This window comes from Lepus europaeus, chromosome 20 (assembly GCF_033115175.1).
Source record: "Lepus europaeus isolate LE1 chromosome 20, mLepTim1.pri, whole genome shotgun sequence".
Classification (NCBI taxonomy): domain Eukaryota; kingdom Metazoa; phylum Chordata; class Mammalia; order Lagomorpha; family Leporidae; genus Lepus; species Lepus europaeus.
In genome coordinates this window covers 17,503,507-17,647,685 of record NC_084846.1, presented here as the reverse complement: position 1 = coordinate 17,647,685, position 144,179 = coordinate 17,503,507, and the positions used below count along the sequence as shown (strand labels likewise).

At 43.6% G+C, this 144,179-nt stretch overlaps 1 protein-coding gene across 1 annotated transcript; it reads left to right on the top strand.

The window, feature by feature from the left end:
* The first annotated feature begins 32,423 nt into the window (after positions 1-32,423).
* Positions 32,424-132,229, top strand: ETV1 (ETS variant transcription factor 1). The gene is made up of 13 exons (XM_062178137.1): positions 32,424-32,474; positions 32,974-33,118; positions 33,897-33,984; positions 35,347-35,394; positions 44,487-44,540; positions 85,528-85,657; positions 88,130-88,318; positions 93,310-93,557; positions 114,186-114,254; positions 116,731-116,799; positions 120,269-120,438; positions 126,101-126,202; positions 131,508-132,229. Exons 2-13 carry the CDS (start codon positions 33,074-33,076, stop codon positions 131,727-131,729), a joined length of 1,434 nt encoding a protein of 477 aa, XP_062034121.1. The 5' UTR covers positions 32,424-32,474; positions 32,974-33,073; the 3' UTR covers positions 131,730-132,229.
* Positions 132,230-144,179: the final 11,950 nt, after the last annotated feature.

Sequence of the window (144,179 nt, the reverse complement as noted above, 5' to 3'; positions counted from 1 at the left end):
ATAAGAGAAAAAAATTGCACTAATTTCAAAGAAGAAACTAGTCTGTCATAATTATTTTGTAAGTAAAAAGAACAGATTTTTTGTCTAATTCTACCCTGAATACTGAGTGGAAATAGAAAAACAGGAGCACCACTGATGAGAAAATAATAAATTTCCTTATTACAAGGTCTCTCTCTATCATCTACTGTCTTTCTGTATTTTTAAAACTAGTAATGAAATACTTGGGATTCTTCTATAAAAATCACACTTCGTGAAAGATGGTTTGTGTCAGCTGACACCACTTTTCATTTCCCGCAATCTTTTCCATTACACAGCACCAGATAGCTTTTTTTTCTCCGTAGCAAGAGGTCTCAGATCCTAAGAACAGTCAGGAGAACTGTTGAAAACATGAAGATTCTCTACACATACTATGAGGAAAATGACTTGGACGGTTTGGGAAAATGCCCAGGAATTAAAAAATTTTAGTATTGGATTTATTTATTTGAAAGGCAGAGCGACAGAGAGAGTCAGAGATAGAGAAAGAGAATGCTCTTCCACCCACGGTTCACTCCCTAAAGGGCCGTGACAGGCAGGGCTTGGCTAGGCAGAAACCAGGAGCCAGGAATTCAATCCAGGTCGCCCACGTGGGTGCATGGGTCTAAGCAGTTGGGCCGTCTTCTGCTACTTTCCAAAGCACATTAGCAGGGAGTTGGATAGGAAATGGAGCAGCTGAGACTGAAACCAGTGCACATATGTGATGTTGGTGTCGGCTTAACCTGCTGTGCCACAACAAGAGCCAGAATTGGAATTTCTAATGCCCATGTCCCAACAGTTCTGACGAGTTGGTCCTGGCTGGATGTGACAGACGCCATGAATGGAATTAGACCTACTAATGCAGGTCCTTGTGATTATGAAGAAATAACCAGGCAGGCTGGCCATCATGCTGCACCTGCCTGAGCTGTGGACTGCAGGGAACTGAACACAGCTCACATGATCTCCAGACTCACGCTATGTTACTGCACCAAGACGGAGTGTCATTTGATTCATTCCATGTCACCTGAGAATATCATAAAGATATTTATTAACTTAGCCTTAACCGTTCCAGAATTACATTTGCTTATGGGACTTTAATTTGAAGATTAGATTTAAATGAATAGGCAATGTATGTAATAAATGTTCAAAGCAATTAGGAATGCAGAAAATACTTGTTCTTAATGAGAAGAGTGTTAGTAATGTTACGTAGCCATCACTGACCTCTTCAGAAAACTTGCACACTTTATGCATTACTTATATTCCTTACGACTGAGTCCCCTTCTACATTTTTTGCTTTGGGGTCTGTGCATTTTAATAAATTTGTGAAAGACAAATGCCAGGAAGAAGGCCAACAGGAAACCGGAATGCCCAAGATCAAAGTGAATTACTCACATGTGTGTGTATGTGTGTGTGTGTTCTGAGTAGTGTTAGTATGTAGAGCAACAAATTGTTGACCTTGAAGAAATAATGGTGTGAAATAATGAGAATTCAGCCATTAGTGTTAGGATTCTAATGAAAGGTATGAGACCTGCAATAAATGCAGACACCAGAAAATAAGTCACATTGAAGGCTTGTGGGAAATTAGCCCTTAAGGGTACATTTGTTCATCATTTACAGGTGCAAAGGAACAAAAATGAAAAGTTTATGGATGCCTACTTGAGAAAGAAATTGTGCTAGCAACTTAAACACAGTGCCTGTCTTCTGGGCGCTTGTAGGTTATTGTGGAGACACATGTGCAACCACCACACAATTCCCCAAGTGCTAAGACAGAGCAGTGGAGAGAGGGGCTGAGAAAGCCTGTAGGGGAGTCCTGCTTAGGCTAAGCTGGGAGCTGGGGAAGCTTTCGGAGAAGGCTTTGCTGGGGAAGAGGCTGCTCGGGGAGGCACAGAGTTGGAATGGAATTTAGACACAGGTGATAGCGTGCGCCAACACTGAGGTGGGTGTACTGTGTCTGCAGGACTGAGGACAGCCAAGGGGATGAAGAGATAGATGAGGAAGACAGCGATCAGTTCCAATGTGCTTTTAGGCCACGCCAAGGAGTTTGACATTTATTCTGAAAGTTCTGAAAGGCCAATAAAGTAATGGGCATTGGACCAGACTCAGTAGTATACGTATATTTGGTTTAAACCACTGTGTCGGTAGAGAAAAACCTGAGTTAACAGCCAAAAGTGAAAAATTCATGTAAAATCCAGTTCCCCACACTGAAAACAAGGAAAGCAAAGCATAGAGTGCTCAGGAGGGCGCAGGTGCCCAGGAGACAAAGCCTGCATTTCTATTGATTCCTATCGACTTCAGAATTCGTGGCGTGTTCAGCAGCCTCTGATCAAGATAATCCGGGATGCGAAATGCATTATGTGGGACGGCCAACTGATGGTCCACAGCATATCACAGAGATGTTAATGTCTGTGACGTGATAATCATCGGGAAAACTTCCACTTGTCCAAAAATTTGTGGAAGAGGACACTAATATATTGAGATTTTTACAGTTCTTTTGGATACTTCTCCTGTGTTTGTCTCCTACATCGTATTTCCTAATTCTCATGCAAAACAGATGTAATATAAGGAATAGCATCTCTGAAGACTCTATTTTTAAAGACTTCTGTGTCTCTCATGTAGGTGTAGAGACCCAAAGACTTGGGCCATCTTCTACTGCTTTGTCAGGATATTAGCAGGGAGCTGGATCAGAAGTGGAGGAGCTGGACTCGAACCAGGTCCATAGGGGATGGTGGCATCACAGGTGGCAGTTTCACCTGCTATGCCACACCTCCAGCCCCCGCCTAAACTCTTTAAGCCAAGTGGCCCCACTTCCTCAGTGTGGTTCTGAGACATGGTACAGTCTTCACAACTCAGTGAATGAGTCCTGGTCCCAAAAAACTGGGAATTCAGACTCACAGACTGACGTAGGTGCTAAGTCCATCAATATGACGATGAAATTTTGGCTTTCATGGGAGGACATGGACTTTTTCAACTTTTCATCTGTTTATTGACCAAGATAGAAGAAATAATGAATATTTCGTGTGACTTTTTTTAAAAACAATTTAAGTTCTTTTATTTTTTTACTTATTTGAAAGGTAGAATGAGAGAGAAAGACAGAGAAAGAGAGAGAGAGAGAGAGAGAGGTCTTCCATCTGCTATTTTCTCTTCAAATTTCTGCCACAGTCAGAACTAGACCAGGCAGAAGCCAGGAGGCCATAATTGCATCCAGTTCTCCCATGTGGGTGACATGTTCCAAGCCATCACCTACTACCTCCCAGGGTACACATTAGTAGGAAGCTGGGTTGGAAGCGAAGCCAGGACTCAAAACCCAGGCATATCGATATCAGATGAGAATATCCCAAGAGGCAACTTAACCACTATGCCATAATGTCCTCCTTTTCTTTTTTAACTTTAAAGTTAGCCCATATTCATGTTTGAAAGCAAACTCAAAAAATCACAAAAACAGAATTTTTTAAAGATTTATTTTATTTATTTGAAAGACAGACTTACAGAGAGAGGTAGAGACAGAGATAGAGGTCTTCCATCTGCTGGTTCACTCCACCTATGGCTGCAACGGCCAGAACTGGGCTGATCTGAAGCCAGGAGCTTCTTCCAGGTCTCCCACGTGGGTGCAGGGGCCCAAAGACTTAGGCCATCTTCTATGGCTATTCCAGGCCATAGCAGAGAGCTGGATCAGAAGAGAAGCAGCTGGGACTAGAACTGGCACTCATATGGGATGCTGGCACTGCAGGACAGGGCTTTAACCCACTGCACCACAGCACCGGCCCCAAAGACTGAATTTTAACAAGGAAAATTGCAGGCGTTCTTACAACCAAGAAATAACAGTTATTGAAATTTCTATGCATTTTCTGTAAGATATATGGAACTATAAGCATTTTAAAATGATATTTACACTGCATGGAAATGTTGGTATATGGAATAAACATACCAGGAAACATTCTAAATGGTTGCATAATTGTGCTACAACTTATCAAATAGTCCTCAACTGTGGATTTATACTAAACATTTATACTAAAACCAGGCACTGTGGTCTCTCACGAGGTTTCCACAGCACCCACGAAAGTGGCTTGGTGAGTGAAGAGCTGTTCTTGCTGACGTCTGCGTGGGGAGAAGTCTCACTCAGCAGCTACCTTGCTTTGCTCTCCTGTTGGCCATTGATTTTTCTCTATTAAAACAGATGCCAAGTTCTTGTAGATATAAATATTTTCACATTTGCCTGATGCTTTTCTTAATACAAATTCCTACCAGTTGGATTTTTGGTCAATGTAGGTTTTGAAATTGTCGATGCGTGATATCAAATTCTTTTCCCAAATTTGTCAACTGGTTGCTATTCCCTATCATTGTTTTTAGTCTTTTTCATACATCTAAGAGAAAAAAAAGTAGTAGTTACTGTTATTGTATATTTTCTAAACAGAATATTTTCTAAACAGAATATTTTCTAAACAGAATATTACTATGTTCCCTACCAATCAAGTGTTACCTGAGTGTTTATCCAAATTAAGCTCTATTTCTAGAGCTTCTCTTCCATTCCACTGATCTCCTTTCTAACTCACAGGCTTATACCACATTCGATTCATTAATAATTATATAAAATACATTTTAGGTGGCTGGTGTTGTGGTATAGCTGATAAAGCCACTGCCTGCAGCACTGGCATCCCATATAGGCACAGGTTCATGTCCCAGCTGCTCAACTTTCAATCCAGCTCCCCACTAATACACCCGGGAAAGCAGCAGAGGATGGTCCAAGTACTTGGGCCCCTATATCCACGTGACAGACCAAGATGAATCTGCTGGCTTTGGCAAGTGGACTAGTGGATGGAAGATCTCATTCTCGCTGTCTCTTCCTGTTTTTCTGTAACCCTGCCTTTCAGCCAAATAAATATATCTTTTTTTAAAATAAAAAAATAAAACCAATTTGCACTTCAAATATTCATCCTAAGCCACAATTTCTGAATATTCTCTTATTTGTTCATTTTTATAAAAAAATTTAATTATGATACTGAGTTACTTTGTGCTACATTTATTAATTCACTTAGAATAAATTTACAAATTCATAATATTGAGTGTTCCTATTGTTATTGGTCCATTTATATGAGCTTACTACATCAAAAAGATACTGTCTTCCATATTACTTTCATATAAATCCTGACTATTATTTTTAGATGTTGCATATTTTGCTGTTGTTTTTCTTGGATATAGAATCTTTTTTGTTTTCAAACTTCAGCATTGAATGAAAACATAAAAATATGGATTTAGATGGATTTTTTATCTGTGTTTTATATAAATGCCTTAGTTTTAATCTGTTTCAGTTGAGTCTCTGGTTTTCCAGTACTTAATCATACTGTAAGTAAATCATGATTGAGGCATTATGTTCTCAATCTTCCATAAGCAGCTGCTAGGTGGTCTCTGCGTTATCAGACAACCAAGGAGCTTGTACTGAAGCGTGGATCACAGGACATACATGAGATGGCCCTTGAGGGGTTATCCACGTGCCTTCTGTCAGAGCCTTATACCAGCACCTGTGATGAGGATTATTTTAAAGAAATTCTGCAACTCTTGCATCTCATGTATTTTGTATCATACATATAGCATACATATTGTGTATCATATAGCAAAATTCCTGCTCATGGTATCAAATAGGCTTTTATTTCCCCTTATATTCTGGAGTTAATCAATTCCCTGAAGTTATAAAAGGAGGCACAATAGACAGACAGAAATAGGAAGGAGAGCAGAGAGAGCAGTGCTCACGTGTGCCCTGAGTATAATTCAGCACAACATCTGGAAGTAGCTGATTCCGAATAAACTTCACACCAGAGCACTCCTCAAAAGGCCTAGGAAAGGGGTCGGCAGTGTGGCATGGTGGGTTAGGCCTCTGCCTACCACGCCAGTGCCCCATAAGTGTGCAAACTCAAGATGTGGCTGCTCCACTTCCAATCCAGATCCCTGCTAATGCATCTGAGAAAGCAGCAGAAGATGGCCCAAGTCCTTATGCCCCTGCACCCACTTGGGAGACCTGGAAGAAGCTCCAGGTTCCTGGCTTTGGGCTGTCCCAGCCCCAGCCATTTGGAGAGTGAACCAGCAAATGGAAGATCTCTTCTTCTCTCTCTGTGATTCTGTTACAAAAAAGAAAAAAGGGCCTAGAAGAATAAGGACCTGATAAACTGACTTTGATTGCTAAGTCTGAAATTAAAGGGAACTCTTTATAATGCTGTCACCTCACCTCTAGGGTCAAAGGGAAAACATCACCACAGAAAAGAACACTGGTGATAAGAAGGCAAATGAAACAGCTCTGCCAGTGGACAGTGATAAAACTACAGCTGCCTTTTCCTCACTTTCTTTAAGAACAAATAAAATCACAATGAGCGATTATTGAAAAGAAAAATGGACTATCACAACTCAATGCAGATTTCAGTTACTATTGCAACTCACACACAAAAAATGTTTTTACTGTTTCTCCTTAAAAATTTGGGGGGGAGGGGATATCTGTTAATGAGACCCTGGTGCAGCCTGTTTGTCGAAGTGGGGAGAATTAACATCTGTAATGTGCACTGGACTTTGCCTATGACTCTCAAGATGCTCTATTTTATTTCTTCTTCTTGAAATGACAGAAGCTGCTGGCTGCTTCTCATAGGAGATGCAGGTTTCTGAGTGGCCCTTCAGGTTAGAAAGATTTAGTACTTGGGGTCAAGAGATGATTCAGAAGAATAAGGTTTATCCTGACTGCCATCATGATTTATCATGGCCCCATACCAAATTGTCTAATTGTCTAAGGATTGTCTAATGGTTTAGACAATCAATGCTTAGACTTCAAGATTGGGAATTTATTTTGAGATGTCAATTTTCAGACAGGGAGGAAAAAAAATGTGCAAGGCAATGATAATGTCCCACTTTAAAGTCCTTGTGTTTTTGCTTAAATGGTTATAATAACACATGCTGCAGAACTTTTCTATATTTATGTTGGAATTACTGCTATGTGCATATGCATTATTCTTGGTAGGACGGGCATCTTCAGATCTAGGGCATCCCACTATGATGACTGATTATGTTCCAGCTGGTCTTTCTCCACTTAAGGCTGAAATTTTTACTGGAGTAAATTTAATCAGACAATCTTGTTAAATGTGGCACTGATCCCAATCAGCTGAAACTTTTGAAAAGAGAAAGAAGAGGAAAGACAAAAGCCACAGCATTTAATATCATAAACTTCTCCAGTGTCACTTCGGAAGTTGGAATAGTCTTGGGTGCGTATCCTGAATTGCTCCGTGATTTTCCAACTGCTGCTCAATCCCTCCAGTTCTCGGTTTTCAGTAAGTCGAACAGTAACATCTATAGCTATATCTCAGGCTTACTATGAGGCTGAAATGAAAGGTTGTCTCTATGCTCTTAGCCAAGTGCTGATTCAAGGGGGAGGGGCCTCCAGGATCCCCTGAATTACTATGTCCCCCGACGAGTGTCAAGAAGTGACTTGTAGACCATTTGCCTCCTTGTGGCATGAGCTTCTTCCTGAAGTAAAGATGCCTTCATCCGCTGGCGCCATGGCTCACTAGGCTAATCCTTCACCTGCGGCACCGGTACCCCGGGTTCTAGTCCCGGTTGGGGTGCTGGATTCTGTCTCAGTTGCTCCTCTTCCAGTCCAGCTCTCTGATGTGGCCCAGGAGTGCAGTGGAGGATGGCCCAAGTGCTTGGGCCCTGCACCTGCATGGGAGACCAGGAGAAGCACCTGGTTCCTGGCTTCGGATCTGCACAGCGCACGCCGGCCATAGCGGCCACTTGGGGGGTGAACCAACGGAAAAAGGAAGACCTTTCTCTCTCACTCTCTTTCTGTCTAACTCTGCCTGTCAAAAAAATAAAAATAAAAAATAAAGTTGCCTGCATCCTTCACAGCACCCACTATTTCAAGATTTCTAGAGTTGAAGCCCAGAAATCGGTGGTTTTCAACCCAGATGATTCTTCTGCACAGCAGAACTTCAGGACCACTATCCAAATACTTGGATTTCATTTTTAAAATACTCTTTTCTTATAATCCAGCAGTCCAATGCCTCTTTGGAGTAACTGACTCATGTTATCTGATGAGCGTGCAGCCTTGCTAGCAAGAAATAAATGCAGACTTGCGTTGAAGTCCAGGCTCTGGAGCCCCCCTCTCTTGAGTATCTCTCATCTCTTTTCTCCCTGCACAATCCCAGCTGGATTTTTCTGAGATATTCACCACACACTCTTCTTCCCAAAGTCTTTTAGGACTTAATTATTGTCTGCGTGACAATGTCTGAGCTTCTGAACACAGAAATCAAAACCATAGACCGTGACAAATATACTAACATAACATGCCAGCAATAGGGGAAGCTGGGTGTTGGGTATATGGGAACACTTTGTGCTTCTTCACATTTTTATTTTTTCAAATGTAAAACTATTCTGAAATAGAAACTTAAAAACAAGTGAAGAGAGATGTTAAAACCCTCAAAGAATTCTTCCCTTACCTGTCTGCCCAGCCATATCTTCAGATTGTCCCTGACACTGTATGAGCCACTGAAACGGAAAATCACCAATTCCAATAACTCACTGTGCTCTGCTCCTCTGCTCTCCCTCCTGTAACCTAATGATCTTGAGCTTCTTCCTGTTGAAATCCTGCCCACTAGGATGGAACTCAAGTACCTTCTCCTCCCAAGACCCATTCCTAATCTCTCCAAGCTGGAGGAGACGGAACCCTGGTTTGTAACACTCTTCCAAAACCTACCATTTCCTTTTGGTTTTGCTGTGTGCTCTGTTAGGCTTTTAATTGCATACAAAGAATTTATCACCTCCTCATATCATGATCCCTCATAGTCATGGTATAATTATGGAATCAAGAGGGTTGTTCTGTGGTGACCACTGAAGGAATAATATCATGTAATGATTCCCCAGAGAAACACAAGGTGTGAAATGTGTATCTCTTGGCACTTTTTTTTTTTTTTGACAGGCAGAGTGGATAGTGAGAGAGACAGAGAGAAAGGTCTTCTTTTTGCTGTTGGTTCACCCTCCAATGGCCGCGCATCTCGCTGACCCGAAGCCAGGAGCCAGGTGCTTCTCCTGGTCTCCCATGGGGTGCAGGGCCCAAGCACCTGGGCCATCCTCCACTGACCTCCTGGGCCATAGCAGAGAGCTGGCCTGGAAGAGGGGCAACTGGGATAGAATCCGGCACCCCAACCGGGACTAGAACCCGGTGTGCCGGCGCCGCAAGGTGGAGGATTAGCCTGTTAAGCCATGGAGCCGGCCTTGGCACTTTTTACTACTCTTGGGATGAAAAGGCATTCTTGCTTTATGAAAGGTATGGGAACCTTAGGATGCAGCATATCCAATGCAACTTCTACAGCTGACGAACCTGAGCACCACAGCAGACCTGCCCAAATCATACTGCCAAGAATGAGACCGGAACTAGAAGTTTGTTGGCCTGAATCTCTGTCCAAAGTATTTATGCATTCACTGAGGGTGCCTCAAAAAGTTCATGGAAAAAACGAAATGAAAAGATGACTTTCTGTGTTTCAAAATTATTTTTAAATCTAAGCATAGCTCTTTCATAATTCATATTTGCATAAACTCTTTGAATATCCCTTCCATTTTATCATGAATTGGATTTTTTTTTAAATTTCTGTATAAGCTTTTCTCTGTTGCAACAATGTGATATATATTCAACAATCACAATCTTACATGGGCATATAGGAGGCACCTAACCACGTGCTTGGGAGACTGTGGTCAACCATAGTTCAGCTGAACGACACTGGGCTCTGCTTCAGGCTGTGTTCACAGGCCATCACTCTAGCTTGACAATGAGGCTATGGCTCCATTCACTTAGGGCACCAAGAAAGAAGTACAGCAATCACCAAGGCCTGCTTTGGGGTTGGGAGGGTTGGCATCTGGGGGCACACCATTGACTTCAAGAAATAGAGTAAACTGTCTCATAATCATTTCAGCCCACAATTCATTGAGTCTAGAAAACAACACGTAGAGGCCCAGCTTTATTGCTTCGGTGGTGGGAACTCCAAGTCACGTGGCAAAGTGCATGGACATGTGGGGAGGATAAGAATTGGGAACAATGATTTATCTACCACGGGTGTCTCAATAATTACTTTTTATTATGCATCTTTATATTTAAATAACTAAAAAATGAATATAATATGCCAACATGCATCATTTCTAAAAATAAAATTATGTCTTCCTTGTAACATCAACAGCAACATGTATGAAATGAAAATTAACTGGATATAAATTTACTTTCTATGTAACCATTGTAAAATAGAAAAAATATATAATCAATTTTTACTACATACTTTACAAAATGTTTATATGACTAATTAAATTATTCTCCATTACTCATAGTCTTTCTAACTGTGAAAAATTATAATTATTTCATTCATTATAGCAAAAGTATGTTTAAAAATACTAATGGCCGGTGCTGTGGCTCAGTGAGTTAACACCCTGGCCTGAAGCACCAGCATCCCATATGGGTGCCAGTTCTACTCCTGGCTGCTCCTCTTCTGATCCAGCTCTCTGCTATGGCCTGGGAAAGCATTAGAAGATGGCCCAAGTCCTTGGGCCCCTGCACCCATGTGGGAGACCCGGAAGAAGCTCCTGGCTCCTGGCTTCGGATAGGCACAGCTCCGACCATTGGGACCATCTGGTGAGTGAATCAGCAGATGGAAGACCTCTCTCTCTGTCTCTACGTCTCTCTGTAACTCTGACTTTCAAATAAATAAAATAAATCATTAAAAAATACTAAGGGATTTAGGGAGAATCCTTTAGCCTCGGATTTACACTGCTAGTTGGTATGCCCACATCTCATATTTGAGCACCTGGGTTCAAGTGCTGACTCTGCTCTCAATTCCAGCTTCCTACCAATGCACACTCTGGGAGGCAGCAGGTAATGGCTCAAGTAGTTGGGTCCCTGCCACCCACATGGGAGATTTGTATTGAATTTCTGACTCCCAGCTTCAGTTCAGCCTAGACCCAAGCCAATGCCGGTGTTTGGGAAATGAGCCAGCACTTGGGAGTTCTGTCTGTGTGTCTGTCTGTTTCTCATTCTACCTCTTTACCTCTCAAATAAAAAATTAAATTAAAAAAATAATGCTTTGTCTTTTCTTTCAATTTTAAAATTTTTTTAATTTTAATTTTTAATTAGTTCTTAACAGATTCAATGTGATTTGTAGACACAACTCAATGAACATAATGATACATGAAATGAAAAGATGAAATTTTTAATCTCCAGTGATAAAATTCATGAGAAAATTGCTTAAAGTGCACGTTTTTAACAATGACCTTCATTGATTCTAATGCATGTTGTCCCAAATCACAGATTCAATAAACCCTCCTGGAAGGAAACTTCACAGGGCATGTTTATATGAATATACTGCAGAATATATTACATATTTAAACAGACATTTCCTGTGAAAATGATGCCATTAAACAAAATAGCTAACATTTAATAATTTTACCAAATCTTTGCCTCCCTGCATGATTGCCTGTAGTCTAAGCAAAATCTAAGAACCATTTTCTAGATTACATTATACAATCTTATTTCAGAAAGCTTACTACTTTGCATGGTATTTAATAAAATCCGTAACTATGCATTTAGCTACATTTTGAAAATAATACTGGGGTAGGAAAACCCATAAATTCCTTTCACTCCTCTTTATGCAAAATGGGACAATGTTGGAAAATTCAAAGTAATGAGAATTTTGAGCTTAATTAATTTATTTCTAATTGTTTTTCCTCAGAATTAACTTGCAACCAGTAACTGTTGAACAAAGGCTTGAGGCTGAAGCCTGAAGTTAAAGAGTTGCTTAAAAATACATCATTGCAGTGAAATTTAAAGATTAAATACTATATTCTCTCTGCAGCCAGCATGGTAGCACAACAAGTTAAGCTGCACCTATGACACCAGCGTCTCATATCAGAGTGCTGGTTCAAGTCCCTGTTCAAGTCCTGGCTGTTCTGCTTCCCATCCAGCTCCTGGGAAGGCTGCAAATGGCCCAAGTACTTGGGCCCCTGCCACCCACATGGGAGATGTGGATGGTGTTTCAGTCTCTTGGCTTCAGCCTTCCCTAGACCTGGTGGTTGGGGCCATTTGGGAAGTGAACAAGCGGATGGTAGATCTCTCTCTCTCTCTCTCTCTCTCTCTCTCTCTCTCTTCCAAATAAACAAATAGATAATATTTTAGAAAGATTTTCATTTTTTATTTATTTGAAAGAGTTACAGAAAGAGGAGGAGAGACACAGACAGACAGCTCTCCAAATTGTCACAATGGCCTGAGCTTGGCCTATCTGAAGCCAGGAGCCCAGAGCTTTTTCCAGGTCTCTCACATAAATACAGGGACCCAAACACATGGGCCATCCTCTGCTGCTTTCCCAGGTGCATTAGCAAGGAGCTATATTGAGCAGCCAGGTCCAAATCTGGTGCCCACATGGGATGCTGGCATCGCAGGTGAAGTCTTAACCTGCTATGCCACAATGTCAGCCCCATAGATAAATCTTTTAAAATATAAATTCTAACTCTCAGTTATTTTTATCTGTTTGGATAGGCTGTCATAGGGATTAGTCATGAGGATGGCCTTGTGGAGCACTGGGTTAAAGTACTGCTTGCAAGGTCTGTATCCAATATCGGAGCACTGATTTAAGCCCTGGCTGCTCTGCTTCTGACCCAGTTCCCTGCCAACATGTGCGGGAGGGCAGCAGAAGATGGTGCAAGTACTTGGGCCCCCTCCTACCTAAGCCTGGCTCAGATCTGGGCATTGTTCATTTGGGGAATGAACAGGGGATGGAGGGTCTCTATATATTTATTATCTATCTATCTATCTATCTATCTATCTATCTATCTATCTATCTCATTCTTTCTCTTTCATTCTTTTAAACAAATAAAATAAATCTTAAAAATAAATCGTTGGCCTTGGAACACACGTTTAGTACAATGGTTCAAATGCCTGGGACCTACACCAAAGGACCTAGAGTCAACACTGGGCTTGGTTCTTGAGTCTAGCTTCCTGCAAATGAGGATTCTTGGAGGAAACAGTTGATGGTTCAAGAAACTGGGTCCCTGTTCCCCACATGGAAGACCTGGAGTGAGCTCCTGGCTCCCACTTTTGGCCTGGCCCAGCCGTGGCCATTGTAGACAGGCCAGTAGATGGAAGTGTGCTCTCTCTCTCTCTCTTGCTCGCTCTTCCTCTTTCTCTTTGACATCTTGCTGCCTGTCAAATAAAAAATATTCAATAATTCTTAACCCAGTTTTACAATAAATTTCATTAAATTAAATTAATTTAATTTCATTAAATTAACATGATACAGGCTAGGCAGGGAACTAGCAGAAGGGCCCAGAGACTACCCACAGTGTCTGTGCTAGAGCTACCCACCATGAAAAACCCCACCCCCTTCCACATCCATCCAACATGGCTACTGGCCAGCCTGGTCAACCCCGCTCCCCCAACACGCACAAGATACCATTGATGACCATGTGTACACAGCTCCCTATGGAGACGCCATGACACCTTCCAGCGTTCACCCTGCATGCCCCGAAGCTCCGCCCAAACTCCACCCCATTTGTATTTTCAGTTAGGACCACATCCCCCACCCAGCAAAAGGGTGACCTGCACTTGGGTGGGGGCAGTTGCCTGCGCTAATGTTTCCTTGTGTACTACTTCTTTAATCTCTTTAAATAAATTCTGCTCTCACTTCTGCACTCTTTGTCTCTGCTTTGAAGTTCTCTCATACTGAGAGGAGAACCTGGAATGAATCAGTTTTCCACAACAAAAATGGAACTGAAAATTCAGACTTTTTCTCTTGTCAAAAACAGTTCAATAACTGCTGGGTCTTTCTTTTTATTTTAGAGTTCTTAAAAACAAACAAACAATCCTTAAATTTTTCCAGGGAACAATGTTTATAATAGTAAGAATGTAAGTGTCCTATGTGGCTCCTTGATTTCATTTGCTGTAAAATGAGCAGTTGTCTTGCCTTGCCTCCAACACCCCTGTGATGCTGTGTTGCTAGGTACTGTGGTAAAGATTTGTGGTTCGTGGTGATTTTTATAATTTGCATATCTCACACCAGTCAAAATACAGCATATATTCATAGTGGGTCTAAATCTCATTTAATGAGATACTAATTTGTGTTTTGTTTTCACTGTTATGGAAAGAACAGAGAGAACAAGAGCTAACTATACACTTACATCTGGATTTCCTTTCTCACGCCAGATAGTAGTGTGGATTTGTGTGATTTTTGTTATCTGAATGTACATTCCTGTCTCAATTTTTGTTTGTAAATCCCTCAATCTATTTCAGGGTGAGGCTGGAGGTATGAAAGAGAGGAAAGGAATGGGGAGGAGGCAGGGGCCAAAAGGGTCAAGGAGAGGAGGAAGGTTGCCGTGACTAGACATAGGAGGGAGACTATTGGGCGGCTGATGGGCCCAGATCCATTCTCCAGTCTTTGCTGAAATTCCAGGGTCTAGAGGACCCTGGGGAGACTGGGGTTCCCAGGGAGGTTGAACTTGAAGGACCTAGCACAGATGCCTCTGGCAATAGTCACCCTCTGGAAGTGGGTTGGGGATTAAGTGTGTCATCACAGCCCTGCCTGACTGAGATCCCAAAGCTGGCCCCAACGTTCCAGGCATTCTGTGAAACTCCTGGGCTCCTGGCTGGCCCCAGAGTGGTGGATAAAATGTGGCCAAGTAACTGGGTTACTAGGAAGATAAGGCTTGGGTCAGATTTAATTTTATTTAGTGACACACAGATAATATGTCATTTCTTCCTTGTGAATTTAGAAACTAAAAATTATGACTGTGAGAACTGAACAATGAAAATATGCTTTGAAAATGAACTATAACTCTGGATAATTAAAAATTGTTTTCCTCTGCTATAAATTTCAAAAGGCAAACTTCAGATCATATGCCTGTGTGTGTGTATATAGATATATATATAAATACCTATATATACCACACAAACAGATATGCTCTAATAGAAAGAAGATAATGTTACACTTTGTTAGAAATGAATTACTCTAGGTAAAAATCTTCCATAATGTTTGGTTTAATGCATAGGAAAATGTAAAACTCTCAAATTTACTTTTATGAACTCAAGGGATAAAAATCTAAAATAAAAGAACATTCTTTATCACATCTCTGTGCATATCAGTATGTACTTAGGAGATTACCTCGCCAGAGCTGAGTAATTTTGAGAAAGATCCCAGGGAACTTGTGGTCATTCGCGTTGTAGAGGTGAGAAGACAAGTCTACTGTGGAGGCAGGCTTTTGGGGTAGCAGTTACGGCAGCATTCAGGACGCCCCCATTCCACGTGGGAGTGCCTGGCTCTGCTCCTGATTGGAGCTTTGCTAATGTGCACCCTGGGAGGCCGTGGGTAACAGTTCAAGTGAACCTGTGGATGCAAGAGCTCTGTCTGTCTCTCTACCTTTCATGTAATATGAAAATAAATAAGTAAATAATTTTTACAAAGAAAAAGTCTTCTGTGCATCCAGTTTGCATAGCCTGACTCTAGTCCTACTTCCTGCTTGAACTTCGTGGTCTTGCTTAACTTCCTTAAGTCCCAGTGGCACTATCTAGACATTAAAAAGATTGTAGAGGGAGATCCTGAGTCTTCAACTTGAATTATCTTTTTTAATGATATTTTCCCCAAATACGTTATTTCCCTGGTTTTTGGCTAAGTATGAAATAACCTGAGACCTCCACTGTCATTCATATTAAAGAATTTTGCCAGTTAAAATAATCACTCTAATGATTCTCTCTAAAAGAACTAGTTTCAGAATTGCCTTTTCCTTTTGTCTGCAGAGCCTGTTGATTTATCCAACAAAATAAATCACAATGTTACTCTGTGAAACTCACGCCAACAGCCAACGAAAGTAACACCTCCCACCCTTTTATTCATGGGATGCCCTCCAAGTGGTTTGTTTCCAAGAAACTCCATACTCAAAGACTCTTTTCTATTAAAAGTGTTCAACATAATATTCTGACAGCCTGGATTTAAGAGGAGAGCCATAAAAAAAATGGAATCTGAAAATGTTTTAGGCAATGGCTGCATATTTTAAATAATTATTGTTTTTTAAGTCTGTTTACTATATTCTATTCACTAAAAATAAGAAATGCATGTTTTGTTATGACTTTTGTTTTTTAAAAAAAACCCTTTCTAGAGGCATCTATTAGATATGTGCCAACTGCTAAGCAGACTCGTTTCAATGCACTAGCATTGTTCTGAATTTAAGATGTGAAATGTTTGCTGGGAATCACCTATCACTGTAAAACCACAACAAGTGGGTATATATATATATATATATATATATATATATATATCTGCATGTTAATTGCCCAATATCAGTGGGAATTTTTTTAAATACTTTAACAGAACTAAAATAAAAGCATTCACTTGAACTGCATATATCTGAATTTGTCCACATGTTTTGGGGGTGGGAAATAAAGCAGAGAAAGGTGGTGATTTCATTCCATAGTGAAGAAAACTGAAGCAAAGACATTAGCAATTGATTTCCACGAAGTTCTGGTCCAGGCAACGTTAAGTCTCGAACAAAGGATCTTACGCCATTTACCTTTCATTGTAAGAAAACATGTTGTAGCCGACGCCGTGGCTCACTAGCCTAATCCTGCACCTGCGGCGCCGGCACTCCAGGTTCTAGTTCCATTTGGGGTGCCGGTTCTGTCCCAGCTGCTCCTCTTCCAGTCCAGCTCTCTGCTGAGGCCCAGGAGTGCAGTGGAGGATGGCCCAAGTCCTTGGGCCCTGTGCCCGCATGGGAGACCAGGAGAAGCACCTGGCTCCTGGCTTCGGATCGGCGCGGTGCACTGGCGTAGCTGCCATTTGGGGGGTGAACCAACAGAAAAGGAAGATCTTTCTCTCTGTCTCTCTCTCACTAATTCTGTCAAAAAAAAAAAAAAAGAAAGAAAAAAACACAAAAGAAAGACCATGTTGTGATTGCAGAGGAAGGGCTTATTTTCTCAGTAGACCTTCCTAGTGATACTTTGTATTTAACTGAAGGAAGTGCAAGACTACTTAGCCAATGAAGTTAAGTGTCCTCTCACTCCCTAAAGAATCAATAATACTGAGCCAGCATTGTGGCCAGTTGCTCCACTTTCAATTCAGCTCCCTGCTAATGGCCTGGGAAAAGCAGAGGAAGATGGCTCAAGTGTTTGGGTCCCTGCCACTCATGGGAGAGACCCTCCCTCCCTCCCTTCCTTCCTTCCTTCCAGTGAGGCAGAGGGAGGGCTGGGGAGAGAGAGGAGGGAGAGAGGAGAGACACAGATAACGATCTTGCATGTATTGTTTCACTCTGCGAATCCCTGTGATGGCTGAGGCTGGGCCAGGCCAGAGCCAGGAGCCTGGAACTCACATGAGCCTCCCACATGAGTGGCAAGCACTCAGTACCTGAGCCATCGCTCGCTGTGTCCCAGGGTGCACATTAGCAGGAACATGAAGTCAGCAGCTCGACCTGTGACTCAAACCCAGGCACTCCGATATGGGATGTGCGTGTCCCAAGGGGCCTCTCAGCTGCCAGGACAGATGCCTGCCCCAGCTGAATTGATGTTTAACATCAAGTCAAGTCTTCAGATTATCAGATCTTGAAACGAAACAGCTCTCAGACCATATTTCCATGTAACAAAATGTTGTAAATTAAATGAAACCCACACCCATCAACAGTTTTCACCCCAAGCCAGAGTGAGTACAAGAGACTGGAAGAGACTGTGGCCATGAGCCTGAGCCACGGGTAGGCAGGGCCAGCAGGGATCAGTTCACTGCAGAACCAGATCTGCCTCCTTCTAAGAATCCAGCCTAAAAGTTCATGTGTTGGGAACTGAAGCTCAAGTCCATGTGTGAAGCGCAGGGAATGGGGGCCTTACAGATGTACTTAGTATTAGATGAAGGCATGTGGGTGGCACGCCACATCCCATGATGGCACCAATGTCCGTAAGGAGGGGAAGAGAACCCACACTGTCCTGCTTGCTCTGTTTCATCCCCCAGCACGTTAGGAGGTGGCAGGAAGTCCCTCAGCGGGTGCCAGGCAGGTGCAGGCTCATACTCTTGGAAATCCCAGTCTCTGTACCATGAGTCAAATACACTTACACATTTAAGTTACCTGTTCCCAGACATTTTTAAAAGAGGTTTATTCATTTATTTGAAAGTTGGAGTTACACTGAGAGAGAAGGAGAGGCAGAGAGAGATATAGAGGTCTTCCAAATAAGTCTTTCACTCCATCTGCATCACCCTGCCTTTCAAATAAATAAATGCTTCTGAAGAAATTGTGCCTAACACTTCCCTCCCACAACCTCCTCCTTCTCCCCTTTTTGTAATGGATAAATTACTATCACACATTGCATAGTAAGAAAAGATTTATGTTTGTGGAAATGAGTGAGAGGATAGACAGATTTTCTGGTGATAAATTTGCATTTCTGTGGCAGAAGTGACGTTGTTTTTGTTTTCCGATTGCTTTGCACACCCTGGTCCAAGGGAGGAACAGCAGGTGACTGGAGTCTTCCTCACACAAGGAAAAAGTACCCAGGGCCCACAAAAGTCAAACTGCGGCCATGGCCCTAACCACTGTCCTAGGCTGCCTCACAATGAACCCTAAAGCTCAAGGTCAAACATTATTTTTTAACTTTATTTTCATTTTTAAATTAAAAAAAATTTTAATTTCACAGGCAGAGTGACAGAGAAGAAAAGACAGAATAAGACACACACACGCACACACGGAGAGAGAGAGAGAGAGAGAGAGAGAGAGAGAGAGAGAGAGAGAGAGAGAGAGAAACAGAATTTTCCAACACTGGTTCACTCCCAAGATGGCCTCAATAGCTGTGACCAGAACAGGGTGAAGCCAGGAGACTGGAACCCCATGCTGGTCTCCCTACATGGGTGGCAGGGACCCAAGCACTTGGGCCATCTTCTGTTGCCTTCCAGGTACATTAGCAGGAAGCTGGATTAGAAGCAGAGCAGCTGGGATTCAAACCGGGACTCTGACCACCACCCCATAACAGGATGCCAGAGTTGCCAATGGCAACCAATGGGCCATGCCACAATGCCAGCCTGCAGTCATTCATAAATGTAGCTGTGGAAATTGCTTTCCCCAGGCTGTTACCTGACAGTCATGCAGCATCTTTCCACTTCTCTGGGTAAGGGCACCCCATCCTCTCTTCCCTAAATTGACTTAATTAACATACACATCAGCTCGCACAGAAGGTACGTTTGTGAGAGAATGTTTGAAGTCTACTCTTAGTATTTTCTACGAAGGCAAAGCTTAATAGCTACAGTCACTATGCTGTATACTAATTCTGTTCTCTGGTGAAACAAGATGCTGTTGTATGATGGTGAGCCTCAGAGCTATTTTTTTTGTTTTGCTTCGTTTTATCATTCCAAAATCTGAGTGAGTTGGTGAGCTACTCAAGACCACTGATTCTCTACAAGAGACTTCCTTTGGTATTCTAAGTGAGAACCATTTCTCCATTTGGCTGAGTGGACTCAGCAAGGCTGTAGGTGCCTACCAAACTGCTACACTTAGGGCACCAATGAAGAAAGAAGGAAGAATGAAACTGAGAAGAAAAAAGGTAGAGGAAAAGAGTGGGGCCCCAGGTATCACTGCAGATATTAATCAATATCAATGTACTATTCCTACTACAACCCTTCCTTGGAAGACAGTCGTTTACGTCCACATGTTAATATTGAATCAGTGAGCAGCAGCCCTATGGACAAACTCTCTGCTTCAGTTTTGCTCTGATAATTTACACAAGGGTTTCACAAACTGTAATGCAAAAGAACATTAGTTCTCTGAGATGTTGCGTCACAAGAAAAGAAGTTGGATGACCAAAGACACTTTGTGAAGTCCCTGGTTTCTGTCTGCACCCTCCCTCCTCACCCCTGTCTCTAGTAGGCACCCTTGTCCACAAACCACCTGCACTGAGGGTCCATGCTCAGGGATTCTGTACTTAGTTATGTACAACCCCACACTCTCTCCCCCTCTCTTTCTCAAACTTTTGAACCTGGCAACTTTTTCTTGTGCCTTTCTTCTCCAGAAACCACCTATGAACATTCCAAGAGAATGTCTTTCCCCCTGCACGTACTTGGAGAAATAGTGTTCTTCTGTGTGTTGGCTAAGACACCAGCCCACTGCCCACTCATGATGGGTATTTCTCTATGTGGGGCAACCCAGGCTCATGTGTGTGTGTGTGTGTGTGTGTTCATTTCCACAGCTTTTGAGTAAGATTTATCTCTTTTTGCACCTTATACACAACTACACTTAGAATGCTTCTCCTGGTTAAGACAGCCTCCAATGAAATGAATACACTCAGTGCAGACGACACTTTTTCTTTAGAAAGAGTTTGAAAGCTGGTCTGAGAGGCCACCCAGCCTCTCAGGGGTCATTCATGTTCTTAGGGTGCTCAGTGCTATCACTGCTTTGAGCGCCTGCAGGAAAGGGTGCTAGAGCCACATGCCAGTGTTCTTCCCAAGATCCCCAAGGGAGTGCAGACCATATACAAGCCGGTGCACTACCTAGCACAGAGAACAACGCCAACAAATGCCTTTTCCCAGCCCTCCCTCATCCCTCAACATTTCACACATAAACATTTAAAAATTAACAACAAATATAAATTTAAATTCAATTGAAATGTTTGTACCTTGCACGGAAATAATCTACTTTGTCAACCTGGATTAGTGAACTACCTGCTATTTCCATGACTACTGGAAAAATAATTTTACATGAGGCTAATTGCAAAGCAGATCGATTCTTAGAGCAAATGTCCTTGAAAATGTCTCTTTAATTTCCATTTAATTTGAATAGATTCATTTGCTGCCCTTATTCATGCAAAACGCTCATTGACATCACTTAGTTCTAAACTGGAGTAGGTAAGGTAAGTGATAAAAGTAGCTTCACCCAACAGACAGAATAATCTCATGCTCGTATTGTGGCTCCACAACTGAAATAAAAGGTAGAGTCAGAGAGGACTCAGTGTAAAATCAAAACAATAATTAAAATGCAAGAGTTAAGACTGTAAGTGCAAGCATATACAAAACAAAGCAGAATTTTATGTCTCATCATGGACAACCTGAGACAGGATTTATAGCAAAGGAATAACAGATTCCATCTTGTCTTCAACAAGCTAGATCCTGTGATGAAAATAAAACAGATTACTATGTTAGAAAGTGATTGAGTTAGGGGAGCCAAAGAACAAGATTTCAACAAATCGAGTTTCAAAGATCTACTTGAGTTTTTATTAGCAATTCATGAAACGGGCAGCCTCCAATCTACAAAGAAAGAAGGAGCATGATGATGAGCCAAGCTGTGTGGGTGAATTTTACAGGCAGGAGAAAGCAAAAGAAAAAAAGGAAGAAGGAACAAATAGCAAACAGTAGATAGATTGTTTCCCTATATAGGTTGTACGCACAGTCTTGTTGATGTGGGCATGAGTGTATCAATCTCATTTGGGGCTCTTGTCTTAACCAAGATAAACATTTTAAGTGCAATCTTGTATAACGTGCAAAAAGTGACAACAAATTTTATTCAAAAGTTGTGGAAATGAACACACATGTTAGCCTGGATTGCCGCCCATAGAGAAACGCCCATGAGTGGACAGTGGGCCAGGAGATGTCTTGTTCATTCTAACTGTGGGAGCAGTTTTCATAGCAAAGGACACCAGATAAGTTGTACAGCCTGGAGTGGACCGGACTTTGCAGAACAGAAAAAGGTCTTGTAGTGAGCTTCTACGTTGGTCATTGGTGGTTGCAGCCTCCGTGTCTCCACACCTTCGTGTCATCCCTGTGTAGGCAGACTGATCTGTGTGATCAACAGCTTTAGGTGGAAGTAACGGTGGTTCACTCACAGAGAAGGTGGGAAGGAGCTCCAAATTGCACACTGGGAAGCCCAGTCTGTCTGTAGCCTTATGGAGAAACCCACATGGGGAACCGCTGCGGAACACAGCCTCAGTCAACACGCACCACAAGTGAGCTTGGAAGTAGGTGTTCCATTGCAGGCGATGTCAGCCACACATGATCTAGGAGATACCCTGAGCCACAAACCCCAAAGTTGCTCCTAGATTCTTGAGTCACAGAAACTGTGAGATATGCGTTAATTTAAACTGCTTGATTTTGACGTTGGTGTTAGATAACTAACTCAATGATAGATAACTAACACAAATCTTTCTTTACAAATAGTCTGAGAAACAATAACTTGGATTGTTCTGGATCATTGAACAGATATGGAAGGCTTAAGAAAGAATGGACAAGTTAGAGTTGGCTCTATGTGTTGGAAAATACAGAGAGTAGGTGTGAGGTGTGGACAACAAACTAGATGAACTACTGAGTCCTCTTTGTGTTTTCAGACTGAATTATCTAGAACTCAAGTAGTCATATTTCCCATTACATCAGGAATAACTCAAATGATAACAGCTATTAGTAGTAAAGGTCAAGGACTTTCCCTCTCTCTTAACTGATAGCTCTAACTCTTCTGAGAATTCTCAGAAGACTCCAGTGGAGTGGACATGACAACATGTGTAGGTATAGAAACGAATGCTTCTGTTTCAACTCCAAGTGCAAAAATGTTTTTAGGTCTCCTCCATACACACACCTGAAGCAATAGGATCCTGGATGCCTTTCTGATAATGTGGCCTTCCTCTAATGACCCCAATGGTGTCATGAGGGTCAAATACAAACATTTCCTCACAAAACTAAGATTCTCATTCTTCAAGAACTTATCTTCTGGGGTGGACAACGTTGCTTCCAAATATACTTCTTCAACCAAGGAGTGTTGATATTATCTAGAAATGGGGAGTAATTTCCATTTCCAATCTGAGTGAACGAAGAACAAAAACCTGAGTTTTATTTAGAGCATGTCATACAGATACAAAGAAGATTTGTAGGTTTCTTTGATGTGCTCACATGAAATGCCTGTAGTCAAAAGGCTATTTTTAAACTTGAGAAGAAATTCAGGACAAAAGGAACATTTTAAATATAAAAGGGAATTCAGGAAGATCACAAAGAAGTGAAATCACTATTACAAAGTTCAAAGACACATTGTTCTTCAAATACCAAGAAGCTGACTTGAATATCATCGGTGACCCTTATTCAGGGGAGACATTCTAGGAGCTAAGGAAGCAATGGACACGAGGCTGTTCTTTTGGCCTCTTTTCAGAAACTTCTCACTTTTGGACCACTATTATGTTTCGCTTTCGTGGAACTAATTCTCCTGTTGTGCTAGACTTTTTGAACTCAGTAAGGAGATCTTACCAGCAAGATAATTGGCATGCTGCGACAGGCATCAAGTCAGCTGGTCAAAAAACCAGGGAGGAACTCTGATATGTCCATCTCCCGTCTAAACAAGAGACAACCACCCTTCTACGCTTGGGACCATTGGCAAGGAGTCAGGCTGTAGCCAGGAGTCAGGAGCAATCCAACAACGACCCAGAGTCTTATGGCTCAGTCTCAAGGGTAACAGGTTGATGAGGGCTGACTCAGATGAGAGAGGTCTACTGTTACACCTTACAGGAAAGCCATAATGAACAAGAACGGTGATTTCTATGGAGTATCAATTCTACACCGTTTAAATATATTAGTTCACTTCTTCCTCACAGCAATTTTGGAAAACAGGTTTTATATCCATTACACAGATGGGAAAACTGAGACTGAGATACAGTCTTTTGGCCTGTGTTTAGCGCCAGCATTCAAATCCCTGACTGTCTGATGCCAACTCCTTTTTCTTTAACTGCTCTCAACACAGTCAGCTATTAAACGTAAGAAAAACGGGGACTGCTTTTATAAGGAATCTTGAGGCGAGGCCATCTCATACAAACTCTTCATTTAATAGATTTTTAAAAAGTGAGTGAAAGAGAAAGGTTACATTAGTACAAGCTGTGATTCTGATTTACATACAAATACTTCGCTGTTGGTCACATAAATGTTCACTTTCTTAGACATCACAACGTGTTTCTCTGCCAGGAAAGTAAATAAATCTACTCGTTAGAGAAATCTATTTAGCTCAGTACAGCTTTTAATTTTCTTTCGTAGTTTTCAGGGCAAACTTTTTCTTTTCCAGCTTTATGGAGATATGATTGACAAAAATCATGTAAGGTATACAATATGATGTTTGCTCTACAACCACATGGTGGGAAGATTAGCACAAACTCATTAACATATGCATCATCTCACATAATTATCTCTCTCTCTCTTTTTTTTTTTTTTTCAGAGTTGTTTTGAGAACTACTTTAAGTACAAACACAAACTTTGCCCTAAAACTACGCAGGGCCTTCTCGTCATCCAGTGACTTTGGGCTGGTTTGTTTTCAGAGCTGCCAATGTCTGCAACATTGCTTACTTCATTTCTGATATTTGTTGTTTTTTTTTTTTTTTAATTTATTTGACAGGCAGAGTTAGACAGTGAGAGAGAGAGACAGAAAAGTCTTCCTTCTGTTGATACACCCCCAAATGGCTGCTACTGCCGGCACACTGCGCCGATCCGAAGCCAGGAGCCAGGTGCTTCTTCCTGGTCTCCCATGCGGGTGCAGGGCCCAAGGACTTGGGCCATCCTCCACTGCCTTCCCGGGCCACAGCAGAGAGTTGGACTGGAAGAGGAGCAGCTGGGACTAGAACCTGGCACCCATATGGGATGGCGGTGCCATAGGTGGAGGATTAACCAAGTGAGCTATGGTGCCAGCCCCCTTTCAGTCTGACGAGATGTTCAACGTTCCCCTTTCAGTCACGCAGCACACAGGGTCCTAAGAGACCAGGAAAAGCTTTTACACAGAGCACTGAGGTATGGAGAAAGGCCAGCACTGAGTGGCCAAGGTAAAACTCATTCCAGGAAGACCTCACAGAGGAGGTGCATTGGGAAGCAGCCTCCTGCTGATGTCTGTTAGTGATTCAAATGGCCCTAAATCCAACTGTAATTTGGGAGAAAACATGCTCCTTCTCTCTCTTTTTACAGATTTTTAAAGATAACTTTATTTGAAAGGCAGAGTGACAGAGATGGGCAGGGCAAGGGTAGACAGAGAGATCTTCCAGCTGCTGGTTCACTCCCCCAAAAAGGCCACAACAGCTGGGGCTGGGACAGGCTGAAATCAGGAGCCTGGAACTCCATCCAGGTCTCCCACGTGGGTGGCAGGGGCCCAAGCTCTTGGGCCATCCTCTGCTGCTTTCACAGGCGCATTAGCAGGTGGCTGGATCAGAAGGGGAGAAGCCGGGACTCACACAGGCGTGTGAGGCATATGGGACACTGCCGCTGCTGCCACCGCCACCCTGAAATGCTGTTTCAAAAACAGACTTTGGGATCCTTTCTGTCTTCATCATTCACCTGCCTTTTACACAGAAAGGAAACATAGTGACCCCACCTGCATCTCTCACTGCAAACCAGAAAACAATTACAAGAAGCCAAGATTGGTGAGCTCTGTGGACGTTTACTGTTTATTTTAGCGTTGCCAACCACACCCTTCAATTCTGAAAGAAAATAGTCCTCTTTGGAAAGTAGGCAGAGGATTCACCTGCTAATACTTCTTAGTTACTCCAAACTGAAAAGCACACCACCCACACACATGGCTGTTTGATACCTAAAAATCTCTGATGTCTTCGCAAAGCTCACTCTTATTTAAACTACTGACTTCTCCTTATCTTTAGTGGTTAAAAATTACAAGGATGGAATACGGATTTTGTAGCAAACAATTTCAGTACTAGAGGAAAAACACGATTGTCTCTGATTTCCCACCTCCAATCAGATCTACCAGAGGCAAAGGTACCTTTTGATCAAAGACAGATGTAGGGGGCTGGCGCCGTGGCTCACTTGGCTAAACCTCCACCTGCGGCGTCGGCATCCCATATGGACGCCGGGCTCTAGTCCCGGCTGCTCCTCTTCCAGTCCAGCTGCGGCCCAGGAAGGCAGTGGAGGATGGCCCAGTTGACTGGGTGCCTGCACCCGCGTGGGAGACCAGGAGGAAGCACCTGGCTCCTGGCTTCGGATCAGCGCAGCTCCGGCCCTAGCGGCCATTTGGGGGGTGAACCAATGGAAGGAAGACCTTTCTCTCTGTCTCTCTCTCTCACTGTCTAACTCTACCTGTCAAATAAGTAAAAAAAAAAAAAAAAAAAGACAGATGTAAATTACAGAAAGAACACCAGTGTATGTCCACTTCACACATTTTCTGGTTTCATCCAGCCACCATTCACCTATGCGTCCTGAGCGCTGTGAATGGAACTATCTAATGCTGTACCTCCATACGGAACGTCCTTGTCTGTTGGGATCACAGCTTAAATTAGGATCCTGGAAGCAAAAGTGCCAACCGTGCTAGATCCGAGTGGAGATACACATTTTGTTTCCTCCTTGCAGGATAATGAAGAAAGCAGCTAGGGATGAGTATTGCAGATGTCACCTGTGTAGCTAAGACTGTAGTCTGAGGTTAACAGCAAGTGTCTGGTCTTTGATAATCAGTACTAGCATGTAACGTGCTGTCTTTTCTAGTAAACACAAGAGACTGCTGGGAATGGAATGAAAGCTACACTTTGGTTGGGGCTGGCACTGTGGTGTGCCGGGTGAAGGCACTGCCTGCAACGCCAACATCCCATATGAGAACTGGTTCTGGTCCTAGCTGCTCCACTTCTGATCCAGCTCCCCATTAATGTGCCTGGGAAATCAGCAGAAGATGGCCCCTACCATCTACGTGGGAGTATCTGGATGGAGCTCCAGGCTCCTGACTTCAGCCTGGCCTAGCCCTGCTGTTGTGGCTGTTTGAGGAGTAAACCAGACGACGGAAAATCAATCTCTCTCTCTCTCTCTCTATCTTCTTTGTTTCTGTAACTCTGCCTTCCAAATAAAGAAGTAAATCTTGAGGGGAAAAAAGCTATTCCTTCCATGCCATTCTTTTGATCATAAAAACTTTTATATTTATAGGTAAGTACAGTATTGATAAAAGGAAAAACAATATATATAAACTATATATATATAAGCTATATATATAAATATAAAGTATATATATAAACTATATAAGCTATATATATAAACCATATATATGATATACATGTATATATCATACCTTGGCCCCACGTGTTGAAAACTGGTTCTTGGAAGATTGGATCTTAGGTTATCCCAATGCTTTGTGGCCCTCCAAAGGATGACAGGACACGAACCGATGCACTGTGTAACTGTAATATTGAAATGTAAGGGGATGAAGGTGATCAGAGATTTTTCAGTCTAAAAAAACCCCTTGGGACAAACAGTTAAGAAATGTTGAGAATGTTCCTACTGTATACACATAGACCTAAGTGCGCATACTACGCTTTCCTCTCTGCCAACAGGCTGTGTCACACCATGTACGCCATCTCAGATCTCTCCACCTCACAAGGGAGCTCCCACACACACAGAGGGTGGTGCCGCAGATCATCACAGGGTGCAGGGCCCAGCATCAGCAGGATGATGGGGAGTGGGGAATTAGGAGCACCAGCGGACAGCTGCTCTGTGAGATTTCAGCCCAGCACTCCCACAGCCTCTGATTTTTCAAGCCACGATGGAAGCCTAGATTTCACAAGTTGATTGATGGTGATCTGTGCACCCCAGGGTCAACATCACCGGGGTGCAGCCAAACACGTCTGCGCCAGCACACGCTGCAGGTGTCCCTTTGGACTTCTGGTGGAATCCAAACCAGCGTTTCTAAAAGAAAAAGAAAAAGAAATGTTGAGAGACCAAGTGCAGCAAAATCTCCCACCAGAGAATGTCCACGCGACATGCCTCCTGCAGACTCCTCCAGCCGCCTTAGTCAGAAACTTAGAGCCACTCAGGAATATATATATATATATATATATATATATATATATATATATATATATTAGACAGGCAGAGTTAGTGAGAGAGAGAGAGAGAGAGAGAGAGAGAGAGAGAAAGATCTTCCTTCCGTTGGTTCACCCCACAAATGGCCGCTACAGCAGGCGCACTGTGCCTATCCGAAGCCAGAAGCCAGGTGCTTCCTCCTGGTCTCCCATGCGGGCACAGGGCCCAAGGACTTGGGCCACCCTCCACTGCACTCCCGGGCCACAGCAGAGAGCTGGCCTGGAAGAGGGGCAGCCGGGACAGAATCCAGCACCCTGACCAGGACTAGAATCCGGGGTGCCGGCGCCGCAGGCGGAGGATTAACCTAGTGAGCCGCGGCGCCGGCCAGGAATATAATTCTGACAAGGGGCTCGCGGCATCTAACTTTGAGAACCAGGGAAAGAATATTTTGAACAGCTGCATAATCATAATTGAATTCCAAAGTATGAAACGATCATGCTTGCGCGGTCTTCACACCATCCTCCTATTGGTGGGCATAGAAGTCGCTTCTGAGTTTTTCCCCTTGTGGTGGGCAGTAGACACCACCCAGGAAAGCCCGACTTAAATCCTGTTCTGCTGCTGACGCATACGTGGCAGGCAGCTCACGTGCCTGGGTCCCAGCCAAGCTTGTAGGAGACCCAGATTGAGTTCCAAGCACCTGGCTTTGACCTTGCCCGGCCCTGGATGTTGTGGGCATTTGGGAAATAAACCGGTGAATGGAGGATCTCTGCTGTCTTCTTGTAAAAAAAAAAAAAAAAAGTGAAAAATAAACTAAAAAAAATAAGTTTTTCCCTCTACAACTTCTTCAGTAAATATCCTTATACATCATTGCTTCCGTTTTCTCAGGATCGATTTCCTGAATCAGAATGGCCTAATTTCAAATCAGGAATATTAGCTCCAATTTCAGGGTCTAATAGAGATTGTATATTTTGGAATCTAGTCGGCACAGTAAACTCACTTCAGAGCCACATTGCAACCAGCAACACACAAGCCCCAAATTCTAACCTCCAAGTCTCTGGATATTAGGAACTTTTTCTCCATGGGGTGGGTTAAAACTTCTAGGGCAGTTAAGAATTATTTTTTAATTCCGCATTTATAAGCTATTTGCATTTGCTCTACCACTGGGAGTTCACAGGTGCTCAGCAGCGACTATGTTTTCCTTTGGAATTATTCTCACTTATTCACTTGCTGGGCCCATTTTGCTAGTGAAGTGGCTTTTTCTCTATTTGTTGCCACTGTGCCCCAACCAAGCCTTTACAATTTGACAGAGTATTTTAATAAATTATTAAGTGACTGCTTTCCTTAATCATCAACCAAATTTGGAAGAAACTTCACTTGACATGAATCACATGAACCATGGGAAACAAGCAGTACCACATTAGTTATAAAATCCCTTTTTATTCTGCTTTGAGAAACTAACTTCATTGAACATGTATTTTCTATACAACATGGTGATAAGGGCAGAACACCCACCAGAACTATTTTACTAAACAGCCAGGAACTATAAAGATTCAAGTGATTTTAGATGCACACCTCACAAATTTCCAAACTCAAAACACAGATTTGTGGCTGGCGCTGTGGTGTAATGGGTTAGGTCATGGCTTGCAGAGCTGGCATCTCATACGGGCACCGGTTCGGGTTCCAGCTGCTCCACTTCCCATCCAGTTCTCTGCTAATGGCCTGGAAGAGCAGCAGAAGATGGCCCAAGTACCTGGGCCCGTGCACCCACGTGGGAGACCCCGGTGCAACTCCTGGCTTTGGTGTGGCCCAGCCCTGGCCTCCGCAGCCTTTTGGGGAATGAACCAGTGGATGGAAGCTCTGTCTCTCTGTAACTCTCCCCCTCAAATATATATATACATATATATATATATGTATATATATATGTGTGTGTGTGTATAGCCTCTCAACAAAATGAAAAATAATTAATGAATTATTTTATTTATTGTAAATAAAAATAAATCTTAAAGAAAATGAACTTTTTGGAAGAGGGTGGGAGGTTCTCGTTAATACCCTCCTTTATCAAAAGCCCAAGCAGGAGTCAGGGACGGTCACAGCCTCCGTCCCGCCCAAAAAAGCTGCCATGGCCACATTTTACACTCAGGAGGGGCCTGGAAGCCACGAGGCCGGGCTTTACAGGCGCTCTGCGGGGCAGGGGACGCCCAGGGACACCTCCACTAAAGCTCAAGTCCAGCCCTGGCTGCCTGCCTGCCGGGATCCCGCCTCTGCCCGGGACGGTCCCGGACCGCGGGGAAGACAGGGCGGGGGGGGGGGGAGACGGCGCGCGCACCCCGTGTGTGTGTAGGGGTCGCTTCCATTTCAAGATGGTGCATTTTCTGCTTAAAAAAACAAAACAAAACAAAACAAAAAAAAAAACTGAGCATGAGGAAGCCCCTGCCAACGGCCGTGCGGACTCGAGTGAGAACGGATGTGAGTTCCTCCGCAGAGCGCGGAAGGCGCCGGGCTGGGACCCCCCGAGGAGCCCCCTGCGAGGCCCCCGGGGTCGGAAGGCGGACCTGAGGGTCTCAGGCCGCGACCCCACGCTCGCCCCGCCTGGGCGCGCGGCTCCCCGGGCCGCGCGGAGTCGCCCCCTCGGAGGTGGATTTCCGACTCGATGTTTCTCCGCTCTTTGTAACTCCCACATCCGGAGCGCCTTTTTTCCCTTCCTCATCGAGGGTTTGTGGCGGGGCCGGGACAAAGAAGAGGCTGCTGGGCGAACACACACACACACACACACACAAAAGTTCTGTGGTTTGGGAAACTTGGGCCTCGGTGGTGTCACTTCCCGCGGCCTTGCCACGCCCCCGGCCACGTGACGCCGAAGGGCCGGGATTTTTGTGAATGGAGCTGAGCGGCGGCTGCGGCGGGGCGGGGCGGAAAGAGGGTTCCGCCTCCTTCCCCGAAGTGGCCAATCCCGTGCTGGAGCGCTGCGGGGTCAGCAGTCAACAACAATGGGCTGGGAAGCCACGGTTCGGGATTGGCCGCGGGGAGACGCTCGCGGGCGCCGCGCAAGAAGCCCCGCCCCCTCGGGGGGCGGGGGGAGGAGGAGTTGGGTCCTCGCTGGGCTCCAGCCGCCGGGGTCTGGGCAAGTGGGTGCAGCGTGTGCGCGCGCCCCCACTCCGCAGACCGCACCTCGAGGCTCCCCACGGCAGCCCCAAGCCCAGCGTCTCGGGCAGTTCCCGCTCAAACTGCGGGCGGGTGCACTCCTGCGTGACTGACGTCTCGACCCCCTCCCGTCCACCCCGCCCGTGCGCCCACTCCCCATTTCAGAGTGCGCACCCGGCGCCGGGTGACGGCTTGGGCACCGCACGTGGACTTCCACCCCCGGGACCGCGGCTTTCTAAGCGGCCCTTTGCCGCCCCCAGGCTGGGGCTTTGGGACCAGGGACTAGGAGAGAGGCGGCCTCGCTCCCTACCCTGACGTCACGTGGGCCCTCGCCCGCCTTCCACCCCGTGGCTGGATCGCGTGGGCCTCTGGACGCGCGGGACCCGGCCCTCGTGGCCACGTGGCCGCCTCGATGCACGGGAAGTGCCTCTCCCCCGTGTCCACGCGGGGACGGGGTGGTCGCATCCCGACTGCCCACGCGGGAACGGGTAGACGCGCCCCTGACTGTTAACGCGGTGACGGGTGGGCGCGCCCCTGTATTCCCACGCGGGGATAGGTGGACGGGCTCCTGACTGCCCATGGGGGGACATGTGGGTGCATCCCGACTGCCCACGTGGGGAAGAGTGGACGAGGCCTTGACTTCCCACGCGGGGACGGGTGGACGCGCCCTGTTCGTGCCCACGAGGGGACTGGTGGGCGCGCCCCTGCCAGTGCCCACAGGGCGACGTGTGGACGCGCCCCTGATTGCTCACGCAGGGACGGTGGACGCGGCCTTGACTTCCCACGCGGGGACGGGTGGACCGCCCCTGACCTCCCACGCAGGGACGGGGTGGATGCGCTCCTGGGGGGCATGTGGGTGCACCCCGACTGCCCACGCGGGGAAGGGTAGTCGCAGCCTTGACTTCCCACGTGGGGACGGGTGGACGCCCCCTGAATGCCTATGCCGGTGGACGGGTGGGCGCGCCCCTGCCTGTGCCTACGGGGGGACCGGGAGGACGCTCCTCGCCCTCTGCCCACGCGCGGACGGCCTTGACGTTCACGCTCCGGGCTGTCGCTGCCCGCGCAGCCGGTCCTCTGCCTGATCCGCGCTCACGCGTTCCCTCTCCAGTCCCACGGACGGCTCTCGCTGCAGTCAGCCACGGTGCGGGGCGGCGGCGCTGCCGGGGACCTTGGGTTGGCGGCCGCCGAGCGAGGCGAGCGCGCGTGGCGGAGCGGACAGCGCCTGGGCGTCCACGCCTGAGCCGCGCCGCGTGCCCGCAGCCCCGAGCCGCCGCGTCCGGGCTGCAGCGAGCCGAGCTCCCTAGCGCCTGTGGGGACCGGGGGGCCGGCGAGCCGCCTGATTGACAGCCCGACATCCGACCGCGGGGAAGGCGCCCGCGGAGCCAATGGGCGGCGGCGCTCGCTCCGCCTGGATGGGAGGCCCCAGGAGGAGAAGTGGCGGAGAAGCCCCCGAGGCGCGCTCCGTCACTGGCGCCTCCGGCGTGCGCGGGGCAGCGCTTGGGCGCGCCTGGCCCGCCATCCCCGTGCCCGGAGAGGGCTCGTGCGCGGCTGCTCGCCGGGCGCGGCCTCCAGGTGGGTCCGCTCCCGCAACTTTCCTTGCGCCCGGTACCTGCGCGGCTATGCGGTGCGCGCCGAGCCGTCACGGCGCAGAGCCGCCTGCGCCGCCCCAGTCCCGTTAGGTGCCCGGTGACTCGCGGGGGTCGCCATTGCCACTTTTCTTTTTTTTTTTTTTTTGCAAATCGGAGCTGACCCCCACCCCCCACCCCCCGGTCCCCTGGGAGGGGTACCCCGACCGCGCAGGAAACACGCCACGAGTGTGGACCGAAACGCTTGGGTCCCTCCGCTTGGGTTGTTTTGTTTTGTTTTGGGCTAGGATCGAAAGCACGCAAATTGCCAGGTCCTGCGCGGGGATCCAGGTGGAAGGGGGCGGTGCAGGGAGGGAGGGATCTGTTTTGTGAATGGGGAACCGGCGGAGGATCATTAGCCATGCAAATTCAGGAGCTTCATTCATGCTTTTTTTTTTTTTTTTTTTTGAAAGCCTAAAAGCCATCTTGTTCCCCTCCCCTTCCAGGCTGATACAAGTCCAGATCCCCAGGAAAGCTGCCCCGGCTCCATGCTGGAAATATAAGAACACCGCGCGCGCTGGGGAGTGGCGAGCGAGCGGCCGCAGCATGGACGCGTTCCACGACCAGCAAGTGCCTTACGTGGTCCCCGGCGTGAGTGGAGCGGGTCCCTGGGCCGCCGCTTTATACACGCGACTCGCGGGGGCGGGGAGCGCGGGCGCGGGCGCGGAGCGCGGGGCCGGGGCGCAGCCACTTGGGCCGCTCCTTGGCCGCTGCACGGCGCCGGCTGGGACATGAGCTCGCCTCTCCGGGACGCGGCCCAGGCACAGCTCTGTTTCTGGGGCCCCCTCCCCCCCAGCCCCACACCCCACTTCTCCCCCCCCCCCCACCGCCTTCTCCTCCTTTTCTTTTCTAATGAAAGCGCTCCCAGATGAGTGGACGACTGGAGAGGCGGGGGCCTCAGCAGCTGCTGCAGCTCGCAAAGTTTCTGGCTGGGTTTGCCACTTGAAAAGAATGAAGTTGAGCCCAAGGCTGCCACTTGGGGTTCACATCTCCTCTCCTACTTGTTTTCCCTCTCTCTCTCAAGCCTCTCTCTTGGCTCTTGGGGGGCGCAGGGTGGGGGCTGCACAATGCATTGCATTGCAAGCTAGCGTTGACCCAGCCAAGAGCAAGGAGTTTAAAGTGTTGCCGCTTAACGGTTGTTTTGATGTTGACATGTGAATATGCCACTGATGAGCTGAGCCTGAGGATCCGGTTCTCAGCACGAGCTCCCCCACCCACCGGCTCTCCGACACCAAGGGCTCCGCTGTTTCTGTTCAGGGAGAGGCCCCCCGCAAGACCCGGGTGGTGCACGCGTGCGTGCATGCGTCCTGGGAGTGTGTGACAGCTGAGGTTTACCTACTCTTAAAGGATTTCGTCTTTCCCTTTGTAGAGTCAGCGTGGGAGAACTTGTCACGAGAAACCAACGAATGTCAGGAAGAGAAAATTCATTCACAGAGATCTGGCTCATGACTCAGAAGGTGAGGTTTGCGCTGTATCCCTTTTTTTTCCTTTTTTTTTTTTTTTACCTGTCCCATGCACCTGCATGAAGAACCAGTCTTCGCCTAGGAGGATAAAACTTTGAAATGACTGAACTTCACCGAGACTTTTTTCCTTGGAGCGATTGACATAATGGACAAGTTTGCTTTGGGGAAGATTTTATGGTCCTGTCAAACTAATCAAAGAAGGAAATAAAAACTTAAACAGTGGCATCCTTCTTCTCATCCTGCCTCTCTGTTTAAATGCCCTGTTCCTAAGACACAGGACTCGTCCCACCTACTAACATACACAGCATGGTAGCACCCAGCCAGGCAGCTTTGAGTTTAGGACAAGTTAGGTGATACAAATGATGCTGTGACCTCCTCTCCTCTGCTCGCTCAATCCACGGACTGTTAGCAGACTTGTCAAGGCTGAGTTCGAGGGCGGCATTGTGAAGTCTTTAGGTCTTGCTTCTAGGCCTTCAATTGTTCCCTGAATCACATGTGAGCCCTAATTAATGATTGTAATGCTATTTGACAAATTAGCTCGCACACTCTCTTTTAGGAACTGTTGGTAGATTAGTATAGGTATACATTCTTTCAGCCATGTGAGAGTATTCATAGGAAATTCAAAAATACTTGGATTTCATTATCAAAGTTTAGTTTGCAATTTAAATCAGGTGCACGGAATTCTGAAACTTCCTCACATCTTCCCATTTATTGCCACCTCCTTCCTCCCCTTCCCACCGTGGCTGAACACACCGTTTTGGACTGGGTCCTAGAATAGGGCCAGGGAACGGTCGGTCTGTCTTTGACCTGTGAATGCAGAAATTCTTGTTTAAAACTTGGATTTCTAGGGGCCCCTCTGAGTTCTGAGGCATTCAGTGGGAAAACATGTAGCTACTGCTACATCTTGTAGTTGACATTCAGAAAATACAAATCAAATGCACCGCAGCCTAGCCCATGTTTCCCCTACTACTACTAATTTCACCAGGAGTTGACTGTATTTTAGAAAGAGTACTGTGGATAGACACACCTTCAACTCACCTTTTTGGATCCTCATATGTGTGTGGTGTTTGCCGTCTTTGCGCTTTTAAGTAAGCCACTTGTTAGAAAAGAAAAAAGATTGTACTGTTTGGTTGACTAAAACACTTTCTGAAAGTGTTAGCAGCCATCAAAAGTAGGCAAGATTATTATTAAGACGCTTAGGCTGTGAATTCTATTTTCTTTTTCTGTCAATTCCTTCTCCCCAAATTAAATTGATATTTCCTCTCAGCTTCAGGACAGACAGTTCCATAAAATGAAGCCCAAAGATTAGCAAGTCTGATGTTTGTATCTTTGGTTTTTTTTTTTTTTTTTTTTTAGAACTCTTTCAAGATCTCAGTCAATTACAGGAAACATGGCTTGCAGAAGGTAAGGCAAAAAAAAATTGCTTTAAAACGAGGGGGCGGGGGAGCTGGTTGGGGGGGGGAGAAGCAACTCTAGAAGAGGGAAAAAAAAAAAAAGTCCTGAACTTGCTGTCTTAATGTTGAGCCCAATTAATTGAGCTCTACAAGAGCCACCTCGTGTGTCATGCATATATTACAGCTTCTGACGAGTTTGTCTTTGGGGACTCTGGGGCTGCACTACCCAGTGTCATCACAAATTACCAGGAGAAATTGCTTCCAGCTCACAATCACATCTGCTTTTGGCAAGAACTAATGCACCAAGACTTCAAGTTCTGAGCCTCTGTTCGGATTTTAATTGCAATTGATCAGGTTTATATTATTGTACCTCGAGAGACCTCCCAGAGCCAGAACCGGCTGCCTAGCTGGCTGTTGCCTTTGGAGCAGCGCATGTCATTATTTGGCGATCTGGTGGAGGTCTTTTCTGATGGCAGAAATTAGTTTCTCTGGGTTCATCAGGACGGGATGCTTCAAGATTTAAGTGCCAGTGTCTTTTTTCCACCGTGTTCCCAGCACAGAACGCTAGGTGTGTATCCAATTCTTAGGAAATCTGTGGGTTTAAAGGTAAATCTTCCGGGAGGGATTTGAGGATTTAAGCAATGTTTTCTGTGTATTACTATGCATGTGATGTTTGTTGAAATTGACCTTTGTTATATTGTCACTTTAGTACTTTTTTTTTTTTTTAATATAGCAAAGAGACTTTTAACAGGGGTTGCTTTCATGTTGGATTATTTGTTGATAAAATGTTGCAGTGCAATCCATTGTATGTTTGATTGTGTGCAACTTTATTTATAGGAACAATGAGGCATGGCTTTAGTAAAGCTTTATACAACTTCAGAAATAGCTAATGCTGAGGGAATTCTGTCGGCATTCAGAATTTGAAATTTTTCTTTGGGATTTGGCATAATGTGAAAAATTAATTTTATGTGTCTTGTAGGAAAGGCAAGAAGGAAATTATAAATACCTAAGCATTGAGTATAAGTGTGTTACTTGTGTGTTCACATTATATGGGAAACATGCACATTTTTGGAAGAGTTCATTAGGATGGTGAAAAGGAGAGAGAGGGGGAAATGAAACTAAGGGTTGCTGGAGCTACTTTGGGGTGGGCTGATGTGTTTTATCAGGTGGTCTTGTGTGCAGTTGTGCAAGTTGCTGTTAGCATGAAAATAAGTTTCTTTGTTTTGCTGATATTCTAGTTCTTCAAAGAGCTTTTGCAATCTTTGTGAATCTTGCAAGTTAAGTAGCTTTCTTAACAGTCCTTTGAAAGGGTGTTTGTGTTTGTATATTAATGGAAGGTAAGTATTAGTGACAGTTTTAGTTCTACTTAAAGGTCATTTGGCATGTCTCTGTACATGAAACTTACTGAAGTAGATCACTCATTACTGCAATATAAGCCATATACTCAAACCCAACTTTTTCAGGAAAATTTGCCCAGAGGTTGTTGTATTAACTTCTGTCTTTTAGTTTTGTGAAGCTGAAGGTCGTGAGGAAGGTTCATTCATGGAGGAATTTATTTACTTATCCAAAATAATTTCAAATACATATTTCAATTGTTCTGGAGGGTTTGTGGCTTCTTAGGATGTTTAAATCTCATTGATTCCAAGGCAGTAACTCGCTGGCAGATTTTGAATGTGCATAGCAACTCTGTTCTTGGAATTTTAAAATGTGGAATCTGTGACAGACTCTTAGCATTTTATAATCAGTTTCAGTATTTTTTTTTTTTTTACTTTTGACTTGTTTTGTGTGTTACAGAGCAGATAAGTGATTTGAATAATTTATCTGAGTTTATTTTATAAAACTCTGCATGGAATTTTCTTACCCATGATTATTAACCTACCTATAAGCCATATCTGAAGATTGAGTTTTCCATTAAACAAACTTAGAAAATGACCAACATATTCAGAGAAGCATGGAATTTTACTTTTAAAAGCATTAATAAGTTTAATTAAACCCAGGGATTAATTGTGACTGTTCTATGGAATACCCAGGTGGGCAGCTATTTACAAAACATGGATAGGATTGCATTTTAGAGTAATTTAAACATTTTTAGAATAGTTTTCATAAATTTAACCAATCTTCATGTAAGCACAAAGTTTTTAATGTGAATTTGAAAAATTTCTCCTAGGGAGAAAAGAAATTTTATTTATTTATTTTTTTACTGTTTGTTAATGGGCTCAGCATTTATTTTTGTTTTCTGCAATTAAATATAATTATATCATTTTGCATTAATGTTTCAATTTGACTTACTCCATGTCTTGAATAATACTAGATAAAAAGAAATCCCCACATTAACCTAGTTTATTTGGAGTTAGATTTGTCTATTTATGTCCTTTTGGACATCCAGAAATTAAAACATTGCCCGACTGACTGGCAGACTTTGCCCTGTTTGCATATTTCTTTCCATGATGTTCTCTAGCCAAGAAAGGACTGGAATTTTAAGGAATCTTGTCCCTTTTGAGAAAGATATTTGCACTTAACCCAGTGTCTTTCATGAGTCAGAATGCCACTGGGACGCTAACCAGCTCTAAACATCTTATTTAAGTTAGTCATAAGATAATCATGTTTTTAAGAAATGATCAACATCTTAAATACTTGGAGATGATATATCTTAGCATGTGTAGTTTGTTTTTTCCTTGGAAGAATTTTTGCAAATTGGGCTCAGTGTGCAACATGTGGATTAGCCATGAGTAAATTATTATGGATTGTGAAATGTGTTTTATCTCTAAGGGGTTGTTGGGATAGATAAGGCAGGACTGAGCGTGGGGAAGGAACCAATATTTTCAACTCAATCAAGTCTCTATAAATGCACTTTGCATTCTTCCCAATGTTTGTCTCCATGCAGGAATCTGTAATATGGTTGCAAAGAGTACAACTTTACATTAATATCACTTTCCAAGCACAAACAGCACAGTTGAAAGGCTTTTAACAAATACACCATGACTTAAAATAACCAATCTGTTCTGAAGAAAATCGAAAAGCTGATGTTTTTCGGTGGCCATAGCAGTGGTTAAAAAAAAAAAAAAAGAAATCAGAGAATATGCCTACTTAAAATTTTGCCATGGCTCCTTTATATTGTAATTTTACTGCACAATTCCTTATTGATTCTTTGTCTTATTGAATTAGATTGCCCCGACAGACAGGCAATGCAATTATTTGATTCCATGAAATAATGAGTTCCGATAGCAACCCCATCAATATCATCTTGGTCTTCACAACCTGTTTTATGTGGGGCATCAGTGGCTGGGGTCTGAGAAGGGACCATCTGGGTGTGGGGGCCAAAAATAGAACACGTGGAGGACATAGCTTCTTGCTGAGTAGTGTATCGGCGCCTACTAACACAACTTAAAGAGAAGTCAGAGGTCTCAGTAGGTACTGAGTGGGAATACCTAGCTTCTCCTGACCATTGTGCTGTTGGCAGTCTGGATGTTCTTGAGTTCCCTTTATGGGTTTTCTCAAGGACCACGGCCCGTGGTGATTCGCTCGGTGGTTTTTGGTAGTGGCGCAGTCTAGTCCGGTTTAAGTCTGCCTCCCTTGGCCCCAGGAACAAAGTTCCTACACCAAAGTTACTATCCCACATGCAAATCAGATGCTTATTTTAGTTTCTTCTCTTGCTTTTGTGTCACCTTCAAGTGCGTAGGTCACCCTACAAGCAGAGGTGTCATGACTTTCTCCTCACTTCCCTGCACTGGCTGCTGCTCAGTATGTGTTCAGAATCATTTTTTATGATTTTCTTAAATAATGTGTGCTGTTGTCACCCACGGTACACACTGGCCATAATGCACTCGTTTTTATTGTTCGCAAAGTCTACTCTTTCTTTTTAGAATGGGATGTAAAACTGGATATGTGCTCCTGATTTTTGTCCCCTGTGGGGTGGCGATAAGAAATGAAGGCTTTAAAACTACATTATTTTGTTTCGTTTTCATAGAACGGGAACTGAAAGTTAAGCATTGGATTATAGAAGTTCACCCAATTTGTTGGAATTGAACAACAGTCATTTGCTGTGTATATGGCCGGGGTAAGGTGGGGTGGGGGGAGTTAATATCCCTCCTTTTTGTTGTACCAGGAAATAACCATAACATATGAAAAAAAGAATTTTTATGTAATTTAAAGATAGCTGGTAGACTACAGGGATTTTATTTCTGAGTACTCATTAGAAACACATAATTTTTTTTCATTTTTTTTTTTTTTTTACCCCTCTAGGGTCTATTTACAAAGTAGAGAGGTATTTCTAAAAATAGGAAAATTGGATGTGATGTGGTTTTTCCAGGGGATCCGATAAGCCTTAATGAAACGGAGCAGAGTTTTTCTGGTTCTTTCACGGGAAATGTGTAATCCACACATTTCTTAGGATCACTGTATTCCCTTGGACTTGTGCGCAGTCTTGTCATTAGAAAAATAATAGCAGAGGGAGGCTTGGGTAGTGTTAGGGAAAACACTTGGTAGAAACAGCAGCTCTCCAGCTCTGAGCTTCCTTGCCTGAAGTTTTCCGTTCCCTGCAGGTCCATTCACGAGGAGTGGAAGCTGATTTGAAACTCAAAACAGAACTTAAACTTAACTGTTTTCTTTTTTGTTAGAGCATTGGCGAAGAATGTATTTATTAAGTATTAGAGGTGTTTCTCTCCTGGGGAGATGTCCTCTTTTCATGTCTGTGTAAATGTGTTTATGCTTCGGCATTAATTAATGCTTTGGCGCTGGCATGATCATTTTAATGTTAAAAGCGGATGTGGTATAAAACCAGGCTTAGTGGACCATGGGTATTTTGTTCCATGGCTCCAAGCTTCATTTTAGGATTAAACAGAATACCAAAGGTGGATTTTTTTTTCCTTGTTGTTTTACTTTTATTTAAGACAAAACTTAAATTTCTTCAGAGAAATTTGTTTTTGACCCTTTGCTTCAAAGTGAATTACTATGAAGTGAAGATCAGTCGGAATCTCTTACAGTCTCCTGCTGTAAAAGATTTGAATAATAGGTGAGAAAAATAAGGCATTTCTTTAATTTCTTTTCTTTTTCCATCTTTCCTTTTTTTGCCGCTTTGCTTTCTTCTGTAGTTTTGTCTATTCAAGTTTCCATAACAAGTTAGGATGATAGGTTAAATGTATGTGTGTATATTTCTGTATGTCAGGTATTTAAATGTGTTCCTCAGCGGATCTAGCTCTATTTGAGACGGTGCAATAAAATTGGTGTGTTTATATTGCAAGTTCAAGTTTACTTGCTTTAGCTCCCTGCAAGGGTGTGACATGAAAAGTTTGCGGTTGGGCCACATGGCTCATGCATGCTGGACTGTGTTTTTGTGAATGGAGGCAGAACTCCAGCCCTGCCTGCTTGTCTTGAGGAATCGCGGAGGAGATCAGCTGTCTCATTCACAGCAGAAAGAGTGACTCACACGTCTTCCGCCTTGTTTGGCTCCGGGTCATTGTTACAGTGGATAGAACTGGTTTTAATTAAATATTAACCCTTTTATACTCGACTTTGGTTTTATTTGTAGTTTCCCCGCTTTCCCCCCTAGCTGTAAAAGGAAAAGCATTTAGGCCCCTGGTTTGTAAGGGGGAGTTTGTCTTGCCTGCAGTCAATCCTGAAACCTTTTAAGACTTTTAACCTCTTCTCAAGTAACGCTTATTACGTTATTTGAAAAGGAGAAGCAGGGATCCAGTAAAGAGAGGCAAGCTATATTTAAGATTGCCCACCCCGAAGGCACCATGAGTTTAAGAAAGGATATTGAAATTAAAAATGAGACTTGGGGATTGTGTGACATTTGGGTCGCGGTTGCTATTTTTAGGAATGTCTTTGCCGTAAGATGTACTGCTGTGTGGTGAAGAGACACGATCAGAAAACAACTTTGGATAATCATCTAGGTAAAGCAAATGGCAGGCAGTGCACTGTGCCCCTTTTAATGGGGAGACGTGATGGCAACTCGCCTGTTAGGACGCCCTGGGCTGAGAGAGCCACCCAACCCTGTCCAGTAAAGCCCACGCCACGCGTGCCATCTTCAGCAAAGCCTTGTAGGACTCTCTGCTCTGTGTTTTGCTCTCTGTGTGTCCTCTCTTCCCTGTGCTCTTTCTTTTTAATTACATAGTGTGGGGGAACATTTTCCTTCTCCCAAGGTGATCATTACAAGTTTGGAGTAGATGGCAATGGAGAGAAAAGCTTCCACGGTTTAATTTTCCACTTTGGAGTTGGTATGACCAGCCACCAGTTTGCAAGCAGCTCCACGGAATTCTTGTGAGTCGAAGAGAAAAAGGAAATGCGCGAATAGGAGTGTGGCAATACTTTGTCATATTTTCCTTGCCCAGATCCAACGAGTGTTTTGAGTTAACTGTTTTCCTTTTACTCTAACTTGAAATTAGAGGTAGGCTTAAGCCTTTGTCTATTTAAGTAGCTTGCTGCCACATTTGGTCTGTTCAGTTTCTGAAGATTAGCTTCTGTGAAATGTGACTCATATGTTTTCTGTTAAAATTCTGTAATATGTTCAGGCACAAGTGTGAACTGTTTATTCGGTATGTTAAGGAGTTAGAACAGAAATAGCAGTTCTTATTCTTACTTTTGTATGAATTGTTAGTATGCACGATTTTCTCTGTGTGACAGACGACTTTGGCATCGCTCTGCTCCTAAGGTTTTGCCCTTTTTTTCCCCCCCACACAGAGCCCAGCAAGCACCACACAGTCACCAGGGCCCTCTGTGTTTGTTACTCTTGTAGTGAAATCGGTAATGGAGCTGCAACTTTGTCTTAACGAACCTAAGGAAAAAAAAAAATCCCAGCCTTTAGGACATTCATACCAGCATATTCAGTTACAAACATACTTTTGTTACTCACTGGCTATTTTTAACTATTCCTGTAAAGGGATATTACATTTTTATTAGATTCTTGTAAATGTTGGCTCTTAAAAAGCACAGTAATTGCCTTGGTTGATAATTTTGCATCTCAATCGTAGTATCTATTTAGCTGTTTAGAGGAAAGACTAAAACTTATGGATGTGATGGGAACAAATATACAGAATTGGATTCCGCTTACTTGCTGTTATTTATTAACTACATATTTAAAAACGTGTAGTTTTTTGGCACAAACACTTGCTTTAAAAATTGAAGCCCTCCACTCTCATTGTATAAATCTTTGAGGAAAATGTAACAGCGCAGTTATCAAAAGCATTGTGTGAGTACTAAGAGTTGCTGATGTCCAAGTCTTAGCTGTTCTTTTTTTTTCCCTCCATCTCTAATAGAATTCACTGGCAGTAAAGATACTGCACTGGGCATTGTAATGATTGAAACGTTTGTGTGTGTGTGTGTGTGTGTGTGAGAGAGAGAGAGAGAGAGAGAGAGAGAGAGACTCGGAAGAAAAGGGTGGGTGTGAGAAGACTGGCAAGAAGGAAAGAAGTTCCGTTTCTGGAATGCCTGATGCTGTGTTGAGATTGCCTCTCTGAAGCCTCAGAGAGAAGACGCACGTTAACCACCGTTAGGCTGATTAGTGAGCCGGCGTTCAGGTTACAGGACTTACCCGCAGCTACCCAGGTAGCTGTCAGTAGGAACTGTTGTCAGGTCTTCGTGGAACAGGAAGGCAGAAAGTTCGCCTTCCCCATGGAGACCGATGAAGTAAGCGTCAGTCACACCTGGGACAGGCTCTTCCTTTGTTTGGGGTTATTTGGTAATGGGCTGGAGTGCGTTTTGAATAAGGATTAAGGACTTCGGGGCAGGAGAAAGTTGTTAGAAAACAGCTGAGCGCCCAACTACATGTGTTTTAATAAATAGGCAAGATTATCAGTATTAGAAAGTGGGATTGGCTAAACTGATTCTCGTGGCAACTTTAAACTTATGGCTGTTGTATTTCCTTTCTAGATAGAATTTCTTGTTATAGAAATTTTATGGATGTTTTTCTTAATCCACTCATTGCCAGCCTGAAACATTTTCAACAGAGACTGATTGTTTATGTTAATAAATGCTCCCTTGACAGAATACGCTTGTTTTTTAAAAAACTAGTAGACATCTGTTTTCATACGACTTGCCTGCATAAAAAAGTTTCCGTATTCTGTAATACTCGCAAAATAATAATAGCTGATCAGATCAGAGCTGAAGTCATATTAGGATGATAATTCATTCTATTTTTACCAAATTAAACGAAACCTAACTTCTGTCTTGTGCAGTTTGTGTCTGTGTGTGCAGTTTGTGTTGGTGAAAAGTCGTTTTAGTAACATTATGTCAGCTTGGAACAGGTTATTTTGATGTCCACCCCAACAGTGATGAAAAGGTTTTAGAAGTTAAAGAAAACTGGGCTTGTGTTTTGATTGCTGCCGAATGCATTAAGTCCTCCCTCGTCGGTGTTTTTCCTTTACTAAAAATAGGGAAGTCGTTTGACATTAGGCCCGATGAAGTGGTGATATTCTTTCTGTTCACGCTGAATAATTGCCAGGAAAATACTGTGCATGAAAAGATGGCATTTGTCTTATGGTTATTATTTTTGTTATTGCAACTATCATCATTGCAAGGCATTGCTTTATTATAAGGGCTCCAAACCCACGGTGAATCTTCATTTTTAAAACTTTCTCACATACTTCGGTCAAACTCAGGGCGAACGTTTTTAATTATGGCAGCCGAATGCACAAAAGGTAGAAACACCCCCAAAGCAAACGCTCCTGAAAATGCAGAGGGAAGTGATAGCTGCCGTGTGCGTGTGCTTCATTTACATGGGCTGCATAGGCAACTGCCCGTGGGTTGAACTGAAATACCTTTTGCTCCATTCTTAAAAAAAAAAAGAAAGAAAAGAAAGAAATGTGCAGGAAATAGAAATCCTGTAGCTTCTTTTGTTGTGGGTCTCTTTTATTTCCACCCACCAGGTGAAATTCAGAGGGACCCCACCTGCCACCGTCATATTTCTGACATAGATGGATTTTCTCGTCTGTTTCCCCTCCTAAATGATGCTGTCAATACTGTTTAAGTAGAAGCCAATAATCCGACATTTGATCTCGGCCTGCCGAGGTCTTCCTTGACTGATACCTACGTGACATTCTTCAGTGCCTTGGCGGCTTCTCTCTGAATTTGTTTTTTAATATATATGTCTTTCTTCTTCTTCAGCTCAGGTCCCTGACAGCGATGAGCAGTTCGTGCCCGATTACCAGGCTGAAAGTTGTGAGTACAGTATGACTCATCGCTTGTATTGTTCTGTGTCTGTCCTGTTTCCCTCTTTCCTTCTCTCTCTTTGGTTTCCACTTCGAGTGTCTGTAGTTGCACTGTGCCAGCGCCGCTGTAGCTTATAGTCACTAGGTGAATTTTTTCTTTTTTTCCTTTTTTTTTTTTTTGTGGTCAGGTTGAGACAGCAGCAGCAGCTTCAAGGAAAATGGATGCTTCTAAAAGATGGCTCTGTTTTCCGTGTTGGGTACATAGCCTTGAAGGGGAAAGTGGTCCATGAGGGCGCACCTGCTGTCAGTGAGTTCTCAGTCTGGGCGCTATGGGGAAACACTGAGAATTCAGATCCCCATGAGATGGGTTACTGTGTAACCTGCAGTGTTTGCTGCCCAACTGGACCGCACATACATGGGCTTACTGGATTCTTTGGCGTTCATGAAGATCACTTGCACGGGTTTAGTCTTCAGCCTGGAATTGTCTGCTGACTGGTTCTAGCAGCGCAAATGGGAGCAGCCGCTGGCTTCTCTCGAGGCCTTCGTGTTCTCCCCCGAGCCTTGCTCCAGGCCTGGCTGTGGAGCGCACTCACCTCCCCTTAGCTGAGGACCACGCATTTTGCCTGTACAAACATGGCTGCCCCTGGGGTCCACTGCTCGCCTTTACACTTTTCCATGTTACCAGCTGATGCAGCTACTGACACAAGGGCAGATGGTCATAATACAGGTGTACCAGGAGTTCCCCTTCTCTGTGTGGGAGTCACGTTCCATGGATGATACTGCACCCTGTACTGTATCTACTGTGGTTTTTTTTTTTTTTTCACATGGATGCAGATCTATGGTAATTCTCAGTGTATAAATCAGGCACAGAAAGAGACAGACATCAATAAGTAATAAAAAAGTAGAACAACAGGGCCGGTGCTGTGGCTCAACAGGCTAATCCTCCGCCTTGCGGCACCAGCACACCAGGTTCTAGTCCCGGTTAGGGCGCTGGATTCTATCCTGGTTGCCCCTCTTCCAGGCCAGCTCTCTGCTGTGGCCCGGGAAGGCAGTGGAGGATGGCCCAAGTGCTTGGGCCCTGCACCCCATGGGAGACCAGGAGAAGCACCTGGCTCCTGGCTTCCGATCAGCGCGATGCGCCGGCCGCAGCGGCCATTGGAGGGTGAACCAACGGCAAAAAGGAAGAGCTTTCTCTCTGTCTCTCTCTCTCTCTCTCTCACTATCCACTCTGCCTGTCAAAAAAAAAAAAAAAAAAAAAACAAAACAACAAAACAGTAGAACAACAGTCTACTGCAATAAAAGTTACTGAAACCTTGTACGTTGCTTATTTCTGGAACTTTCCATTTGGACTGTGGGTAATGACATCACGGAAAGTCGGCCTGCAGATGAGGGGTAAGGGCAGTTGTAAATCTGTTTTAATTATGAAACTGACCTCATGCATTTTTGTTCTTTTCATGCCCTTCAAAGCTCTAAGTTGCTTTGATTTGTCAGAGGGTTGGTAACATCCAAGGGGGTAATTTCAGCAGAAGCCAAGAGGTACTTAAAACCTTACAACTTCTCAAACCTGTATTTTCACACCTGGGTCTTGCGGGTCAGGTAGCAGAATGTGAGGGCAGTGTGTTGAGCTCTGACCTTTGGTATCTGAGACCACCACTGTGGGGGATTGGAGAGGCTCTTTCAGACCCTCTCCCTTGCCCCATGTTTCACGTGAGGTACATTTGATAAAAATCGCAGTTTGGTAAAATATACGGAAGATCAAATTCACCATATTCACCATTTTTAGCAGCCAGTACTGTACAACCATCACCACTGTCAGTTTCTAGGACTTCTTCGTCAGCCCAGACTGACTCTCTGTACGCCTAGAACAGTAACTGGCTCCCGATGCCCCCAGCTCCTGGTGCACCACCGCTGGCTGAGTTTCACTGTGGATGCGAGAAGAGAATTTTGAATGCTGCTTGGTGTTTGAATGTGATATCTGCCTTCCAGAAGCCTGTTGAGTGACGGCACCGATCCGTATTAGAGACCCTTGGAATCGCTTCCGTAGGAGGGTCGCTGAGCGCCACAGCCAGGCCTCCTCTTATTGGTCAGAGGCTGAGAGGGAACACTCAGGCACGTGGCCGTTTGCTTCCCTGCAGGGCATTGGTTCTTTCTGAAAGCCCAGCTCGCCCTCTGAGGAGTAGCGTGAGTGTCATTGAGTCCTTTGGCACAGGCAGGAAATGGTATGGACTCCAGCACCATTCCACCGAATGTCAGGGTAAACGACCTAGGCAAACCTTTCCTTCTTCTAGTTCTTCTCTTATTGGACATCTTCCCAGCATTCCTTATTCTTGAGTATTTCAGCCCCTTCACTGCTCTTCTCTTTGGTCACAATGGTGTGATGTTTCTCCTTTCTCCTTTTCTTTTCTTTTTTTTTTTTTTTTTTTTTTTAGATTTTGTTTATTTATTTGAGAGGCAGAGTTACAGAGAAAGTTCTTCCATCCACTGGTTCACTCCCCAAATGGTCTCAATGGCCAGAGCTTGAGCTGATCTGGAGCCAGGCACTTCTTCCTGGTCTCCCACATGGGTGCAGGGGCCCAAGCACTTGGACCATCTTCTACTGCTATCCCAGGCCATTAGCAGAGAGCTGGATTTGAAGAGGCGCAGCTGGGACACGAACTGGTGCCCATATGGGATGCCGGCACTGCAGGGGGAGGCTTAGCCTACTACGCCACAGTGACAGCTCTTCCTTTCTCCTTTACTCCTCTGATCCCTCCTTTCTCCACTCATCTTCCTCCCCTCCTCTTTGTGTGTCTCTTCTTTCCTTGCAGAGGTCTGTCCCCAAATCTTTCCTCTTGCTTTTCCTTCCTCCATGCCTGTGCTGTCCTGTAGAACTGTGCTGATGACAATGAACTACATCCGTGCTGCCAGCACAGTGGCCACTGACCACACTGGCCACTGAGCCCTCAAAATGTGGCTAAGAAGACCAAGGAATGACTTCGTGATTTGGATCAATGTTTGGGAGTTTACATTCAGACGTGTGTGTCTATCGGTTACTGCACTGGTCAGCACAGTCCTGGATGTCTTCCATGCCATTGTCTCTGGTTAGGGTCATCCCCCTGCAGCCATCTGCAAGACATTCTCACCCAGTGACTCACCTCTAGGTCCCTGTGCAGTGTGGCAAAAGGCAACACCTCTGGACTCATCCTCTGAGCCATGAGAGCTGTGTTGGCATAAACACTGCAAAACACACCAACCCTGAGCTCCACAGAGGGTTTGAATTGATGCTTTTAGCAAGTCCAGAGTTGAAATCAGCATGTTTCCTGATCATCACTCCTCTTCTGCTTCTCCCGCCTTTCCAAGTTCATGGTCACATCACCATCCAAGCTGGAAACCTGCGATGCAGCCTCAGTCTCCTTGTTCTTTCCCATGAATCTCCAGTTGCTAACCAGGGTGTTGGTTCTGCTTTCCAACACCGTGTTCACGCCATGATCCCTGCTGCATCTCGATTTCACTGCTTGAGGTCACACGCACGTTCTGCCTTCCTGCGCTCTGACTTGGCTTTTTCGTTGCTCTTCTTTCCTTGAAATTTTTCCCCCTTCCAGTGTATCCTTTGCAGTGGCTCAACACACAGCAGTCGGACTTTGTTAATTTTCTCTTTAAACTTCCTGCAGGGCAAAGTCCTGACTCTTTAGCTGTGCAGAAAATTGTTCTATAACCCAGGCCTGGAAGATGTTTTCAGCTCTTGCTACTCCAGCGACTGGTCCCTTCCCACTTTCTGTGTATGATCACACCAGAATTCAATAAACGTCACTAGTCTGGAAGTACTTCCTGAGCAGGAAAACCTTGAACATTTTCAGAATGGTGACGTTGTATTTTCCCCGCAATTAGTGAATAGTTACAGTTTAACAATTATGGTTTTTTGGACTTGTAAGTGAAATAAAACACCTCATTATAAAAAAGAAACCTCTAAACAGAGATAAAAATAGATCTGAAATAATCTAAGGAAAAGGAAGTGGAGGTGCAGGTGACATAAGGGACTATTGTTCTGTGTTGGTGACCAGCTAATACCAGTCTCCACCGAAGAGAAAACAGGGGAGTGATCTGGATTTGGATTTTGAGAATTTCTTCATGGGGGAGGTCATCAGGTTCTGGAACTAGGAGGTTATGTGGTCCCTGCAATGCCTGTCACAGGTGTTTCATTCTCTCCAGGGACACTCCAAGTGCCCGAGGAATCTCAAGGAGTAGGAAGAAACTCTGTCCCGTGGTGGGGGGTTGTCTGTATTCCTGGGGGAAATGCTCTCAAACATCGATAATCAGATTTCCTGGCAAACCTCAATGAAATAAGATGTTTCTGTTTTTGCGTTTATTGCTTTAGTCCTTTGGAGAATGAAGGTTAAGAGAATGAATGGTGAAGTTCTGCTCACTGTTGGAGTGCAGAGCAAACCTTTGGCTGGACCAGGTTTGATAGATACAGAAGAGTCTACTGTGTATTGTACCAATGGGATTAAAATTAAAATGGGATTAAAATTAAATTAAAATTGTAACAATGGGGTTAAAGTAAGAAATTTTAACAGTGGGATTAAATCATACCACCAAGGCGCTTTCCAAGAATTTCTCTAAACATTCTTTGTTTTTGTTTATCAAACATGTTTGTTGGGAATCTGGAAAATATGACATTTTGCTGTAGCTTGCTAACTTTGAAGCTTACTCAATTTTGAAGGAGATACAGACATTAAAAATAAACAACTTCCCACAAGTCCATGCGAGGAAATGAATGAGGGCTAAGAGTCACATGGTTTGAACAAATTGTTTCATCTTAGCAATACATCTTTTCATGATTCAGAAACCCTGCTGCAAAAAAAAAAAAAAAAAAAAACAGAATTGTTTGAGGATAGGCGTTAGTCCAGAGAAAGTCATCTATATTTTCCAAAAAGAACTCAAAAAGTATTTAAAACACAGGTGAGCCTTATCTTTCTGAAATGGATGCATATTTGTATTGACACAAGATTTTTGAAGGGTTTTTACTCACAACTTAATCCTACCAGTAATCTTATATTTCAAGTCATGTACTTTAAATGTAACTATTTTATTAATCTTAGACTTAAAACTGTTCATTTTGTAATTCATCACAAAATTATGCCTTATTTTTATAACTAGTTTCTTTCCATTTGGTTACATTAGCACATTTCAGTCTTTTTTTTTAAAAAGAAAACATTTGTTTATTTATTTGTAAGGGTTACAGAGAGAAAGAGGTACAGAGAAAGAGAGAAAGAAATCCATTTCCCATTCACTGGTTCACTCCCCAAATGACCACAACAAACGTGGCTGGGCTAGGCCGAATACAGGAGCCAGGAGCTTCTTCCATGTTCCCCAAGTGGGTGCAGGGGCCCAAGCACTTGAGCCATCTTCTGCTGCTTTCCCAGGCCAGGCGATTACCAGGGAGCTGGATGCGAAGTGGAGCAGCTAGATTTCGAACTGTCCCCCTCTAAGGGATGCCAGCACTGTTGGCATCAAGGAGGCAGCTTTACCCGCTATACCACAATGCCAGCTCCTAGTCTTTTTTTTTTTTAATTATTTATTTGAAAGGTGGAGAGACATATAGAGAGAGCCAGAGATCACCCATCTGCTGATTCATTCCCCAAATGCCTGCAAGAGCTGGGGCTGGGCAAAGCTGAAGCCGGCAGCCCAGGTCTCCTGCGCAGATGGCAGGGGCCCAACTACTTGAGCCATCAGCTTTTGCCACCCAGGGTGTGCATCAGCCGGAAACTAGAATCGGGAACAGAGCCAGGACTTGAGCTGTTAGGGGATGTGGGCATCCCAGCAGCATCTTAACCTCTGTGCCAAGCCCTCAGTCTTGTCTCTAGTGACTCTAGAAACAGCTTGATGATGTTTGCATTCATAGCTCATGTTCTCCCCAAAGAGAGAACTTCCAATCTCCTTGGGATGCTACTCCTTTTCCTTGCACTTAGGACACACTGGATTGTGGCCAGTAGAATGATGTTGATGAATGCATAGTAATTTTATTCTTCTCCAATAGATTTTTTCTAGGATTTATTTATTTACTCAAAAGACGGAGTTACAGAGAGAGAGAGAGAGAGAGAGAGAGAGAGATCTTCCATCTGCTGGTTCACCCCCAAATGCCCACAGCTGCTGTGGCTGGACTGGTCTGAAGCCAGGAGACAGGATCTTCTGAGTCTCCCACATGGGTGCAGGGGCCCAAGCACTTGGGCCATCCTCTGCTGCTTTCCCAGGTGCACTAGCAGGGAGCTGGATTGGAAGTGGAGCAGCCGGGATTGCAACCAGGGCCCACCTGGGATGCTGTCTCCGCAGGTGGCGGCTCCACCTGCTAATGCCACAGTGCCAGCCCCTCCAATAGATTTGTGAAAGAGTCTTTTGCACACTTCTAAGCTTACCTGATGGTTGGAAAACAGCAGTAGGAGTAGGGGACTGTCTAAAAATAATAGAATAAGCCAGTGGATGGACTCAGGTATTTCATGCCACTCTTCTGTGGTGACACATTCTAATAAATCAAGATCATGGCTACACTTTGTTTCCTTAGGAATTAAAAAAAAAATCAATAGCACATTGACTCCTACTTATTTATTTATTTTTTAATTTTTTTCAGTACCTTAACAGATTGCTGTCTGCTTCTTTAAAAACTGAATTCAGGTCCATAGAGAGCGTGACTCAGGAACTTACTTTTTGTTAATGTGTGTGTTTGCCTGGGACCAGAGAGCTCTGCTCGAGATTTGTGTTGAAGTTTCTGCTTCTCTGCTGAGCTTCCTTCTGCCGTGTGGTGAGCACTTCTAACGTTCAGGTTTAACACTGATTTTGATGTAACTGACCAGGAAGACGTTGCCATCTTCTTCCATCGTTCTGCTGATGCTTTCACCTGGGAAGGGCACACCCTCGAAGAGATTGTATTTTTTTTTTTTAATTTATTTATTTGGAAATCAGAGCTAGAGAGAGAGAGAAAGAGAGACAGAGGAAGAGAGAAGGAGATAGAGCACACTTCCATTCACTGGTTCATTCCCCCAAATGGCTGCAGTGGCCAGGGACAGGGGGAGAACCAAGCCAGGAGCCAGGAGCTTCTTCCAGGTCTTCCATATGGGTGTAGGGGCCCAAGTTCTTGGGCCATTTTTCGCTGCTTTCTCGGTCACGTTAGCAGGGAGCTGCGTTGGAAGTGGAGCAGCCAGGACTTGAACTGGCACCCATATGGGATGCCGGCGTCACAGTCAGCAGCTTTACCTACTCACATTACAAAGCCAGTCCTAGGAATTGTATTTCTGAGATTTGAGAACGTGAGTTTGTTAATACAGTGCACTTTTTTTTAAGGTATGTGTGTATTTAATTTTTTCTTTATTTATGAGGAAGGGAGGAGGGAGGAAGGGAGAGAGAGAGAGAGAGAGAGAGAGAGGAAAAGAGAGAAAGAGGGAAAAGGAGGGAAGAGGAGAGAAGACATAGAGTTTTCATTCCCATTTGCTGGTTTACTCCTTAAGTACTCCTTACTCCATAATTGTCAAGGCTGAACCAGGCTGAAGGTGGGAGCCAGGAACTCAGTCCAGGTCTCCCATGTGGGTAGCAGGAATCCAATCACTGGAGCCATTATTGCTGCCTCCCAGCGCCTACATTAGCAGAAAGCTGGAGTCAGGAGCCAGAGCTGGGACTAGAATCCAGACCCTCCACTATGGGATGCAAATGTCCCAGCTGGCCTTGGAACCACCGAGCCAAATGCCTGCCTCTGCTTTCTTAACAAAATTTTTTTGAAGCATATTTAAATATATCAGTCAAACTTTAAACAGAAAAACTAACATCTCTATAGCAAATACAGGCTAGGATTAAAACATGAACTTTAAAAGCAACATAATTAATGGGAGAATATTGGGTAGTAGAAATTGTGCTGAAAGACTGTATTTATAGCTCGAAAATAGCATCCATCTTAATTTTAATAAAGTATGCTCTTGTAATTTTATTTTCTTTTTTTAATAGTTTTGGCTTTGCCAGTTAAGGTAGGTTGGTTAGATTTAATGACAAGATGAAAGCCAAAATAAAAGCCCTGGGAAGTTGGTGTTCACAACCAGAGGCTGAAAGTATCTATCTTACCTCATGTCTTTAGCTTATTCTTTCCTATTTTGTTTATTCTTTAATTTTGCCCTCCTTATAATAACACATCCTAGAAATGGACTTCTCAAAGGTGTTGGGAGGGAAGTTTGCCAGCAAATATTTTCCACTCACTCTGCCTATAATTAGTAACGGATTGTTTTGAGAAAAGTGATCCATGCCATCTTTGGTTGAAGTTTACTGAATAGTGAATAAGTGTATTGTTATTCAGTGACTGGACCTAGTAGAGGCAGGAACCCAATAATATTTGTTGGAAAAATCTAGTAGTTTGGGAATGATGGTGGAGAATTACTTGCTGAAGCAAATATTACATTTTTTTTTTTGTTCTAGGATTCCCCTGGTGTATATGTATATACTCTTACATACATACACTTAATATATCATGATGTATAAAAAGGCGAACACCACATTTACTAATATTTGAACATAAGGTCAAAGTAGTCAGGAAAATAAGTGTATTTTTGGGCCATCACTTCATAAGATATGCAAATATTATGAAATCAAATAGAAAGAAGAAATAATCTGACATAAACTAAGTAAATGCGGACCTTTATGTCCTAAGTGTATAGTTAGTGTTGGTCATGGGTTTTAAATTGCATCATTTTTCCTTTTACAGCAATAAATGTCTATTTAAGATGCACAATGCATATTTGCTTTGTCTGTTATTGAATTTTCTCCTAGTGAGAATTTGTGCTGTGTCTCACTAAGGAAAAACGTTAGCTTGATGTTGCTTTCTTAAATCTAATGAATTATACCCTGGCAACCACTGCTTGTATTTGACAGTAGCTGAGGGTGATGTTAACTCAGTAATTGACAATATATCAGGAATGACTAGATTAAAAATCCCATTTTTACAGGTCTGATTAAGCTTTAAGATATGACAAAGTACTTCTGTGCAGTGGTTTTATATACCACATTTTTAAAAACTGGGATTTATGGGCCTGCACCGTAGTGTAGTGGACTAAGCTTCTGCCTGTGTTGCCGGCAACCCCATATGGGTGTCAGTTCAAGTCCTGGCTGTTCCACTTCCAGTTCAACTCTGTTAATGGCCTGGGAAAGCAGTAGAGATCCTTAAAAAAAAAAAAAAGTCTGGGCTTTAGCTAAGAGGTTTTTTGTTTTTATTATTATTATTATTATTATTATTTTTGCTGAGGATGCAACATTACTAACTATTCAGGGATTATTTCATGGTTACTCCTTGTTTTCTTTGCAATCAATCCTATGATGAGTAACTTTCAGATTCTATAGAGAAGGTTTGAATGTGATGGTTCCTTTATCTCTGATTTGTATAGAAATCCTGCACCCACAATTCTATTTGTAAATTGGAATGATTGTATTTTTTTAAAAAAGGGTTTTATTTTCTTTATTCATTTGACAGGTAGAGTTATAGACAGAGAGAGGGAGAGACCGAGAGAAAGGTCTTTTATCTGCTGGTTCACTCCCCAAATGGCCCCAACAGCTGGAGCTGAGCTGATCCGAAGCCAGGAGCCAGGAGCTACTTTTGGGTCTCCCATGCAGGAGCGGGGCCCAAGGACTTGGGTTGTCTTTCATTGCTTTTCCAGAGAACTGATTTAGAAGAGAACCAGCCAGGATATGAACCGGTGCCCATATGGGATGCCGGCGCTGCAGGGGGCAACTTAGCCTACTACGCCACCATAGCACAGGTCCCAACATAAAGAAATGTTGAGGAGGACTAGCATTGTGGCCTAGTGGGTAAAGCCACCATCTGCTGCTGCTGGCATCTCTTTTGGGAGCCACTTTGAGTGTCAGCTGCTCTACTTCCAATCCAGCTCTTTGCTAATGGCCTAGGAAAGCCATGGAAAGTGGTCCAAGTGCTTGGGCTCCTGCACCCTCATGCGAGACCCAAATGAAGCTCCTGGCTCCTGGCTTATGCCTGGCCCAGCCCTGACCATTGAGGCCAACAGAGGAGTGAACCAGCAGATGGAAGATCTCTCCCTTGCTCTCTCTGTCTCTCCTTGCTCCCTGTGTAACTTTGGCTTCCAAATAAATAATCTTAAAAAAAAAGAGAAAGAAATGTAAGGAGATGGAAATGCTAACTACTTTGATTTGATCTGTTCACTCAGTGTCAATGTCTTTATCACCGGATACTCCACAAAGACATACAATTATTACTTGGTAATAAAAAATATATACACCTTTGTTTATAAAACATTATTTTTATTTTTGTGATTTCAAATATGAGTAATATTTTCTTTTTTAAAAAGGTTTGCTTATTTATTTGAAAGGCAGAGCAATAGAGAGAGGGGGGGAGAGACAGAAAGATCTTCCATCCGCTGGTCTAGTCCCCAAATGCCTGCCACAGCTACAGCTGTGCCAGACTGAAGCCAGAAGCCAGGAACTCTGTTGGCTCTCCCACGTGGGCGGCAGGAACTCAAGCACTTGGGTGCCATCTTCCTCTGCCTTCCTGGGCACATTAACAGGAATACTGGATCAGAAGCGGAGTAAGCAGGACTCCAATGGGCACACCCATGGGATGCTGGCGTTGTAAGCAGCTGCTTAACCCACTGCGCCGTATCAGCCCCAAGTAATATATCTCAACAGTGCAGCAAATCTTATTTTACTGATGGGATTTTAGTTTATTTATTGGTCATTATAGTCCGTACAAAGGCTAAGTCTACTCGTGTAAGAAACGTGCTTTAAGCCCCTCTGCTGGGCCGCAGTGTCCCAGCTACTGCTGATGCATGGTGGACAAGCAAACGGTATGTCGTTCTCCCTGCATGGCATGGACGAGGGAGGTTGCATTCGTGCTGAGTTGCGGGAGACTGCATGGGGGTCAGTGTCCACGCGTTCTCACCGTATGTTCAGACTCTGACCTGTTCAATCTGATAAAAATATGCGTAGTTCTTGTTTCTTTAATCATATGTTTGCTTCCACAAAAGCTAGTCTGTCCACTCGGGTGGCCGTTCAGTTTCCCGGTGGGTGCCTGTAGGTGTCTGTCTCACACCTCTTCGGCGTATGTCAAATTTCCTGTGATGGGGAACTAAGAATATCTTAGGACTTGTAAAAAGTATGTGATCCAGTTAATTACCATTTCTTGAGATTATGTTTGCTCTTTGAGATTCGGTTCAGTGATCACTTATTCTTTATCAGAATCAAACCTTCTCATTCCAATACAGTGCTGCCTACAGATGTATATTGTGTATATCCCAATTTGAATCCTGTTTCTTTTTGAAAAAAAAAATTATTTCATTTATCTTTATGTATTTGAAGTGGAAAAAAGAATGAGAGATAAAGAGAGGGAGAGAGACTCTTCCGTGGGATAGTTCAAGCCCCAGATGCTTGCATAAGTCAGGTCTGGGCTGAGCCAAAGCCCTGAGCCTGGAATTCAATATAGGACTTCCATGTGAGTGGAAGGGGCCCACATCCTTGAGCCATCACCTGCTGCCTTTCAGGGTACACATTAGTAGGAACCTGGAATTGGAAGCCAGCAAAGCCAGGCACTCTCATGGGATGCAGGCATACCAAGCAGCACCCAAACACGCGTCCCTTCATCCTGTTTCAATTGCTGTGGCAGACTGTGTCTTACTCCTCTGTAAGATTCACTTAGGTATTCACCAAGTATTGAACAGAACTGAGTGGGTAGCTTCTTGGGTATTTAGAATTTTTTTTACAAAACATTCATGTAGGGTGACCTGAATTGTCTTTAAATCTAAGGCAGATGTCTACTTTTGTTTGCCTCTGTTTTGTTTTTATTTTTGTTTTTTGAAGGATAATGGAAAGCTGTTTGCCTTTATGTAACGTGAGAGCTACAATTCAGTTATCAGATCAGAGCTCTTCAGCAAATACTGCTTGGTTCTCCTGTCTCACAGTACATTTCTCAGTCATCTCTATTTGGCACGGATGCTCTGAAATAACTGGGCATTGTTCTCGTTTTGTGTAAAGAGAAGCCTCAGGCGTACAATACTAGAATAACTAAGGTGTGTGATGGCTGAAATTGCACAGCTCAGATCTCCAGCCTAGAGTTGCTTGGTCTGGGGATCTTCGCTCACAGCCAGTACTTAGTTCAAATGTTTCAAAACTTACTACCTAGGAAAAAAAATTCTCCACGGCTAACAGAGTGTTCTTCATATAGGACATGGATAGTATTTTTTTTTATTTGAAAGTCAGAGTTACACAGAGAGAAAAGGAGAGACAGAGAGAGAGAGAGAGAGGGAGAGGTCTTCCATCCGCTGGTTCACTCCTCAGTTGGCTGCAGTGGCTGGAACTGTGCCAATCCAAAGCCAGGAGCCAGGAGCCAGGAGCTTCTTCCAGGTCTCCCACGTGGGTGCAGGGGCCCAAGGACTTGGGCCATCTCCTACTGCTTTGCCAGGCCATAGCAGAGCTCTGGATCAGAAGTGGAGCAGCCAGGACTCAAACTGGCGCCCATATCAGATGCTGGCACTGCAGGTGGCAGCTTAGCCCGCTACACCACAGTGCTGGCCCCAATACTATTTGAAAATTCTTCTCCGATAGATCAAGAGAGACTACGAGAACCTTCTCACAGAGGTTTGTCCCCAAGAAAGAGCTCTTCCAATCCATTTGAGCAAAAACGCTGTGGGGAAACCGGGAGGAGGGCAGGGTGCTGAGAGACTCCTCCAGCTCTTATCCTGCTGCGATGATTATGCCTTTGGCCCACTCAGAATCTGAGAGGCATTCTTGATAGTGTAATCTGTTTGCAGGTTGGCTGTGCATGGGTTTTGACTCTGATATGTTTCAGGCATGGCATTCTCCATCCTTGGGGGGAGAAGAACTTAGCTTTGGGCCATGGAGCCATCAGCAGCAGCAGGAACTGGTGCTACTGCTGGTGGTATTGGTAGTGCATTCGGAATTCCCAGGGAAGTAGTAAGTGTTTATGGAAATCTCTCGGCTGCAGCATGCAGAGACATCACAGACGGACAGCAGCACACCTTTCACTTGAAGACCAAAAGCTGAAATCCAGCAAGGTTATTGGCTTCTCTGGTTTTCAAAGGAGAAAGATTGCATGTCCTCAGCTGTGTGTTGCAAGTAGCAAATAAGAAAAATAACAGCCTAGACACTCTCATATGTTAGTGACTTATTAAAAGCCAAATACTCTCTTTGTGACACAAAAATAAGAAATAACATCTATTACCCATTTTCTTGTTAGAGAAGGCACTTTTAAACTATGCCACCCCTCTAGCACAAGGATTTATTAGTTGGATGACGGGATTAATTCAAAATCTCTTTATGCTGAAATTTTGTTTATTAATCTTAGTATATTTGTTGCTAATTCTCAGCTTACTACTATGTAAGTTTTTCACATTGATTATGATCAAAATCTATAAGCGAATGCAGAATTCTAGATAAATTTGGAATCCGTGCATCCTCTTTTCCCCACTTTCCCCTTGGACTTCTCAGCACTGAGATTTAGTCCTAAGCCATAAGAAGCTCTTAGAATCCCTTCCAGTACCAGAGTTGCCTGCAGAAGTTCTGTCAAGTACTGTCAAGGCCAGGGGTTGGGTTAAACGTGGCCATGACTATCCACGTGTGAATAGGCTTCTCCTGGTAGTGTTAGGGCTTCCTTTGAAATGGCAATCATGCTGTGAAGTGAACTTTCAGCCCTGTTTGAGCTTGGTTTTCCCTTGGCTCATGGGCACAACAGCCTAATTATGCTGATTCCATTTGGTTCTCTGGTCCTTGGTTCTGTGGCCAGAAGAATATCAGGTGATGTGTCAGCTCTGCCGTCTGCAGAGAAAGCCAGGTAACCGGATGCCACTGCGCTGATCCTTTGGATGTTTTTGCCTGCCCAGGACTCTCCATGTACTTGTTTTCCTCCAGGGTAATCAAATCCTATTTTGCCTTCTAGAAGCTCTGCTTTCATTCATGGTTTTGATTGCAGATTAAAGGCTGGTACTTTAGAAGGTAATCAGCTAATCAATAAGCTTCAGTCCCCTCATCTTGAGATAAAGCTGCCTCATGGATCAAAGTCAAAATTTAGACCTTTGGCTTTAAATGGCAATTTCTGAAGGTTTGGGTAATGTGTTTATGTAATGCTCATAAACTGTCTGATGACATGTTTCTAGAGGTTCACACTGGAGTTCATGTGTGACAAGCATATAAGCAGACCCATATTAGCAAATAGCACCATTTAAATTCTAGGTCAAATACTGAATTCTCACTTCTTGTAATTTTTTGCCCAACTTCTAGTTGTCACTAACAACTGCCCCCTGTGTAAAAACCTTTAAATCCCTGCTGTAACATTTCAGTACTTGCCAGTGCGGAATAGCCACTAACACCAAGTTGACAAAATTGGGGAAAGATGCTCTTATTTTCATGTGAATTTTGTAATTAAGTGGAGAACAGTTTGTAGAATCATATCATTTTGGTACACTGCAGTTTATACCTTTGGGCTAATCCCAGTTTGGCTTCTTCATTGTGCAACACCTGACTGTGCCAGGGAGTGTGCACTGGAGGGTAAATACAATACTGGCGGTAACACTGGCCTCTTGTATTTGGTTGTACTGTGAGTACATAGACCATTCTCACGGCCCTTAAGTCTTTGCTTCTCACAGTGATCTTACAGTGGAGGCAGAGTGGATGAGGCTCATAGATTGAGTGTGGTTCCCATAGTGTCCTGGGTAGTGAATTACTGAGCCAAGAATGATCTTGTAACATTTTTCATTTTTCTCTGGTACTCTTTGCAACAAAATGTGCTGTCCTGCCATTTGTTGAATTTTTTATGGCAATAAAGTACATAGAAAGTTTTGCCACATATATGTATGCATGCATACATTTATATGTTTGTATTAGATAAGAAAGGGAAAATGGAGAACTTTAAACATATTTCTTCTTACTTACAGAATTGTTCTAACTTATAACATAATACCCAAAATAATGCATATAAAGAAAGCAAGAGTGCAATGGGTGGTGCCGACTTCCCTGTTGCTCTGAACATCTTCCACTTTTGAGCTTTGCATTACAGAAGCATGGTTTAGTCCTGTGTATACATGGGAGTTCAGCTTCAGGAATCCTGAATGTTTGTTTAACAAAATAATGATGCTCCCAAAAGAGAGTTTTTAAATTTTGCTTTGGACACTGTTTAGCTTTGGACAACATATAATTAGGCCAGAAACATTTGCTAATATTTGCTGAAATTAATTGAACATCACATTTGGCATTATGTCTCATGCTACTTTTTTTATATCCCTTCGTGCTATATATAACATTTGTGCTGTAGACACTGAAGCCATGACATAGAAACATGGTGAGGTGCAGTCAAGGCATTGAGGATGGCATAGTGTATTAGACTAGGACATTAGCCACTAGGTTCAAATCTCTGCTACTTACTAGATGTGGGATCTTGTATACGCAATTTAAGACGACTCAGTTTTGCCTTGGCCTAGGGGTACTTGAGCACTGAATGAGTTTATAGTAGTATTGTGTGTGTTTGTGTAATAGTGTATATGTTTGTGTGAAATGCACAGGCAGTACATTTGACACATAGAAAATATTATGTAAGATTTTATTCTATATAGACACAAACATATAGTATATGAAATTTACAAAGCACATCATATTTCCTACCTTCTCCCTGTGACATTGCTAAAAACAGAAGATTGTTCAGCACTGCATTAAAGATCTTAAAGGAGACATAAGCTCACAAGGCAGCATGTGAGATTTGGAGTTCAAATTTTCTAAGTCAAATCTTTGGTCTACAGCTGACCATTTTTGTGAATTTCAACTGTGATCTATTGACTGAATGAGGTATTTTATAGTATATCATGAGTGCATTGATTTTGATCAGCTTACATTTTTGCCTTTTTTTTTAAAATACTCTGAAATTATGTCTGTATCTACCAAGCTGTAGTCTTATCTCTGCATGTGGTACATGTTTTTTGTTTTTTTTTTTTGTTTTTGTTTTTGTTTTTGACAGGCAGAGTTAGAGAGAGAGAGAGACAGAGAGAAAGGTCTTCCTTTTCTGTTTGTTCACCCCCAAATGGCAACTATGGCCGGAGCTACGCCAATCAGAAGCCAGGAGCCAGGTGCTCCCTCCTGGTCTCCCATGCAAGTGCAGGGCCCAAGCACTTGGGCCATGCTCCACTGCCTTCCTGGGCCACAGCAGAGAGCTGGACTGGAAGAGGAGCAACTAGGACAGAATCCGGCACCCCAACCAGGGCTAGAACCCGGGGTGCTGGCGCAGCAGGCAGAGGATTAGCCTAGTGAGCCGCGGCGCTGGTCAGTACAGGTGTTCTAAAAGCAGCTTTACCTTTTTCTGTTAATCACACCAGCTAAACTCGGTGCATACCCACAGTGCTTCTGACAGAAGAAGCCTACGTGTTGTTTCTTCAAGCCCATCAGTTGATGGCCATCAATTCCATCTTAAGAATTCATGAAAACCTGAGCTGGAAATAGGCCCAGTTAAAAGCCCAGATTCAGGATCCGTTACCATCTTCTCTGTAAAATGACAGGTTGTAAATTCTGATTGATCAAGGGTACCCTAATTTGTGGGTCTAGCAAAATTACCTAGGTCTTCAGTGTCTCAATGTTTTTGTTGATTTTGAAGTTGATGTACTCATTGAAAGGGAAGAGAGTGTTGATTTTTCAATTAAGATGCAACCTTTACACTGCAAAGCAATAATAATTATAGTGTTCACTCAACCCAAAGAAAAAATTTCACTGGTTAAATAGCAATAATCAGGATGAGAACTATACTAGAAGGGTGCTAATTTTATGATCATTTCCATTTAAATAACAAAAATGAATCCACAGGACCCTCTGTAACACTACTTATAACAATTGGCTATTGGAGGCCAGCATTGTGGTATAGTGGGTAAAGCTGCCTCCTGCAGTGCCAGCATCCATATGGGTACCGGTTCATGTCTCAACTGCTCCACTTCCAATCCAGTTCCCTGCTAGTGGCCTGGGAAAGCAGCGGGGGTTGGCCCAAGTCCTTGGAGACCCAGAAGAAACTCTAGGCTCCTGGCTTTGGCCTTGGCCAGCCCTGGCCATTGCAGCCATCTGGGAAGTGAACTGATGGATGGAAGATCTCTCCCTCTCTCTCTAACTCTGACTTTCAAATAAATAAATAAATAACCTTTAAAAAAAACAAAATGCAATGTGTTACTGGACTTTAGCTATGGCCCTCTTCAAGCCCATTTAAAGTAAATGGCTGTCGAGATTGTGAATGACCCAAGATCATTCTTATATAAAATCTCTACGTCTTCATGTGTTTGGTAAACAGTGGCCAGGCTGCCACAGGATCAGGTGTGTGTGACCCACAGACTTCACAGGTATCAGTGTAATCGCTCTTAGCAGGTTCTTACATTTTAAGCTTCCAAGGAGAAATCACAGACAGCAAGGGAGCAATTTATTGTTATCACTGTTTTTCAATGTATTTTAAGCTTAGTTGAAAGGCAGAGAGACAGAGAATCTGAGATAGACAGAGATGTTGGATTTGTTAATTCACTCCCCAAATGCTCACAGTAACCGAGGCTAGGCCAGACCAGATGCTAGAGCAGAATTCAATCTGGGTATCATAGGTGGTGACAGGAGTCCCAGTGTTTGAGCCATCACCTGCTGCCTCCCAGGATGCACGTTAGCAAGAAGCTGGGACTAGAAGTGGAGCCAGGACTCAACCCCAGCACTTCAGTATGGGTTGCAGGTGTCCAAAATGGTGTCTTAACCTCTGTGCCAAATACTCATCCCCCAAGAAAACAGTTTTGAATTCAAGACTTTCAACATTTGAAAACTAGAATCTAGTTTTCCTCTCCTCTTCCCTCTCAAAATAGCATTTCTAGAATTAGGAGATTATTCAGTTGAGTTAAAGATCTTAAAGTAGACATGAATGCACAAGGCAATGTGAGAGATTTGGAGTTCAGATTTTCTAGGTCAAATCTTCAGTCTACAGTTTTACCATGTTTGTGAATCTGAGCTGTGATCTAACTTACTTGAGCTGCCTAAGTCAATGTGTTGGTGCAGCGATTGAATGAGGTATTTTTTTGTCAAGGTTTTAGCCATAGGTTAGTAGTGAATAGATCAGTAGATGTCTAGAAGGCAATAACAGCACCTATTTCATGCATGAAGGTATTTCAAAAAGTTCATGGAAAGTGGAACTAAAACATAAATTCATTTCGGTGCAGAAAACTTTTGAAAACCATGAAGCACATTTTCATAATGCATTTTTTTTTCCCGTGAACTTTTTGAAAACCTCCATGTATCTTCTTTAGAGGACAGAGGATTTCCTGAGCTTCAGTAATAGTAATGAAGAATCAGAGTACCAGTGTCGATGACAGAGCTAGAAAGGTTTTGAGATGATTGCACATAATGGAGCTGGCAGTGAAATAGCCTGGTTTGTGGTATTGCTCCTGCTGCTGTATGCTGGTGGTATATCTTCCACAGATCATGTAATTATTCATTGCAGACCAGCCTCTTTTCCACCAATGAAAAAAAGAGGTGATACTACAGGTGTAGCAGCATACATGTTACAAAAATGTGAAGACTCCTCTTGTCCTCTAGCTCCTAGGGAGGGTTGTCTATGTACAGAGCTCCGACTCCTTTAACAACAATAAATAATATTTCTATGACTTCCAGTTGAATCAAAGTTCTAGAAAGTATTTATTAGCCCTAGTTTTGAGAGGTATTTCATTTACAAAATGATTTGGATTCCTTGCATGGTAACAAAGCCAAAATAAAGATAGATAAATCTCTAAGTATTCATTTTTATAGGATAAGGTTCTTATGCACAAAATATATTAAAAATGTGATTCCTGCCTTTAGAAAGCATACTAGGAGCCGTGTAGGAGGAGGAAACATAGTGGGACTACTTAAATTACCATGGAGTAAGGAGTTAACATCAGTAATGTGGTGTGTTACTCACTCCACTAACTCACTTCCTCTCCTCTCACTTCCATTTCCTCATCTTCCAGTGGGACTTGGAATAGTAGGAAAGCCATAGAAGTTTAATTTGGATAAAATAAGCCAGCATTTATAATTATTAACACATTTGCTATTATATGAACCATAGAAGACATTACCTGACTACACACTGAATGACTGTTAGAGACACTAAACTCCATTGTCTTTTTATTTTTTAATTTTTATTTATTTTCAAATAATTTGCTTATTTGTTCTCATTTTATCTGAAAGACACACATACACACACACACACAGATTTTCCATCCCCTAGTTCAATCCCCAAATGCTTGCAACAGCAAGTGATGGGCCAGGCTGAAGCCGGGAGCTGAAAACTCGACCTTGGTCTCCCATGTGGGTGTCAGGGACCCAAATATTTGAGCTGTCACTTGTTGCTTCCCAAGAGCGCATTAAAAGGATGCTAGGTTGGAAGTGAAGGAGCTGAGACTTGCCCCACCCCCTGTTAGGGGATATGGGTGTCCGAGTGACAACTTTACCACTATACCGCATGCCTGCCACAATCTTTTACTGTTCTTATTTCCTAAGTAAGAGATCCACACAGATAGGAGAAGTTGAGGAAGACGGTATGAAGAAAATGAAGCATGACCTGGAACTAGAAACCCAGACCCTTCTGATAGTAGAGATGACAAAAGCCTTGAGACTGTTCACCCAGGATCTGTATCTGTTGGGTAAGAGTAGCCGGTACTTGTGTGGTGCTTGCTGTGTGTTAAAACTCTTCTAACCATGTCATGTACCTGAATTCATGCAAGTTTTGCAACTGTGCAAAGTAGGAAAAGTTATTATCTTGTTTCTTCCATGGAGAAAGTTGAGGCATAGAGGAGTTCTGTGGGAGATTTATGCCCAGCCTCCAGGTTACACCGTCTCACGTAGATAGAACTGCATTGCCCAAGCTGAGGCTTGGCCGGGGTGAAACAGTTCACCCAAGGTAACAGAGAGTGCCCAGAGAGGAGCAACAGTGGAAGCCAGTCTTCCCTGATACCTAATTCTCTGTCTTTGTGCTGCACACATCAGATGGCTGTTCAAGATTTGTATGACTTCTGTTGGGTCAACAGAAGATCAATGTCTAGTGGCTGTGAATTGGCAGTGAGCATCTTCTGTCCCCCAAGGAGAGTCAGGTAGTTCTGAGGATAGCATTGGATCAGACAAAGGAAGTCAACTTTTATGGATTGGCGAAAGACAATCAGATATACTTGGGGTTCATGAAAGCAACAGATGGGACTGGGCCAGCCTGGAAATTTGCAGGGTGTGTCTCTCTATCTCTATCTATCTCTATCTATCTCTATCTCTCTCTCTCTCTATCTCTATCTATCTCTATCTCTATCTATCTCTATCTCTATCTCTATCTCTCTCTATCTCTATCTCTCTCTCTATCTATCTCTATCTCTATCTCTATCTATCTCTATCTCTATCTCTATCTCTATCTCTATCTCTATCTCTATCTCTATCTCTATACTTATATCTATCTTAGCATGTGGGTACACTCGAACTTAAACTTGTTTAAACCAAATGCATAGGAGCTGGTGTTGTGGTGTGGTGGGTTAAGCTGCTGCCTGCAGTGGTGGCATCCCATATGGGCCCTGGTTCGAGTCCTGGGTGCTCCATTTCTGATCTGGCTCCCTGCTGACGTGCCTGGGAAAGCAGCAGAGGATGACCCGAGTCCCTGGGCCCCAGCTATGCACATATGAGATCCAAAAGAAGCTCCTGGTTTCTGACTTCACCCTGCCCTACCCTGGCCATTGCTGCCATTTTGGGAGTGAACCAGCAGATGGACAATCTCTCTCTCTGTAACTCTGCTTTTCAAATAAATAAATAAATAATTTTTTAGAAAACCAAGTGCATACTAAATAATGCATATATATCAAACACTTTATGTCAGTGGAGTCTAAGATGGTAATTCAAAGACATGCCTTGGCTGAGAATTGATTTTACATTGTGAGGGAAGAGGGGCAGGGGGCTTTATCTGGTTTCATTTCTACCCCCATGCCCGCCTTCGGTTTACAAAGCTCCTGTTCACTTCAGAGTGGCCGGGAGGGAGCCGTGCAGCAGGCCTGCTATGTGTGTGATGGTTTCGCAGGTGCCATCCGTGTGTTTCTCCAAGGCTTCTCTTTTTCTGCCTGCACACTTGGAAGGAGAGCAGAGCTCTCTTTCATCTCATATTTCTCTGGTTTCTTGGGACTATCACTTAGAGGGAGGGCTGCATGAATCTCTGTGTGTTTGAGCTGCTGAATACATCAGCTCGCCGCAGTGTTGGATGTACCTAATCGCTACCTAACACCTGATGTCACAGGTGACGCACTGGCAGAAGTCTGTGTTCCAAAGCTTTAGATTGTAACTCAGAAAGTGAAAGAAAGGAGAACTATAGGAATGAAATCCATTTGACCTTTGTGTCTCCTCCATTGTGTTGTGTTGGTAAACAATCATGCTGTTTGATGGAACTATCTGTCATCCTCTTTGACTGTGGAGGTGTAGGAAAATGATTATTTTTCTCATTAATCTGTAATCTATAGCAGGCATTATAATACCTGCTCATTCGAATGAGCATGGTGCTAGCATCAGAGTCTCAAAAAGTTAAATAGGTGTGTTCCGTTGACATGGTAGTAAATGTGTTCTTGACAGTTAAAAGGGGGCAGTTAAATATGGAATATTTGAGTATTTGGGTAAACTGCATCATTGGGGAATAAAGATCTATTCATGTGGCCCTTGCCTAATAATCACATTTTAAATTTTGAAAACTCAGAAGGATTAGTAAGTCATATTTATTCAAGGGAAATTATATAAAAATAAAATCAAATGCAGAAGTTATTCTCCAGCGAGTGTGTCTGTGTGTTCTGGGTAACATAAAAGCTTGCATGGTGTAAAGGATTAGCATGCCCTGAGATGTATTTCAGTGTTACCACAAGATGTTTTGTCCGAGATGGATGTGAAAAGATTTGCCATGTTCCAACACGACTACCTCCTTGCTATGCCTTTTTGTGTGCAACGCCGCTGCTGCCTGGGTCATGCCCCACTTTTGATGTGTCATGTGGGAACCTGATTTCCCCTTATCCGGAGTTAGCAAGTAAAGTAAGAAATCTGCCCCGGAATGTTGCTGTGGCGCTATCGCTCTGGCCTTGGATTTAGTAGCAGTGTGATTTCTTGGTTCCTCTCCGATGGGGCTCGGTTCTGGGGAGATCAGAATGACCTTACTGTGTGGAGCTTCTCCCGTCTTGCAACCCCAGGATGCACTTGTGGGACTGGGAAATTCTAGAGTAGATTCAATCAGCCAAATCCAGAATCCTGTGAACTAGCAGCTGAGAAGTTCCATCAGCAAGTCTATAAAGTGTCGTAAACATTGAGGGATGGTTTTCCTCATGTTGAAGAAGCCCTTTTGGATTACTCTGAATCCAATGAAAGTTAAGAACATTTTTTAGATTACAAGTCCAGGTCATTAATGAATAGCTGTATCCTAATTATATATTTTCGACTATTCTAATAATCAACTAAATCAAAGATAGTTGTCATTTTGTAGAAGTATGTCTCAGTATAAATTGCCCATGGGTTGTGGCCTGTGCTGTGGCATAGTGTGTAAAGCTGTCATCTGCAGTGCCTGCATCCCATATGGGCGCCGGTTCTAGTCCCAGCTGCTCCACTTCCGATCCAGCTCTCTGCTATGGCCTGGGAAAGCAGTAGAAGATGGCCCAAGTCCTTAGGCCCCTGCACCCACTTGGGAGACCTGGAAGTTCCTATCTCCTGGCTTTGGATCGTCGCAGCTCTGGCTGTTGTGGCCATTTGGGATGGAGGACCTCTCTCTCTTTCTTTCTCTCTCTCTCTCTGCTTCTGCCTCTCTGTAACTCTGCCTTTCAAATACATAAATAAATCTTAAGAAAAAATTGCCCCATGGGTTTTGAAATTTGACTAAACAACCTGCACGCCCATAATTAGAGAATAATTCTCGGCAGGACCGAAGGTGCTGAGAGTAAGCTCTTATGCCTTATGCACTCCTGTGATCTGACCTGGTTCACTGCTGATTCTGGCATTTGGAACTGGATTCCAATTAGAAATTAGAAATGGGTTTTTCTAGGAAAAAGAAATGAATATGTTGAGAAATCATAAAACTTAGAGAAAATACTTATATTCATTCCAGTAATAGTTTTTTTGGGGGCCATATCCTTTGTGGAAATGTGGTCTGTGTGTGTACTGATTATTTCCATTTGCTTTCTACAATACTTAGAAATAAAACCCCTGAAGGCGAGATTTGTGGCAGTATAAACTCTTTCTTTTGAGAAATGATTTATTTATTTATTATTTGTTTGGCAAAATAACATAGAGCGATACAAAGGGAGAGAGATCTGTTAGTTCACTCCCCAACTGACCATAACAGCCCAGGCTGGGCCATGTGGAAGCCGGGAACCAGGAACTCCTTCTGGGTCTCTTACATGAGTGTGGTAGGGGCCCAAATACTGGAGCCATCTTTCACTGCTTTCTTGGGCAACATGAGCAGGAAGCTGGCCCAGAAGTGGAGCAGCAGGGACTTGAACTGGCGCTCCACGTGAGATATTGTCATCACAGTTGGCAGCTTAAAACCACTTTACCATGGAGCCAGCCGCAGTAGAGCCTCTTATTCATTAGTTTGATGTCATTCTCCTGCATGCAACTCAGCAGTCTCCCTTTTCCCGTGGAGGGATTCTTGATCTGAGCAAGTTAAATGAGAAACTTTTAAAATGAGTAAAATACTTGGGGTAAAAGCTGTTCCATGGGAGTGATGATTCCTCGTGGAAACTGCTCTAGCGTGCATTGAATTTAATATTACAAGTCACGTGTACAAGACGCTCTTCAAATTTATTCTGGGGTAGAAACTGTATAAAATTTGGGGAGCAAGCATAGTAGTGCAGCAGATAAAGCTGCTTGGATGCCTACATCCCACCTGGAGTGCCAGTTCAAGTCCTGGCTACTCTGTTTCCAGTCTGTCTTCCTGCTCAAGCACCTGAGAGGCAGCGGACAATGGCCCAAATACTGGGGTTTCTGCCACACAGCTGGGAGACTCAACAGAGTTCCTGATTCCTAATTCCTGGCTCCTAGCTTTGACATGGCCTAACACTGACTGTTGTGGGCATTTTGGGAGTGAACCAGTGGATGGAAGACTTCCTCTGTCTCTCTCTCTTTCTCTCTCTCTCTTTCTCCCTTCCACTCACTCTTCTCTGTCAAATAAATAAACTTAAAAAAAAAAAAAAACAGAACCTGTAAAAATTCTGTACCAACTTAATAATTGGTTTCAATAAAATGTTTTTGCAGGATTTACCCCAGCTAGCATTAACAGCTGCAGGAATTGAGGCCAGGTGATAGATAATTTCTTTTTAAGAAGGTGTTTATTGTCAGGGAAATTGCGAAGTTTCCTTTGTAATTACTCAATCTTTGTTATTCTGGCAGCCTGTAAAGTTTTATTGGCATTTACTGAAAGGTACTTTTTTTGGCCCTAGCCAGCTGGCTTGCTTTTTTCGGGCAAACTTTTCTAGCTCTGGTATTCAGAACGTATTCTCAGCTTTGATTGTCTACCACTAGGGTCTTTTTGAGCAAGGAGCCAAGGGACTAATAGTGTCTGAATTGATCTCGGCGCTGTCTTCAGTCAGGTGGCATCAGAATACTGCAGGTGCCTGTCAGCCCTTTGAGGGTCGCCTCCTCCTTATCCAGCAGATCATTTTTGGTGCTAAAGGGATAGATTTAAGACTCTGCAAATGACAGGCTCTTTTCACATACAGACTGGAAGAAGAACATGTGAAATTATGGATCAAGAATGAGAATTCCATAACTGGGAAGAAAACAGCAGTTTTCAGGCGGTAAACGCTCATCCAATTGAACTGAAAGATCCTTCCAGGTGGTAAATATTCAAGCAGGTGTACACAGATATTTGAGGAGAGGGGCAGTAATGGAATTCAGCTGAACTCACGAGTGGCGTGTAGGTTTGGAGATTCCATTGTCCTACCCATGGCCTTCTCTTTCCGCAGGCTGTGGACCATAGCCCTCATCTCTGGGTTTGGCCAAGCCCCATCCAGAGGGTGGTACTGCCTGTGAGATGAATTCCAAAACTGGAACTATACTGCCATTGTTCCGAAGACTACAGTAATGAGCGCAGCTAATAAGCAAGCTTTTGCATCAGTAATTATTTGTTTCAGGCTTTTAAAATGCTACTGGTAGGAATGGTCATATTTTATTTCATAAAATGTATTAATTTGGCTACTTATTCTTAGTAAGTGAAACTTAACAAATCTTAGACTTCTTAGTAATTATTATTCCACAGTGATGACAGGTGGATTAGCGATTGGTAGAGGGTGCCACAGTGCAATGTTATCTTAATATGGTTGTGTACATAACAGTGGCCCGGAGTTAAAGCAGTTAAGGTGCCATTTTAGGTTAGAGTTCCTGTGTTTTTGAGTTAATAAAAAAGGAAAAGTAAAGATCACATTCCTCCTGTGTTACTTGGAAGTAAGATATTTGTAGGTGCTGCCATATGCATGAATTGTGCGCTGTTTATGATCGGGTTCCCGTTTTTTCTGGACTGTCTTACACGGGAGCAGGTCATCCACAGAGGATAGCACTCTGGGGACTGTTCTGGTGGAGGTGGGGATGCAGGGTGCAAGGATGCCCCACCCCTTCCCTTGTGCATCCCATGTCTTCAGGGTACTCAGCAGCCAGGACAGAGCCCCCTGGGGTCTGGATAGTCTCTAGCCCATCTGTCGTCGCTTCCTCAGACCTGCTTCTTGCTGGACTGAGAGACACCCAGGCGGTGTTGGAATATTCCAGCCCCTGTCCACATAGCAGAATCACAGGCACCACCCAGAGTTTTCCAAATGCACACTGTCCACCATGTGCAAGGGCTTCTGGAATTCCTGTGCAGAGAGGTCACCCTTATGTTTGGAATTCCCACAGTTTAACTAGTCCCTGTGTGCTGTCAGTGCAAGGCTGTCTCCCTAGGAGCGTTCCTCACCTCCGTAAAGGTCGTGACTGGGCGCTTTATGAAGGGGGCGGCTTCTGAGCGGTGTGGATTTGGATGGGTTCTGGATGCAGGGACCTCTTTTTGGTCTATTAGATCTGCTCCTCGCATAGCTGCCGCTCGTTCAGGCTTTGTTCCTGCCAGTTGGATGTGACTGCTCTATGTTTGGGCTCGCTGCACGGAATCTGTTTCCAAAAAAACAGTGTCGTGCTGTTTCCATCTACTGGACCAGTAGGGGTGGGAAGATCTGATCGGAAGCCAGTGCAAAATGTAAAGCTGATTAGATCTGGAATGTTCAGACAGGAGGCCTCCGTTCCCTGCTCTTCCCCCCTGTTTCCAGATGGAAGCCCGGCTCTCCTCCCAGCGTACTTTCCCCCTGCAGTCAGTCTGGGAGGAAGAGGACCACGGAGCACCAACACTTGTGGATGCTCCATGGCATTAAATTTGGGCTTCAGAATCCAGAGGCGTGAATCAACACATTTCTGTCTTTGGTCTCTTTGTTTTTCCATTAATGACGCTTGTGATGCTTTTAGAATGAGGAGCAGAGCTCTCTGCCCTGTGGTTCTGCTTTCTGTTTTATCAACATCATAACGTTTTCCTTTTGCACCTCAACTGGAAAGCAGGTGGTCCATGCCATTGAATTTGAGGGAGACTTGAAGCACCTTTTAAAGCGTCGAGTGTTTTAAAATGTCAGCCCACATCTCTCTAATGTGTATTACACACCCTCCCTTCTTAAATAGAGGATTTATGCCCAAGTTTGCTTTTTCGCAATGATTAAGGGTCATCAGTATGACTTGCGAGGTCCCGCCCTTGGCTAAAAGGCAGTGCGAGCCTCACTTATTACAAGGCGTGTGCAGCTCCCTGCCCTTCTAAGTGGCTCAGTATCTTACGCCCTTGGAATTTCTTCTCCCATAGCCTTACCGGTTCCCCCTTCTCTCAAGTCAGGAAGCAGGCACGTACCCCCAGGCTTTCACCTTGTAGCACTGCGAGAGTGGACTCCTTGATCTCATGACCAGGGAGGCTGCTTAGCTTGCTCGTGGTCACACAGCCGGGGCTCCCGAGGGCTGGGGGTGGGGGGGGCAGGAGCTGGAGGGAGACCGCTTTGTTCTCAATCCAGTGGTCATTCTGTGTGTCGGCCACACTGTGTGCCTTCTCCTGGTGTCAGGGAACTTTCCCATGGCAGATTCTCCCCGTGGGGTTAGAGGTTTTCATCTGCGTGAGCAGTGAAGAGATGTTGAGAACAAGGTCGAGGAGAAAAAAGTTATGACTTTAGTCTGGGGGCCAGAAACCCTGCTTCTTCCGCCAGCCACTTTGCTTCCTTGAGTGTGCATCTGTCTCCTGCATAAGGCAGTGTCTGGGCTAGCGGCGTTGATGGCTCACCACGTGCTGAATGCTGTCTTGTGGTCTCAGCAGCTTCTCCCTCAGGCCCCGGAGGGAAGGTCCGTGGTGTTCCTCCTCTTCCCAGGGAGAGCTGAGCAGCACAGACAATACCTGGTTTCCAGCAGTCCCTTCAGCAGGTGCGGGACAAAGCCAGGATTCAGACTCCATGGCCCTTGCTGCTGCAACTTGATGCATCTGTGGGACCCACATGCTCTCTTCTAGCCCTGACACCTGCTAATACTGGGTTTGAGAAACAGCACCAGCGCGCTGGGCATTGTTAAGCCACCAACTGGGACAAGTCCCGACCGCTACTCTACTTCTGATCCAGCGTCCTGCTAATGTACCTGGAAGGCAGCAGATGATGTCTCAAGTACTTGGGCCCTGCTGCCCACATGGGAGACCCAGATGGAGTTTGTGGCTGGCTGTTGTGGACATTGGATTAGAGATTGGAGATCTCTCTGCTTCTCTGTTTCTGTCTCTATCTTTCAAATAAATCAATCTTTTTTAAAATTTATTTGACAGGCAGTGTTAGACAGTGAGAGAGAGAGACAGAGAGAAAGGTCTTCCTTCCACTGGTTCACCTCCCAAATGGCTGCCACAGCCAGTGCGCTGCACCAGTCCGAAGCCAGGAGCCAGGTCGTTCTGGTCTCCCATGCGGGTGCAGGGGTCCAAGCACTTGGGCCATCCTCCACTGCAGTCCCGGGCCACAGCAGAGAGCTGGACTGGAAGAGGGGCAACCGGGACTAGAACCTGGCACCCATACGGGATGCTGGCGCTGCAGGCAGATTAATCAAGTGAGCCACGGTGCCGGCCCCTAAATAAATCTTTTAAACAGCACCACCAACACCTGACCTTATTGAGGGCTCACATACACGTCTCCTTGATGCTTGTCAGCCGCATGATTGTTGTCTCATTTTACAGATGAGCAAAGCGAAGGCAGAGATCAGGGGCTCATGCAGTCTTATAGCCAGTGCAGGGTAGATTTGAGCGCCTGCCAGCTTTGCCACGATTCCCTATTGCCAGAGGGTGAATTGTTGGGTATCTCAGCCATGAGTGTGATGCGAGCTGTCTGTGTGTGTCCAGGCACTTCTGTGTGTGAACACATCCTCCTCAGGATTTCCTGGTATTTTGGGTAAGGGGTGTCAAGCAGATGAGCAGGTGAACCGAATTTAGCACAAATGGTAATGGCGAGCTGCGTGGTGGGCACTGTCAGGTATGTGGCTGATAGGAAAACCCGGATCCTGGTCCAGGGGCTGTTGCTCCTGGGCTTAGCCCACCACTAACCTGTTTTTCATGCTGGAAAGTGGATTGTGTATTTTTATTTTTTTAACTAGAAGAAGATTGTGAAGGTGATGTTTGCATGGGCACCTCAGGGTTGCCTAGTTTCCTGGTGATCACAACTCATCCACAGTAGCTGGAACCACTCTGTGAACTGAACATGCGTGGTGGCAGCCTCTGGTCGGGCACCTGGGGTGGCATCCTGGGGCCCCGTGCTGTTCTTTACAGAGATAGAGACAGACCCACCCTCAGAGGCACACTGCCCACCTGTCACGCGGTTGTCATAGTTCCTGCGAGTTGGCTTGCTTGGGAGGTTGTTGTGGCAAGGGCCAGAGGCTGGCTGGCTGGTTCCCAGGGCTGGCCTCCCCAGAGGCAGAATGAGGCTGTGGGGTCCAAGTTCACCCCTGGGACTTTTTGCAAACCGCATCCCCTCCTGCCTGCTGGATTGAGGCCGTTCTGGGACCCCTTCTTGGGAGCGTGCAGTCACGTTCCAGACAATTTATGTCACATGCACAAAAGTCTGCCACTCTCTTCTGAGAAATGTCAGGATTTGCTGAGACTTCAGTCCTGCCTGTCGCTGTGCCCAGGAAGTTCCTGGCAGGTGTGCAGCATCTCCTTCCGGGCCTGGGGTAGGGACATCTGCTGGCTCCTGGCTCCCCACTGGGGAAGGGTGCTCCCCTTTTACCTGTTTTACAACAACAAGAGGCCTCCACTGAGGTTTCTCTATCACAAAGGATTCTGAGGCTACAATAAACAGTGGCTGGGTTGCTAACACTTGATTGTATCAAATGTCTGCTTCCATTTAAAAATTCTGAGATTCCCAAGAAGAGGCTGTGTACTTTGGCTTTGTCATAGCAACTGAGCGACAAGCCCCTGTTGGGGGCAACCGAGGTATGGGGTCTCTGCAGACTGATAATATTCCTGTAGAAACTTTGCATCCTCTTCTTTCTAAACTTCTCTACTTGTGGGGGTGTTATTTAAGAAACAGTGTCAGCTTGCTGTGTCACGGTCTAAAATCCGGTCACAGAGATGTCACAGGCAGATATATTTGCCAATGCTGCAAATAATGGAGACTCATGAAAACTCGAATCAGGGTCCCTGTCCTTAAATGAGTTTCAGTTTGCATTTTGATAGCGGTTTGGAAATGTTATCGCTGGTTTTGTCACAGACATAATTCACATCTTTCTTCAGGCACTGTAAACAAGAGAGATGGTTTAATGGCTCCATAAAGGCTCTCTGTTGATAGCTGAGATTGGACCCTTTAGTAATGGGTGTCGGGCGTGTGTTTGCGTGTGTGTGTGGGGGGGAGATGGGTCAGAGGGAGTTTGCACACATGGGGTGGGAGGGCAGGGAGGAGCTAAATGCACTGGGAAAGACTGGATGGAAGGCTCAGAGGCACTGAAGTACCCTCCGCCTTGCTGTGTGTCCTCATAATGGATTTACAGAGCGAAACACGCTATTGTCTTTATTTGTACACAAGCCTTCCCCTTTGCTTCTGGAATTCAGCTGAGCACTAATTGAGGTCATTGCCATCCATTTATCACCTGAAATTGAAGTGATATTATCTTAAAGTGAATGCTTTTCATCTGCTGAGTGTATTCCTAACTACATACTCATATATTTGTATAAAAGGCTGCCTGCATTTTTCATGCCATGCTTGTATCTGGTCTTAAATAATCTAATTTATGTATACCATTGGCTTTTTTTTTTCTGCCCTTTTACAGAGATTTTTTTTTCCCAAAAGAATCACTCCTTAAAGCCAAGTGAATTTTTTTTTTTTTTTACGAGCACTTTGGCATCTGCAGCATGATTTGTTTTGACTTTTTCAGTTATATTTTTTTAGGCAGGTGTAAAACAAATTCTCCATGTTATACATCACCCTGGTCTAGGAAAATGCCTTGAAATTTTTCAAAGCACATTAAACACCTACTGCTTGACAGTTTGCATTTCGTGTCATCGTTCATCAGTTGGTTTGTGCGTACCTCTGGAAATTGTACACACTTTTGGTTTGGAGATTCAGAGTACGCAGGGAATTAGCAGATTAAGATCCAGAGCCCCCTGTTTGCCTGATGGAGCTAGTTTACTGACACTAGTATTGCTGTTCGTCCAGCCTCTTTTATGTCTTCTTTCTCCTTTTTCAGATCAGATGGAATTCTAGAATAGGAGTCAGCAAGCTTTTCAGTGTTAAGGGCAAGATGATAAATATTTGGGGCCTTCTGGGTCTTCCTCTCAGCTATCCTAAATGGCCAGGGTAGCTACTGGTGGCCCTGGGCTATAGGTAAATGATTGTTTGGGAATGTTCTGCTGAAACTTAATTTACAAAAACAGGCAGGAGCTGCTGGCACAGTGGCATAGCAGGTATTGCTGCCACCTGCAATGCCAGCATCCCATATGGACTTTGGTTCCTGTCCCAGCTGCTCCACTTCTGATCCAATTCTGCTGATGACCTGGGGAAGCAACAGAAAATGGCCCAAGTGTTTGGGGCCCTGCCACCCGTGTGGAAGACCCAGAGAAAGCTCCTGGCTCCTGGCTTTGGTGTGATCCAGCTCTGGCCATTGCAGCCATCTGGGGAGTGAACCAGCAGATGGTAGATCTTTCTGTCTCTCTCTGTAACTCTGATTTTCATATAAATAACTAATCCTTTAAAAAAAAAAAACAGGTGGGAAGCTGGATTCAGCCCACAGACTATAATTTGTCAACCCTGTCCCAGAATAGCATCCGGTAGATTCTTCTAGCAGAAGGTTTTTCTACAGACCAGAAATCTCATCAGAATCAGGAGCTTGTCATCAAAGCTGTGTAGCTAGCTTTCCTCCAACAACTGCAGATTTGACTCAGAGACATGGTTTGCTTTAGAGAAGAAGTAAAAATGTGACTGTTTCTCCTCCCGGGGTGATTGTTTCTGTGCTCACAGAAATTGCTCCTCTGTTTCACTCTTAGGAGGAGGTTGGGAGGCAGGCAGCAAGGTCAGAGCCACAGCCACAGCCACGTGCTGCTGTATTCATGCTCACTGTGCACGTGGGGGAGGAGGCCTTTCCATCACTGGCGACAGTGTGGTTCTCAGGGTGCAGAGGAGCTTTGGATGCTGAAGAGCAATGCCCTGACTTCACCACAATATGCGTGGTGTGAATTTTTAAATGCCTTTGGTTATAGTAATGAAATGAAAGAAGGCAGATGGCCTGAAAGCAGCATGGGTGTGCTGCGAAGTGTTTCCATTTAGATCCAGGTGCCTGGAAGATGTTAGTAAGGTCATGTGTACGGACAGGTGTCTCACACTTAGGTGAGTCAATGGAACATTGGCTGGGGTACTGGCTGATATCCTCAGATGGGAAAATACACCTTTTTACACAAACTTCAAGAGCGCTCTAGTGGACACCTATGAACTCCTAGTGGTAAGAACTGTGCCCCTCTCCCCATCTTCATTCCATAGCTCCACATCCTCTCCCCCTCGCAGCACCTGGCACAGTAAAGAAATGAATGAATGGGGGCCGCCACTGTGGCATAACCGGTAGTGCCGGTATCCCATATGGATGCCGGTTCAAGACCCGGCTGCTCCACTTCCAATCCAGCTCTCTGCCATGGCCTGGGAAAGCAGTAGAAGATGGCCCAAGTCCTTGGCCCCCTGTACCTGCATGGGAGACCCAGAAGAAGCTCCTAGAATGAGCAAACCAACTGAGTATTGAAGGAATGATTGAAGAAACACCTGCTGTAATGTTATTGTGGTGCCCACACATGTTAGAAATCATGTGTGTGTGCGTAAATAAATTAGAATTATTCACTCAAGGCTTTGAAAGTGGCAGCCAAAAGTCCAGGGCTCTAGTTTCTAGTTCTTAATATGTCATAATTTAATCTTAGACCTTTTAGTGAGATATGAAGCCTAGCTTCTTTATGCCTTTTTAAAAATATCTGCAAGATGGGAATTACAGTAAATGTCATTGTTTTGAATGACGAGAATCACAGTATGTGATGTTGCTTTTGAAACAGTAAAATTTAACTATGTAAATTAAGGGTTTTTAAAATGTTGTGTGAAAGTGGAAAAACAGGTACAGGGAGAGAGACAGAGAAAGATCTTCCATCCTCTGGTTCAGCCCCCCAAATGCCTGCAAAAGCCAGGGCTGAGCAAGGCCACAGCCAAGAGCAATAACTCAATCGAGGTCTCCCACGTGGGTGGCAGGGACTCAAGTACTTGAGCTGTCACCTGCTACCTCTCACTGTACACATGAGAAGGAAGCTGGAATAGGGCAGGGCCTTTAATCAGCAGTGGAGCCGGGACTGTAGGCTAGGAATTGTGATATGGGATGAAATTTGAGCATTATAACTAGTGTGTTTTTTTTTTAATTAAAATTTCAAACTCAACCACAGATCATTGACACCTGAAGTTACATATATTATTGTTCTTGAATTTATAAAATATAATCATCTTTACTTAGCAATAAACTGAAATTGCTTCATAGATTTCGTTGCACATTCTGTGGACTAACATGATGTATTAATTATAACAATGTTGAAGGTGTCAATTTAGGGATAGAAATAAATCCTCCAGGGTCATGATAGTTTAGGAAATTATTCTCTCTCTCTCTCTCTCTCTTTTTTTTTTTAAAGGCAGAGTGACAGGATGGGGAATGAATAGAGACAGAGATATCTTCCATGCACTGGTTCACTCCCCATATGGCCACAAGGGCCAGGGCTGGGCCAGGCCAGAGCCAGGAGCCTCTTCTGGGTCTCCTACTTGGGTGCAGGGACCCAAACACTTGGGCCATCTCCCTTGACTGTCCCAGGTGCATTCGTAGGGAGCTGGATCAGAAGTGGAGCAGCCAGGATTGAACCAAGTTGCCCATATGGAATGCCAGTGTCTCAGGTGGCAGCTTTGCCTGCTACGTCAAAATGCTGGCCCAAGAAGTTACTCTCCTGTGAGCACATTTTAATTTCATTTTCTCTATGGGTATATTTCAAGTGTTCAAATGTGACTTTATAGTAATATATCCGTCGCCATCCAGTGTCATACTTGTGTACCAGCAGTGTTGCTGTTGGGACGATAAGGACTTCTCCACCCTTGGGGATGCAATGGTGGCAAGCTGCCATCCTCTTTCTAAAGTGTAGATGAAGCAAAATGGAAGCAAGATGTTGCAGCACAGTTCACAGTTCTAAAATGAGAACCATTAGTAATTTCACAAATACCCATGGATTACCATTGAAGTAAACTTCTGAATTAAGAAGCAGGTAGGTTTGTTTTGGAAATGCCTATTTCAAAGTCCCGGCATTTTGGAACGCTTACATTTAACCATGAGAAAAAGTCAGTCATCATTAGTCAGACTTAAGATGTGGTTGTAGAAGGGTCAGGCTCCCTTCAAAGGAAAAATGCAAGACATGTCTCTTGAGTGTTCTTTCTGTTCCTCCTCCTGAAGATCTGATCAGCAGGAGGAGTTGTGGCTCGTAGAACATTCCATGGAAAACGTGTTTAAGGAGTGCCCCAGGATGGCTGCAGATCTCACAGATAACTTATCTGGACTGTCTGAAGTCAGGGATAAAGACATCCTGTCATTTTGAATCGTCAGTTCTTTGTAAATGAAAGAGTTAACTCTCTTGATTTGATACACTTAACGAAGGAAAGATGCGCTTTAATTAAAACTACAAACAATGCGGGTGGGTGCCTGCCTGTGGCTCTCACTGCAGACCTGGTAAGGGCAGCGCCGTAAGTGAAATGAAACGTACCTAGCGGCATCGGCAGCAGGCTGGAGCCGTGTTCAGCGAAAGTAATTTAATTAGCGTTGATCATGACTCCAGATGATGGTGATTTGATAAGGAATAATTTAGTACTTAACAGCCTTTTACATGCACCCGCTCCATGTGGGAAGGTAAAGCAAATTGCACAAAATGAGTGTGCTGCTTTCACTTGTGCCTGTGCCAGTGAGCTGGAGAACTGCCTGTTTGCAGCCACTCAGTCTCGGCCCTGGTTGATGGAAGAAAAAGGGAGCGGGCAAGTTAAGGGGAGGAAAAGACAGTAGCCTGCGGTAATTGTGCAAAGATGTCAGATCTTCGGGTTGGCCTACCTCTTTATTCCTCACATGTAGCAATTAGGAAAAAACCCTTGCCAAGTCATATTCATTGGATTACTGGCTTGGTTTATGATTAGCCAAAAAAAAAAAAAAAAAAAAAAGAGAGAAAGAAAATCAGGTCCCAGGAGCCATAATGATGAAGAGGCCCACACACGTCGAGTGAGTTAGCAGGAGAGACTCTGGGAGTCCTTGAGTATTGAGACATGGGTGGATTTGTTAAAAAGCTTTTTCAAGTCCAAGTCCAGATGCGGCACACACTGGGTGCAGGAGGTGTCAAGCATCACAGTGGATTCCAAATGTGGCCGATCGATCCTGAGAAGCACCCGACATCTTTGTAGAGGTGCAGTCCTGCTACACGCCAGTCTTAGCAAGCCCGGATTTCTGGGAGTGGTGTATTGGATCTGTAGGTCTGCCATCACCAAGCACCACAACTGGGCGGGGCTGGAGGCTGGAAGGAGATTGAGGTGTTGGCAGGGTTCTGAGGGCTATGGAAGGTCATCCACTCCATGGTTCTCCTGCAGCTTTGGGGGCTGGCCGGCAGTCGTCGGCATTTCTTGGCTTGGGGGACCCCACCTGGATATGTCATGACAACATCCTCTCGCTGTGGATGTTTCCGTATCCAAACCCCCTCTTGTAAGGATGCCACTTGTACTGCATTGGAACCCCCTGTTTCTGACCCTGTTGTAAACTGAATGACTTTTCCAGTAACATCACCTATTGAGATTATCCATGTATAATCACCTCCCTGGAAACTCTGGTGAACAGCCAGGTCTGAGCGTCAGTGTTTAGGGATGAGCTTGCCTGTGATAGCACTTTGGGCACCTGTGTGCCTTCCCGCATTGGAGTCGAATCACCTGCATGATGGTGTTTGGAGGGAGGGCTTGGGAGGGGATTATACATGGATAAAGGGATAATAAAAGAGAGCTGGCTGGGGCTGACACTGGCACTGTGGCGTAGCGGATAAAGCCGCTGCCTGTGGTGCCAGCATCCCATGTGAGCCATGTTTTGAGTCCTCGCTGCTCCACATCGAATCCAGCTCTCTGCTGTGGCATGGGAAAACAGTGGAAGATGGCCCAAGGCCTTGGGTCCCTGCACCCAGGTGGGAGACCTGGAAGAAGCTCTGGACTCCTGGCTTCAGACTGGCATAGCTCTGGCCATGGTGACCTTTTAGGGAGTGAACCAAAAGATGGAAGACCTCTCTCTCTCTCTCTCTGCCTCTATATCTCTGTAACTCTGACTTTCAAGCAAATAATTTTTTTTTTTAAAAGAGAGAGCTGGCTGACACCTTCATCACCAGGCCCCACCAGACCTCGAATCTGCTGGCGCCTCCATCTTGGACCTCGCAGCCTCCTAAACTGTGGGAGGTAAACGTCTGGGCAAGTCACTCAGTCTGTGTCTTGATTACAGCAGCTGGGACAGACTAAGAAGTGCCCAATGTTCTGAGGTCACTTTCTGAAGCCCATGGAGCCAGTATGCAAGCAGCCGAGCTGCACAGTGTATCTGCTAGGGTGGACCACACCTTTCGTGTCTGGGTCAGTGCTGGTGGACCCTGGGGTAGCACGCCACAGTCAGGTGAACAGCCAGTCCTGACCGCCCTCCACACCTGCCAGCCAGTTGGATAATATCTGCCGTGCAGTTGAACACAGTTCAGGTGTATCTGCTTGGTCAGGACAGACGTGCTTAACAGCTTAACAGTGCATTTGTGCCGGCGCCGCGGCTCAATAGGCTAATCCTCCGCCTGCGGCGCTGGCACACCAGGTTCTAGTCCTGGTCGGGGCACTGGATTCTGTCCCGGTGGCCCCTCTTCCAGGCCAGCTCTCTGCTGTGGCCCCAGAGTGCAGTGGAGGATGGCCCAAGTGCTTGGGCCCTGCACCCCATGGGAGACCAGGAGAAGCACCTGGCTCCTGCCTTCGGATCAGTGCGATGCGCTGGCCGCAGCGCACTGGCCACGGTGGCCATTGGAGGGTGAACCAACAGCAAAGGAAGACCTTTCTCTCTGTCTCTTTCTCTCTCACTGTCTAGTATGCCTGTCAAAACAAACAAACAAACAAAAAAAACAGTGCATTTGTGATTGATGCCTCTCATCCCTTTTAACCTTTTGATTGAGGTACATATTTGTTATCATGCAAAAATCTGGTTACAGCTTTATGAATTTTACATACATATATATGTATACATATACATATATATATATAATATATCTTAATACAGCCACCACACAGAGCAAGAGAGTGTTTCCGACTCTGGGGAAGCTTCCCGGTGCGCTCCCCTCGTCAGTAACACTCCCATCCACCAACACAAGCGGATTCTTTCCCTCTCAGATAGCTCTGTTTGTTCCTGAAATTCACACATGACATATTACATATGTTGGCGGGTAATTTGCCGTGTATTATTCCTGGACAGTGTTCATTCCATTATGTGCATGTCTTGATTTATGTATTCACACTCCCGCCAATGCATGTTTGAGTTTTCCCCAGAAACGGAATAAAGTTTCTGTGCTCATTCTTACACATCTCTCCATGAACTCTGTCCAGGATGTAGCCCTAAGGGTGCAGTTGCTGGGCCCTCGCGTGGGTTTCTGTTGAGCTCCGCTTGTTACTGCCAAAGCATTTTCCAAAGTGCTCATGCCAGCTCATATCCTCAGTATCATGTGTAAAGCTCTCATCGCCGTATTTCTTCACCAAAGCTTAGTAATGCCAGTCATTTGCAGTTCAACCATTCCAGGGGATATATAGTAATAATTTCATGTGGGTTTATTTTCAGTTTCATGATTAATAATGATTTTGAATACTTTTTCATTAATGTTTATTTTGCCACTTGAATGTCATCTTTTAAGAACTGCCTGTTGAAATGTTTTTCCCATTTTCAATTTGGCCATTTAACTTATTGATTTGTAGAAGTTACTCTTGTGTTTCATATGAATTCTTTGTCAGATCTTCCTATTACAAATATCTTTTCAAACCTGTAGTTTACTTTGTGTTCTCTTCATGGTGTCTTGATAAAGAGAAGTTTTTCATTTCAATGACACCTAGTTTACCAAGATATTTTTTTCTTTTAGGTTAAGTGCTTTTTATATCCTAATCACTAATATTTTCCTACCTCATGGTCCCAGATACCTAAATGTAGTAATAGTAAACACAGTAGTCTGGTATGTGCATGGTATTTTGCTAAATATGGTAAACTGCAGCATAATTAGTTTCTGATATCTTATCAATGCCTCTTCGTGTATGTTAGGTCTGATAGCTCAAGTATGGTATGATTTGAATGCAAATTGAGTTCCTTATATGTTACTACTGCTTTTTCATGGGAAAATGTAAAACTCAATATATATATTGAAGTACTAAAACTTGGGTACGCTCATTCTGTGTTTCTATGTGGGTGCAAACTGTTGAAATCTTTACTTAATATATACTAAACTGATCTTCTGTATATAAAGAGATTTGAAAATGAATCTTGATGTGAATGGAAGGGGAGAGTGAGCGGGAAAGAGGAGGGTTGCGGGTGGGAGGGAAGTTATGGGGCGAGGGGAAGCCATTGTAATCCATAAGCTGTACTTTGGAAATTTATATTCAAAAAAAAAAAAACCTGCTTTTTCATGGGAAAATGTAAAACCCAATACATATATTGAAGTACTAAAACTTGATATGCTCATTCTGCTGTGTATGTTCTAAGAAATAGTAGTTGAAAACTACTTGCTAAAAAAAATGCACGTCCTGTGGTTAACGTATTCACATAGGTTACATTCAGAATGTTTCTATCTGTAAGAAGTAGCATGCCCACGCAAATACACACACATGGACTCAATGAAGGAATGTTCTTACAGAATACCACTTTAAATCCTTGGTGTGCATTTGTTTTCATATTTGAAAATCTTTATCACAGAAATTAAGGACTTAGATAACTTTAAGAGAATATAATGAGCCACTATATGCCCACCAGTATTTCTCTAATTTGACTCATCTAATTTTCAGTATTTCTCTAATTTGACTCATCATGGTTCTCTCCACACTTTTATAGAGTACCCTAAAGAAAATCCCTGAATCTCTTTATTCCATTTGTAAATACTTTATGAACCTCTAGCATTGCCATTATCACACCCAGTAAAATTAATAATTTATGAAAACATCTACATAGTCTGTGTTTAAATATCCTATTTACTGCAAAGTTATATTATTATATTTGGTTTGTTCACATCTGAATCCAAATAAATTGTCATATTCCAATTGATTCCTTTTTTTAAGATTTATTTTATCTATTTGAAAGGCAGAGATAGAGAGAGAGATCTTCCATCCTTGGTTCAATCCCCCAATCACCATAATGGCCAGGACTGGGCCAGGCCAGGAGCTTCTTCTGGGTCTCCCACGTGGCTGCAGGGTCCCAAGCACTTGGGCCATCCTCTGCTGCTTTCCAGGCTAGCAGAGAGCTGGATGGAAAGTGGAGCAGCTGGCACCCATATAGGATGCTGGTGCTACAGGCATGTGATGCTGTGCCATAACGCTGGCCTCTCTCATTGATTCTTCAGATTCTTCAGCCTGTTCTGTTAGAATCAGTCAAGCGAATTTTGTGATGCCCTGTACTCCACTAGAGCAGGAAGATACACATGCTGCCTTTTTTGTTTCTTTATGGCTTTACTCTCTTCCTTGTATAGTCATATTTATCACTTAAAATGTTTGCACAACATGCATATATAGTACATTAAGAAAATACTTGGAAATAGAATGCCCAGTGTAATTATTTATTATTATTTACATTTTTCTCGGACCGCTAACTAATGTTAGTAAAATTAGATTATTTGACAGATTTGTTTTGCACAGTGTTTCAGGTGACTTTTCAGTACCATTGAATACTTCTATCAGAGTTATATGCATGCACAGTGTTTATTTTATGTTAAAAATTTTTTATGACATTCAATCTAAGTAATGCTGTAATGGCATGCTCACTAAGTGGTGTAATTGACATCATAAATGTCATCAGAAGCTGCAAAATTTTTCTTGCCATATCTTCCTTTATAGAACACAAACTTAAAATTTTGTGTTTTAATTCCAGTTTTTGGGGGAGTTCTAGCCGATCTCCCAGCTAAGTATCCTCTCTGAGTTTATCCCTTGATTAATCATACCTCTGGTTATCGAACATTTTAAAACTAAAATCTGTCCTTACATCTGTTTCCTTTTATTTTAATAATTCTCCATTTAAGATTAAACTTTGATATTCTGATAGAGTCTCTAATATGTATATTTTAGTTGAAAGCTATGATTTCCCTCCAGGTATACATATTTCTTTTAATCTTCATATTTTCTGAATGAGAATCTCTGTATCATATAAGCATAAATGAATGTAAGCATAACTATACATTAAGTCATGTGAAAAATGAGTAAACATTTTATGTAGTATAATTATTTTGGGGGGGATTATGTTTGATACTTAATTTCACCAATTCTTTACATTTCCATAATTCTGCTAAGTAGATAGGCAGATATTTTAGCATCTTTTATTTTATGAATTTTACTTATTTTTACTTATTTGAAAGTCAGAGAGACAAAGAGATAGGGACAGACAGATAGAGATCTCCCAAGCCCTGTTCATTCCCCCTATGTCCACAAAGACCAGGCTGAAGCCACAAGCACCGAGCCCCATGCGCATCCTGTTCTCTCATGCGTGGTGGTGATCCTTGTACTTGAGCCATCACTTGCTGCCTCCTGGAGTGCATGTGAGTAGGAAACTAGTTTGGAAGCAGACACAGAGCTCAAACCCTGTCACCTCTAGATGGGATGCAGGAGTTTCTTCTTGGTGTTTTAACTGCCATGCCAAACACCCACCCTTTGGCTCTATATTTCATAGATGAGCATTGGCTTCACAGGTGTTGAGTGTTTTGCCCAACATGCCATTTTACCCTGGACCTGTACCTAAATTTTGTTAGTTCAGTTGTCATTCTGCTAAACCATCACTACTGATATGTTTGTGACATTTTCTTTTCCATAATGCTTAAAATTCTGTTCTGGTCTTTAGTTTGTATTTTTCTCTGCTTTAGTCGTTGGAAATCTGAAATGTTTTCAAAACTCCCCCTTCAGAAAACTAAGCAAATTACAGGTGGTTCAGTTCACTTTAAGTAGTAGGAGAAAAAACATACTTACATTTTTTTTTTTTTACACCATAAAAGAAGAAAAGGAGGGGACAGAATTCTCCAGAATGTTTTATGCCACTGAAACTCATCAAATGTAATATTTTAGCTAAGTAAGTTATACAAAATGTTAATGGCATTTTAAGCATGAGAGGTAGAACAGATTACTATGCTTAATTGCTAACCGCATTTAATTCGGGTTGTTTCCTAGTGGCGTTTCATGGCCTACCACTGAAAATCAAGAAAGAACCCCACAGTCCATGTTCAGAACTCGGCTCTGCCTGCAGTCAAGAACAGCCCTTTAAATTCAGCTATGGAGAAAAGTGCCTGTACAATGTCAGGTAAGGCAACCAGGTGTTTGGATAGAGGATGGGACAAAAAAAAAAAATCCAGAATAATACAAACTCTCGTTGTAATTTATGAATTCCATCTTCAGTATGTAATGAGCTAATTAGGTAATGCATAGAGCAGAAGTCTAAAGAACTGTTTACCATGCAGTCACACACTTAGCATCATTTTAAAGCAATCGCTTTCATCTAAATCGTTAGCTGCTTTTCTACTGTCGATGCGTCTTGGGTTTGAAAAGAGGGTCTTATTTGGCACAAGCAGCCTTTGAAAGTTCCCATTAGAATGAATGCATTATGCACTCTAGATAGAGAGTTTGTAGCGGGAAAAAATGAAACATTTGGCAGGTTTGAGCAGTACATTAGTTATCTGACAGGCTTTGCAGATGATCTATAAGATGCATTCATGGACAATTGCAATAAAACTAGAATTTTATAAGGCTTAGCAGAGGCTATTATCTATTAAAAAGCCAGTTGTTCTTGTGATGATAATAAAGGGGGTGCAGCAAAAGTACACTGTTCATTTGGTAGAAGATGTGATAACACACGTGTTCATTTTAAGCTCTGCACTGCAAATGGCATGCTTTTACTTTTCATATTAAGCTCTAATAGCAAAAGGAAAAATTGGCTCTGTCTATTGAATAATCTTACCCTGAATTATTGTGGAAACTTAGTTCTTACAAGTTTGGAAACTTCTAAAAATGATTCCAGGTGTTTATACTGTTTTATGAGTTATATCAATTCGGGTTTCTGATAATGTTCTGAACCAAAGAGGTCTTCTACTTCTTCATGTGTTTATTTCACATAGTCTTTAGATCCATGATATGTAAGATTTGAGAAACTTCAATTTACGCTATATTGTGAGCTGACCAATGCTTGGGCACTCTGCTGCTGTATGTTCTATACAACCTGTCTTTTATGTCTGCTTTTCTGTGGGGCTCACTAGAGCCTAAAATTATGAGACAGCTCCGTTGAAACAGTATAGCTTTTATAAAAAGATCTCTTGTAGAAGCCAACTATTAAAGCATACTGAGTTCAAATAAAAAGATATTGATTGATCTGATTAGATGTTCCAATTTAGTTTTATATTTTACATTTTTTTTCCTTAAGATATTGTGTTTTCAAGGCATAATTATGTAATACATGGAAGAATTTTCAGTCAATAAGCCAGTTAGATGTAGAATTATTGCTTTTCAGCATTGATCAGAATTGTGACTGTGAAATCACTCTTGTTTTGTGAGACTTACCTGGCATTCATAAATTATCAGCAGAGCCTGCATATTCTGAGGCTTTTTTTTGGGGGGTGGGGACCAGTGATCCTGTGGTGATGTTGCATGTGTAAAGTCTGGTCCTTCTGTATCTGTAAAAGAAATGTAATTTAATACAACATTTCATGGGGAGTAAAGGTAACATCTCAGTACCAAAAAACTACCAGCCCTCTCCCCCCCGCCATGAGTTTGAATCAGAAGAATCATTTTATAAAAGAACTTGGTTTTTTACTTAGAAGTACTGGTAAAGAACAGAGGTAGAACCAAACATGAGCTTTTCCATATGAGACTCCTTGACTTTGTTTTAAAACCAGCTAGACTTGGGCAGCACCTACCCCTTTGCTTTAGTGAAGTGTCTTTGCACTTGAGGGTAATTCTGTTGTGTTGATGGGATACGAGAATAAAGTATTCTTCAAACTGACCCAAGAAGAAATGTATCAAAGAGAAAAAATGTGTACGAAAGAATGCTTTTGTATCTTAGCATTTTTTATTTTTATTTGAACTTAGAACTATCCTTTTCAGACATTTAAATACAATTGGTTTTTAATAAAATATGTTTTGGTTAACAAAAATTCATTAAAGCACATGCCTCAGAGCTGCACGTTGGAAAACAGTTTAAATTCATACCAAATAATCAAGCTTACACCTTTTTTTTTTTTTTTGTAATTGTGAGTGTTTAAAAGTTAGGTTGTGCTAATAGGATTTTATTCATCATAACATTATTTTGTACTCATTCTTACATTCCTAGGAAGTTTAAATATATTGGAGACATGTTAATTAACCTCATTAATCTCCATTATCTCGTGTGAGGAAGTTCATGCCACATATCGTTTGTTTAATATAAAGAAACATTTATGGCGACAGCATTGTCTTGAAATTCCAGCGCAAATGAAGGGAAACCAGGTAGAGTCTCCATTTAGGAAGCTGACATTCGGACTTGTTCTAAAATGTAATATTTGTGGAAGGGTAATTATGATAACAGAATAATTTAATGACAGAAAATATCTATCAAACTTGCTCAAAGGGTAATTCGAGGAGAGATGGACACAGTCCCACTGCTTCCCTTCGCAGTGATTTCCCTGATAGTTGTTTTATGCATGTTAAAAATGCACCGTTTATGTTTATGCTAACACTAGCTTTTACAGTGGCGACTCTGAAGTTGCTGCATTCCAAGTGACGTCCTGGCTTTTGTCCCTGCTAGTGCCTATGATCAGAAGCCACAAGTGGGAATGAGGCCCTCCAACCCCCCCACGCCCTCCAGCACCCCGGTGTCCCCACTGCATCATGCCTCGCCCAGCTCAGCTCACACTCCGAAGCCTGAGCGAGCCTTCCCAGCCCACCTCCCTCCGTCACAGCCCCTACCAGACAGCAGCTACCCCATGGACCACAGGTAAGCCGGGACGCCATTTCTGTAAAGACTGGCTATTAGCATTCTTGGAAGAAACTCCTCTTAGCAGTTCTGAAGACCTAGAGTAGATGGGAGGTGAGCGAATGAATTCTGCACATCTGTGCAAAATATTTTTAGAAAGAGCTTGCTGCGTGTATACTTATAAGTAATTGGTGGAGAAGGTCATTTATAAACATCCCTTTTATAAACATTTAAATTGGTTGCTAAAATGGAAAATTAATCTATATACTGACATTTGAACACTTCCCTTTCACTTTTCTTGAATTAAATTGCTTCACTTAAACTTTAAATCAGATCATCCCATTTTTATGAGCATATGTGTGTACTTGTTCTATAAAGTGAGGGGACTAATTTTAGTAGGTGGCTTATGGAATTAGGTTCTTTACCTTAGATTGAATGGTTTAGCTATACATAGTTTTGCAGAATAGAACTTAGTTGATTAAAACTGTTTACCATCCTTTCCAAGTGATGAATATTTAATGTCCCTAGACCCGTGTCCCTAGACACTGAGAAGAAGCAGTGAACGGGGGAGAGACTGAATTAGTTATTATCGAGGCAGGAGCAAGGAGCTAGGGAGAATGCTCTGGTGGGTGACTCTTAACTCCTAGAGATGAAGAAGTTCATATTCCAGGATAATAGAACTGCCGAGATACTGCCACAATGAACAGCTTAAAGCCTAGGCTGATGATATACAGCATTCCTCTGTCTCCTTTCTCCTTTGTAGGTATACATACCGAGGCATTTCCTGGTAAATGTTTCACAATAGACCCCATGGGAGGGAAGAGTCATAAGGCCTGTGCTGTGGCATTGCTGAGTGTGTCCTGTAAACACCACCCTTCCTGAGCTCTCACTGGGACAGCCCTGACTGTGGGGTTGGCAAGAAATGGGCACAGCATTTCTCCCAAACGGATACCGTGGGCATGGCTCACCCCAAGGGCATAATTAGGAGTGGCCTTTGTGGCGAGGTGAAGCTCCCCTTAGGAGGCCTGCATCCCATATTGGAGCGCCAAATTGAGTCCTGGCTAGTCCACTTCCCATCCAGCTAGCTCCCTATGAATATGCCTGGGAAGCAGCAGTTGACGGCTCAAGTGTGTGAGTCCCTTCCAACCCATGTGGGAGACCCAGATACAGTTCCCAGCTGCTGGCTTCAGCCTGGGGCAGCCCCAGCTGCTGTAGGCATGTAGGGAGTGAACCAGCAGTTGGAAGATCTGTGTCTTTCTCCTTCTCTTTTTGTGTGTCACTCTCAGTGAAATGCAATAAAATAATTAGGAACTGGTGAGTTTTGAATCCTTGCCTTTGTTTTTCACATAACTTTTCAATTGTGAAGTTACTGGGTTTGGCCCTTTCATGGTGGCCGTGTTTAACAGTTGGCTCAGAAACTTCCTGATCACTTCCCCAGAAGCCAGGGCAAACTGGCTCTGCCACACCATTGTAAAAATAACTCGGTCTAAAGAATCCCCCAGCTCAGCAGAGGAAAGCGACAACTTCCAGAAAATCAGGGGGCACTCCGATCTGCTTTTTTTTATGGGTTAATGGGGCTCAGCATCAAGTTCAGGAACTCTCACTGGTGTAAAGGAGTTAAGATGAAGGCAGTCTCTCCAGGGCCAGGAAAACCATCTGTGGGTTTTCTGCCTGTGCTTCCATCACCAGGTCCTCTGGTGCTTTGGTTACTGACTCTCCCTTCTCACCCATGGGCTCGAGTTGTAGTCAGAGTGTGCGGGAGTGTGCATCTGTGTAAACAGCTTTGGAAACACAGATAAAAGAATCCTGACTGCAGGGCGGGCCACCTGACAGATGCACGTTGTATGGAGCTGGAAAGGTTGCAGAGGTTGTGAGCACACGAAAGCCAGTTTCGTTTCTTCCTCCTCTGGTGCCTGCCCGGAGTTCAAGTTCACGGAGCCTCTTGTGTGTGCGCCAGCCTGGTGTCGCCGAGGAAGGTGACCGCTGAAGGAGCAGCAGGCCTGTTTTTTTTTTTGTTTGTTTGTTTTTGTTTTTTGAGTGACCTAACTTGAAAACGATTGCTTAGCCGAATCCATGTGCATTCCTCCACTTGGAGTCCAGTATTTGACTGGAGACCAGCCGGGCCGGAACTGGAAGAGGGAAGGTCCAGGGTCTTTTCCCACTGCCCCCGACTGGGTTCTGAGGACAGGACCAGCTGGCCGGTCCCAGGAAAATCTCCAAAGCCGTATGTTTCAGGGGAGGATTTCTTAGAGGGTTCTAGCCAACAAATGACAGCGCCTGGGCTATTTATGGCAAATTGGCTCCGGGAACAAATCCCTTCCCCAGAGCGCGCCCTCCAGCCCAGGCACCCCACCTCTTCTCTGGGAATGCTTCGCAGCCACCTGGCCTGCTCGCTGCTTCCTTTCTCGGCCGCTCTCCACTCCTCGGGCCAGCCCTTGGGCACCGTTTCCCGAGCCCGCTGTGCAGGAACACTGTCTCTTTTTTCCTTCCACCTTTGCCACCACCCCCGCCCTGATCCTCTGTATCCCAGAAGCCCCCTGCGAGCTCTGTCACCTGCTAACGCCCTGCCAGTGGCTTCTCCAGCCTCTTGCCCAGGTCCTGGGCTCCTGAGAACAGCACTCCTGAGACAGGGGTGTGCGATCCCCAGCAAGTACCAACTGGAATCAGGTCTGCTCGTAAAAACAAAACACTCCACCCAGCTCTCGGCTGCAGCATTCTCAGCTTCTTTTTAAGGCTTCCGAAGTAAGCCCGCTTCTTCTTTTAACTTCAAGTTATGCTTTTCTGATTCACTCCTTGACAAGTTCTTAATGATAATTTCTGTTTCTTTTTCTGGCTAATGAAATAAGCCAGAGAAGAGGAAATTAATGTAGCGCCAGGCCGCCCCTTGATTGTGCAAGCCTGCGCGTTTCCGGTCTGCAGGTGTGGCAGCCAGGGAGCCCAGAGTTAACTCTCAGGATGGGGTGTTCTTGGAAAGGCTCGCCCCTGATTTTCACTTAGCATTACCAAAATTAAATGCTAACTTTCCAAATTAAAGTCTCAGGAATGCTTTTAGTGGGAGGGTTAATAGGGTTATATTTGATCACAGAAATGTTTTATAGGTTATTTTTAAACACTCCTGGGGCATTGTTAGAGCACTTTTAAATCTTTAATTAATCCACCTCTTTGTGGTGGGTCAATGATATTGTGGATGAGAAACACAGACGAGAGCGTTTCTGTGATGAGCCAGTTGTTGCTCTAGACAGCCAGGACCAGCCTCAGCCGCAGCTCAGCCTGCTCAGGAGCCGGCTGCCCGACCCCGCACACCACACGGCGCATGCGTGTTCTCATCTTTGAGGGGGGGCTGTGTGCTTAATGCTTATTCTTACCAGTCTGATGTTTTTATATTTTTTAAAAAATCTCTTTTCTCTCTGTTTTTTTTTTGAAGATTTATTTTTATTTATTCAAAAGGCAGAGTTACAGAGAGAGAGATGGAGAGATAGAGAGAGAGAGAGAGAGAGAGAGAGATGTTTCATTCACTGCTTCACTCTGACCACAGCAGCCGGGGCTGGGACAGATGGAAGCCAGGAGTCGGGAGCTTCACCTGGGTTTCCCTTGGGTGCAGGGGCCCAAGCACTTAGGCCATCTTCTGCTGCTTTCCCAGGTGCATTAGCAGGGAGCTGGATCAGAAGTGGGGCAGCCAAGACACAAACTGGTGTCCATATATGGTGTTGCCACTACTGGCAGCAGCTTAACCCGCTAGGCCACAATGCCAGTCCCAAGACATGGTCTGTTGTGTTTCTCACTGGGACACAGTAGTGATTTGGATACTGTTAGGAATTAAAACTCATTTTTCTCTTGTTCCCTGCATAGCAACAGGTCTTTTAATTATTTATTTATTTTAAGATTTATTTATTTGAAAGGCAGAGAGAGAGAGAGAAAGAGGGAGAGAGGATAAAGGAGAGAGATCTTCATCTGCTGGTTCACTCCCCAAATGGCCACGACGGGCCAGAAATGGGCTGATCTGAAGCCAGGAGCCAGGAGCTTCCTCCTGGTCTCCCACGTGGGTGCTGGGACCCAAGGACTTGGGCCATCTCCTACTGCTTTCCCAGGCCATAGCAGAGAGCTGGATTAGAAGTGGAGTAGCCAGGACTCAAACCGGTGCCCATATGGGATGCTGGCAGTGCAGGCGATGGCTTTACCTGCTACGCCACAGCGCCAGCCCCAGGTCTTTTTTTTTTTTTTTTAATAAAAGATGACTTCTTCTTATTTTCATTTTATTTTGAAAAGCAGAGAGATAGGAACAGACACAGAGGGAGACTTCATCTGCTGCTTCGCCAAAATTGGGCCAGGCTGAAGCCAGGAGTCAGGAGCTCCATTCAGGTCTCCCCTGTGGGTGACAGGGACCAAGTCCCTGAGCCATCACCCACTGCCTGCCAGGTGTACATGAACAGGAAGTTGGCTCAGAAGTGGTGCAGTCAGGCTGCGGACCAGCTGCTCTGATATGGGATGCAGATGACTGAGCCCCTGCACCAGATGCCGGCCCCAGCCATTCCTCCCTTGCTTCCTCAGGACAGCCATCAAACAGATCTCTGGGTTTTTTGTTTTTTTTTTTTTTTGCATGTTTGTTGATTATTCTAGTAACATTTGAAAGATGGAGGAAGCAATTTGAGATGAGCCTCAGTTACTCATCTTTTTTTCTTGCTTATGAATATGTCAGATCCTTTCCATGTGCAGGTGACATGGAAGAACAGGTTGGCTGAGAATCCCCTAGGGTCCATATCTCCAGTGGAACTCATAGTATTTTGACTTCGGGAAGGAATCGAAGTGGCACAGGGTCCTAAGAAGGGGAACGCACTGATTAGGAAGCACCACCGTTCTGCTGACCTGGGGAGGAGAAATCCAGAGTGGACTTAAGGCTTCCTTCTTGGGCCGGTTGGAACCGTGTTGGTTCGCTCAGCGGTTAGATGTCATGCCAGGGTTTTAAAAGGTCGTCTGTGTTACTGTTTCAATCTGAGACACTCTCTTCTTCCTAGATTCCGCCGCCAGCTCTCCGAGCCCTGTAACTCCTTTCCTCCTTTGCCCACCATGCCACGGGAAGGCCGTCCCATGTACCAACGCCAGATGTCTGAGCCAAACATCCCCTTCCCACCACAAGGCTTTAAGCAGGAGTTCCACGACCCCGTGTATGAACACAGCACCCTGGTCGGTGGCGCGGCCAGCCAGAGCTTCCCGCCTCCTCTGATGATCAAGCAGGAGCCCAGAGATTTTGCCTACGACTCAGGTATGCCCATGTGGGGGTGGCATTGCGTTTATGGCATCTTTTCACATCCCCCCTCACTTTGGTTCCTGTTGGTGTCCAGCGGGGTGACCACTGGCCATTTGCTGTGAGATCTTCTGGTTGTATCCCTTATTTGAGTTTTTCTGTACCTGGGACTGATCTTTGACTTCAGTATAAGTGGATAGTCAAACTAACGCCTGACAATGAAACTTTTCAAAGCAAACATCAATTTATAAAATGTATTAAATGGGTAAAACTTTCCAGAGAAAAGCTTAGTTCATCAAATTATTCACAGTCTCACTCCAAGAGGGTAACATTGTAATTTTTCTCTTGATCTATGCTTTTTTAAAAAAATTGGTTGTTTAGGGGACCGGTGCTATGGCTCACCTGGTTAATCCTCCACCTGAGGCGCTGGCATCCCATATGGGCACCGGGTTCTAGTCCCGATTGCTCCTCTTCTAGTCCAGCTCTCTGCTGTGGACAGAGAGGGCAGTGGAGGATGGCCCAAGTGCTTGGGCCCCTGCACCTGCATGGGAGACCAGGAAGAAGCACCTGGCTCCTGACTTCAGATCGGTACAGTGCCAGCTGAAGTGGCCATTTGGGGAGTGAATCAACAGAAGGAAGACCTTTCTCTCTGTCTCTCTCTCTGTCTAACTCTGTCAAATAAAAAAATTGGTTGTTTCTACTGCAGTGCTATTTAATAACAATGTTATATGAAGTCATAGTCTTGCACACTGGGCATTTATTGTATACCATGGCAAAAAGAAGACGAGACATATGGGCTAGCCACTTGGAGTGCTTGCATCTCATGTCTCAGTGCCTAGGTTCAAGTCCCAGCTTTCTGTTAATGCATTCTGGGAGGCAGCAGGGGTTGGCTCATGCAGTTGGGTCCATGCCACACACATGAGAGGCCTGGAATAAGTTCTAGGATCCTGCCTTTAGCATCCTTCACCACTGGCTTTTGCTGGTATTTGAATAGTGAAATGGTGAAAGGGAACTCTTCTCTCTCTCTCTCTCTCTTACTCTGCTTTTCAAATAAGTAACACAAACTAATGAAAATGAAAAAAAAAATACTTTATTGATGGCAAAGATTCCAAGATCCCTAAGTTGTAATTCTAGCATATTAGGAATTAGGAGAAGACCAAAACACAGAAGCAGGGTTCCTTCCTGAAGCTTAGCTGTGTCCCAGTGAATGAGTGAATGTACTACAAAGTCATGTGTAGGAGGTTAAATGGACTTCCCCAAAGCTGTGGGGGGAGGGGAGGTTAAAATATATTCCAAAGGTCACCACCAAGTTTGCCAACACTGAACCTTGAGAGCTCTCTGCTGAGTTTTCCCTATCATCTGGGGAACTCAAGAGTCAGGTATTTGGAAAAGATGGGTGAATTAGAAGCTAACGTTGGTAGGAAGGGCTCTGTGCACCTGTAAAACTCTGGCCTTAGCATGACTGTAGCCATCGGTGGGGCAATGGCTGTGCACATAGACGTGTGTGAGTGTGGTGTGATTTCCTCTGATTCAGATGCAGAGTGGTGTGTGTGCTCTGAAAAGCAACGGCTGCTTCCCTGGCTGGGGCATGGCGTTGTGATTGGATCAGTTCTGCTGGAGGAAGGCAAGCTCTCTGTTCCAGTTTGCACAAAACGACCACTTCACTGTGAACCTCAAGGCTTGGCCAGAGAGGGCAGTGTCCCTCATCTTCTAGAAGGCGTACCAGCTCCCCAGGACTGAGCAGTGCCCCACTGGCTGGCCCAGTGTCCACTTCCCAGCCTGGACAGGTTCACCCCAAGCCTGAGTGGTGAAGGCAGAGAGCACCACTCCAGTACATCCCCCGCCATCCGTGAGGGTGGCCACTGGGAAGTTGTTTGTAGATGACGATGCAGCTGGGCTGTGCCCACAAGCGTGTGTGTGAGGGCCGCACAGCGTGATGCAGTGTTGGGTTAGGGACTGGATGAGAGGCAGGGAGAGGGTGGGCGCTGACTCGAGGACTGGACACCGTTTCTTTCCACACAGTCTGATTTTAGAACTCAGCTGAGAGGTCAGCTAAATGGGCTGCCTTTAGGTTGTTATCATGATAACCTTTCTTTTTTCCACAGATGGGGGTGGGGGGAGAATATATGTATCAATTTATTTAGCTGATGATAATTTAAAAAATTTAAACATAGTATGAGAGCTTCTGTTTGAATTCTTGCTCCGAGAATTGGTGTGTTTCTTGAGAGGTTCCATAATGGAATGAGTTTGGAACCATTCATGAGGGGCTTTAGAAAGTTCATGGAAAATGTGTCATATGGAAAACTGTGCAAGGATTTCAAAACTTTTGCACCAAAATAGACTTACTTCTAGTTTCATTGTCCTTGACCTTGAAGGGCCCTTGTCTGTCTGTCCCTTGATGTCTAGGACACAGTGAACATCACTGTATATCAGATGCATTTCTCTCTCGATTTCAGATCCTGTTAACTGGAATTATCCTGGTTCCCCAAGCCACATTGCCATTTGCTGCAGCTTATTTTTTTATTTATTTATTTTAGTTCATCATGATTTTGAGAAATTTACACGGCAATTGCGTAAATCAGCCCAAACCATCATTCAAAAGGACTTGGTGGATAAGCGGAGCGTTTGAAAAATCTCTGTGTGTTCTACACATGTTGTTAGATGTGTGTTAGTAGAAAGAACAACATGCGAATGGGTTTGCAGTACTGTGATTTGGTCTGTGTGTGTCTTCTCATAGTTGTGATAACACAAAAGTACATGGTTATGTGTAACTTGGTATTGAGGTTGTATCTTAGGGAAATGTGGACTAAAGGAGAAAGTGCTGCTGAGGTTCTCATGAGATCAGAACACAGGAGCTGATGCCAGGTGAGCTGGTTGCATTGCTTGGGGCCCATACCTGGTATGGACTTCAGAATCTGACATTCTAGGGCACAGATCCCATCACTCGTCACCTGCCAAAGCAGAGCCCTGCATTTCGTTTTAAAGTTATGTAGGGCATCTCTTTTGGGAGTGTGCTGTATATCCTGCAAATGACTTGTGAAATACTTGCTTACTATTGGAGAAGCTGTTCATGTTATGTTACTTTTTCTGTTTCTAAGTCATAGTCCACATTTCCAGAGTTGTATACCACCTGCTACCTTGGGTATTGCCGGTAGGGATCTGTTTGGTTTTATAGAATAGTTAAATGGGAAAAGTTGTACCTCTTGGATAAAATTTTCTAAATGTGGTACCAGTATAACCAGTATAACTATGAAAAATTAATCTGTGGGCATCAAAAAGTATCTTTCTGTTCATCAAGTTGCTGCTCCTAAGTTGACAATGTTTGCATGCATTGTGCATTGCAGTCGGAAAGTGTTCTGGAGACAGACTGTTGTCCTTGGGTCTTGTGTCCTTGCTGACAACACCTTCAATAACCTGTCAGGAAATTATATTGACCACTGCATCACCGACTCCTCTTTTTTTCCTATTGATGTTGAAGAAATAGCACATAGGAAATATTTTATAGGTAGTTGAAAAATAATGCAAAAAGACATTTTCTAAATCTGCAAGGTTATCCCTTCTGAAAGCCTCTGCGACTCTTTATTGCTTAACTCAATAAAACATACCATCAATGTTGTGAAAATAAAAGAAGCCTTGTAAGGAGAAAGGCAGCACGATTGTGCTCTAATAAAGCCTGACATTAATTATGACATGGGAAATGGAAGGTCTATTAGTCTTAATTATAATTACAGGAATGCAATTTCAACTGCCGAATATTTAAGATAAAGCATTCAAAATATTATGTTGGTGAGGAAGAATGTTTTATTCAGGGGGTGAGGAAAAAGAACTCGGATCAGAAGACAGTGAGGAAATAAGGAATCGATGTTTAGGACCAGTGTGGTGGCCTAGTACAGCGTGATCTGATTATCTCATGAGACCAAGTTATGATGCCCAGTGAGATGCATCTGTCATTGTCCGTCTTCTCCTTTAGCCTCCTTGTGCCACACTAGGAATGGGACACTCGTGTTTAGTTTGATGGTTGGTTTCCTCAACTCCAACTTGATGGTTTTCCTCCTTGCCATTGTTGCTAAGTGACCGTGTCAGAAGGATGACATAAGTGTTGAGGGTTTCCTTTGCAGTGCTTTACACAGCATCCCTTATGCAATATCCCATCTTCATTGAGTCATGGCACCTTTCCCATTTTTATGGCCATCGGTAAGGTTTTGCAGGTTCATAATGGCCAAGGAGGTAGATGTTTTAGATCTGTGTTACACTGTATTTTTGTTAGAGTTGTGTGTATTGGGTCGGTTGGTGGCTGTTTTGCTTTGTGTTGTTTCATTTCTTGGTGGCTCAGGGTAGCTTTTTAAGGGGACAGTAGGCACAGCAGACTGAAATTTGACTTAAGAAAATTTCAGCTGGCAATGAGATTTGGGAAGCTGTTTAACAAAATGAGTCTCGCGAGTCTTTTTTTTTGACAGGCAGAGCGGATAGTAAGAGAGAGAGACAGAGAGAAAGGTCTTCCTTTTTGCCGTTGGTTCACCCTCCAATGGCCACTGCAGCTGGCTCATCGTGCTGATCCGAAGCCAGGAGCCAGGTGCTTCTCCTGGTCTCCCATGTGGGTGCAGGGCCCAAGGACTTAGGCCATCCTCCACTGCCTTCCCGGGCCATAGCAGAGAGCTGGCCTGGAAGAGGGGCAACCGGGATAGAATCCGGCGCCCCAACTGGGACTAGAACCCGGTGTGCCAGCGCCGCAAGGTGGAGGATTAGCCTGTTAAGCCACGGCGCCGACCCTTGCGAGTCTTAAAACAATGTATTTGTGAAGCGTAACTCATGCAGAATAAGACCTGGTACTGAAATATACCCCCCTCCCCCTACATATATATATATATGTGTGTGTGTGTGTATATGGTGATTTCATAGGTCATTTCTATGTTGTATGTAAGGCACTTTATATTTTGTCAATGCTCATGCACTACTTTCTTAATGTGACAGAATAAGTATTATTTTTTAAAAAAATTAACCCCGAGCCGGCTCTGCGGCTCAATAGGCTAATCCTCCGCCTAGCGGCGCCAGCACACCGGGTTCTAGTCCCGGTCGGGGCACCGGATTCTGTCCCGGTTGCCCCTCTTCCAGGCCAGCTCTCTGCTGTGGCCAGGGAGTGCAGTGGAGGATGGCCCAAGTGCTTGGGCCCTGCACCCGCATGGGAGACCAGGAGAAGCACCTACCGCGGTGGCCACTGGAGGGTGAACCAATGGCAAAGGAAGACCTTTTTCTCTCTTTTTTGACTCTGCCTGTCAAAAAAAAAAAAAAAATTAACCCCGTTAGGGTTGAAGAAGTGAAGGTTTCACATTAATCCCATCCTATAAATGAAAAGAATGCTAAGTACAGGGTGACATGAGGCTTGAACGTTGCAGAGCTGCAGAGCTGAGTGACTTTCTATGTCTCTGTGTTCAATACTGCCTGAGTGGCAGGAGGGAGAACCAACCTGTTACTTTGTGGGTTTGTGGTCGCCTCCCCGCCGTGCTTGCAATCACTCCTGTCCTGCTGTGTTCTTAGGGGTGTATAGTATTTAAAAGCTCAGCCTAGGAGTTGATTGGGGGGTGGGTAATACAGGGTTTTTAGCCTAATTAGTTATAAAGATGTTCCCCAGCCAGGTAGTGGAGCAGTTTAATGAGGACTGGAAATGAAGAGAGTGAGCCCTTCCGGGACCAGAGGAGGATTAGACACCTGTGACAGTGGGGACAAGCACTGTGCACCTGGGAGTGGAGGTGGACGGCAAGAGAGAGTGCCTGATGTGCATTAACTGAAGAAAACGGTGTTGCACTTCCTCGTTGGGTCTTCAGAGCCCCTCCTGCCACTACTGATGTGGGCTTTTTGCTCTCTTTTTAAAAAAAAGATTTATTTTTCTTGAGATACTATATTTTTAATTTACATTATAGTCACAAGCTTAATGCTCCACCACATAAAGAGTAAAAAATGGGTGTTTCGGAAAATCAGCAAGGGCTGTAAACCATAATCAAATGACAAGGTGTTTAGCTTCACTCAGAAATTTTTTAAATGTTCACAAAATCAGTTTGGAGGCGTAAGACCCTTACCCTGTGGCAAATGTTGTTAGCACTACTTTAAGCTGAGAAGTTGACACACAGAGATGTGCCGTAGAGTTACCAGTCTATACTCACGGAAACTGCTGCAGATCCCTACCTCACATTGCTTCTCCACGCCCCCCCACCCCAACACCAATTTGCAGATCCAAGTGAAGAATGACTCATTGCCAGTTACAAATGCACTGCAAGTGAGATTTTCAAACTTCCGTTTTCATGGTCTTTCTGTGAGGTTGTTGTGAATGGATGCAGTACTTTACAGTTTGTCCCGTGTATCATTGATAGTATTCATTGATAGTATCATTGATAGTATATATCCTCTGAAGTAAGTATTTTTGTAGGGAGCTTAAAGGATGCCCACACGGGGTGCGCCTTCTCCAACTCAACACTTGCCGATCTCACCTTAGACAGAGCTCCAGTTTCACTCCCACTGTGAGGTGTTCAGTGCTGCAAGGCATGAAAATACAGGACCTCACCCGAGAGAAATGACTAGGATGCATTCTGCTTCCTTTTTAAAAATTATGCCAGCAGCGTTGTTAACATCGGAGACTGCCAAACAAGTGGCCTTTTTTAACAGCCGATCGTGTCGAGTCTGCATGAGAAGAAACAGTGGTGGCTGAGCAGCCCCTCTAATTCCAAAGTGCTTTGGTTGCACGAACTTTGAGATTGGCCGAGTGACTTTTTGGATTCACTCTTTTTCTTAAGACTCTCGATAGCCCGCTGGCTTAAAATGTAACTAGAATGGTGGTTTTTAGACTTTTGTCCGCTGAGTCTGTTTTTCACAATTAGGTTTAGGAGGGATGGCGGTATCAAAAACAGATGTTAAGGAAAGCTGTTTTGCAAGAATAAGGTGCACCTTTTCCACCCTTTGTTTTAAATCCCTCCATTCCTCACCCTAGGGCCCGCGTTTAAGTTCCCAATTGCTTATTTATCACCTTGGAGTTTAAAAAAAGAACCAGTAGGAAAAAAAAAAAAAACTTAAAATTTGCAGAATGATTGTATGTCTTTAGCATGTAGAAAAGTTATGTGTAGGCAGAGAAGTGATGACAGAAATACTGAAAAATATTTACCTCATGTTAAATATGTGAAAACGGAAATCTGTTTAACTTTCATCTGTCAGAGCTGACGGATATATCCAGTATCCACATAGGCCCAAGCTGGCACTTTAATCGAGAGATTTAAATACCCCTCGGTTTCTGAGCCGGCAGCAGAGGCAGGACTTTATGTTGTCAGTGTTATTCGGTGTTTTGCTGGGCTGGTGGGTACTGCCTCCAACCATCCAGGAAGGAAAGGAGGGAACTCACTCCCCTCCCAGCACGGTCCCTGCCGAGCTCTGCCTGGGATTGTAAGTAGAACATTACAGGGTGAGGCCCTTGGGTAACAGAGCAAGAACCAAATCATTATTGTATGCATCTGTACAGAAATGTAAATAAATAGTGCTTTATGTGTTCCAGGATGGTTAGGGAGAGCTTGGGTTAACTGAACACACACTTGCGATACAACAAAGAAAATTGAAATTGAGAAGGCTTCAATTACCCAGTAGTTTATCTCTAAATCCTTACTCTGGCATTTGTGACTACTCCTGGTGTAGCAGTATCTTAGAAATTCTGTCACTAGATACGTTATTTTAAGTAATTTCTTGGGATTTGGCTTTGTGGCACAGCAAGTTTAAGCTGCAGCCTGCAATGCTGGCATCCCGTATGGGCGCCTGATGGATTTCTGGCTGCTCCACCTCTGATCCAGCTCCCTACTAATGCACCGGAGAAAGTAGCAGAAGATAGCCTAAGTGCTTGTGCCCCTGGCTCCCACGTGGGAGTCACAGATGGAGTTCCAGACTCCTGGCTTCAGCCTGGCCCAGCCCTACTTGTCGGAAAAATCTCTCTGTTCTTCTGCCTATGTAACTTAGTAAATAAATCTTAAAAAATCCGATAAAGAAACAATTTCTTGTTATTTATATACAAGAGGAGATACCTATTCCTAGGAAGTTGACCTCTTACGTATTTTATTTTTTTAAAAAAATATTTATTTATTGATTTGAAAGTCATAGTTACACAGAGAAAAGAGAGGCAGAGAAAGAGAGAGAGAGAGAGAGAAGTCTTCCATCTGATGGTTCACTCTCCAATTGGCTGTAATGGCAAGAGCTGCACTGATCTGAAGCCAGGAGCCTGGAGATTCTTCCAGGTTTTCCCATGTGGGTGCAGGGGCCCAAGGACTTGGGCCATCTTCCACTGCTTTCCCAGGCCATAGCAGAGAGTTGGGTGGGAAGTGGAGCAGCTGGGTCTCGAACTGGTGCCCATATGGGATGCCAGCGCTTCAGGCCAGGGCGTTAACCCGCTACACCACAGTACTGGCCCCACATATTTTCTTATAAATTCCCTTATGTCCTTCTGAACAATTGCAACACACACAACCGACTAAAAACATGGTCCAGGAAGGACAGTGATTAGATGAGGAAGCTGTTGGGAAATGCCAGCTGGAGTCAGGTGGGACACAGGGAGTGCCCAGTAAAGGGACATGGTGTTTGTTTCAAACCCCCCAAGCCTGCTGTAAACTGGCAGACATCAATATTTCCAAAGTGGAAGGACTCGTTGTGGTTCACTCCCCTCTCTGGAAGAAGTCAATGATTCCACGTTGGAGAAATTATTTTCATTATTTTAGAAATGATAGCACAGTTGGGACTCTAAACAGATGGCAAAATGGGGCAGGAGGTGGGATAGTGCATCTCTTCCCAGATTCCCTAGGAAGTTTGTGAGAGTAAGAAGTCCCAGCCAGTGTGTGCCTTCTCTTTTCAGCAACCACTGGTGTCTGCCTCAATGCCTGTCTCCCTCTTGTAGGTAGCAGGGAAGAAGTGACATCATACGTAGAACACCTTGTAGAATTCCTAACCCCTAAAAATCTATAGATGCTTCTCAACTTACGATGGGGTGGTGTCTGGATAAATTCTTCGTAAGGTGAGAAATTCATTGAATCCGGCTAATCTACCCGTGTCCCAGCTTACAACAAAGCCCACTGTCATTTCAGTGTTTCACCTCATGACTACCTTAAGTTTTTATTTACATATCCTTGGACCACCTTAAAAACTAATCCCTTAAAGAGCCATGAATATTTTTTAAAGTCTTGGGCAAGGTATGTACTAGGGGAAATGATAATTGAATACATACTCACTTTTCAGTGACTTTGTATAATGTTCTTCAGAAATGTGGGCTACAGATCATCTCCCTACCTGCCTGTGTCAAGCATTTCAATTTTGAGCCCCAAAATATGGCATAATTTTACTTATTCTCTGCCGTTTTCTGTGCCAGACACTAGAATTAGAAATAAAGTTTTTAACATTTATTGGAAAGCCAGAGAGACAGAGAGAGCTTTTCCATCTGCTGGTTCACTCCCAAATGCTAACAGTGGCCAGGGCTGGGCCAGATCGGATCCAGTCCAAGTTTCCTATGTGGGTGGCAGGGACCCACCTCCCTGAGCCATTTCCCGCTGCCTCCCGGGATACACACTAGCAGGAAGCTGGGATGAGAAGTGGAGATTCAGACCCAGGCTCTGTGTTATGGGACGCAGGTGCCCCAAGCACCGTCACACCACACGCCAGACCCCCGTCCCGGAAGTTAAATATCCTGCTAGACAGTTCTGCACAGGTTTAAGACAAAGAGTGGGCGGTTTCCATGCTGCTGCTCTCCCTCCCCTCTGCAGGCTTGGCAATGATCTCTGATCAGCTACTCGGAGAAGCACAGGGAGTACCACTGTTTCCCTACCTGGCTTCGGGTCTCTGCAACACAGAGGTGTTTCTTCCCCGTGGAGTCAGGGACTGGGTTCTGAGTGGCTGCGGCACCCCATTCTGTGTCAGGAGGGCTCCAACATGTTCATGGAAAAATGGAAGTGAGAGAGTTTTTAGTGCAAACAACGTTCGACACCCACGCCTAATTTTTTCATAAAACACATTTTTCATGACGTTTAACAGAGTTCAGTACTGGACTGGCTTTTCACAAATCGTTTTCTTTATTGCTCACAGGCAGCTTTTTTCCCCTAGAAATGCTGACTATTTTTAAGCATTCCCATCTTTAGTCATTTCCAGTGCAGGGATGAGTAGGGTTTCCTGAACTTGGCCTTTTGTACCTGGTATGTAACACTCCAGAGGCCTGGAGCCTTGGCCCTGTTCTGGTACAAAGCATCCTTTGCTTGTGGCCACATTTTCTCCTGAAATGCACTGCTCATTCTTTCCTTTCCAACCCAGAACTGTGGCTTAAAGAAACTCCAGTGGAGCCTCGCTTGGGAATTGTAAAGAATGAACTATTGATCCCTCGGAAAATGTTAACATCCATCTCTTTCTCTAACATCCAAAGATAATTTTCTTCTGCTCAGCCAGTGATTTGTGGACTAGTAAAATCACTTAATCCCTGATTTTAGGTGCTTCAATTGTGAAAAGTGACAGTGATGTCTTCCTAATTGATTTTGTTATTATAATAGAGGTCGTGGACGGCCTCTTTTTGTCTTTACTCTTTATTGCTTAGATGGTCTTCCATGGGTTTTTGTTATTTGCTTTGAGTCCAAATAGCAAATCTCCCAAACTAGTACTCTGGTCTGCTCTATCCGTTTTTCTAAGAAATACATAAATGTGCTCTAAATCTACAGTTACAGTAAGTGGCATTGGCTAGTGATTTGATTTGAGAATAGAGAGCCCAGTCTGGATTTACTCTTTATGCATTAACGCAGGTCAAATGGACAGGGACTGCATTTTAAGGCAGTAATGGAAGGCTGACGGCTGTCTTAAACCAATCATATCAGTTTTACCCATGACGGATTGATCCCTGGGGACAGAGCCCTGTAAGCATTTCTCTTGCATGAATGGACTCTATAGAGCCTGGCGTTTCATTCATAAAATGGAGACTGAAAGGAAACACACACACAGGCACACACACACTCACACACTGGCTTGCTCGCTGTTCACTGGCCGGTTCTCTGGAATGTCCATTTGTACAGAGCTGAAGGGTGTCGTGTTCCATCAGCTGCTGCCTTGCCAGTTCACTGGAAGTCATGATTAATGCTCATTGGTCCTGCTTGGCTGTAACCTGAGACTATTTATGGCCTTGCAGTCTTCCTAATGTATAGTGAATGAGTAGACAACATGCTCAACTCAGAAACATAAACAGGAACTGCTGGGTCTGAATTCCATTCAAATCTGTCATTTCAGCCCCACTGTGTTTGTCTAACTTGGATTTTATAGGCAGGAAAGGGGGAGGGGAGCGAGAATCTGTTGTGGGTTGTGCTAGCCTGCAAAGGGGAATTAGAAGGAGGCGGAGCCGACTTTTATGGTGTGGAATTTTTAGTTGCTTTTTAAACAAAACAACTGGGATACTTAGGTCCACAACTACTTATTTCGAGTGGGTACATGAGCTGTTTTTATAAGTGGAACTGAGTTTTGAAATTAAATGAGACAGTTTAAAATTAGATACCTCTGGCATATGTGTGTGTGACAAAGGTAAAAAAGAAGGCATAAAATATAACTTAAAGTGTGTGCACATGCATACATGTACATATCTCAATGTATGCCTTGTGGTTTATAACATTATAATATAATTTTTTACACAAAGGATTTCCATACTTCAGTGAGTTAACATTTTAAAAGAGGAAAAGGGAGACCTATTGTTTCATGAAATATTTTCATTTAGGATATGAATACAAAAGTAATTTTCTGTTTCTTATTTTTAAATTTTTTTATTTTTATTTTTTTTGACAGGCAGAGTCAGACAGTGAGAGAGAGACAGAGAGAAAGGTCTTCCTTTTTCCATTGGTTCACCGCTCAAGTGGCCGCCACGGCTGGCGCTTGCGGCCGGCACGCTGCGCCAATCCGAAGCCAGGAGCCAGGTGCTTCTCCTGGTCTCCCATGCGGGTGCAGGGCCCAAGGACTTGGGCCATCCTCCACTGTACTCCCGGGCCACAGCAAAGAGCTGGACTGGAAGAGGAGCAACCGGGACAGAATCTGGCGCCTCAACCGGGGTTCTAGCCCGAACCCGGTGTGCTGGTGCCGCAGGCAGAGGATTAGCTTAGTGAGCCACGGCGCCGGCCCAAAAGTAATTTTCAAGGAATTTTTGCAGGTTAAATAGGTGATTGCTGTTTTATTTAACGTGCATATATGTGTGTGTATGTGTGTATGTGTGGTGTGAGATTTCTATTTATTTGTTTCTGATAAAGTCTGGACAATTCTGCAAAAATAGATAACTCGAAGATAAACGTGAAAGAATCAGAAACAAACCTGAAGGCAGGCGACAGGCATGGGTCCTTGTGAGTGAGTTGACAGCCTTTTCACTGTAGGAAGGTGCTCCTGAACTCTCCCTCCTGCTGTCTCCTCTTCTTAGTGTGTAAGCTCCTTGCAGCTCTTTGCTTCAGCCATATGATCTGTTTTTATTTATTGTTAGCATTAAAAAATAAAACCACACTTGGTGTGACACGGGGGATACCATGTGAAATCCTGGCCTTGACATATCTTTGCTCCTGTAGCATGTTGAACTTATTTTATAACCTTTTGTCCTCAGTTTTGTCAGCTATAAACAGGGGCTGGTAGCATCTCTTAGTGATTTGGGGAGGATTAGATGGGATCCTGTTTGTAAAGTTAGTAACTTAATGTCTGGCCCATTAGGGACCAAGCCATAATGAATTTCCATGGGTATGGCTCTATCTTGACTTTCGGAGATTTTTTTCACATAGAACTAGTAATTCGATATGATGCCTTATTCTTTCCTTTTTTTTTTTTTAAGGTTTACTTTATTCATTTGAAAGCCAGAATTACAGAGAGAGCGAGAGATTGTCCATCCAGTAGTTCACTCCCCAGATGGCCAAGAGCCTGGAACTCCATCTGGGTCTTGCACTTGGGTAGCAGGGGCCCAGGTACTTGGGCCATCATCTGCTGCTTTCCCAGGTACATTAGCAGGGAGCTGGGTCTGAAGTGGAGCTAGACTCCCATCTATCGCTCGTGTGCAGAGCCAACAGGACAAACCCTCTGCATACTGTGGTGATCTAAGGAGAGGCCGAAGCTGGAGGGCAGAGCTGTCCATGGTGTGTTGGTTTGAAATTAGATAGATCCCACAAGGAGAGTAACTCAGGATTGAAGCTCAGGGTTAAAACCTCCCACCTTTCAGCATTTCAGAGACCCGTGTCTGTGGCGAATGGCATCGTGCTTTAAAATTTTCTTTCAGCCTCTGCTAGGGGTCAGGGGACAGCAACATCTGATAAACACTCAATGTTGTACTTACGTTCCAGTCACCTCAACCTCATTTTTAACTCCAGCTTAATGAAGCAATCACAGTCTTGTGAAACCTGTAAATTTGGGAGCCCAGGAGACCATACGAGCTAATCTTATTATTATATTATTATATTATTATTATTATAATATTATTTTTGTGGGATAGTGTTTTAAAAAAATACCTTGGATGCTTACCTGAAAATTTAAGAAACTTTTGATTTGGTTATTTTGTAGGTTAAATTCTACACTGTTCTTTGACAGACTTTAAGTTTCAAAAATGTCTGAATTTGGATAACTGCATTTCTAATTTATTCTCCTCTTTCTTTCAATCTTGCAAACATTGTAAGAGAGACTAAGGAAAATAACACAGTTTTTTCCATGTCTTCCCCAAGTCTGCAGATTCAGTACTTCTGAGCCTAGTGGAAAAAATATCCCTGCAGATTTTACATTATTGATATTCACATATTTACTGAAAAACTCTAAAGAGAAAGATCTCATTTAAGTGTGCATAAGCAACACCAAATTCTTCACTCCTTTCTTAAGGTTTAAACCACCTCCAGTTTTGCAATTCAGTAACAAATATATTCCCATGGAGCTCTGTAACTAACAACAGATAGTTCTAATAAAATTTGAGTTTTTGCTATGACCTGTTTTCTCTCTCATAAGAATTCCAGCATACTAACACTGAGCCTTGTTTTGGGGTTTGTAGATTTTTCTGCGGTAGAGTGATCAGATGGGTGTAAAGTCCTCCCTTGCTCTTAGTATCCTTTTTAGGAAACTTAGTGGAATAGATTTTCCCCAATTAAATACAATAAATCTGTTTACCTGGCAAATGAAAAAGTAGATTAAAATTATAGCACGTGTGTGACCGCATTTGCACTGAAAACATGTCTCTATAAAACTGATGATATTGATACACTCTAGAAAACCTTTGCATTTTAAACATAAATAGTGAGACTATCAGGAATTAAAAAACGAACAAAAAACCAGAAAAGTGTGAAGAGAGAAAACATTGGCAAGACTATCATAATGTTCATATTTCTTGAATGAGAATGGTATCATTAGTTCTTTTTTTAAAAAAGATTTGTTTATTTACTTGAAAGAGTTACACAGAGAGAAAGGAGAGGCAGAGAGAGAGAGAGAGAGAGAGAGAGAGAGAGAGATCTTCCATTTGCTGGTTCACTCCACAGTTGGCTGCAATGGCTGGAGCTGCGCCAGTCCGAAGCCAGGAGCTTCTTCAGGGTCTCCCAGGTGGTGCAGGGGCCCAAGGACTTGAGCCATCTTGTACTGCTTTTCTAGGCCACTGCAGAGAGCTGGATCGGAAGTGGAACAGCCGGTACTCAAACCTGTGCCCATATGGGCGCCACCTGCAATGCCGGCTTTACCCACTATGCCACAGTGCCAGCCCCGTCATTAGTTCTTAGTAGAACTCAGTATTTCTTTATATAATGGGTACATGTTTTAATTTTTTTTTTTTTTTTTTTTTTTTGCCATGTGTGGTTATGTATACATTTTGGCCCTGGATAGCTTATCTGAAAAGTTTTCTCATCAATAGACAGCACCCAGGTTCATGCGGACTTGATTTTTTTTTAACATCATCCCCGCAAGGAGTCATTGCATCACTGACTGATATGAAAGTGAAACCACATTAAAATATACCCAACTCACTCCTGTTTTCCTGAGATTTCTCTTAGAATCTAAGAGATCCGAATGCTTAATTGAGTTACACACTGGGGCATTGCTGCAGGAAGTTAGCCAGAAGCACCCAATGAAAGAGACTTTGTTCTGCGCTGTTTGGAGTGTCCAATGTGAAATCATTCTAGCTTTTTCCTCTGTTTGGTAACAAAACAGTTTCAACAACCTCCATAGGGATGTCTTAAGAACCGCGGCAACTCTTCCCTCTTTGCCGGCCTGACCTAGCTCCTGCACCCTTCAGGCAGACCACGGCCATGGGGAAATCTGCATCCTGTGGGACTGAGCAGTGAATCTGCAGGTCAGAGGAGGTCCTAGCAGTCTTCCATGTGCAAATTCCCACTTCACCAAACCTTGGTAAAGCTTCCCAAAGCTGTGTCACGTTCCCAGCATCAGTTTAAAGTGCAAGAGACAGAACAGGCAACTTTAGAAAGTTTTTTTGCCTGTGTGTCTTAATTTGAAGAACACCTAAGTCTGTTGAAATTGGGTGGTTCCCCCAACATTGACCTGTGTGTGTCATGATGACAGTGAGGCTTTGCGGCTTTGAATTTTTGCAGTGTATTAGATCAGCCTTCATTACCACGAACATTTCTGCAAACTGATTTAGCTGGTACTGCTGTCATGCTATAGAGCTCTTTGATCCAGAAGCTTTGAAATACATACAAATCCTTTGTCCTAAATTAAATTCACATAATTCAATTTATGGGCTGAATTTAAAACTTTTTAAGCCAGTGTCATTTAGGAGCAAACATCAGGGGGTGCCACTGTAAAAGAAACTCAAAGGATGAAGCCACCAAACGTTTTTAAAAATCTAATAACAGAGGATCTGTCCTGAGCCATGGAAATCATACATATATCATGAATTTTAAAGCAGTATATTTTATATTAATAGATTTGTGAAGATATCCCAGAAAGTGTACATTAGTTAGCAACAAATCAGCCATCTTGTGTGATTTCAGAATGGCAAATTAAGACTAAAAAAGAACTTAGTTTGATACATAATTATTACTAGCTGTTTTTTCTTTTTAAATAGCTATTTGTTTGAAGGACACAGCAGTAGACAGAGAGCGCAAGAAAAAGAGAGGAGAGAAAGAGAGAAAGATCTTATTCACTGGCTCACACCCCAAATGCCCCCAACAACCAGGTCTGGGCCAGGCTGCACAGGCACCAGGAACTCCATCCTGGCCTCTCAGGAGAGTGACAGAGACCCGAGTACTTGATTCATCCCTGTTTGCTTCCCAGGTGCATTAGCAGGAAGCTGGAATAGAAGTGGCGAAGTTGGGACTCCAACTGGCCCTTTGATATGGGATGCCAGCACTGCAAGTGGCAGCTTAACCCATTGTGCCCCAATGCCAGCCCCTATTCCTAGTTTTACATACTGTGGTTCACTCACTTTGAATATGTGTAAGAATCCTTTAAAATGAGTTATTGTTAATAATGAGAAACATACTGAATTTTTACTGTGCATAGTTAGCTGTGGGAAGTATTTCTTAAAACGTCCCCTGTAGGATCTTCCCAACAGCTCTTTCAAGGTTATTCTTACTATAATTCTTCCCATTTCACAGAGGAAGAAGTTGAGAGTTAGAGATGTTAAACAAATGGCGAAATGTCATAGCCTCACAAAACATGGGATCTGAGATTCAGAATGAGGTCCCTTAGATAACAGGAACATGGTTGTTCACCACCATGCTGAACTAATGATGGTAAGATTCTGATGTAGAGATGACTGGAAATACACTGGTATAGTCACATCCTTGCACAGGCTAAGCTGTAGCTTACTGTTGAACTTGTCAGTTTTATTCCATGAAGAACAGGAATGAGTATATACGTGATGCCTCCAATTCCTGCCATAAAACATTTGCCTTTGAAGTCACCGCTTTGCTAGTTTGGATTGTAGTTGAGCATTTAGCCAAAGTTAAAATGTAATGCCAAACTTCGTTGGTTGGATTTTTTATTAGATAAGGTAGAAATGAAAGCAGCAGGCAATTTAATTAGCAGTAATTTTTCTGGGCAAGTCATTACTTTGATGAACTTCAGAGCAGTGTTTATGGCTCCTAATTAACCATGTTAGTCATTTGATTGAATAATCACTTTGGAAATGTTTCTACAATTTGATTAGAGTCTGACCCACTCTGATAGTCATAAATTAACTGATATCACTTTAGGATAACTTGACTTTAGTTACTTCATGGGAATAAACCTCATGGCCATAGCTTTTCAGACTTCTCGACTATATGAAGGGCATCAGTTGTAAGAATGGACTGGACTTAAACAGCGCTACCCAAGTGTCTCAATTTCCAGAGTTAGATGTTAATTTTCTCTACTCTAGAGTGCAATAAATCACAATAGGAATTGGCAAAAAACACAATTATATTCTCATATGTGTATTTTTTCCCTGAGTTATTTTTTGCTCTTTTTAAAGAATTCAGATTATATGGTAGGCCTTTTGAAATAATGAAGATTTTGGTGTTCTCTTGTTAGATAAGTCATTGATTTCTATGAAACGTAACAGTATGCAGTACCACCCATTGATAGAGTTGTTGAATGCTATAGAGCAAGTACCACAGCACATGAACCATCCCCTAGGTACATGTTAATGAAATCATCTCTCACATTGTAGTCTTCGAGGTCGCATGTGTAGTTTCCCAAGATTGTACTAATTTTGCAACACGTTGGAGTACTTTGCTCAGGTGTTGAGTGGTGGGCTCCTCAGAAACACTGGCATTTTCTCCCTCCCCCTCTCTCCCCTCTGCATTTAGCCACACTTCCAGAGCACAGAGCTGAGCCGGTCCGTTTGCCTCTAGCTGCGTCCGGAGGCAGCCAGCTGTTTTCACAGACACCCTTCCAGGTGTGCAGCCGTCAGTGAAAGTATTTTGTGGCCGGCTGTCAACGTTGCTCGACAAAATGCCTGCCTTGGAGCAGCTGCTGAGCTGATGGCGGGGTCGTGGGCGCTGCCCCTTCCTGGCCTGACTGCTCTGGGGGCTCTCATGCCTGGCAGTAAATCAGAATAATGGGAAAAGTGACTGGAAAGTACTGTGGGTGAGACAGTTGGGATACGATGGGTTGTTCAGTGTCTGGGAACACAGAGAATGCCTACTCTGCACCCCGATGGTAAATGCTGTCTCAGGATACAACGCTGCCTTGTGTAGAGTTGGGATTGTATGCCACAGCATACTGTCCATAACAAGAAGTGATGGTCTGATAAAACAGTTACTGCTAAGTTCCTTACCCGATTTTCAGTTTGTAAGCTATTAATCCCTGCATACTTTTCAATGCCATGGCTGTTACACGTTGCCTTCAAGACATTTTTGATGAAAGGCATGCAGGGTAAACTTTTTTGTTTTTGTTTTTGGTTTTTTTTTTTTGGTTTTTTTTTTTGCTCCCCTGTTATTTTGGTTGACATTCATCACAAAGCACAATTAAAACCAAAAGTCAAATAGAATTTTGAAATGGCACATTCTAGACCAAGGACAAACTGGGTCTGGGCCGAATAAACCGTCTAACGCTAGCACAGCAACGATGTCTTAGCCGAAGAGTGAGGGAGACTTGAGATCTGCAGATTCCAGTTCCTGGCAGTGGTGCACCCACCTAAGGGGTCACATATTCCACCCCACGTGGTGGAAGAAAGGACATGTTCTTGTATTAAGTAGCATGCTTGCCGTATACATTTTTTTTTAAAGATTGACTTATTTATTTATTTGAAAGAGTTACACAGAGAGAGAAGGAGAGGTGGAGAGAAAGAGAAAGAGAGAGGTCTTCCATCCACTGGTTCATTCCCAATTGGATGCAACAGCAAGAGCTGCACCAATCCGAAGCCAGGAGTCAGAAGCTTCTGGGTCTCCCACACTGGTGCAGGGGCTCAAGGACTTGGGCCATCTTCTACTGCTTTCCCAGGCCATAGCAGAGAGCTGGATCAGATTAGGAGCAGCTGGGACACGAACTGACACCCATATGGGATACGCCACAGCGCTGTCCCCCGCCATAAACATGTTATAGACTTATTTTTGTTCATGCTGTTTAGAGCTGCTGTATTACAGATGACCGAACTGACTCATTCATATACACCAGTACACTCCTGGAGAACCTACATACCAGGGCTCCTCGGGAAGTTGGTGGACAATGGAGTGAAACCGGAATTCATGTTGCTGCCTTGACAGGAAGCGAGCAGGGTGCTCCCCTGAGAATCGCTGGGCACCTGCTGACTGGGCCCCAGAGGCACAGAGCCCTGTGTGTTATGCATGTAGTTGTCATTTATGTGAAGCCACCTTTTCTATGCAGGGCTGGTACCGAGTTTATAGGACTGGAAACTTTGAAACTTGGTGGAGCCCTCTTCAAGGAAGGAAACCAAACATGCAAATACAGACTAAAGTGCAGGGTTCAGAAAGGTGCTCTGTGAGAGTGCAGGGTCCGGGATGTTGGCATTCACAGGGATCTGCCCGGTGGTGCTCAGAGAAGCTTTGTTTTCAGAATATGGGAACTTGTGGAATAGAGTGGATGTGGACTTCAAGGAACATCTGACCCCACCTTTTGTATCACAGACACCTGGACAACAAATGGTTTGTCGAAAGTTGTGTAGTAGTAGTAGTAGTAATTAGTAGTAGTAAGTCAAGGAGTTGCATTTTTAGAAAAAAATTATTTCATTCATTTGAAAAACAGTTACAGAGAGAGAGGGAGACAGGGATAGAGAGAAAGAGAGAGAGGAATTTTCCATCCTCTGGTTCACTCTCCACATGGCCACAACAGCCAGGGCTGGGCCAGGTCAAACCCAGGAATCAGGAGCTTCATTGGGGTTTCTCACATGGATACAGGGGCCTGAGCACTTGGGCCATCTTTCACTGGTTTCCCAGGCCATTAGCAGGGAGCTGGATTGGATGTGGAACAGCTGGGATTTGAACCCGTGCCCGTATGGAGATGCTGGCATTGCAAGGAGCAGCTTAACCCACTGAGCCACAACACCAGCCTCAGTGCTTGGATTTTAATCTTTGTTTCCTAATCCACATTTATTTTTTTTTCTTTTATCTACACTGCTATACACATTAGATACTCAGGTTTAACCATTAACCACGTTTATTTTCTTAGGGATGAGTCACCTTGGTCACAGAGGCTCACTTGTTTTCAGTGTGATCTGTGTGCTTACCAAAATGAAAAGCCAGTGAGGCTTTTATCTGGGAAAGAAAATAGCCATCACCTTGGAAGGCTGAAGAATTCCAGAGATTAGCCATTGGATCGCAATTTCTTTTTGGGTGTTCCTGAATTAAACTAGAGCCTTTTGTTGACTTTTGCTTTTGTAAGTGGAATGCAATGGGATATATGAATTTATTCTGCACACATCCAGAGACATTTGTAACTTGTGAAGCTGTGGTAAGGATACCATCACGCTCTTGTGGGGTTGCTCTTGGAGCCAAGTTTGGCACGGTACATTTGGGTGCAGCTTTGAATGCCTTTGCAAGAGAATCAGCATTCACCACGAGGAAGTCTTTCTGAAGTGGGCGGTGCCTTACAGGTGAACCTGTTGACGGAGTCCCCTCTTGGGGGTTCGGGTGGGTTTTGTAACTTGTCTCTCTCCAGGTGGTCCCTGGGGAACAGCCCCCTCTCAGCTGCACACTCCTGACACCTCCTCCTTTCTTCTTCCAGAAGTGCCTAGCTGCCACTCCATCTACATGAGACAAGAAGGCTTCCTGGCGCATCCCAGCAGAACAGAAGTTAAGTGTGCCATTCCCGAAGCTGCTGCACGTCCTGTTCACAGCAGGCAGACACCTCAGGGATGAGGTCACACATTAATCAGTACCTTCTCAGAAAAACTCATTGCTGTACCCTAAACTGTTATTTTAATACTCTGCCTTTTTAAAAGTAAAAATGTTTCAGGTTGTGGTATCTGTCTTTGATGGTAAACGTGAATCCTAGACACGGAAACAGCTGAAAAAGTAGATTTCTGTGTTCTTTTTTTGGCCAATAACCACATTCCTTTAACTAGAGCATATGCTTTGTAGATTAGTCCAGCTTACGGCCCTCTTACTGTACTGTACTGAAACATATTTTGGAGGAATATTTGCTGTTGCTTTTACAGACCCAAGTCATAGTTTTGAAGCAAAACATAGTAGATGTAAAAGGTTTCACCTTTAGGCCGGCGCCGCGGCTCACTAGGCTAATCCTCCGCCTTGCGGCGCCGGCACACCGGGTTCTAGTCCCGGTCGGCGCACCGGATTCTGTCCCGGTTGCCCCTCTTCCAGGCCAGCTCTCTGCTGTGGCCAGGGAGTGCAGTGGAGGATGGCCCAAGTGCTTGGGCCCTGCACCCGCATGGGAGACCAGGAGAAGCACCTGGCTCCTGCCATCAGATCAGCGCGGTGTGCCGGCTGCAGCGCGCTGGCCGCGGCGGCCATTGAAGGGTGAACCAACGGCAAAAGGAAGACCTTTCTCTCTCTCTCTCTCTCACTGTCCACTCTGCCTGTCAAAAAATTAAAAAAAAAAAAGGTTTCACCTTTAGTGAGTACCTTGGATTTTACATTGTTAAAAGTGGGTTTCCACAGAAGAGGCTGCAGGAGGTGTTTAGATTGTGGTTGTGTTTGGGGTAACCTAGTGGGCCTGTGACATCTGTACGGAGTGGATAAAAATGATTTCATCTAGACTTGATCTCCATTCAAGGGTTTCTGAAAATTCACGTATGGATCTTGACCTAAACACTCTGTCTCCTCAGCAAGACTAACTTAGATACATTCTTTGAGGGTGGGTCCAATATTGACTACCTTGCAATGAATGACAGCAATAGAAGTTGAAAGCAGAGTGTTGGATGTTAAATCTAAAATGTTTAAGATCAAAAGTTTTATATATAGCCCTATGATATGAGCCAGCCATTCCACTCCTGGGAATTTACCCAAAGGAAATGAAATCAACATGTGAAAGAGTTCTCTGTACCCCCATGTTTATAACAGCTCGATTCACAATAGCTAAAGTATGAAATCAGATGTCCATCAAGTGATGGGGGGATAAGAAATTGTGATATATTGATATATATATATGTGATAGAATACTACTCAGCCATCAAAAAGAATGAAATCTAGTCTTTCACAGCAAAATGGATGCAGTTGGGGGCCATATGCTTAGTGAAGTCCCCCAGACAAATATGCTTTCCCTGATTTGCAGTAACTTATATACAGAGTATAAAAAAAGTAATGTATATGGGTGAAATTGACATTTTGAGTTTTTTTATTGTATACAGCCCTTGTCTGTGCTCTTGAGGAACAGTAGTTTTTCTGCTTACTACTTGTTGAATTCTTGATTTAGGGGAGGATTAAGCTTGTGATTGCAAAGTAAATTGAAAGTAGGCTATGATAAAAGTATGAAAGGAGGGAGGAGGGAGGGGAGAAGGGAAGGAGGGAAGGGTGAGAAGTATGTCATATTTCACCCACATATGCTAAGATGGCGTATGTGAAGTACACAAATTTGTCCCCTTTATATAAATTTTTTTAAAATTTTAAAAAGATCCTCAAAAATACTTTTCGCAAATGCAATGCGATTTCTGTTGCTGTCATTGCTGCTACATCATGTCCCCACCATAAAGACTAAGGTATTTGGGAAATAGAAGTATTACTGAACTTTAGGACATTTGTCCTAGTAACTAACGATAGTAACCACGAGACTAAGGTCCACAGTCATGGAGACTTCAGGGGAAAATACTTGTGGGAAGTTTTGGGTTAAAGGAAAGTTGAGGTTTGTCCTCTCTCCCTAGCATGGCTCCTGAAGAAGGGAGGGTAGCCCTTCTAAATGTTTCCGCAGGGAATAAATGACTCTGTTTAGAGCCTCAGAGCCCTAACGCAAAGTCCTCGTCAGTGATTGACTTTGATTTCCCTTTCTTCTCACTGAGTTGCCAGACAGGGCAGGAGTGGAAGAAGCACACGGAAGGGAGGGGCTGCGCTGGAGACCCCAAGGGTGTCAGGGTGGGGGTGCATTTTACCCATCTCTGTGTGCCAGCCACCGCATTCGGTCCTCACCACAGCTCTGATCCCTGGTGGGAGATGGTCAGAAAACTGGGTCGCGGAAGTTAAACAGCGTGCCCAGGGCCGAAGAGCTGAACGATGCCAATCGCCCTGCACCCCCACTTTTGTGTTGCCATTTCTGTTTGACGGTGGTGAGGGTGAGCTGCGTGTCCACCATGAATTCACGCCTCCCATTGCCCCCACAGGCTGTATGTTCGAAAAGGGGCCCCGGCAGTTTTACGATGACACCTGTGTGGTTCCAGAGAAGTTCGACGGTAGGTTTTCCAGTGTTTGGAGTTCTGATTTGGGGGCGGGGTGTGGGGGTGTGGGCAGATCCCTGTGGTCACTTCTGAAGCCAGCCGGCATCCTGGCTGTAGGATTCCTGTGCATGTTAACATCTGCTGTGCACTTAGACTTCACCTGTTACAGATTCTCTCTAAACGTCTTTCCTTTTGTCGGGTGACTCAGTCCACATTTGGAGGAGCGAGAGGAGCGAGCCTCGCGCTGGGCTGTGCTGAGTGTGGAGGAACAGGGGTCTTTGCTTTGCCCTGCCGAGCACATACAGCTTGTTATCTGAGATGTATTGGAAGCTGATCCTGTAATTAACAAAGCCGAGCAGAGAGCAGGCTACAGTGGATGCACTGATGACTAGTGCAGCCTCCTTTCTCTTATTGTTCGTGTAAAGATGCATTACGGAGCACAGGAACAACATAACTGCCCATTTAGTTAGTGATTGTTCGTCCTCCCCCCACCCCACTTCCACGACGTATGTGGCTAATGCAGCATTGGTAATTGCTTAAAAGGCAGATAGGAAAGCATTATCTTTTTCATGTCACTCGCTGCGGCCACAACAGGGGCCCCAGAGGTTAGAAGAGGGTGTCCGGTTAGATAGCGATTGTCCTCTCTGGACAAGTTTGGCGCAGGTCAGCGTCTCCGAGGAGGCTCGGGTAAAAAGTGAGCCATGAATTGATTCAGAGGTTTCCTCGGAGTGGTCTCCGTATTTCCTGCTTTGATTGTTCACAGGAAGCGAGCAGAGGCCCTCTGATTAGCTGATTGCACAAACTTTGGGGATCTTGCGTGTAATGACTTGGGAGCTTGGAGGACTTTTTAATTGTCGTGATTTCAACAGCCAAGTCCTGCTCACATTGCTTTTTAGTCCTAATGAACTGCTTGTTGTGGTCGCTTGCTCCCGTGCCACCTTCCTACCTCTCAGAGGGGTGGTGAGTCTGGGGAAGATGTGATTCTTGAGAGCACAAAACTCACTGAAGGTCACAGGCTACAACCCCGGCGGGGTCACCTTTTGGACCTCGTTCCACAAGTTTTCAGCTTTGTGTTTTCACTGCGCTATTTAGCCCTGTTATCAGAACACCACGGTTTTTAAAATACAGCTTCTCCTCTTTGAGACCAAGTCTGAGGACCTTTAACCGATTCTTTCCTTTTTGGTGAGCTTCACGTTGGAGAAATCTTGAATATGAGGAAGGACATGTAGCGAAGAAAAATAAATCAACCCTATGGACAGGATTGTACTGTACCCCTGCAGGCCAAAGGAACTAGTGTTGGAGGAACTTGCTTTCTTGATTATTATTTATTGCCTTCAGCCTTTCAATACTCCTCATTTTTATATGATGAAAACTTTTGGGGGGAAGATAGTATTTGTCTTGCGTTTTCTGAGTGACAGAGAAGAAGGAGAAAGATAAATGAGGGGGTCGTTTTTTTCACTGCACGTGGCCAACGTGATCACATTCATAGGCGGAAGTAAATAGAGACATAGAAAATGTAACAGTGTTCCATTCTTATCTGCACAATTGCTCAGTTAGCCCCCAGGAAAAAATTTGTAAATCTGCGAAGAAAAACTGAGGTAAATAAAGCCTTCCTTGAGATCAATAAGAAGAGTTGTAGCTTTTCTAGTTAAGACCAAAGTGACGACATAATTTTCAGCAGCTATTGACTGAATAATTTTGTGTACTGGTGTAGCTTTGTAGACTGGTGTTCCTTCTGAAATTATTTTAGGAAGTGTCTTTCTCTCTAGTGACCCAAGTAAAGTTGTAAAACACTTGAGATTGCTCTGTGTTAGAATCCACGTGAAGTTTAAATGGATCGACTTGAGTCGGTTCTGTCTGAAACATTTCCCTAGTGAAGAGGAGAAATGCGTGTGTGAACTGATGGGGCAAAGATACCAGCCTCAGTCATTTTAGGTTCTTGTTGGCCCTGCCTTCTTTCAAGAGACAAGTTCAGTCTCATACCCTGTATTGTTCCCCACTGCACCTCCTGCATTCTTCCCCAGGTTCGGAAGCCAGGGGACCAGACTTGAAGAACCAGGATGGAGAAGCTCCTCCCCGCCTCCCGCCCCCCCATCTGGCAGCCCACCTAGGACATGAAAAGGCCCAGCCTGCTAGGGGTTGGGCCCTCTGCCACATGTTCACTGGCAGTTGGTTGGTCAGTCTGGCTGTGAGTTTGTATTCTGTCTTCCCTCTGTTCCGCACCCCTTTTCTTATGCTTGGTGCCCCATGTGAGGAGGCGCCAATCTGCCCCCTTTCTCTTACATTAACCATTGTTTCCTTGAGGACCGTAGACTCTGGATCTGCAGTAGGACTGTTTCCACATGTTCTTAAGATGATTGATTGGCCAGAGATAAAATCATCAGTAGTCCTGAAACTGGGCATTTTTGGTTGTAAAAACAGAATTATGCCAGAAGCATTGCAATGCTATCACCTTTTTGTCTCTATAACTTCTGCCTATAAATGTGATTATATCACCAGAAAGGTTTGCTTGTTTGTCATTTGCTTAGCATTAAACTACATAGGAATAGTAAATAAATGACAATACTAAATAAATGGCAGACCATGAATAACAGAAACCTCTGGGGTAGACATTTTTAAATTGGACTTGTAGAAAAAGAATAGTAAGGCAAATTCAAGTGAATGAAATTCAAGTTGGAGCTAAATAAAAACAGAAGACAGTGTTTGCATGGTAGCTGCTTTATGAAGGGCTGGTGAGCTGGAGGCAGGATACAGTGATGGTTGTGCAACGCAGGTTGGCCCTGCGTTCCCAACAGGATTCGCCTGATTTCTATAAGGCACAGCGTATTTAACGCACGAGTTTAAGATACTACTAAATTTGCTTTGCAATATTTGCATTAAATTTTTCAGTAGTTTGCATTGTGCAGGTCCATGAACTTCATACAAATGGTGGTTTGCAGAATTGAATTTGTCCAAAAATAACATTTCCAGAGTTTGAAATTGATGACTCCTTCTTCACTATTGCTTAGAGCAGTAAGTAATGGCATTAATGTAAGCCAAGAAGCAAGATTAGATACCGTGGTTTTTAAGAGAATCAATGAGGAAAAAAAGATAGTTACGCAGAATTGTTGCAAATGAATGTATCTGTGGATTCTGTTGGCGCTTGTATACATTTGTCTTGACCTGTATATGTTAGATATATATAGTCGTCTATAAGTTTGTACAGCTTGCTAGTTAATAAATGCATCTGTGGATTTCATTGGTGCTTCTGTGCCATTTGTCTTGACCGGTATGTGTTCTATATACAGTTGTCTATATGTTTGTACAGATTGCTAATTCATATTCAGCACTTAACTATTTTAAATCTCCACATCATGGTAAAATCATGTTTCATAGAAAGTCAAAGCGGTTGTGGCTTAGCTGTTATAGTGACGGATTTAATGAAAAGAATTGTATGCAAGTGGCATATTGCTAATCATAGAGACTTAATGTTTCTTTAATTTAGGGGACATCAAACAGGAGCCAGGGATGTACCGGGAGGGCCCCACCTACCAGCGGCGTGGCTCGCTTCAACTCTGGCAGTTTCTGGTCGCTCTCCTGGATGACCCTTCCAATTCTCATTTCATCGCCTGGACTGGTCGAGGCATGGAGTTCAAACTGATCGAGCCTGAAGAGGTTGGTTTTGTAGATTTTACATTCAGCAGATATGTTGCACTGTAAAGAAGCTCACACTTTCAGTCCATAGACCAAAAATGTATTTTTGTTGTTGTTGTAAAACTTCAGTTTAAACTTTCTGATTTTGAAAATAGACCGCACACACACAAAAGGAGTGGTTCCTCTTAAGCTAATGAAGGTAATGTGTGTAGTTCCAGCTGGCCATCTTCCTATAGGACAGAGGCATCAGCTAGAGCCCAGGAGCGTGCGCCTGTGTTCAAGGATGCTGTCTGAGAAGCTGCAGAGGAGCATCTAGGTTGGGGAAGAAAGGGAGCTGCTCGCAGAAGTTCTGCTAGTTTTGGAGATGGGGGCATTGCTGCTTTGAATTAGCAGTCATTCTCTGGACAATCTGAATCTTTGGCAGAATTGTTGGAGAGGGCCATGCCAGGAGCAAAGTCATGGGCCCTTAAGGGACGTGGTGGGGCAGGAACAGCTGGGAGAGGTAAAGGCATGCAGGAGCCACAGTAGGAAATCTCAGTCCTTAGGCACCTCTGGCCTGGTAGAAACATTGTTTCCCCCTGACTTTCCTTCCTGGAGTCCTCTGGACTGTGTATGCTTGCCCCATTGGAAGGCAGGGCTGAAGTTTAAAATGCTGCCCCGGGATGTAACAGATGCTTGGAGAGAGGCAATATGGATAAAGGGAATTGCTTTCAGCTAAGCGTTCAACTCGCCTCTCTCCCGGTCTCCCTACCCCCTTGCACATGTACAAAGGAAGTGTTTCCAGGAAGAATGTTCTGAGTTCAGTTATTATTCTCAGGATCAGCCTTAGGCTTAAGGGAACTATTGTTACTGTAACATCACCCATCAGTGCCATTGTGGACCTCCGTGGAAGGGTGTCTGTTATGGAATTTTTCTGTCCTACTAAAGATGCTGTCTCTGCTGCTATTAAAATTGAATTTAGTTTCTATCAGCCAAGAAAGCAATGGAAAATTTCTAGCTAACGTGCTGATTATATGAGCTACAAGATCTAAACAGCTCAGTAATGTTGAAAAATTCAGTAAGGTTGAAAAATGTTTGAACCCAAGTGAATAGTTTCGCATGCACTAAATGGCCACAACCTAGGCAACTGCTCTCATACATCTTAAATTTTCTGTCTTTATTAAACCATGTATTCAGCTGTAATCAGATAATATGCTCTAATTTCATACCCCGAAGATAAGGTTATGTAATTTAGGACTGAAGCAATTATCTGGCTCAAGAATGCATTATAAGAAATATGAAATAAGAGAAGCTGAGCACAATGCAGTCTCCTGCAATTTTTAATCACTTTTAGCAGCAATGGAGCAGCTTGACTGTGCAGCATCTCCCTTGTCCCCAACAAAACACGCCCGTATCAGAAACTAAAACGGCTCCTCATCCAGCAAGGGCTGAATATGTGGGTGCTTGAATCTTTTAGGACGTTTAAAGCTTAATTTGGCTGTCAAAGAAAAATTGGCTTCTCTGAGCTGTACTTAAATAAGTGAAGGAACCACACAAATGAGGAGCACTGGGGAACTGAGCCTAGAACCCCTTAACACAGTCATCTGAAAGCATCTAACAATGGGAAAGTGTTTGCTCCATCTCTCGGAGGAGGGGAATTATCCCTGCTAGAGATGATTGGTGCTGGAACTCGGCACATCCAGCAAGGATTTGTATCACATAAACAATTACTTCCCTGCACTGGTGATTAAAATAAACTGAGCAGAAACTGAATTTTTAAAAACTTTTTGTCACATATTTGCTAAGATGGGGGACGTTGCTGGATTACGTCAGTCATCTTGACCCACTGAGAAGGGTACAAATCCTTCTGCAAGGAATCAAGCTCTCCAGACAGCAGCCCTTGACTCTTAGGATGATCGAGCTTGAAGCAGAGGATTGGAGCAGATGAGCATTAACACAGAGCGAATTCTGAGGTTCTGTGGTTTTCAAAGACATGGAAGAAATGCAATGACATGTATTCCATACAACAAGCTGTCATTTAGACAACTTTTCCAGCAGACTCATAAAGAAGAGAGGGGGTTTGGTAATTCAGAGCCAGTAGACCATTTTCAAATGGAAACTAACTCAATGGCAGGAGAGATATCTGGAAGCCATATTGTCGGAATTCACCCCTGGGTTCCGAGTCTTTGTTTTTCATCTTGCAGATTGCAATGCTTCTGAGTGAGACTCCAGACCCGCACGGGTTGTCTGCACGGTGTGTTTGGATAACTTCAGCAAACACATAATTGTTCAGATCTTCCTTTTTGAGCTATTTGAGATAATGAGATGTTACTTCTAAAGTCATCATGAATCCTAGGGAATTGTTCCAAGAAACAATTATTGACCTGATATGCATATCCTTTGATGATATGAAAGCTTGTTGAGCTGGAGCCAGGTGCTGACTGTGGTTTGCAGGTTCACTGTGACACATTCAGGCATGCTTTTTTAAAAAACAAGGTGACAAATATCAAGCAACTGTGTCGTGCTATTTAATTCACCCAACGGGAAGGTGAATGAATGCCGTGGTGCGCTCCATCATCATTTTCCTCGCCAGCAGCCTGTTTCAGTTTCACGTGGAAGACCTTAAGATAAGGTCACGGTGAACATCGCCACCGTTGGGCCTTGGCTCCGAGTGGTACTGGGGAGGACGGTGATTGGTCCAGTGTAAAGGCAGAGTGGACTTCCTCAGTTGGTGGGTGGTCTCCCTGTCCCAGGAACTATTTTTGTTACCTGTTAATTTTTTATAGATTTATTTATTATTTGAAAGTCAGAGTTACACAGAGAGAGGAGAGGCAGAGAGAGAGAGAGAGAGGTTGGTCTTCCATCTGCTGGTTCATTCCCCAATTGGCCACAAAGGCTGGAGCTGCACTGATCCGAAGCCAGAAGCCAGGAGCCTCTTCTGGGTCTACCACACAGGCACAGGGCCCCAAGGACTTGGGCCATCTTCCACTGCTTTCCCAGGCCATAACAAAGAGCTGGATGGGAAGTGGAGCAGCCAGGTCTCGAACTGGTGCCCACAGGGGATGCTGGCACTTCAGGCCAGGGCGTTAACCTGCTGCGCCACAGCACCGGCCCCTACCTGTTAATTTTTAACTCTGCATCTCATCAGCATGTGGCTGAGCTCCATTGCCCTCAACTTTACGGGGCATATGACAACAAAACAATTCCAAGAATATATTTTCTTGTTTTGAAATGTCCACTAATGGCTACGGTGCTGAGATTTAACTGGCATCTTAAAATCTTAAACATCTGACTCTGCTTATGGTATGAAGAGATCAGGCCTCTCTGCCCAGAGATTCCCACAAGGTTGTTTTTTTTTTTTGGTTTTTTTTTTTTTTTTTTTTTTTTTTTTTTTTTTTTTTTTTTTTTTTTTTTGGGACAGGCAGAGTGGACAATGAGAGAGAGACAGAGAGAAAGTTTTTCCTTTTTGCCATTGGTTCGCCCCCCAATGGCCGCTGCGGCTGGCGCGCTGCAGCCGGCGCATCTCACTGATCCGAAGCCAGGAGCCAGGTGCTTCTCCTGGTCTCTCATGGGGTGCAGGGCCCAAGGACTTGGGCCATCCTCCACTGCCTTCCTGGGCCATAGCAAAGAGCTGGCCTGGAAGAGGGGCAACAGGGATAGAATCCGGCGCCCCGACCGGGACTAGAACCCGGTGTGCCGGTGCTGCAGGCGGATGATTAGCCTAGTGAGCCGTGGCACCGGCCCACAAGGTTGTCTTGAAGTTTGCTGTACTTCATTTCCACTTGCATCCTGGTGCCTGGTGTCTAGAACAGGATCCTTCACTAGTGAATAAGTATTCAGAAATTATTTAATTTAAGGAGATGCTCCCAATTTATTTCATATCCCTTCAAGGTTCGTGTGCTGTTTAGCTGCCGTGTCTATTGAAGATTCACTGATGTCCATTGTTAGATTTTTGAAAAACACTTTATTTAGAAAATGCTTTCTTATTGCCACCTCGCTGCAGTCCTCTCCGTCTCCCCAACCCCTCATGCCATCATTGCTCAGATAATTTTCATTGAAAGTGGAATTTATCTTTGGAAAATTAAAATGCATGTGCCACTGTGATTGTCAGCTTGGATATGGAATTGCTTCTTTCTCTTAAAAATGTATACACTTATGCATATGATAAAGTATTTTGAATCCTTATTAAGAGAATAGAAATTAGTGAGTGAGAAAATAGCAAGGGTCACTGTTTTTAAAAGAAAAAAAAAAAAACCATGGAGAAAGGTTATTGCCAATAAAATGGAGAGAGACAATGATCTCTTTGAGAAGAGGGCTCTTTTTTTAGCCCATGTGACATAGCAACAACTTGGTGGTTCATGGAAATGAAGGAACACACCAACCCCAGAGCTAAAGCTCCCTTGGGATTGCCTAGGCCTGCATGGCAGCTGCAGTTTCTGCTCTGACTTGTAAGATTTGGACATTAAAGATTTTATTTATTTATTTGAGAGCTAGAGTTACAGACAGTGAGAGGGAGAGGCAGAGAGAGAGAGGTCTTCCATCTACTGGTTCACTCCCCAAATGGCTGCAATGGCCGAAGCTGGGCTGATCTGAAGCCAGGAGCCAGGAACTTCTTCCAGGTTTCCCACACTGATGCAGGGGCCCAAGCGCTTGGGACATCTGCTGCTGCTTTCCCAGGCCATAGCAGAGAGCTGGATCGGGAGAGGAGCAGCCAGGACTAGAACTGGTGCCCATATGGGATGCCAGCACCGCAGGCATGGGATTAACCTACTGCGCCACAGAGCCGGTCCCAGGATTGGACGTTAATGAGAGCATGACTTCAGCTTGCGGGGAGCCACAGGAGGCCATGTGGTTCTGTAGTGTCTCAGCTAGCCCGAGTGCTGGTGTGGTGAAAGTGAGTTTTATCCTATTTTATGCATATTGAGGACCCCAGGTGTCTAAAACCTCTGCTTAGCAACTCCGTCTTAGCAGATACATTGCTCTTCTAAAGCCACAGAAGGGATGTTTGTTTGTAGACTTGTATACGTGATGACCTTTTCCACTTCCTTCTTATTTTTAGCATCCAATTACTGTTCTCTAAATGAAAGCTTAATTCTCCAGTTTAGCGTTGGCTACAGTTTTATTCTGTCGCTGCTCCGGGCAATAAAAATTGTTTGCAGTTCAGTTTACTAATTTGTATACTGTTTTTCTCAGCTATACACATTGCTACTTGTTCCTTCTTTTACAGTTGTTGAGCAGAGTGTCTCTTCCTTGTTTTGCTTTATCGTAACCCCAATAAAACACCTTTAGAAAGAGATCATTAAACTGCCGCTAATCTATAGTTTTTGTCTGCAAAACCAAGAAAGAAAAACCGGACAGTGTAACTCCAAATGGAAAACTTGCCTCATTTTGGTGAATTGCAGCCCGTTCATTCCCGTTGTAAACACATTCCCTGCTTTCCATTTAATTTTGTGTCCAAAACAATGGCGACAAAAAATTCTATTGTGTTTCTGAATGATCACCACAATGCACACACACCTGGTTTAAAAAAGAAAACCAGGACACAGGAAATTCAGATCAAGATGGCTTTGGCTCCTCACTTGGGTCTTTGATTGGGACATGTTTTGGTGGAGTGTTGGCAGGTCGTGAATGAACCACCTAATTTTTATGGTATATACTGATACGTTATGACTAAACAGGACATCGTAATTGTGTTTGGGTGCAGGTGGCCCGGCGTTGGGGCATTCAGAAAAACAGGCCAGCTATGAACTATGACAAACTTAGCCGTTCGCTCCGCTACTACTATGAGAAAGGTATCATGCAGAAGGTAAGCAACTTGACCGTGTTGAGATTTGTCACGTCCTTGTGTTGCTGAAGCAAGGTTTTCTCGTGCTTCCGCGAATGCTTAGCTCTTCATTTTGGTATGACAAGCCTTTCTATGTGTAAATGTATTGTAATAATATCATATGCAAAGGAATAGGCTTCCTGGAAGTTCCTACTTTTTTGCATATGGCCAAAAAAAAAAAAAAAAGAATGCTTCAGTATTACATCTCTCTCTGCAGAAGTCATTGTTCTGCTACACTCTTCACAATTAATATAATTATTGACATGATTTTGTTCATAGACTCCAATGAAAATAAAGTACATTAGCCTAACTCAATTCTTAACTTTTTTTCTTATTCTAATTTTTAAAGCATCAGCCATTTCTTTGTTCTCGTTAATAACAGTATTTTGTCCTGCAATCTTGCCTGGTTTTATCACCTGACAAGTTAACATCCTAAGTGGCTGAAAGTAAATATTTGCTCTCCTTTGGTTGGTAAAACAAATTTCAATATATTTTGTTTTATTTCAAATGAACTTCCCTTACTATGTGATAGTAACTTTTTAAAGAAAAAGATAAAATAACTAAATTATGCTTATATTAAAATATGAAATTCTCTGATGATATTAAGGGACAAATGAAGATAAATGTTTTACTATTATTGTTATTACATTCTTCATTCTTACATGCATATTCAAATTTAATTCCCTTGATGATTGAACTGTACTTATGATTCATCCAATGTGAGCTTTAGTTTTATTGTGTGTCCGTATTATTGGGGTGGGGGATGTAAGCCTATGTTATAGATTGTGGTGTATATTTATGTCATCCTATTGATACCAAGAAAAACTAGGCAAATTGCTCTGTGAACCGAAAGAGAACAGATGTAGGTAGCACCACTGAGCTTCCTAGAACTAGGGAGTCAGTGATCTGGAATCTGTCCACTCAGAAGTTAGAACCGCCAAGATCTGTCATTAACCCACAGGGCTGAATTAGATGTTCAGTCCCTTCCCAATTTCTGGTCTCACCTTCACAATGTGTCACTTGAACCACCTGCTTCTAACGTCTTTTCCAACTCAACCCTGGGGTTGTTTTTAACTCCTCCCTTTCTCTCGCCCACCATACCCCTTTTGTATCCAGGTCCTTTCAGGTGGGTCTCTTGCTTCCCCTTCTCAGCCATCTCACCCTGTGCAGGGGCCAACTCGTGCCGGGCTGCTGAGAGGTCTCACTGGTCCGTGTTGCACAGTAGGGGAAGACAGCGCAGTTGAGATTCCCTGGGGAATGCCAGCTGCACGCTGGACCACCTTGAAAATATTCTTCTCCTAAAAATGGTGTTATTCCTACCTTATTCCAATCACTACCATTATCAAATGAAATAGTGCCCTTGAGAGACTTCGCAATGTATCTGGCGTGGTAGAAGTCTCCACCCAATCGTAGCTGGCCATGCATCTCCGATCCAGAAGCCCATGTAAGCCAGGCTGCGCTGGGAACATGTGTCTTGACCCAGAAGCCTTTATCTGAAGGATCATTCCCAGAGCGTTCAGACTACAATAAGATCCTGATTGCACCTCAGCTCTCAGCGTGGTTGGTTGGGCTTCTCAGGGCGTGAGGCATGGGCTTGTCTGTTCCCAAATGTGTTCAGACTTAATGTCACAATCTCTTTTATAAATTGGTAGGGCGAATTCTGCCAACTAATGACACAGACACTGCAGACAGCAATGCTGTTCCTCTTCACGTTTTTCTTTATCTTCCTGAATCTTTGCCTTTAATCGATTTAAAAATTTTTTCATTTCATTTATTTGAAAAACAGAGAGATAGAGAGGGAGACAGACGGCGACATCTCCCATCCACTGCTGCTTCACCCCCTCCATCCCTGCAGTAGCCCAGGCAGGACCATGAGCCCAGAATTGAGTTAAAATCTTCCACATGGGTGAAAAGACCCCAAGTACTTGAGCCGTCATCGACTGCCAACCAAGTGTGCATCAGCAGGAAGTCGGGATGGACAGTGTGGAGCTGGGACTCGAACCCAGGCATCCAGTGTAGGATGTGGGCATCACAAGCAACAGTTTAACTGCTGTGCCACCTGCCCACCCCCACCCACATAGTTTTGCTGTGAGGCTGTAACTGCCCCCAGGAGCTGTTTACCACCTGTCTGTCCGTTCATATTGGTAAATAAAATGCTACATGTCGGTGTATAATGTTAAGAACGGTAAATGGCAAAATATGCTGTTCACTGGCCGCAGTCAGGGCCCTTCCAGTCTCTGCAGCCTGTGTCCCATCTTCCTCACATGCTGAGTCATTCCACTTGTTCTAACCTGGCACACAGAACTCCCCAGAGCATCACTCACTGTGCTTCTGCAACACCCTGCGCTTCCTGTCATAACTGAACATATGCACCACGCTGAGGTTCAGCTAAACTCTGCAGCCGATAATCAGAGGAAGACTGTACAGTCCTTCAAATAAAAAAAAGTATGGACAAATGTATTTCAGGATGTAGGAGAAAACGTTTATATGATCACATTTGCACATTGACTTAAAATTATATGAAGATACTTCAAAACTTCATGGAAACCAGAATTAAAATTATTTTGGCACAAAAAAGTTTGCAATGCAAGCATGGTTTTGTTCATACTACATGTTTTGCATAAACTCTTCTTTGAAGATTCCTCATATGTGGGCATATGTAATATATGTAAAAGAATGAAATTAAAAGATTTGAAAATAAAATACAATCAAGTGGGTCTAAGCATGTAAAAAATTAAGAACTGGTAATTTCAGTAATTAGGGAAGAAGAAAGAAACAGTTATCTAATGCTTGTTATACCTTATAGACACTACATGTGTGAATTTCTATTTCAATATCCAGAAAAACATATACAAGTATTTCAGCAATAGTTATATTCTAGATGACAGAATTATACTTCACGATTTCTTTGTGGTTAATCAATGATATCTAACTAGCCAGGATCCTTGTATTACTTCTGAAATCCTGAGGTTAAAACCCAAGTGAAGGAATAGTCGGCTCACAAGTGACACCTGATTGTCTTCCCCCTTTGTCTCCTCTGTAAGATCCCTGTGTTTTATTCTGATTTGATTTTCACTGTCAGTGTTGCAACCTGAGTGCCCTTAACATACGGCATTTTCCACATGGTAATTGTTTTATAATAATGGAAGACATCACTTCCCCTTGGTTGGTTCTTAGCAGCCGTAGTACAGAAAATAAAGCAAGGGCTCTAAACGTGTTCCTTCCAGAGAAGGGGAAACAAGCAATGAGGAAAAGCCAGGTCCTTTAGAGGTTGTAGAATCTTGATTATGGGCTCTACATTTGAATTCCTCCTGTGACATCATTTCTGATTATTGCCAGTGGCAACCGATCGCACCAGAAATGCTCAGTGCCCAGAGCAGATGTCTCCTCAATAGCCCCAAACAAAACGAAGCAGCTGATGAAACACTAAGAGGCATGCACAGGCCATCTATGATTATTGCTTAAAATACTTAGGAAAAAGAAAAAGAAAGGAAAACTAGAATTGGTTATCTCAACTTTGCTTCTCATATTGCCTATTTTTAGTTTTATGGTAATTTTACTATTTCATCTTTAAGAATCGAATGTCCAGGGTAGGTGTTCGGCTCAGGGAGTTAAACTGCCCATTGTGTCTGCCCACACCCCATATGGAATCCCTGGGATCCACCCAGCTTCCTCCTTATGCACACCCTGGGAGGCAGCTGATGGATGATGGATGAAGTACTTGGGTCCCTGCCACCTGCGTGGGAGACCTGGATGGAGTTCTGGGCTCCTGGCTTCAGTCTCACCCGCCCTGGGTGTTGCAGGCATTTGGGGAGTGAACCAGTGGATGGAAGATCTCTGTGTCTCTCTGCCTCTCACATAAACACTTACATTTTATTTAGATGTAGAAGAAAATAGCTTTATTTCCTTTATATAAAAGATTCAAGTCAATGCATTTATGCCAGGCTCCTCTGTGTGCCTTGCGCTGGGCAGGGACTTTACCTCGGGCCTGAAACAGCCTTTGCTGTCTCCACTTCACACAAAAAGAGACCGGATGGGCATTGTGTCCGCATTTGTAAACACCACTGGTGCTAGCTCTTTAAACCTAGGAATAGTCAGATTACTTAGAATCCCTAAAGTGGTTTCTTTTTACTGAAATTCAAGGCAGCCAATGCCCTTAGTCAGAGCACCAGGGTACCAGGGTCCCCTTTTTTTGAACCTACACAGATGGTTTGTAAACCATAAACACACAGCTCACCCACACCATACCGATGTCCTTTTGATCCATGGCACAGAGAGTTGTTGAGTCATTTTCAGCTTAGAATTAAGACACACACACACACACACACACTAGCATTTCCATCAGCACAAACAACTATCTTTGTCCCTCACTCTCTGGGCTTGGAGCCCTCAGCATTGTCTGCTAACAAGAGGCTCATTTGTCTGGTTCACGTGTTTATTATTTTCCGTGGAAGCATTTCTCTTAAAAATGTATGTTCGGGGCATGTTGTTCCCTCAAATTATGCCACCTCTCCAACATCTGAGGCAGTTGTCACATTTCTTATTCTCATTTCCTCCCTATGCATTGCGGGTTTTAAACCCCTTTCACTTTTTTACACCTCTTACTTCAATTTGACACTTTATAGACATCCTTAACTTCTGTCTAATGCATCTTGCTTTCATTTTAAAAAGTGATGTACCCAGGATCGCGCTGTCCTCTGGATCCATCTTTCATTTAAATAAGGCTGTGCGTCTTATTTTTAGATGAGAATGCACAGTGAAAAAGAAGCAGCAGCAAAAAAAAAAAAAAAAAAAAAGTTCACCCTGTGAATCAGTGACTCACTAGTCTAGTCTTATTAGGAATCAAACACATTTTCCATTGAATGTTTAGTTTCTTTGCTATTTCAGAAATGTTATTTAAGAGGGAGCCATTACCCCTTAAAGCTGCAGGTTTTGACAAATACAGAACTTGTATTTTCAAAGTGGAAAAAAGTTGGATGAGAAATGCCTGCATTAAATCATTGATTTTTTTGTTTCCCCAAACAATGACAGTTACCTTGATAATAAAGCAAGCAGATGACCCAGCTCCATGTAGAATGAATGCATTGCTCAAGGTCAAGGTCAGCAAGTGTCGCCTGTTGCACACAGTCAGGACTTAGGGTCTTGTAGAGGTATCTGCTATCACCTGGTTGCTTTTTCCTCTCTCTGGCCCATCCTTGCCTATGCACTAACCATGCTTTCCTTCCTCCCTCTCCTTCCCTCGCTGGGGATGGTGAGGGCGGGCTCTTCTCGTCCACGTGGCCTTCAGGTGGCTGGAGAGAGATACGTGTACAAGTTCGTGTGTGATCCGGAAGCCCTGTTCTCCATGGCATTTCCAGACAATCAGCGCCCGCTGCTGAAGACGGACCTAGAGCGTCACGTCAACGAGGAGGACACAGTGCCCCTGTCCCACTTTGACGAGAGCATGGCCTACATGCCCGAAGGGGGCTGCTGCAACCCCCACCCCTACAACGAAGGCTACGTGTACTGACCCCAGGGACAGTCAGCAGGGCCGCTCCTCTCTCTGCCGGATGCAGAGGCTCGATCGCTGGATGCTCGTCGTTCTATTTTTGTTGTTTGTATTTTATTTTTAAATAATAATACATGAAAAGGGGCTTTTTCCTGTTGCATTATTCTATGGTTTGCCATGGACTGCGCACTTTATTTGAGGGCGGGTGGGAGAAATCGAAACATTTATTCTGTGTAACAGGAAGACAATGGGTGAGTGGGTGAAGGGATGAGGGGATTACTTTTTACTTAGGCTTGGGACCGGGTCCTGCAGGTTTTAAGTATGATGAATCTCTATCACGTCTATCTGGTTTCTTAACAACGTAAGATAGTTTTCATTTTCTCCGGGTAGCTATGATACGGTTAATTCCACCTTGTGTAAATATCCACTTGGAGACTATTTGCCTTGGGCATTCTCCCCTCCCCCCATCATTGCCAAGTCTCAGCAGGTGTACAAAAAAAAAAAAAAAAAGAGAAAAACAATCTACTGTAAATGGCAGTTTAATTGTTAGAAGTGATGTTTTTGCACCTCTTGTACAAAGGTATTGGCAGTTGCGTTTGCTGTTTTTCTGTTTTGTTCTGCTTCATGTATGACTCCCAGAGGATAACCATAACTTGGGCCATTCTCTCTGAAGTGGAGAAGTCGCCAGGACTGTAAATGAGGTGCACAGTTCAGGACTCTGGCTCCAAACTGAGTCACAGGCCAGTAGCATTATGCGTCTCTGGTGCCACCTTGCCGTTTAGATACAAACCACACCGTCTTTCAAATACTTTCAAGCCCAGTTCAGTTAAATAAGGACATGTTATGATCTGTTGGAATTTTCATTTAAATGTTAAATCTGGATTACAGTGAAGCAAAAAAAAAAAAATATGTCTCCTTTCACTTCCTTCAGTACATAAACACATTATTTAATCAATAAGAATTAACTGTACTAAATCACATATTATGCTGTTCTAGTTACAGCAAGCACTCTTTAAGAAAAATATCCAATACACTAAATAGGTACTATAGTAATTTTTAGACATGGTACCCATTGATATGCATTTAAACCTTTTACTGCTGTGTTATGTTGATAACATATATAAATATTAGATAATGCTAATGCTTCTGCTGCTGTCTTTTCTGTAATACTCTCTTTCATGCTGAATTTACTATGACCATTTATAAGCAATGCAGTTAACTAAGGATAGCATTTCAGGACAAAATAGATGACTCAAACCATTTATTGCTTAAAAAATAGCTTATGCCATGCTATGCTATAAGCAGCTTTTATGCACATTGACAAATGAAGAGTAAGCTTCAGCTTGCTAAGGGAAACTGTGGAAACTCATAATTTTTGATGGAAAGGGAAATTATGCACAACCATCAAAGGATACAGGAAGTTGCTGTCTGACATAGCACTGGCACGGATAGTACCCATCTTCTTGTTTTGGACACTCTTGTAAATGTGATTTGGATTGTTTGAAAGAGGATTTAAAGATTTGAAGTTTCAAAGTTTTGTTTTGTTTTGTTTTATTGTTTTACATTTGAAGAGAACATTTAAAATAGGCTGTGTTGTTGCATTCACTTTGAAAGAAAACCACTAATTCAGTGGTGCCACATTCAAGCAGGAACATGAGTTTTGTTCAGTAGCTGACTGTTTTAAGAGTCCACTGCAAAATGTTAAAGGAACAAACCTTACAGACGATGATTTAAGATATCCCTGGTGCCCATTCTCTATCACTTAACACCAATTGCAGCTCCAAACTGAACAATTCCTGGGGAGGAAGCTTACCTGCTCAAATTGGTACTATTCACTATTCCTCCAAAAACCATTTTCTAATCTCAAGATACGTAAGAAACCCGATATTTCTGACTATTCTACATCCACATCACACAACAGTGGGTCCTTTATGTGCTAAGAAATATGCCTTAAAAATCAGGACTTTCTTCCCCCATATGCTCATGCGACCATTTGCAGCACTTAGAATAAAAACAGATTTTAAAATATTCAGTGAAAGTTTTATTGGAAAGAAAATTGAAATGTATGATTGAGATATTTGGTGAAATTGAAGGAGAAAGTTTAAGTGAGTCTTTAAATATGTTCGAAATGGAAATTGTTTTGTGGATTTTTTTTCTCTTGTCCTTTGTTTCTTTTCCCTCTTTTGAATATTCTAATTCTAGTCACTGAGAAAGAATTGGGCCGTGAGTTATCTTAAGGTATCAAAAGAAGAAATGGTAATAATTATATAATATTTAAGGACAGACTGTGTATTTTGCTGTTGAATGTAGTGACTCACTGAGCTCAGTAAGTATGTGGCCAAATTAAATATATATCCAACACAGAGGGGTTCAAATATTGCATTATAAACTCTTGGAAAAATGTATCTAAAGGGATTTTTTTGTTTGTTTAAGTTCTGTTTTTATTCTATTTTTTGTTTGTTTGGCTGTGTTTTTGTTTTTATTTTCAGGTAGAATAATAAATCTGGCAGCTGATTTCTGCAAGATTCTTGTGTTTTCAATTACTAATAAATTGGCTACTCAAATATAGAAATCAAATTTATGAAATATCGCGGTCCCCCAACTTGGTGAAAGAAACTAACAGAAATACTAGTGTTTGCTGCCTCTTGAGGAAATGCTAATTCCCAACAGATTCGTTGCAACCAAAAAATTGTCATATCCCAAGTAACTAATGGAAAAGGATTTATCCTAAATGATGCACTTCAAAATAAAAATCCACAAAGCTAGCTGTGCAAAGCATTTTTCTCAGCTCATTGAAGATCTTGGCAGTCCCATTTACTGTAGATGCTGTAACGAATGCCCACAATGCAACACGAGTTTTTCTGCTTATACTTGTGAAGGTCAGAAATCCAATATGAACCATATGGGATTGAATCCAAGCTGCGCACAGAGCTGGTTTCTTCTGGGGACCCCGGGGAGGTGCTGCTTTGTCCACCTCCAGTGCCTGTGATTTTTTTCTGCATTCGTAGTCACAGCCCTTCCCTCCGTCATCATCATCCCCTTCCTGCCTGTCCTAAGGATTCTCATTAGAGAATACTCAGGTAGCCAGTAATCCCTCCTTCTCAAGATCCTTATCACATAAACCAAGTCCCTCTCGCCAAATAAAGTTGTGTAAAGGTTCCTGGGATTAAGGCATAGATGGGTGGGGGCATTATTTGGCCAATCACAGATGAATAAACCATAGCAAAAATGACAGCTTCTTTGCCCAGGAACAGAAATGTTCTGTGGATGGAGCTAAGATTAGAAAGTACTGAAGTGTTTGTGTGTGTGTGTGTGTGTTTACTTTGCATAGAGATATTCTCCCTTGATTCAGCATAAATAGTTTTGAAAGCTTGCTTTATTCAGGTTTGCTTATTCCACCAGAACGTCTGGAAATCACGTCCAGCCCCCAAGTGTGAGAGATGCAGTGGATGATAGTCACAGCACAGGTAGATCTGTTGTCCAAGCCAGACGATATCTTTGTGTTAATAAATTTATTTTGGTGTTAGTCCAGGTTGTTGCTATCTGATCTTAACATTTACAAGTGATTAGTGTATATTGGTTAAGAACGTTATATAGATTACGTCTTGTTTAAATGAGTCTATTTGTATAAGAAGGGAAGAACTACATTGCCTGATGTTATTGCAGCACTAGGATAAACCAGAAGTTTCTAAAATGGGCCTCTTGATCTACCCCGCAAGCCTTTTCAGAGCCTATGATGAGGTAACCTGACAAAGAGAAAGCCATTGGGTGTTCAGCAATTGGAGTCTTAAAAAAAGAGAAGCTAAAATTCAAAAAGTAAGAAAAAGGTATTTTTCAGTTGCAACGTAGAATGGAGTTGAGGCAAACAGAGTGAATAAAAAATAAATTGAGTCAAATTAATTCGGGAAGATATGAAGACAAATGCACACATTGAGAGATCCTGTTGGAATGATGAACAAGCCAAGCATCAAAAACTTCTTGATGTTGGATGGGGTATTAAAGAATTTGACCCGTTTTTTATTCAGAACTCAACTAGGACTTTTATGGCTTGACTTTTTAAATCATCAGACTCATTTAGAAAAACATTGAAAGACAGTTTGCAGACAATTAAAATTTAAGAGGAGAGTTTGATTAGACTAGTGGATGCCTTCCTAGAAATATTAAAAATTTTAGAATGTTCAATTAAAACTGTATATGCAATAGCTTTGGTTTATGAATTCATGGGTAAGGTAGGTGTTTTTTTTTTTTTTTTGCATATAGATAGCCAATATTCCTATTTACTTCCATTCTGAAATTATGTTTCTATGAGGAAGAAATTTCTCACTTGGTTGTATTAAAGTTATGGTTTGAGAAAACATGCTATGAAATTCTTGTAATTATACCAAATTAAATATGCTCTCAAGATTTAAACATAAAATAAAAGCCCAGAAATTGAGAATACTGGACTGTCGTTATCAATCTGGTGGCACAGCTAAAATGGACAAATGCCCTCTCTTATCACCTTAATCATCTCAGCCGTTTAAGACCAAAGCGCTTGACTGATGTTTCTGTACCACGTGTATCATTTTTCTCTCACTGTTCTCTTCCTGGGTGCCAAGACATCAGATCATGTTTTTCCCAGCTTTATGTTCTCAGCACTTTCAATACCTTATCCACTTAATCCTTTAATATATGTCATCAGGAAGAAATTTGGGGAAGGAAACTGCCAGAATTATCCCAGGGACACCAGTGCCAGGCAGTAGGGAAATGTGACGAGGGCTACAATCCCTCCTCACGGCTCAGCTTTGACTGATAGCAAAACCACAAGGTCCTTGTCAGAATATGTCATGTCATATTGATCACAAATGGGTCAGTTGTGATCACAAATGGACAAACCCTACTTTTTTTGGTGTGACTTGGACTTACTTTCCTAATTTGATTCCTGATGGCACAAATGTATGTGACAGTGACTCACATTTTGCTGAAATATTACTTTTCTACCATTTGAATATCCCTTAGAGAAAAATCCAAAAAGGAAACCAAGACCAACCATGAAGAGATTTTCCTTAAGTCTTTAAGCCTTCAGAAGTCACAATGATTGAAGCTTACTATGTTTTTTTTTTTTCCGCTAGAGAAAGGTTGAGCTTAATGACCCCCAAAGAAACAGATGTCCTTACCAAAATCGTCACAGAATTGTCAACATTGCCTCCCATGAGTTAAACTATGAGGCACGACTTCTACAGAGCTCTCAGAAAAGTTTCAGTGTCTGGAAGATTTGGCCACTTGAGTCAAAAGAAGAAAACAACAATAAAAAGAAGTTTTTAAAGTGCAAATGAAAGCCTAGAAGCTATTTTTCAAAAATTCTTAATTTCTTTCAAATTTGCAATTCAAATTTGTTTTCCCTATAGAAAGTTTAATATGCACATTCAATTAGCAGATTTGATGGGAATAAAAAGTAATATAATTCATGCAATACAAATTTTTAAACTGCTAAATAATGTGTTACATAATGACAACAGAAATTCTTTCTTTGTAAAAATCATACTAGATATTAAATTCTTTAAAATTTTCTTTTAAAAAAAATTGTGGGTCGGTGCCGTGGCTCACTAGGCTAATCCTGCACCTGCGACACTGGCACCCCGGGTTCTAGTCCCGGTCAAGGCGCCAGATTCTGTCCCGGTTGCTCCTTTTCCAGTCCAGCTCTCTGCTGTGGCCCGGGAGGGCAGTGGAGAATGGCCCAAGTGCTTGGGCCCTGCACCCGCGTGGGAGACCAGGAGGAAACACCTGGCTCCTGGCTTCAGATCAGTGCAGCACAATGGCCGTAGCGGCCATTTGGGGGATGAACCAACAGAAGGCAGACCTTTCTCTCTGTCTCTCTCACTGTCTAACTCTGCCTGTCAAAAAAAAATGTGGTAAAGTGTGTGTGTGTGTGTGTGTGTATATATGACATGAAACTTAGCATTTTAATAATTTTAAGTTTACAATTCAGTGGCATTAACTGCAATAACAGTGCTGTGTGCCATTCTTTCCAAAAGTTCTAGATTTTTTTATTCTTACAATATTATTTACAGTATTCTAGGAGGTAACTTTCTAAAATATTGGATTTAGAAATGTAAAAGTAGGCCGGCGCCGTGGCTCAACAGGCTAATCCTCCGCCTTGCGGCGCCGGCACACCGGGTTCTAGTCCCGGTCGGGGCACCGATCCTGTCCTGGTTGCCCTTCTTCCAGGCCAGCTCTCTGCTATGGCCAGGGAGTGCAGTGGAGGATGGCCCAAGTGTTTGGGCTCTGCACCCCATGGGAGACCAGGAGAAGCACCTGGCTCCTGCCATCGGAACAGCGCGGTGCACCGGCCGCAGCGCGCTACCGCGGCAGCCATTGGAGGGTGAACCAACGGCAAAGGAAGACCTTTCTCTCTGTCTCTCTCTCACACTGTCCACTCTGCCTGTCAAAAAAAAAAAAAAAAAAAGAAATGTAAAAGTGCAACCTTTGCTTTCTAATATTTAAATAATAAGTCCTGTACTAGGAGTTTGGTTTTGATTTTGTGCTGTAATTTATTAGCTTCTTCAAGAATATGAAGAAGAATATTATGTATGAACACTTTCTGCATGGCCCTAATAATGGTTACAGGGTGAAAAACATAGACTTAGATACCCAGTTGATTGGATACTTTAAAATAATTGAGTATTTTAAATGTATATTCAGACAGTCCCTTAGAGAAGCCATATTAAATAATCAAATGGTCTTAACAATCATGTTTCTTTAGGTTGAATTGGCAAATTGGATTGACATGTCATAAAGACACAAACCTATCGAAGCTATAGATTGTGATTAATTATTTTAAGACAGATCATTTCAGATTACTTACTTTTAGAAAAAACTTCAAAATGAAGACATCCGAAATCTAATAACACTGTTTAATTAATGTGAAAATTGGCTACGAGACAGATTGGAGCTCTAGCCACCATATTTTTTGTTTATTTAAACACTAAGAATTTGCTAAATTAAAACAAAAGTTTGTCTAAGGCTTTCCAAATCTCTTACAGATTCCTTTCAAAGTCTGTTCCTTGAAATGTACTTAATCACCTCGACTAAGGCATCGTGTTCAGAATAGTTCTTTATGGATTAAACTTTTGGCTTACTCCCTTGAAAGAGCAGCATCTGACGAGCTAAGATCCTATTATTTTATCTCAGTTATGTAGTATCAGGCTTCAGGGAGATGCATCTCAAGTGTGTTCATTGTTTTGACTGCTTTGTTTCATAGAGCTTGTTTTCCAAGTGCAAATGTCAAATATTAGCAATAACATAAAAATATCATTCAAATTATCCTAAATGCTTACCTATGGAATTCAATATCAAGAAAATTATGAAATGGAATCAAATGCAAAGACGCTTCCTCCCAGCATTTACTGTTTACTCATTTTCACAAGCATTTGTAGTTTTGTGGAAACCCTGAGGCAGTGTTTATAAAACCCAAACAGAAATATGAAAATAAATATTTGGATAATTTAGATCCTAAAGGAGAAAAATATTATGTGCTGATTCAGTCACGGAGTGACTTTATTCAGTCATATTAGAAGGGACTCTTCACTTAGTTCTATGTTAGGAAATGCATTTATTGTCTCTCAAAATGCCCAAATATGAGTCTTTTACAAATAGATATGAAACACTACTTTAAACTCATTTGTGTGTTTTCTGGGCCCAAACGAAGTGCCCAACACCACATAGGTGGTGTTTGGAAGCTGCAATACAGGTACACAAGGCAATCCCTGTTCTCAAACCGTATGGAACTAACCCACATAGATCTAACCCACTTTTGTGCCAATATATTATGGACGGGATGTATCATTGAATACACAGTAGTGTGGGTTAGACCCCATGCAAAGGAGGTACAGTAAATATATCACTAGGGACCATGGGAAGCAGGTTCATGTTACTCAAATCCTATGCGTCTAAGTGCCTACCAGGACAAAATTAGCACTATGTAAAAGTCTATTTGGTACCCAAGAGAGTGTGAAAATTTAGTCAGAATCGAGGCAGAGCAGATTGCTGATCCATTGCTTTTGTCCTATGCTTTTTTTTTTTTTTTTTTGGACAGGCAGAGTTAGAGAGAGACAGAGAGAAAGGTCTTCCTTCCGTTGGTTCATCCCCCAAATGGCCGCTACGGCCAGCGCGCTGCACCAATCCAAAGCCAGGAGCCAGGTGCTTCTCCTGGTCTCCCACGTGGGTGCAGGGCCCAAGCACTTGGACCATCCTCCACTGCCTTCCCAGGCCACAGCAGAGAGCTGGACTGGAAGAGGAGCAACCGGGACAGAATCCGGTGCCCCGATCGGGACTAGAATGTGGGGTGCCAGCACCGCAGGCGGAGGATTAACCTAGTGAGCCACAGCGCTGGCTTGTCCTGTGCATCTTAAGCAAAAATATTTACCCAGGCCCACTGGCTGTGTCCACGTACACACCAGGGTTCCTCACTATTTTGTGAGGGGGTCATTCACTTCATTAGTGTGTGCAGCTTCCGGGCCACAGTATCCAACCACTCGGGCAGTGTCAAAAGCCAAGAGACTCTGTTTGGTAGATGCTATAGACTAGATTATTGGTACACACCCCATGGACAGCCTTGGGCCCCAGCCTGGCCTCCCATGTTCACGAGGGCAGTGATGATGTCACGGGATCCTTCTCACCCTGGGATACTCGACCTTGACTGGTTTGTGTGTGTGTGGCGTTGACTGTCTGACAGCAGGAGGCCCAGTTTTAGTTTGTCTGTGATGTCTCTGTCTGCAACAGTCCCAGTCTGTATCTATGCCCCAGCTTGTTATTAACAGTGCTTGTTTCTGTGCTCAAAGTGTGGGAGCCCAGGAAAGAGAGGTCCAGAGGTTCTCCCTTTTTGGTGTCTCCATCCTGTATCTGTGCTAAGCTTTCTCATGTGGTTGTGGTGCACAAAGTGAACCAGAACTATTTATCACACTGTAGCAGAGTATGATGGAAGAGGAAAGATAATAAGAACAAAACAACATATTCGTAGGGGCTGAACTCGATGCGTTTGTCCGGCTGCTCAGGAGAGAGCAGCACAGACGGTATTTCCACACAGAAAGGCAGCAGCTCATAGTTCCAGAAAAGTCTCATCAGGTGTTGGCAGTGTTAGCAGCTTTGGAGGTCCAGCCCGTTCCAGGGCTGCTTCCCCAACCTGTTCGTGGCTGGCCTCCCTCCTTGTTCACCCTTCCCATGGTCCCCTGTGCATTTCAGTCTCTGACCACATCCTCCTGTTAGAAGGACACTGGCACACTGGAAGGACGGCCCGGCCTGATGGCCTCCCTTTAGTTTACCCCTGTAAAGCCTGTTTCTCTGCATAACATCACGTTCTGAGGTCCTTGACTGAGGACTCCAGCAATGAGTCTTTTGAGGGGACACAATGTATCCCATGCCAAGCTTTTAGAATATGGTTCAGTAAAAGAAGAAAAAAAAAGAAAAAGAAAAAAGAAAAGGAAGGAAGGAAGGAAAGGAAGGAAGGCAGAAAGAAAGGATTATCACCCATTACATGTATGATCATGTGATTCAGGCTTAAGAGAGAAATCGCAACCGTATCTTTTGATGCTATATGACTAATATGAAAAATAAATTGGGAGAAATAAATTGTATCCACGTAATCAGGAAATTGCCTTTCATTCTCAATGACTATGCTGAAAATACATTTTATTCTCATAGTCTTCTTGTCCCTTTGCGAATGAACACTTTTTCTAAAAAAAAGATGTTATAAGAAATAAGAATAAAGGGCTAACACACATAATAAATTTAATGAAAAATCTAACTAGAAAAAGTAGGGACAATGAATGACAAAAAAAAATAGTTTAAAGCCAAAAAGTGAGATTGTAATAAAGTGAGTGTTTTCTGTGCTCGGTTTCTTTGGACCTGCTATCCCAGGAGAAGATCTGTGGGCAAAAACTCCATAGACTCTCCTGAGCTGAAGTGAGAAGCAAGATGAGGAAATTTGCATTGAGTAACTCCTTATCATTTAAGCACCATTGAGCATCGAGCAGCATGGGTTTATACAGAACAAACCATGCCAACCAAATCTGATTGCTTTTTTATTATTGAATTACGAGATTAGTGGATAAATGCAATGTGAGAGATGTAATACATTTAGATCTTAGCAAAACATTTGATGCAACGTCTCATGAACTCTAAAATGAATTCAAATAGTCAGGAATATTAACACCGGGGTGAGGAGTGGAAATTAAATGAAAGACGGCAGAGAGAAAGAAGGAACCATCATCTGTGATGTGGCAGCTGGGGAACATCATTATAAGGTGCTCCAGTGGTCACAGCATTGAATCTCTTCGTATTACCATTCACACAGCTTCCTTGGGAGAAAAAGATATGAAACGCAGGCCCTCAGAATGTGTCCTGTGACGACAGACAATATGGACAATCGATCCAAAAAGCGGACGTGCCCGCCAAGATTGCTGCTGCTTTTGAAAGTGGTGATTTGTGTCTCTGGCTCACTGCATTCACTTCGTGCCCAGCATTCTGTCATGGATGCCTCTGTTTGATCTTCTTCCACATCTCAGGACAAGCCAGCTCTTTAAGTCGCCACATCTGCCTGGCCTAACCCTAAACATCCATGGAAAAGACAACACACACACTGTCTTTTGGCTGCCTGACTTTGTAGTGTTCCTGCTCGTTCAGGGACTTGGATTCCACCAGGGTATGTGGATACTTCCTGTTGGATGCCTCCCTGAAGGTGCAACTTAAATATGTTACCTAATTAATTAAATAGAAAGGAGTAGAAAGGTCCCAATGAAATTCACAGTTGATACTAAATTGGGAGGTGCTGCTGAGAGCAGTGAGGCCATCGACATGACAGCAGCACCCTGGCACAAGTGACAAATACACGTATTAAATGCAAAGCGCAGGAGTATGTCTGGAAGGAGGGAAACGTGCAGCCGTAATGCCAGAGGATTCGAGGAGCCGTCAGCACATCAGCTGACAACTGATGTAGTAAGTATCGCCCAGCAGAGAGAACATGATGTTTGATCTATTAGATAAGGTTGGGAAAGATGCATCAGCTTCGGAAAGTCCCTTCTGGAAGACAGGATTTATTGTCTTTAGACACATTTCTTTATAAATAGCAAAGGATGCAGAGGAAAATCAGAACATAGCAATAAGAGTGATTGCAAAGTGGCAGCATGGGTTTATGATGAAAGATCAAAATATGCATGTGCTGTTACAGTCAGTCTGCAGATGCACAACCTTGGCTATTAGGTAGTGAATGAGAATCAATGCTTTCCAAAGGGCACAACTGGAAAAAACTGAACACGAATAAATTCATAAGTACATTGGCAACAATTAAGACTCTGGCCAAGGGGAAAACACTCTACATCGGGAAGCGCTTTCACTTATTATCCTTGACTAAAGAATGGGTTTCACCAGGTACTGTGGACTCAGATAGGCAATGATTTTCTGAACAACAGTTTGGCAAGACTATGAGATAGCTTCAACAACCTATCTGAATACAGGCTCAATTCCTAGTACACACTTCTCAAATCCATTCTGAATACAACTATGGGATCTGCAAGATTTTCAGTGGTTTGTGTGGCCTCATGTCCCTCCTCCACATCAATGGCATTAGATTGCACAGCTTTTTGTGAGAATTCTCTCTGACACTGGAGAACATGTGGGTGCAATTTTTTAGCTGCTAGGTATGGTGAGGGTAGGCCTGACAGTGCCTGTGACAAGCAAGCCCCTACATGCTCACACACAAGCCCACATCTCAAAGAGTCCCTACACTCTCTTCCCGACAAGAGCTCACAAACATTTTAATCACGCTAAGCATAACTAAACTCAATAGCTAAGGTTTCCCCATTCAGACTTAGTGACATACCAGCCTGGGGAACCCTAACACGCTCTGGTTGTTCAAGGGCCCCATGTCAAGAACCTTTCATCAGTCAGGATTTACCAAACCATGCCAAGTGGCTTGCAAGAACAAAGTCCATTTTGTTCTGGCTCTACTTGTCCACCATGGGTTAGCTGCAGTCCTGGTCCAGCCTAGAACAACACTGATGGCTATTATACTATTGAGGAAAAGACCATGGCAGAGAGAGCCGTGCACTGGCTCATAGAGATTCCTCTCCAAATTCACACCCAGCACTTGTGTTTTTCATAGCAATGGGCCATGGGCTGTCACGTGGCTGTGCTTGAGTTCCAGTGAGTGGGGATGAGTTACTTGTTTGCAGGAAGGGGTATTTAATATGTATATACGATCTACCTTTGGCCCTTAGTATTCCTTTTCAATGTCAAGGAAAAAAAACATGGGGATTCACCATAAAGTCTCCCACAGTGGAGATGACACCTGTAAAGGAGATAATGGTTACTACTGTGATAGGGACAGTGAGAAATTGAGGAAAACACGGGCAGTGCTCCTTTGCAACTGGCCACACAAAATTTGCTGGTGACCAGACAATCGAAATTGCAACATGAACAGGTTTTGCTTCTTTTCCT

What these genes read in the sequence shown, in the direction of transcription:
- ETV1 (XM_062178137.1), top strand. Translation starts at nt 33,074, where the DNA reads ATGGACGCGTTCCACGACCAGCAAGTGCCTTACGTGGTCCCCGGC. An exon ending in TCTGGCTCATGACTCAGAAG is followed by an intron (nt 33,985 to 35,346) that starts GTGAGGTTTGCG and finishes TTTTTTTTTTAG; the next exon opens with AACTCTTTCAAGATCTCAGT. An exon ending in AACTGATCGAGCCTGAAGAG is followed by an intron (nt 120,439 to 126,100) that starts GTTGGTTTTGTA and finishes GTTTGGGTGCAG; the next exon opens with GTGGCCCGGCGTTGGGGCAT.